Source organism: Girardinichthys multiradiatus, chromosome 24 (genome assembly GCF_021462225.1).
Source record: "Girardinichthys multiradiatus isolate DD_20200921_A chromosome 24, DD_fGirMul_XY1, whole genome shotgun sequence".
Taxonomy (NCBI): domain Eukaryota; kingdom Metazoa; phylum Chordata; class Actinopteri; order Cyprinodontiformes; family Goodeidae; genus Girardinichthys; species Girardinichthys multiradiatus.
Window position 1 is genome coordinate 26,161,050 of NC_061816.1, and position 144,179 is coordinate 26,305,228.

General features: G+C 40.1%; 2 protein-coding genes across 2 annotated transcripts; both read left to right on the plus strand.

The window, feature by feature from the left end:
* Positions 1-2,334: 2,334 nt before the first annotated feature.
* LOC124861820 (protein SON) lies at positions 2,335-47,444 on the plus strand. Its single transcript, XM_047355773.1, has 20 exons — positions 2,335-2,471; positions 2,867-3,076; positions 5,859-5,893; positions 8,373-8,569; positions 13,386-13,576; positions 15,603-15,781; positions 17,325-17,592; positions 17,717-17,910; positions 18,053-18,205; positions 19,623-19,798; positions 21,144-21,278; positions 22,933-23,019; positions 23,139-23,360; positions 28,525-28,635; positions 28,778-28,894; positions 36,554-36,701; positions 37,160-37,228; positions 39,018-39,133; positions 39,917-40,018; positions 46,817-47,444. The coding sequence occupies exons 1-20, from the start codon at positions 2,389-2,391 to the stop codon at positions 46,892-46,894; spliced, it is 2,871 nt and encodes a 956-aa protein (XP_047211729.1). The 5' UTR covers positions 2,335-2,388; the 3' UTR covers positions 46,895-47,444.
* A 30,277-nt stretch (positions 47,445-77,721) lies between these two features.
* On the plus strand, positions 77,722-139,879 carry chrm4a (cholinergic receptor, muscarinic 4a). The gene is made up of 7 exons (XM_047355659.1): positions 77,722-78,001; positions 91,610-92,208; positions 95,375-95,529; positions 97,440-97,641; positions 109,127-109,210; positions 129,018-129,290; positions 139,086-139,879. Exons 1-7 carry the CDS (start codon positions 77,947-77,949, stop codon positions 139,329-139,331), a joined length of 1,614 nt encoding a protein of 537 aa, XP_047211615.1. The 5' UTR covers positions 77,722-77,946; the 3' UTR covers positions 139,332-139,879.
* The last annotated feature ends 4,300 nt before the right edge of the window (positions 139,880-144,179 follow it).

Genomic DNA, 144,179 nt, shown 5'->3' on the forward strand with positions numbered 1-144,179 from the left:
TTCTATTTGTGTGTTTCTGTTGGAGAATGCAGTTGGACCTTCTGTGTGTGAGCACCAATGACAGCATTTCATCGGTCCTCTAAATGTGTCATTCATGCAAAGAGGCGAGTTCTAATCAGACACGCATTCAGTTCTTTAAATCCGATCGTCCTCTGTAGAAATCCAGGAACGTTTTGTATGACAGCCACCGTTTACAGGATGTGTTCTTCAGTCACATTCCACTTTGCACTAAGAAAAAAAGCATGCCTTTATACACCTTCATCACTGCTGCAGTTATCAGACATGTTTTTAATTCAGAGCACAGTGAAACCTGGACTGCAGAGATGGTAGGTTGAAAACAATCTATTGTATTTGCCAACATGGTACTTCACTTATTTAAGAGACACATTGGCTCAGTGTTGACAAGATGACCTTTATCTCCAATATTTTTAAAACCGAATTAGTGTCTTGTTTTCATCCTTCCTGTTGTCGATGGAAAAGGCCCTCCATGCAACCAAAGACAGTTAAACACTGCCTCTGTTTATAAGCAGGATTTCTACCATGCGGATAATGAACTTTAACATTTTCAAATCAATCATTCTTGTACTGATTGTTTTTTGGTTTTTTTTTGTTCACACTGAAAGAATGGAGATCCGTGTCACTAGAAACGAGTTTGTTTAACTAGAAATGTCAGTTTTTCTCCTGAAGGTGAATCTCCCTCACTGAATGCACTAATCTGTCTGACTAACCAGAATGTACCAAAGTTTTGAACTTAAACGTGCTCCTGCCACTTTCTGTACAGTGCACCATAATTTAATTATGAATGTTGGTTAGCTTCTCTCTCTTCAAATAAAATCATCTGTGTATGCACATTTTTTTTCTTCTTTAGTCTTTATCCCATGCCCTGTTGTTTATTGCATTTCTAAACTGGATTAATGAGAAACTGGATTCTCCTAACTCAGTTTAACCTTTACATTAAATAGGTCTGTGTTCTGACCCACACCTGGGGTCATGAGATATGGATTATGACGTAAAGCACAAGATCCTGCATACAAACGGCTAAAATGAGTTTCGTCTGTAGCTCCATCATCCTTGGGGGAGCTTATAGAGAAGTGTTTCAAAGTTGGACATCAATCACTTAAAAACAAAGAAGCAAACAGAACAACAAAAACATTTATTGAATAATTTCTTGGTTCCGTCGATCGCTGGCTGTTGTTAGGGGTTGTTTGGTGGTCAAACTAAAAAATGTAATATTTCCTCAGGTTTTTAAAGGCATCTCATATGATATCAGACACAATCATAGAGAAGACTGCTGAAATAACAGTTGTCCAGCAGGCAGTCATTCAACAATAAAGGTAAGCCACATTGCTGAAGAAGCTGACTGTTCAGCTGCATCCAAACATATTAATGGAAACTTGAGTGGAAGAAAAATGTGGTAAAGCATAGGGATAAATGTAGCCTTAAAAGGTTGTGAAGCAAAGCCAATTGAAGAATTTAGGGGAGAAGCGATCTATGTGGTTCCATATTTACAAACATATCTGTAAAAATGCTGGAGGTTAAATTTTCTTTAAAAATTATTTTCTTTCTCCAACAAACTGCCTGCAAAAGTATCCACGTTCTACAAATAAATACTGTACTACAGGAAGATATGTACCCTTAATTTACTCTACATTGTAGAGGAAATTTAGGTTCCAAAGATCCAAATAAATTTTTGAACCTTAAAAGCTAAACAAATGCATTTTTAAAAGTCTAGTTATTTTAAGAGTATACAGGGAAACTAAAAGAAAGGTCTGCGACAAAAATGTAACCTTCTCTAATAACAATTGTAAATATTTAGCTTCGATAGTGAAAGGGATTGGATTTAAAATCATTATGAACTATAATTGGAAACAGAGATTTGATGTAGATTCTGAGCTTGAGAGCATGAAACATCAGAGCCTTTCTTTTATTATTCTTTTGTCACATAAGTTTAAAGAAAAAAAAAAGAATGACAGGTTGAGTTTAAAAATTGACAATAGTTCATTTAACTTGGGAGATATAATTTTTTAACATGAAAATTTTCCCTCCAAAATCTAGTGTTTTGGTAAACAATATTATTATTTTATGACATAATATAAACTTGATAGAAATTAAATTATACAATCAATAACCTTAATTATCAGGATTAAAAAATGGTACTTCTGCTCAGTTCTGCTGTTAGCAGGTCCTAGCTTGTGGAACTAATATGAAAATGCTAAATATATATTAATATAAGATTGTATATTCTTAATGTCATCTTAATATGAATTATAACACTTAGTTTTGTATATCCCATTATTATTATTATTATTGTTATTTTGGTGGAACTTTGGAAACTACCGACCAGTTGAAGTTCCTATCCGGGCCTTTATTCTGGTTGCACACTGAAACATGGCGGCCAACATAGAACAAATTTTCCAGGATTTTATCCTGAAAAAGATCCGGGAGATAGAGGAGCAGAAGGAGGAGAGAGAGTATGTTGGCGGTTGTGTTTATCTTGGGTTTCTGGAAGCATGTGCTGTTGCTGCTGCTCTGGTTCTGACATTTATTCGGCAGTCTGAATGCAGCCGAGTTTGGTTCTGAATGTTAGAAACTAAGAATGTATAGCCTGCAGGCTGCAGAAAGGGCAGCGGATAAAACCTCTGCAACGTTTAGGCTGCTGGAAACTATTTTTCACATTTAGAGACACGATCTGTTTGGTTTTTAAGACATGTGTTTATCTACGGTGGGCCATAAAGGCCAAACAGCGCTACTGTCAGAAATATCAATGCTAAACAAATATTTCCCTGCTTCCGTATTTGTCCCTTGATGCTCTCATATTTCTTAAAGATTCAGACGGTATCATGTGCTGTTCTGATCCGGTTTCCAGGAGTGAGGCCGCAGGACCGGACTGTGAAGCTAAACTTCATGATGCAGCGAAGAAAAGTCTTCAGAGAAACCAGGATCAGGGTCCCAGTGAGTCCCAAAGGAGACAGAAGAAGCACAAAAAACACAAGAGCAAGAAGAAGAGGAACCATGAGAAGGAGAGCAGTTCTGAGTCAGGTGCAGAGATGGAGGGAAAGATGAAACATCAGCCAAGGTAAAAACTTGATTTATGTCAAAACAAGCAGTTTTATCTGAAATAGAAATAAAAATCAGGTCATTTGATTCAGAAAATAGCTTGAAAATTAACAGCTGAAATCCTGGTTTGATGTTTGTTCCTGAGTCTCCATTTCAGCAAATGTCTTTTAATAATCACTCTTCCTTTTTCAGGAGTTTAGATAATTATCTTTGTCATGCCAAAAGGTCAATTTGTTGCAGTTAAATCATAAAAACTTTCTTTCATTATATTACCAGAACAGTTAGGGTCAGAGTTATGCAGCATCACTCATATAGATTTTCTCACGATTCAAATCACTATACAGATCCTTCTCAAAAAATTGGCATATTGTGATAAAGTTCATTATTTTCCATAATGTCATGATAAAAATTTAACATTCATATATTTTAGATTCATTGCACACTAACTGAAATATTTCAGGTCTTTTATTGTCTTAATACGGATGATTTTGGCATACAGCTCATGAAAACCCAAAATTCCTATCTCACAAAATTAGCATATCATTAAAAGGGTCTCTAAACGAGCTATGAACCTAATCATCTGAATCAACGAGTTAACTCTCAACACCTGCAAAAGATTCCTGAGGCCTTTAAAACTCCCAGCCTGGTTCATCACTCAAAACCCCAATCATGGGTAAGACTGCCGACCTGACTGCTGTCCAGAAGGCCACTATTGACACCCTCAAGCAAGAGGGTCAGACACAGAAATAAATTTCTGAATGAATAGGCTGTTCCCAGAGTGCTGTATCAAGGCACCTCAGTGGGAAGTCTGTGGGAAGGAAAAAGTGTGGCAGAAAACGCTGCACAACGAGAAGAGGTGACCGGACCCTGAGGAAGATTGTGGAGAAGGGCCGATTCCAGACCTTGGGGGACCTGCGGAAGCAGTGGACTGAGTCTGGAGTAGAAACATCCAGAGCCACCGTGTACAGGCGTGTGCAGGAAATGGGCTACAGGTGCCGCATTCCCCAGGTCAAGCCACTTTTGAACCAGAAACAGCGGCAGAAGCGCCTGACCTGGGCTACAGAGAAGCAGCACTGGACTGTTGCTCAGTGGTCCAAAGTACTTTTTTCGGATGAAAACAAATTCTGCATGTCATTCAGAAATCAAGGTGCCAGAGTCTGGAGGAAGACTGGGGAGAAGGAAATGCCAAAGTGCCAGAAGTCCAGTGTCAAGTACCCACAGTCAGTGATGGTCTGGGGTGCCGTGTCAGCTGCTGGTGTTGGTCCACTGTGTTTTATCAAGGGCAGGGTCAATGCAGCTAGCTATCAGGAGATTTTGGAGCACTTCATGCTTCCATCCGCTGAAAAGCTTTATGGAGAAGAAGATTTTATTTTTCAGCACGACCTGGCACCTGCTCACAGTGCCAAAACCACTGGTAAATGATTTACTGACCATGGTATCACTGTGCTCAATTGGCCTGCCAACTCTCCTGACCTGAACCCCATAGAGAATCTGTGGGATATTGTGAAGAGAACGTTGAGAGACTCAAGACCCAACACTCTGGATGAGCTAAAGGCCGCTATCGAAGCATCCTGGGCCTCCATAAGACCTCAGCAGTGCCACAGGCTGATTGCCTCCATGCCACGCCGCATTGAAGCAGTCATTTCTGCAAAAGGATTCCCGACCAAGTATTGAGTGCATAACTGTACATGATTATTTGAAGGTTGACGTTTTTTGTATTAAAAACACTTTTCTTTTATTGGTCGGATGAAATATGCTAATTTTGTGAGATAGGAATTTTGGGTTTTCATGAGCTGTATGCCAAAATCATCCATATTAAGACAATAAAAGACCTGAAATATTTCAGTTAGTATGCAATGAATCTAAAATATATGAATTTTAAATTTTCATCATGACATTATGGAAAATAATGAACTTTATCACAATATGCAAATTTTTTGAGAAGGACCTGTATATCTCTGGTATAGAGGTACATAAAGACATCAACTAACAGACTATTGGGCCACTGTGGAGCTGCCTATGGAAATGATGAGTCATTCATCATAATTTACAATCTAACCAACACTAAATTGATATTTGTTGCAGTAAAGTAAATTCAGACAGATTCCATGATCTATAGGTCAGAGTTGACCAATTTCTGCTCATTGTTTTCCTGAATGAAGTTAAACTCTATAAATTAGAGGCCAACAGGTCAGTTCTCAGTAATAGTAGATCATGGCCAGCAGAGTGTGGTGCAACTAAGATTGAATCCATCCTTGTTAAATTGTAAAGATCAAAATGAAATAATAAACCGCAAGGAGCAAAAGGTACTGTTACCATGGTTACCAGAATGGCTTAGAATTGTTTTAAGAGCATATCATAGTATTTTATTTGATGAAAAATCAAAAACCAAAAGAAATAACAAGAAATAAATCCTGCTGTGGCTAAAATGATATAATACAACATTATGCAAAAACATGCTTAAGGTACTTCCATGTTTTAGCCTGCTGATTGTAAGTGCGCAGCAAGAGAAGATCCTTCACTCTGGAACTTTTTCTGATTTTAATCTGAATCAATGTTTTGAGGGCAGATCGTAGCAGTTTTGAAACCATGGCTTTTTAAAACCTTAGTAAAGAATGATCTGGCTGAATCTCCATCTGTGACACTGTGTGGCATCTAGTTATGTGTAGTGTTAGACGTTAGAAGCTTAAGATGGCCTATCCTGAGGCTTTCCTCTCATAAAACAATAAAACAACCTGCTGTTTTTGGTTAGGAGGTGTCTTCTAAATTTGACTAACCCGTCTTTTATCCTTTCCTTACAGAAAAGGGACACCAGCTTCAGAGATGAAGGAGCAAGGTGAGTGTTGGACCACCAGCACTTTCTACAGCTGAGTCAAAACTATTAGTATAAGTCATATTTATTGGCAAAGATGCTTACAAGCCAAAATCCAACCTTTAGTTAGACTACATTTAGTCTGTGTGGAAAGTCACATGTGGCACAATCATTGTTGCCCTTAACAAACCGCTTAAAATACATTTAACTAAAGCCATTTTGTAGTTATACTTTACTTTCTGAGGTTGATCAGAACCTCTTATTAGTAATCCGTGGGTTCCCGTTTTCCTGGGGTATAAACATGACGCACCCGCGTCACAAAGCTGGACGAGAACCCCATATCATCCAGCCACCAAGATCTTCTCAAGCTCACTGTTAGAGAAACATGGCAGGCAGAATGAAAGGCATTCTTCTACATAGTTAAAATAAACATGTTGGGAAAATCTGATTTCTGCAACAGACTAAACTTTGCCTCAGTCAGAAAGTAAAAAAAAAATCTGATTATCAACAGTGAAGCACAGTTACCTGTAATTCTGGAGCAGTTGTTCATTTTAATTTAACACTTTTATTTACTTTGACACATTTCTCTTCTTACCTCAACAAATGCTGAGATTTTAAACCCATCATTTTAGATATTGTATTGAAACATTTAGATGTTTTCAGAACGACCTGATAAAATAGATGGAAACTAAACTAGCAGCTTCTATTTTCTTAAAACTATATGCATTTAGAACAAAATAGCATTCATAAATCAAAGACAGCTCTAGAAAAGTATTCAGACCCTTCAAACCTTCAGTGACGGACCAAAACAAAGCAACACATGATTCTTAGTTGGAAGGAAAATAACCATGTACGTTATTTTTTTACAAATAAGATCTGTAAAGTCCAGGGTGTGTTTGTTTTCAGGTCCCTTGAGTCAATACGTAGAACCAGCTTTGGGTCCAGGTCCAGCTGCAAGTCTTTTGGGGTTTGCGTCAATCGACTTCAAACATCTACAAACTGAATGTTCCTAACAGTTCTGTGGAAAGTAGCTCAAGCTCATTCAGACTGGATGAAGAAGATCAGTTTTAGACGAGTTCTTGATATGCTTAATTAAAAATGTTGCCACCACAAGTAAAAAGAAGGAAATAAGCATTCAAAAATAATAAGTTCTATATTAAAACCACTCTTTCTGTGATATTGAAAAAAAAAACATCTTTATTGCAATTTTAGTATGTAATTTTACAATATTAATTATTACATAATGTCAGCTACACTAAAACAATGTTTTTTTATGCGAATGATCTGCATGCCATCTACATGCCTATTGGTTGCTTTGAAGTGATGCCCGAAAAAACAACTTTTCTGTCCCGCTATCCCAGCCGTAAACTGTACTGGAGGTTTTATTGGAATTGGACTGAGATTGAACTTTTCAATTAGATCTTCTCCAGGTGGATCTGGCATGAAACAGAGGAAGAATCTGGGGAAAACCACCTTATGTCACCTGTAAGTGCAGTGGACAATCTGTGATGCTGTGGGCCTGTTGCCAGACAACCTGGAAACCTGGCTAGTGCATGGCTTTATGTATCAAATTCTTAATGTTCTCTACCAGAAAAATGAAAATGGGTCATTATTGGATGTGGTTTTAAATGCTATTACAAATGGTGCTGTGTAGTCGTGGGAGACACCTTCTGTAGGTGAACATCAGTGTGCAGAGCTCGGACTTAGACCCTGTGGGCCTCAGCTTGGTGAACTGTGAGGTTAAGTATGGCTTGTTTGGAAGGGTTTAAGGAGAAAGCATTCTCTCTACAAAAGTTAAATGCTAAGAAGACTTAGATTTACAAAGCTGCATCTGATTGAAATGAACTAATTCTGGAATAATGTCCTTTGAACAGATGAGACCAAAGTAGGGAGGTTTGGCCATAGTGTAGAGAAGCATGTCTGCAGAAAACAAAGACGTCTACAACTCCCAAGCACGTTGGCAGACGGCTCATGATTTGCAGCCACTAGACCCGTGCACCTTGTGGTCCTGGGGTCCATAATGAACTTTTCTGTATGCCAAAGGTTTCTAGAGTCAAATATGAGGTCATCTGTTTGGCAGCTAAAGCTTCGTCCAGACTGGGTTATCCACAAAATGATTTTTTCTGAACACAGCAGCAGATCTTGAACAGAATGGGTGGAAAGGGAAAGAATCGTGTTGTTTAAGTGGCTCAGTCACGGTCCACTCAGCCTGACTGTCATTCTGTGCAGAAGATGTGTTTTAGTAGAATTTAGGTTAGATTTAAATACATTTAGAATATTGGAAAATGCAGAACACCAAAGAACTGAAGAAGGGTGCGCTTTCTTTTCATGAGGACTGCAGTGTAATAACTTTATGATTTTGCTCATTAAGTCTTACAAGAGAAGGAGAAGTCTGGATCTTCCATGGTTCATTCGCAGAGGTTTCATGATGTAAGGAGAGGAAGTTCTTCAACCTAAAAATCCACAGGAGGTAACATTTTAATGGCTTCTGAACTGTGACCAGGTGAAGATCATGGCAGGAAGTCCAGGTCCCACAGAGAGCACTCATCCGGAAAGAAGAAGAAGAAAAAAAAGAAGAAGAAGAGAAGGAGAAGTGAAGAGAACACGTCAAATTCGGATTCAGAAATCGTGTCGAAGCAGAAGGTTACTGAACGTCTGCGACCACGACAGGAGCAGCTTCCGGATATCATCCCGAAACAGGTAATAGTAATTCAAGCTAATAGCAAGTCACATTTATTAAAGCCTAAGAAAGGTCTGATCAAATGTGGATTTATCTTTCTCTGCCACTTTATTAAAAAGTAATCAGTATCATGAATTCTGTTAATCAGAGATCTTTCTTACTGTACAATATAAAGCAACAATGATGAGGTTTAAATATTTTTACTATAAGTTCTATAAATCACTTTCGAAAATTAAACGGCTTGCGTGTTTATCCCACTACTGCTGGTTGATAAAGACATCTTATTAAGAGCCTTTGCTGCCATATAGTGGTCAGAGTTCTGCCCAATTATGCCTGATTTCACAAATTTGCACACTATATTCCTAGTTCTATTGTATGAGTAATATTTATATTAAAAACCTCTAATTTACTGAAATGAGCTTCCTCCGTAGGGTGGCCGGGCACTCCCTTAGAGATAGGGTGAGGAGCTCGGCCATCCGGGAGAGGCTCGGAGTAGAGCCGCTGCTCCTCCACATCGAGAGGAGACAGTTGAGGTGGCTCGGGCATCTATACCGGATGCCTCCTGGACGCCTTCCTCGGGAGGTGTTCCAGGCACGTCCCACCGGGAGGAGGCCCAGGACACGCTGGAGGGACTATGTCTCTAGGCTGGCCTAGGAACGCCTTGGGCTCCACCCAGAGGAGCTGGAGGAGGTGTCTGGGGAGAGGGACGTCTGGGCGTCTCTGCTGAGTCTGCTGCCCCCGCGACCCGGTCCCGGATAAGCGGAAGACGACGAGTACACGTACCTCTAATTTATTATGTGCTTAACAACAAAAACGGCACTAATGTATAGCAATCATCTTTTATGTAATTGTAAGACAAATCTGGCAGAATTTGAAAATGTTTTAATTGACTTGGATCTAGGAAACGTTTGGAGAGGAAAAGGAAAAATTAAAGGAAGAGAAAGTCTTTGGGTTTGTCAATTTAAAAAAAATTTTTTTTACACAGAACCAACATGATCAGAGAAAACGACTGTAGAGAAAGTTATGGTGGGTCAGACAGCTATTTACTTTCTCAGCACTAGATTGCCACCTTTCTCTTGGCTTACCAGCCGCGACTCCGACAGCTGTTCTGTGTGCCTGGGAAGATCATGGGAAGGTCTATTGGTTCTGTACCAATAGACATTTCCATGACAGGAACCACTAGACATCCTGGTGGTTCCTGTCGTTGGATTCGGAAGCAGGGACAAAGATTACAATTGCTGAATAAGCTGCATTTCGTCAAAACTGCAAGACAGCAAAATGATACACAAATAACTTTGCTGGATCTTCCAAAACAAAAATTTAACAACAGCAAACATCAGGCCCGTTTTGATTGGTTGGACAAAATGTCTTGGTTCTGTGGTTCTGTTGTCTGTCACTCTCATTGTCACAGAACTCATAGATGCTGAAGCTGCACATTGTGATGTCATCAGGTTCTGATTCTGAGACAGAAGAAGAGACTCTGGAAAACATGTTTATGCCATGTTATCCATTCAGTGCCAGAACAGACTGTTCTGTTATTTAATCCTCTGTTCACCCAGCAGACAGAATAAATATCTCCAGTTCTAAGGGGAACAAAAACATTAGCTTAAAAGCTTCTATCTTCCTACACAGTCTGGAAAAGTCCAGAAAAGGATGAGAGTTTATTCAGTTGTTTTCCAGATCTTGGATAAGTTCCATATTTAAAGCCTGCCCACTGTGGACATTTCTGTAACCTCAAACATGCCTGCAAATGCGTAAAGTGACCCTAAGCTTACTTGATATTCTGGCAGAATAATGTTATTCATTTTAGGAAATCCTTGACATGTAACCTAAAGTTGCACTATATACAGGGGTTGGACAATGAAAGTGAAACACCTGTCATTTTAGTGTGGGAGGTTTCATGGCTAAATTGGACCAGCCTGGTAGCCAGTCTTCATTGATTGCACATTGCACCAGTAAGAGCAGAGTGTGAAGGTTCAATTAGCAGGGTAAGAGCACAGTTTTGCTCAAAATATTGAAATGCACACAACATTATGGGTGACATACCAGAGTTCAAAAGAGGACAAATTGTTGGTGCACGTCTTGCTGGCGCATCTGTGACCAAGACAGCAAGTCTTTGTGATGTATCAAGAGCCACGGTATCCAGGGTAATGTCAGCATACCACCAAGAAGGACGAACCACATCCAACAGGATTAACTGTGGACACAAGAGGAAGCTGTCTGAAAGGGATGTTCGGGTGCTAACCCGGATTTTATCCAAAAAACATCAAACCACGGCTGCCCAAATCACGGCAGAATTAAATGTGGACCTCAACTCTCCTGTTTCCACCAGAACTGTCCGTCAGGAGCTCCACAGGGTCAATATACACGGCCGGGCTGCTATAGCCAAACCTTTGGTCACTCATGCCAATGCAAAACGTCGGTTTCAATGGAGCAAGGAGCGCAAATCTTGGGCTGTGGATAATGTGAAACATGTATTGTTCTCTGATGAGTCCACCTTTACTGTTTTCCCCACATCCAGGAGAGTTACGGTGTGGAGAAGCCCCAAAGAAGCATACCACCCAGACTGTTGCATGCTCAGAGTGAAGCATGGGGGTGGATCAGTGATGGTTTGGGCTGCCATATCATGGCATTCCCTTGGTCCAATACTTGTGCTAGATGGACACGTCACTGCCAAGGACTACCAAACCATTCTTGAGGACCATGTGCATCCAATGGTTCAAACATTGTATCCTGAAGGCGGTGCCGTGTATCAGGATGACAATGCACCAATACACACAGCAAGACTGGTGAAAGATTGGTTTGATGAACATGAAAGTGAAGATGATCATCTCCCATGGCCTGCACAGTCACCAGATCTAAATATTATTGAGCCACTTTGGGGTGTTTTGGAGGAGCGAGTCAGGAAACGTTTTCCTCCACCAGTATCACGTAGTGACCTGGCCACTATCCTGCAAGAAGAATGGCTTAAAATCCCTCTGACCACTGTGCAGGACTTGTATATGTCATTCCCAAGACGAATTGACGCTGTATTGGCCGCAAAAGGAGACCCTACACCATACTAATAAATTATTGTGGTCTAAAACCAGGTGTTTCAGTTTCATTGTCCAACCCCAATATAGCAAATATATCGCCATAGCGATGTATACCAATATTAACGCCATCGCAAGACTTTGTAATATTGTGCAGCCCTAATGTAATCCTCATGCAGTGAACGGCTTCTTGATCAAAACACTTCAGGGACATGAATATGGATGGTTTAGACACTGTGAGGGACATAGTCTCATTATTTCAGCTCTTCCTAGAGTCATAATACTGTTAATTAAATACTCGCGTAAAGTGTTGACACACTGTCCACTCTTTACACACTCAGATGAAAACCACAGAGACAGAATTACTTTTCTCCTGGCAAACAACTGCAGAATGTGGAATCATTACTTTTATGACAACATAAATCTTTTTTATACAGTGTTACTCCATTGAAAGATGTGATTCTGATTCTTTTTAAATCCTTCAGCCGTAATATTTTTTTACTATGACTGTCTTCATGTTTGAAAACTGTCAACCCCTTATGATGCATATCCAGCATGTGTCGCTGTTAAGTTGATGGTCTTGCTGATGAGATATGGACTTCCAGGCGAAAGTGTTTTTTTTTTTAGCTGGCAGCTTAGAGAAAGGTCAGTGTATTATTAAAGCTCCCAACCAAGTACTTGCCATCTATGGGACTTCCTGATTAGTTGTTCCTACACGAATGTTTGGAAAAAATGCTTTCTGTCTTATTCCTGCCATCCTGAAGAAAGTCTTTCTCAGTGTTGTATTCTAATGTAAGGAAATGTTGCCAAAACACGCTCTCCTTTAGCTGCTAGCAGCATCAGCCCAAGCATGAACTGCAGCCCTGAACATCTGTGGAGAGAGGAAGATAAACTTTGGTTGACCATCTTTGTTCCAGTATTTCTCTGCCTCCAGAGATGTGGTGAGGTGCCACACAGGTGGGATTGTTTATATTACTGACCAGATTGAGAATCAAGGTCACATTGCTCCCCTTTTCCCTCTCCCACATCCCTCTGAAAGGTAGTAAGACAATCAAAGAAACAATAAGACTTTTATCACATAGAGTTCTTAAAGCTTGAATTGGTCGAACATTAGCTTGTCGAAGGTCATTTAATATTGTAGCCAAATCTCTTTGGTCTCTGATCAACAGAATTAGGTTGTGTTTTTGTGGTTTTTCTGTTAGCCAGTTTGGTTACTCATGTTTGTCGTTGGTATAATCGATTCAAGCATGATTTTTCTCTGAGACCTCGGGTGTCCTTATCTGTGATCGAAACCAGTTCTACTTTAAGCAACAGATTAACTTCTGGTCACTTTGATTAAATAATAATTGAGTGATTAAATAATAGATTAATTTTGAAATATATGACACCTAATAAACGATTTAGTAGTGTGTTTTCAGACCTCGATAAACCATGCTACACTTGCTGGAATCACATCAACAGATGACTTCTATGAAACAGGTCCAGTTAAACATAGGTGTGATTTTTGTGAGTTTTTGTAATAATAGCATTTGTGTTTTGTGAGTTCTTGTGAGTTTTGCAAGCAGTATTTTCAAAGGTGTTTTAAATTTCTGTAGAACCTTTCATCTTTCTTAGTTCAATGCTTAACATACTTTTACTTTGCTTTAGCTAGAAGTGGTCCGATTCTGGCCTGGGTCATTCCCACTCTCTTTACTGTATGGTCTGTGTAAATATGAGTCTATGGTCATTCAGGACACTTTCCAACTGCTTTGTAGTGATGTCACATATTCACATCATGTTTTTGCTGTTTTTCACATGGAAACAGGACAGTTCCAATAAAGGACATGGATATGAAAAGAGAATTGGGAGCAGGAGTCCGTGTTCACCGTCACATTCCAATTCTGAGTCCCCTTCCTGCCCAGTGAAGAGTAACCCCCCCTCATCGTTGGGACATCACTGCCAAAGATCACAGACTCGGTCACCATCCCCTTCACGGTGCGATCGGACTGAAACCAGGTATTAGACCTTTCTGTGAGACATGAAACACGGAGTTATGCTTTAAATTCTGAAAACCTTGTTTTTAACATCCTCAGCCTTCATGCTAACTCACTTTTGTTCTTTGTATACTTTTAAAACAACTTGGTTCTACTCTGTGGTGACTAAAGGCACGCTGCATGCTGAGTAATATACTTCGGCTTTTGTTACATGAAAAAGAATGAGACCATGATCACTTCTTCTAAAGAAAAAGGGACATTTCATGTCTCATTGTTCTTTGGAAAACAAAGAAATGTGTTAGGAGATGATATATACAAAGTAAAGAGGTGTATTAACCAGGTGTGCACACCTTTGTTGAAGTAGCTCTCAGTCTTAGTTGGTAGACCCTTCAACATCAGTTATAGTAAATCTGAGGAAAGAGGAATACAGTTTATCAGTCCCAGCAATACACTTGTAAGCCAGGTTAGTTTAGTAGCAGCATTTAGCTCATCTGCATGAATAGCTCATAGATTCTCTAAGAGGTATTTTATGTCATGCAAAATACGAGACCTAGGTAAATCAATAGAGGGTTTTCAACATTTTCATTTCTGCATGTCCAAAACAAGCTGTTTACTGATGCCCAAATGGGCTGAAAAATATCAAAGATTTTATGCATTCAATAAAAAAAAAATCTGCCGGTCTATGGTCAGAGCTGATCAGGGAAAATTGGCCTAATTAAATCACCAGCTGTCAAGATGGGCCACTGTAAAGGGCTATAACTGTGATTTTTCTGCAATTACTGCTAGAGTCATACAGGCCTGCAGTGACCTTTACTGTCTAAAATAATTGTTTTAGGTAAACAGTGAAAAAGTAGCACATTGTAGGCTCTGTTTACTATAGAATAGAATAGGAGAATAGTTTGTCATTGCACCAGACACACTGGCTTTGTTGTTTTTTGTTTCTGATGGGTCTGTCCGCCGCGGCCAGGATAGAGAGATGGGGTTAGATTGTTAGATATGGTAAGGGAAAGCCTCGGTCTGCTTTAGGGATGTTAAAAATATACGCAGTCCCAGGGGATGTACACACTGTCACAATGACAAACTCATGTGTACCTGCCAGTATCTCAACGCCAAAGAGACAGTGTAGATTCATGATGATGTCATTTGTACTCCAGCTGGGATTTAGGCAGAAACACAATCCTCAGCTTCAGGTGCTCCTGGAGTCCTTGGTCCTGTCGCTGCGATGGATGGAGCTTGATGGATCTGTTCCGGATCCCCAGGTGCAGCCAGGATTCACTACACAGGCATTCTGGGTGTTTGTCTGGAACCAGAAATCTGGCCTCTAACCTGGAGTAGTGCTTTTTTTTTTTCACACTCTGGAGGCTCAGTGTGAAGAGTGGTTGTCTTGCAATCTGAGGGTTGAGAGTTCGATTCCAGCTTCCTCCTGCCACATGTTGATGTACCCCTGTATCACTTAATCTCAAATTGCCTACTGCTCTGCGATCGGTGTATGAATGTGTGTGCATTAGTGAGTGCGTCAGGGTGAATGTGACTCTAGTGCTTGGTGCTTTGAGTGGTCATGACTGGAAAGGCGCTCTAGAAGTTCAGTCCATTTGACCATTTACCCTAGATGCATAATTACTGAAATATGATGCTGGAATGAATGGTTTTGGCCCTCATTTACTGAAATGACATCTATTTGTGGTTTTCACAGCAGTAATAGTAAGTAAGTAATACAATCTGCCATTCATTTCAGTTTAACTGAAGTCTATTTATACAGTTTATTTATTTAGTGTCATCTCAAGGCTCTTTGCAAGACAAACAGAACCTGTTTACATAAAATTCAATCTGTCCAATCATATAGACACATTGAAAGTCAATTACATACATTCCCGTTTGATCGTAGTTCTAAAACAATGCATTGAGGTTTAGTTTATTATGGCCGTTGGTGAAAGGTTTTCTTTGAAAGGCAACCCGGCTGAATGCTTTGAATTGCAGCCATCCTTCCTCCTGAATGAGCATTCTAATGCTGATTGTATTTTATTCTGCTGTGGTGTGGTTGATTGTAGCCCGACTGAGAAGAGAGGAAATTTATACGAATCCGTGCAGGTCACTCAGTGCCCGTCAGAGAGGCTTCAGTCACCAGTGAACATCCTCAGTTGTACCCAGAGATCCCTGCAGGCAGAAGAGACAATTGAGTCAAGAATAGCAGAACCACCAGAGAATCAGAACAAAACTGAGAAACAAGGTAAGATTGGCTCACATCCTCAAATCCACATATGAACAACTATGAAACCGTAAAACACTATAACGTATAATAGTGCTATATAAATTGTACTACTATATAGTTCAAAGTAAATCAGTCATATAAACACATATACAGTAGATTATTTCCACAAGCCTTTATTACTGTTAATTATGATGATTTTGTGCTTCCAGCCAATGAAAACATGGCATTTAATATTAGAATATTACATCAGACCAATAAAAAACATTTTTAATACATAAATATGATCTTAATGAAAAGTATGTTTAATATCTGCTCAAAGATTGTTATTTTCCAAGTGCTTTTAATCATCGAGGAGCATATTCTAATTTATTAAATATGACTGTATATGCTTATTATAGCTAAATAAGAAACAAGTCTAACACTAATGTAAGCAAAGACAGCAAAGAGCAACCTAATACTGATAAGAATGAGTTTGAAATAATAAGATTTAAGGTTGAATGGTAATTTATGAGATTGTAGCAGATGCAGATACAAACCTTGTTTTAAAGTTTATTGGGGCCTGCCATAGCAATGCATAGGAGAGCAGTGCATTGCATTTTCAAAATAAGACAAAACATGCTCTACAAAATAAAAGCCTTAAAACAATAGATGATTGCAGGAGTGGGCTTCACACTACTGTTGGAGCTCCCCCAGTGATGGGAATGGGACTATGCTGGTCCTTTGAAACAGGCTTACTGTCCAAAGCGGCAAAGTTTGAAGAAACGTCCGCAGTCTTTAAACGGTTAGCTACAGCTAACCTCCTTAGCTGTGGGGAGTGGCGGCTGTTCTGTCCGCTAACCACACTGCACGTTACCGTAACCACGGTGATGGGGTCTCTGCTGTCTTCCTTCCAGACTGGGAGACCGCGTCTCTGTAGGGAACTTCTCTGGGACAGTTTGCTTCTGCAGGCCTCAGAGAGAAAGTAAGCAACTCTTACACCTTCATTTCCCCGTTCATGAATGAAAATACCGGATACACAGACAGTATTTCATTCGTACTTAACTTTGCATATGATCGATGATTTGCCAGCAAAGAGACATCAGCACGCTTGTCTCCCCTATCTGGTCCCTTTCGAAGGCCGTGTGGAACAGGTTGGCTTTTTGGAGAGGGGGTGATCTTATTCAGACAGTGGCATCATGGGAAGTCTGCTGCTACCCCCCCTTTCCTCAGTTGCTGGAAGTCAGTTAAATGCGATTTATTTTGAAAGTTCAGGAAAGTCTGTACCGGAGTTTAATGTTGAAATCCATGGCTGGGTCCCAACAGCACAGAACCAAAACTTTACACTTAGAACAACTTTATGGTAATTTGTGATATTTGTGGGACAATACCTTTTTAAATAGGGAATAATTACATGAGTTTGGCTTAAATAGAGTTGTAGGCCACAGAGAAATATACACTAGTTTATATCACACTAGGTGGAATGTAAAGACTTTAAAGTCTGAAAGCACCAGTTGCGCGTTATGTTATGCACGATTCAAATATAAGTTTGTTGGTCTTATATCTTGACATCCCAACACTCTAGGTTTTGGCTCATCGGCACACAAGCAGCCCATTCCTTCAGAACCTGAACAGATCCAGAAGCCTAACGTCCTTCAGCATAAGGCATCGGAAAAGCCCAGGTCCCATGAAAAATCACCAGCCAGGAGGAAAAGAAAACAGTCCAGGTCCCCACAAAAAGACAAAGACAGAAAGTCATCAAAAAAGCAGAAAAGATCCAAGTCCCCCCATAGGAGCTATAGGAGAAGATCCAGATCCAGGAGCCGCTCAGTGAGGAAGAGATCACGGTCCAGGTGGAGTTACTTCTACATTCTGTTGCATCTCCTGTATGCAGCGATCTTAGGGTAGTGTTGTGGCTATAGCAACCAACATTAGGAGTGATATCAGTGTTGGTGTTTTGTTGATTTTTCTGTGTAGGTCGGCCCACCGGCGCGCCCGGAGGTCCCGCTCCCGGTCAGCATCACGCAGCCGGAGGAGGCCAGCCTACAACCAGAGGGACCGCTGGAAACGCGAGCCGAGCCACTCACCTGTGCTCATCTTGCGCAAAAAAAGATCCCCCTCAAGAAAGGACAGGAGCAGGAGTACTAGCCCAAAACGCATCAGTGAACTGGGTCAGATATTCTGAAACCATCATTCCAGGGTTAAAGCTACAACCAAAATTCTGTTTTGAATGCCATGATGTTGCTGCATGTGGAACTCCTGATTTTAATGTTAAAATAGCGGTTAAACGTGTCAGTTTCTGTGTTTCCTTAGATAAGGACCAGCTGCTGGAAATAGCCAAGGCCAATGCTGCTGCCATGTGTGTGAAAGCTGGTATGCCCATCCCTGCCAGCCTTCGGTCTGCAATGCTTCCTCTGGCCCTGCCGAGCATGGCCATGAATGCAGCAATGGCCAGTATGACTGCTGGTATGATCTGTTTGGCAGTGTTTTAAATATGTCACTGTGTACACCATTCCAGGTTGTTTTTTAGATTAGCCTTACATCCATTATTGGACATGTTTGACTTTAAATTAGGCTAAACTTGCTTTGGGTCATTTAGGATTACCAAAATAATTTCTATTCGCTAAATGCCGCAATAAAAAGAAAGTGAGAGGTCAGAAGACAATGCCACAGCTTTGGAAGCTTCTGATAGGTTAATACTCAAGATTCGATTTTAATGGAGGCTCACCTGTGGATGTATTTAACGGCAACAAATCAAACACTCTGCTTCCTTGTGTGACATCATAGAAAAACCTAAAGAAATCAGCCAAGATCTGAGGAAGAGAACTGAGTACCTCCACCAGTCTGGTTCATCCTTGAATCCAATTTCCAGACACCTGAAGGTTCCACATTTATCTGTTTTAACTATTATCTGCAAGTATAAACGGCATGGAAATGTCCAGCTATCCTGTTGTTCAGGAAGGAGACGGGTTCTGTATCCCAGAGATAAATGGGTTCTGGTGTGAAATGTGTGAATCAACCCTAGAACAAAAGCTAAAGTAAGCTAGATGAGAGAGTCATTATCTACACTTCTGTACCCAGATGGGCTGAAAGGCCACTCAGGTAGGAAGAAGCCATTACTCTAACAGCAACATAAAAAGCCAGATTTAAGTTTATATATACACTTAAGGACAGAGAGCTTAATGTTTGAGACATGTCCTGTAGTCTGATGACTATAATTGAAGTGTTTGGTCATAATGACCATCATTACATTTAAATGAAAAAAGGAACTATGAGGGTGGGTATTTTCTTGCAGGGACTGGTGCACTTCACACAATAGATGATGTCATTAAATAAAGAACAATATTTGGAAATATTGAAGCAACATCTAAAGAGTTATTTGGGAAAATAAAGCTTGGAGTCAAATGGGTCTTCTAGATGCACCACCAAAAATAGGTACAAAGTGGCTGAAGGACAACAAAGTCATTGTTTTGGTAAAGACAGAGAACATTGATGGGCAGAGCTGAAAAGGTCTATGTGGGCAAGGAGGTCTACAATCTGAGGAATGGGCCAAAATTCCAGCAAACTATTGTGAGAAGCTTTTGGCAAGAAACTCAAAACAGTCGAACTAAAACATATGGTTCAAAATGTAATTCTACTAAGTTCTAAGGAAACTTCTGTAAACCCCTTAATTTGAAGAAAGTAAAAACAGTTTCCTCTCTCACTGTTCTGACATTTAATACATAGAAATCATTTTGGTGATCCTAACTGACCTGAAACATATTTAATGTCATATACAAATATCTGTTTTCAGTTTTAGATACTAACTTAAATGAACTACTGCTAACCCACTTTATTAGCTCTTGTTTGAATCTCCTTTGCTGTCTCCTTTGCTGACTTGTAGCGTCTGTGACTGCAGCTCTGTCTAACATGGGCACTCTGTCTTCACTGCTCCCACTGCCCTCCATCAGTAACAAGCCACCTATTCTCCTCGGCCAATCCAACACAGCCGCTCTGGAAGAAGTGAAGAAGAAAGTCGCAAAGCAGGCCAACAGTATTAGCATTAAGGAGTTCACTGATGTAAGAGCCCAGAGTATGTGTGTTTCCATGATTAGACAAAGCCCTTTAAGCAGTCTTTAGCCAAAATGTTGAGGCAATGTATAAAAGCTAAGCCTACACCAAGTCTGTATCTCCCTGTCTAATTCTCAACATTGGAGGCAATGTGGGTTAGGGAAGCCCTTGGATTTTGTTGAAAAACTCCTTCTGCCATACATTATCTGGAAAAAAATAAATGAATTCAGCATTCAAATATGTATATTAAAATGACTATCTCATCCTATTTGTAAAAAAAAGCCCCAAAAACTTGACAATCCATTTGAGATTTGGATAACACTTTGAAGTGACGTTCACTTTGTTCTTTCTGTTTTTGTCCTACTTCGTTGAATTTCCCAACTGTAGTGCGGTTTGACAGCTCTGCTGTATCTGTTGGTATTACCCTTTCAAAAACTACTTTCAGATTTATGTCAGGAAAAGCACAACCAGTACCGTTAAATACAGCATTTATCTTACATATATTTCAAAGGAAAGTATGTAATGTGCAGTCTAGAAGTTCTGAACAGTAATGAAAAATGTATTACCTTTAAAATGGACTATAGCAGGTTTTTAGACATTATCAGGACGATCTTACCTTTACATATTCATGGCAAGCACATCCTTGTGCACCTAGTAAGATTCAAATATATGGTAGCAAATCTTCGTTGAGAGATGATGAAATACATGATGGCCTATTCTAAGCGGTCGGTAATGCATTATTACTGAATGCAAAAAATATATCAGAATTGTCATGATGTGGTTTGATGCTAAACGGTGTGCATTTTTTCTTAGTGATCTAAATGTTTCTGACCCAAGTTCAGCAGCTCTCAAGGTACCTGCAGAGTGTCAAAGACTTGGTGAGGTAAAGACTCCAGCAACACTTGAACAGCTGGGACAACTTTATTAACTTTATTAACAAGCATAACAAACCCATCTGAGGAGGAAAATCGACTGAGACCTTGGTGACCAGACACATATTTTGTCTGCAATCTGTCACAGAATATAACAAAAAAAAATGTAGAGTGATATCTGAAGATGTCTCTGCATTTAAGACATTATCTTGGCCTACCTCTGGCTATCTATACCAACATCCTTCCTCTTATTTGAGATTTATTTTACATTTGACCACAAAGTAACATGTTAAGACATATAGCTTAATAATAAACAGGTTGCTAAACGCTTGTTTAAAAGCCTTGCTTACAACCCCTAAAAATGGTTAATAAAGCCTGAATATTTTCAGGGCATCAAAATGGACAAAAGTTAAGATCTCAAACTGTGAGAAAATTCAGTTTCTTAAGTGATTAAGTCATTTTATTGTTCTGTGTGTTTGTAGAAATGCAAGATGATTGCAGACAGCACTGGAGAGCTGCCGGTGGCACTACCTCATGTTTCAGACGAAGAAGATGATGGTAAACTGTTTGGAGGATCTACCATTCGAGAGCAAAAAGCCATCAACTTCAACATTAATGTAATTTCACTTCCTTTCTACAGCTAAGTTAATACTGAAGAGGCAAAATGTGCACATTTAAGCATTTGTGTACAAGTGGCCATAACATTATGACCACATGACATCTTCATTTTGTTTTGAGCCCAGTCTGCCTGTAATTCACCACTGGGAATGACCACTTCCCCACATGTGACACAATAAAAAGTGTCATATGAAAACCAAAATTCTGACAACATTCTGAGAGGTGTTGCAATTTCTTTTACAGTTCTTGTCAGCATCGTTACTCTAATGCCCACGGGTTTCATGCAACCTATTACTCCAAACAGCTGTTATACCAGAATGCTTCACATAATAGAGCCTTTCAGTGATTGTGCAAGTCTCACTTTTCTCCACCTAATAAGTACATATTTTACTTGTAATGTTTAACTGACCTGCGGTGATGCAGTTGTCATCCTCCCAACCTGTATTTACGTACACATGCTATATGTAAAGATGTTGAAAAAGCACACATTATATCTTTTTTTGTTTTGCCAATATATCCACACTTTACCATGAGATATTTTCAGGCGGTGCGGTTACAGACGAAACATCATCAGCCATATATGCTAGTGCCTTCCTATTTATTTAGTCGGTTTTGCTCAAAAGGCTTTTCTTCAAAATATACTTTTCCTCATTAAAGAGCAGGAAAGGCAGATTTGGATTTTGTAATGTGTTTTATACAGACTACTACAGATCAACTCAAATGATCCTGGCAGGGAGATCCCAGCAGGACATGGACTTCTACAGTCTAAAATAATGCTCCTCCTGCACTGGTCAAAACACAAACTTCACAAGAAATCACTCTTCATTTGAGCCTTCATGTAACAGGTGTGGACTGGTACCAGCACCAGTGGGTCATATGCTCTGAATTGGCCAAACATTTCAATTTATTGGGATGATCTTTTCAAAACTCTATCAAACATTTTATGCAGACCACATAAGACTCAAGTTTATTAAAAAGCAATATGGAACATAGCATGGTCTCATTTATCTGCCTATTTACAAGAAGATTGATTTTACTCAACTTGAAAGAACAAAAGGCCCAATTTATACAAATGAAGGAAGGTATGAAGCGTTTGGAGATGAAAAATTTGGATTTTCACTGAAAAAACATTGAAAGAAAGTTCTATACAATTTGGCAGCTAATGGTTGATTACTTTAAAGGCAACCTATAGCGTGATGGCGGACATTAGGAGTACTATTGAACAATATGAATGAAAGGGTTTAAGTTTTATTATTAATTTAGTTTTATCTTTGTATTTATTGTTTTTGTGTGCACATATATGTTCTTACAATTATATATCCTTCCTTTATTTTTATCTAATTTGAACCTCTCCCTGGTTGTGTGTGTGTGTGTGTGTACACATTGCTGTAGGTAACAGTAACCTTCTGCACCATGCTCCTTTTGACTTGTATATTATAGAGATACCACGTTCCTGAAATTTGAGGTAAAATGAGAATAGACGGGTGTAACTGGATGTGTACTGTTTATTGGTACGTGTGTGAGGTTCCAAAATGCTGAAAATCAATTAAGAGAGGTTAAAAATAGGGTTTTATAAGTTCAGCGATTTAACATTCACACAAAAATAAAAATGATTGTCTTATTTATTTATTTATTTGTTTGTTTGACTTTCAGAGCACAAGCGCTCGTCCATCAGTGCGTAGTGATGCAGACATGGCCAAAGAGTTTCCTGTGTCATCTGGATCACAACATCGTAAGAAGGTCTGGAAACATCTATAGAACGTTTTGGGAAATTGAACAGGATAAGGATTGTCCTTTGTTCTTTTTATCACATTTTAAAGATGTTTCCCTTTCATAATCTAATGTGTTGTGACGTGTAGGAGGGAGAGGGAGTGGTTGCCTACGGAGAGTGGGTTCCAGTTGAGAAAACAGCTGACAAAGCTACAGTTACAGCCAAGAAGGCTGTGTCAAATGTTCCCTCGGCGACATCCACCATACCATCGGGTGAGACGGCGTTAGAACCAGGCTTACCAGACGTCATCGAGCAGCAGCCGGCACCTGTAGCTGACAGCGACAGTGTTTTTCCTGAAACACAGCAGCAGGTAAGACTCTATAAATGTCGTGTACCACAGGGCTTCTAAAGAAGGTCACTATAAGGCCATCCTGGTGAGAGTTTTGAAGGGTAACTTTAGAGTTTTGGTATTTTGGGTAAGCGCACCTCTGTGCAGTATTATTAAAATGTTAGTCTGTTGTATTTTCAGATATAAACTCGCATCATTTCCTGCTTGAACACGTAGGGCTCCCAAAGCAGCTGCTGGAAAGATGCCTGAGCTGATTGTGGAAACTAACACTATTATTATTTTGTTATTTATTTAACCTTTATTTTTCCAGGAAAGAAATCCATTGAGATTATTGATCTCTTTTACAAGGATGCCTTGGCCAAGATGATAATATATAAATTTGATTACAATTCAGTCTTGTGGAATAAAAGCAGATGTTTCCCATATCTAAAGAACTAGAGAGTAAATTCCAGTAAATAATGCAACTCTGCCATCTGCTGACATCATTCATGAACTGTGGTAACCTTAAAATATGGAAAGTATTTCAGTATTGTGGTCATTTTATGCTCCGTATCCTGCAATAAGCCTGAGGACTGTTGTTGGTGTTTACTGCTTTAAATACATGTTCATGAACAAGAGTTCATTTAAATGTTTCACTATGGTAACAGAAACTATTTTGATGTCAACGCTGATGCGTCTTTCCACATGTCAGTTCATTTCTGGCCCAGAGGGCTGTGCTAGACTTGTTTCAGCCAGTTCTGGACCACCTCGCTGCTGACACCAACAGTGGTATAAGGTGGAGACATGTTATTTAGAAGCAGATCCTCTTAGCATAGCTTACAAAGCTATGAAGGTATTACTATCTGGGCTCTCCCAAATTCTCTCATTTAAGGTCAGATGGTAAGAAAAAACAATCATGTGACTGTTTATACAGTGTGTATAGATATGTAGTTTCTAGAGAATCTGTGAAGGAACCTAAAGATTAGGGTGATGACAAAGAGGGCCTTCCACCTGTGGAAACCTGCCAGAAGCTTCAGTCAGCAGTTCCATGAAGGGTTGGATTACTTCAACGCTATGAATTGTTCCTATCAACACTAAAGAACTTAGAGAGTTCTGAATGTGCCATGGAGGTCACCGTTACCCAGCCCAGACATTCTGCTCAGAGCTATGAGCAGAAAGCAGCTGTTTCTGCAGAATAACAAGACCCCCGTCTTCTGCTTGGTGAGCACATGCAGGGAGAGACGGCTGTAATGAGATCAGCTGTCAGCGCTGGCAGTGATCACACATCACTGCCAGCGCCTTTGGGCTGTCAAGACAAGTGAAATGAAAATAACAAGACACTCTGAGTATTTACAGTTAGCTGTCACTTGTTGAATTTCTGCTGTTCTGGCCGTGTTTTACATTTACATGTGCATGAAGATGTTTTGTAGGCAAGGGGGGATTTCATTCTGAGACAGAACAAGCTGAAAAACTGTCAGAATGTGTGTCTGTATTGTAGTGCTAAGAGTTTATCAGAAGGAGAAAAACCAGGGTTCCAACCAGAAATCTGGGAAAAGCATTTCAGAGAGGGAAAGAACAGTAGTGCTCTCAATGTAGCGGGAGTGTCGAAAGAATAAAAAAAATGTGTTTTTTTTGCCCAAACAGTACATTCACACACCGGTTGTGTTTACAGGGATCCCTTTGTTCCATTAGACTAAAAAAGTCCCAGTTAGCGTACAGGAAAAACGTTTGCTTGTCAACGATGCAGATGTTTAAGGTTAAGATTGAAAAATGTTCTTTGATCCAATAGAGACGATCCAATTACAGCTGCAAACATTCAGCTGATCGGGTCAGAATTTGCTGTAAAAAAATCTGAAAGCCTGGATCCATCCTGCCCTGAGCAACAATTCAGGCTGCTGGTGGTGGAGTTATAATGGTGTAGGGCTCACACTATTCTTCACAAATACACCTGGTTAGAGAAGAAAATTCTGGACAACTGACCCAAAGCAAAAGAAATAAAAATAATATGTGACACAAAGACTCCAGAAAATAATAATTATTTAAAGTAAATTAAATCGTAAATTCAAATTGTATTATTCTGATATATTTCTTAGCGTTTAAAGTCACATTACTCTATTTTACTTGTTTTTCTGATAATTACAGAGAGTGACTGTAATCATATCAGAATATGACACTCCCAGTTCTCCTTTGCCACCCATTTGGAACTGCATCTCATGTGAGACAACAGCAAAATTTAACTGACACTTTATGTCTTTAAATATATTTTATGTGAAAGACCAACACAAAGTGGTATACAATCGTGAAGTGGATCGTAAATTATACATAAATAAAAAACTGAAAAAGGGCATTGTGCAAATGTTTTGAGCCCCCCTGAGTCAATATTTTGTGGAACCACCGTTTGCTGTCTCGACCAGCTTTGCACCTCTGGTGGATGACATTTTTGCCCATTTTTTGCAAAACGGCTCAAGCTCAGTCAGTTTAGATGGAGAGCATTTGTGAACAGCAGGTTTCAGGTTTGCCACAGATTCTCGATTAGGTTCAGGTCTGGACTTTGACTGGGCCATTCGGACACATGAACATGTTTTGTTTTAAACCATTCCATTGTAGCTCTGGCTTTATGTTTAGGGTTGATGTCCTGCTGGAAGGTCAACCTCCACCCCAGTCTCAAGTCTTTTGCAGTCTCCAACAGGTTTTCTTCCAAGATTGTCCTGTATTTGGCTCCATCCATCTTCCATCAACTCTGACCATCTTCCCTGTCCCTGCTGAAGAGAAGCACCCCCAGAGCATGATGCTGCCACCACCATATTTGATAGTGGGGATGGTGTGTTCAGAGTGATATTCAGTGTTAGTTCTCCGCCACACAGAGCGTTTTGCATTTTGGCCAAAAAGTTCAATTATGGTCACGTCTGACCAAAGCATCTTCTTCCACATGTTTGCTGTGTCTCCAACATGGCTTCTGGCAAACTGCAAACAGGACTTTTAACAATGGCTTTCTTCTTGCCTCTCTTCCATAAAGACCACATTTGTGCTGTGCATGAATAATAGTTGTCCTGTTGACAGATTCCCCCACCTGAGCTGTGAATCTCTGCAGTTCATCCAGAGTCACCATGGGCCTCTTGGCTGCATCTGATCAGTGCTCTTCTTGTTCAGCCTGTAAGTTTAGGTGGACGACCATGTTTTGGTAGATTTACAGTTGTGCCGTATTCTTTTCATTTCCAGATGATGGATTCAACAGAGCTCCATGAGATGTTCAAAGTTTGGAAAATGTTTTTATAGCCTACGTCTGTTTTAAACTTCTCCACAACTTTCTCCCTGACCTGTCTGGTGTGTTCCTTGGACTTAATGATGCTGTTTGTTCTTTAATGTTCTCTTAACCAACCTCTGAGGCCGTCACAGAGCAGCTATATTTGTACTGAGATTAGATTACACACAGGTGGACTTTATTTAGTCATTAGCAATCATCAGTCAACTTCTGAAGGCATTTGGTTGCACTCAGAGTTAGAATAAAATACACTGTTCAAAAAAATAAAGAAAACAGTCAAGTAACATCCTAGATCTGAATGAATGAAATATTCTCATTGAATACTTTGTTCTGTATAAAGTTAAATGTTCTGACAACAAAATCACACATAAATCATCAATGGAAATCAAATTTATGAACCAATGGAGGCCTGGATTTGGAGTAACAAACAAAATGAACGTGTAAAAACACACTAGAGGCTGATCCTACTTTGATGTAATGTCCTTAAAACAAGTCAAAATGAGGCTCAGTATTGTGTGTGACCTCCACGTGTCTGTATGACCTCCCTACAACGCCTGGACATGCTCCTGATGAGACGGTGGATGGTCTCCTGAGGGATCTCCTCCCAGACCTGGACTAAAGCATCCACCAACTCCTGGACAGTCTGTGGTGCAACGTGACGTTGGTGGATGGAGCGAGACATGATGTCCCAGATGTGCTCAATCGGATTCAGGTCTGGGGAACGGGCGGTCCAGTCCATATCTTCAATGTCTTCATCTTGCAGGAACTGCTGACACACTCCAGCCACATGAGGTCTAGCATTGTCCTGCATTAGGAGGAACCCAGGGCCAACCGCACCAGCATATGGTCTCACAAGGGGTCTGAGGATCTCATCTCAGTACCTAATGGCAGTCAGGCTACCTCTGGCGAGCACATGGAGGGCCAAGAAATGCCACCCCACACCATTACTGACCCACTGCCAAACCGGTCATGCTGAAGGATGTTGCAGGCAGCAGATCTCTCTCCACGGTGTCTCCAGACTCCATCATGTCTGTCACATGTTCTCAGTGTGAACCTGCTTTCATCTGTGAAGACCACAGGGCGCCAGTGATAAATTTACCAATCCTGGAGTTCTCTGGCAAATGCCAAGCGTCCTGCACGGTGTTGGGCTGTGAGCACAACCCCCATTTGTGGACGTCGGGCCCTCATACCATCCTCATGGAGTCGGTTTCTAACCGTTTGTGCAGACACATGCACATTTGTGGCCTGCTGGAGGTCATTTTGCAGGGTTCTGGCAGTGCTCCTCCTATTCCTCCTTGCATAAAGGTGGAGGTAGCGGTCCTGCTGCTGGGTTGTTGTCCTCCTACGTCCTCCTCCACGTCTCCTGGTGTACTGGCCTGTCTCCTGGTGGCGCCTCCAGGCTCTGGACACTACGCTGACAGACACGGCAAACCTTCTTCCTGGATGAGCTGCACTACCTGAGCCACTTGTGTGGGTTGTAGAGTCCGTCTCATGCTACCATGAGTGTGAAAGCACCACCAACATTCAAAAGTGACCAAAACATCAGCCAGAAAGCACAAGTTTGATTTACTTGGAGTTATATTGTGTTGTTTAAGTGTTCCCTTGATTTTTTTGACCAGTGTATATTTATGTGGTGTGTGAATGAGTGTGTGCATGGTTGTTTGTGTGTTGCCCTGTGATCGACTGGCGACCTGTCCTTGGTGTACCCCGCGTCCCGCCTATAGACTGCTTGAGATAGGCACCAGCTTCCCCACGACCCACTATGGAAGAAGCGGTATAGAAAATGACTGACTGACTGACTATATTTATGTTTTTGTTTATAATGTGACAATATATGGAAAAGGTCAAGGGGTAGTAATACTTTTACAAGCTACTGTAGTTTGCTTTCAGTGCTTCAGATTTGCCTATCATGGTTTCACAGAACCCTTTTTCTCCTCTCCTCAGCCCGTGGATATCTCCCAAGCTGTGACAGAGAGAATCAAAGCTCAGAGGCGATTGGCTGAGAACCCCTATGACATCAGCGCCATTTGTATGCTCAGCCGTGCACAAGAGCAGGTAGAATACTTTTCATACTGGATTATTAATAAAATTTTCATTTTTCAGCTAGTTGTCATGCACGCAATGAAAACTAGAAGCATGGCTTTCAAGACAAAAAGGTTCTCTGTATGTGTGAGCGAATTGGAATGTTCTTTACCAGGTGGATGCATGGGCTCAGTCCAGTAACGTTCCAGGTCTCTTCACTGGTTCTACTGGAGCTCAGGTTCTCAGCTCAGAGGAGCTGTCCAACAGCGGGCCACAAGCATGGCTGAAGAAGGTAAGATGCATACTGAACACCCTGAGAACTTGTTTTTCACCTTGGAAAGGTGTGGTCTTAGGTGGTTTAATGTATGAAACATGGGATTACATGTAAAATGAGAAATGTAGAGCTTTTCTGGTTGCTCTGATCACTGATGGTGATTTTACAGAATGAACTCATTCACCAAGTAAGACTCACTAACCCACACATGTTCCCACGACAATACATAGATCCATTGTCAGGTCTGGGTTCTGACCTGACCAAAGACACTTCAACATGTGTCGGTTTATGATAAAATGGGAGTCCACCTGCCGACCACTCTTCTCACGGAGCCACAGCTGCGCCAGATGTGATATCCATGGTATAGCATCGATATGAGCCAGTTCCCAGGAGTATCAAAGACTGTCCTTCTTTGGTGACCTTTGCAGCGCATTGTGTGACACTTAAACGATTTTGGCAAACAATTCTTACTCTGGCCTAAAATCTGCTGACAAGTGAAAATGATATCTTGTAGTAACATGTGAAACATGTGGAGAATTTTCTACCTGTGGAACGTTTGCCAGCATCTGTTTCAAGTGTGGAAATTATACCCTGTAGTAACATGTGAAGACAACTAAAGCTGTAGCAAACCTCTGCTGGGCTGTACACCAAGTCGTCCTACCACTGCTAAAAGAGTCCAGTCTAAAAAGATGTTTTATGAAAATCTGCCCCAAAAGTGTTAATGTAGCTTGTGAACATTCACAGACTTCGAATAAGAAAATTTGGAATTCATTTTTTTAGATGAAGTAGAGGAAAACTATTTTAAAACGGTTTCTTAGTTAAAGATAAAAAGTAAAGGCATCGCATAATATTCAAAATTTTTAAAACAATGTGAGCAAGTTTTGAAAAAAGATAAAACAAACAAAATGTTCAGGACAGAAAACTCTTAGAGATACAAATCACACGAGTGAAATTCGGACAGAACCAGAACTCAATGTCTGTGAATAAACTGTAAGAAAACATGATTTATGTCCAGAAAAGCCAATTTAGAATCATCTTTAACATCTAAACAGAAGAAAAAAATGTGGCAGTGGGCTGAGGAGGAGCAATCCTGATTCTGCATTAGCCAATGAGGTGATGCTGGAGCGTCCCAATAAAACATCCCAGAGCCAAGGATGATATGGGTGAACCGGGTGAAGGTCCATGCAGCAAGGAGGGATTACTTTTCTTCAGGAAAAGCAGATCAGCTCACTAACATTATTAGAGCTCAGTCAAACTGAACATTTATGAGGAAATCTGGTTTTAGTAATCACAACACAATATTTTATTGATTTATGAAGTAGAAGAACTAGCTCTAACCAAGCAAACATGGACCTAGGTTCTACCTTACCTCTGAACATCTGAAGAACAACGGGAAGAAGGGGACTTTAGAGTTTTTATATTGTGTTTATTCACAGTAATTAGACAGCGAGTCAAAGGGCAGCATGCTGCAAAGTTCATAAGGCCAGGAATTGAACCCCAAGCTACTAGTAGGCTGTCTTATCCTGCTCATGTCATTGGATGGGTTCTTCCCTTGGAGCACTAAGAAACAAAATTGGCCACGAAGAAAAAAGCTCACTTTCTCACTCTGGGACTCTTCTCTGAGTCAGAATTAGACAGCTCACAGAAGATGCCCCACTGTGATGTCACCTGGTGCCGATCAATCCCATCAGGGGAGTTTAGGAAAATGTGATAGCTGCTGTTGTTTGTTGTTTCGTAGAAGAAGCAGCTACAGATGTGCTCTACCACTGGCTGGAGTCTGATTCAGTCTCGACTGACGTGCAGTCTCCTTCAGAAGAAACAGAAAAGAATGCATTCAGTTAAAAGCATACTGAGTTTTAAACTAGCAGAATTACTTACATACGTTAACATGTAGTCACCAGCATCTAAATAAACCGTTTCTGATCATAAGCAGTGCAGGTTCTCAGGAGCATCATCCGCACCATAGAAGATTATTGCGGACCAATCTGATCTGTCACCTTCTCCACAGTCATGGCCAGAACAGGGACAGGTGTGCCTCGGTAGGGATACGTGCATTCATGTCTCTGTAAAAAGTCAGATTCCGATGGTCGATCATGCTACAACTTTATTTAAATGAAACATTTCTGATAATAAGATCCATCATGATAAATGATATAATGTTTCATATGAAGGCTTTTACCCTCTGATTTGGCGAAGCTCTTTTTTTTTTTTTTGGCATCTGTGACTCCCATCAGTGAAGGTTTGCTTCAGTCTGTCTGAACTGAGCTTGGGCCCAGAGAAACCACCAGCTTCTATGTTCTTGGTCATATTGGGTTTGAACTGGTATTTAATAATGCAGTAGTGAACAGTGTTCTGTCTGGAACTCAGCTTTTGTCTCTGACCTCTGTCTGTCTTTAATTTAGTCTCACATGGACAGACTTACTGTTGGATTTTTGCTTATTGTTTGCATGCTCTGATTTCCCCACAACCTCTGATTCTAATGACAGCATCAGGTCCCCAGTGACCGTTCAGCGGGTGACCTGCTGGCTCAGAGAAACTGCTTTATTTGCAGAGTAACCCAGCTGTCGCTGACACATTAGGCAATACGGTGTAAACGTTTATGACAGAGGTGACATCTCACCATTTTCCTCTTGCAAAAACACCCTCACTGACCTTAACTTGGCTCTGAGACTGATGAAAGCAACTTAGCAGTGTAATGGGATGGATCAGTTTTTACCAGTCGGTCGTACAGACGTGATTAGCTCAGAAACTGTGGGCCAGCACATTTTTGTGATATCGGTCCAGCTCCAGAGTTTGTCCTTTAGGAGAGGGCAGCAAGATGTAAATCACTGCCAAAAACTAATGCTACATCATCAAACAAATCAATAAATACAAAATGCACTTTTTGAATTCATAGACTATTAATCAAAAAGCTATCAAAGCAACATGGGCTTCTGTGAACAAGTAGTTCCCCCTAAACCTAGTTACTTACTGGGCTACCCTTGATTGTATTCAGAGGTGGATTTGCTGGTGTTTTTTGGATCAATGTCCTGCTGCATGACCCAAATTAGCTTTAGCTTAAGATCATAAACTGATAGCCAGATATTCTCCTTCTGGACCTTCTGGTCGAGAGCAGAATTCATGGTTCTATCAATTACAGCAAGTCATCCAGGTCCTTAAGCAGTACCAGACCATGAAACAACCACCACCATGCTTGACTGTTGAAATTATTCCCTTGTTCTCAAATATTGGTAGTTCTACACCAGATGAAATGGTTCCAGCCTTGGAACTCTCTCACAAAGGCCTTTTTTGAACAGTCGCTCCTTCTTATAGTTGAATCATGACGTCTGACCTTAAATGAGGCAGTGAGGCCTGCAGAGCTTTAGATGTTGTTCTGGGTTCTACTGTGACCTCCTGGATGAGTCATCAGTGTGCTCTCGGAGTAATCCCAGCAGGCCGCCCACTCTTAAGGAGGTTCTCCACTGTTCCAGGTTTTCTCCATGTGTGGATAATGGTTCTTATTGTGGTTCTCTGGAGTCCCAAATCCTTAAAAATGGCTTTATAACCCTTTTCAGACAAACCTTTTTCTCATTCCTTCTTCAGTTTCTAAGAAACATCATATGATGTGCTGCTTTTTTAGATCATTAAGCCTACTTCATGTTGCCACACAGGTTCTATTTAAGTGATTTCTTGGTTCCACAGGTAATTAGGCCTATGTGTGGTGGGAGAAATTTAAGAATAACAGGGTTCATTCAGTTAATTCATAATTTAGCGGGGAGTTATATTTTTTTTACGTTGGGCCAGGTTAGTTTGGGCTGGTTTTTTTTACCTTTTAATAAATGAAATCATTATTTGAGAACTGGTTTTTGTATTTACACTGGTTGTGTTTGATGTTTTGGAAAATTTAAAGCAGCACTGCAATATAAATGTTTTCCTCTTGTGCTTCCTTACGTTCTAGAGTTTAACTCTCTTTTTGATCAATGTAACCTGTCTTCCACTTTCATTGTGCTGATATTTTAACCTAGATAAAAGGCCCACTTATTACCTGGCAAGGTGGTAAGTAGTCAGACTACGTAGTAAAATCACTGACAAGTGAAGACAATGAGAAATCATATTTTAAGGCCCCAGAGTCCAAAATTCAGCTGATTAAAGCAGCACCAGACTGTACCATATTGAGAACAGATGAAACTAGCCAGTGTCCTCAGTTCAAAGAACAACGACGAAAAAGGAAAGGTAGAGAAAAATATTTGCTTTGAACTCTTTCTTACTCTACAATAACATGCTTTTTTATGTTACCCTTTTAACCACCCCTATATGTTCACTTCCTGCAAGTTAGAAAATTGTAAAGATCTCCTTCACAGCTGTTAGCGATGCCAGTCTCTGGTTAATTGTCTTTAAAAGGACTCTTAGAAACCAAACTAACATGGGACGATCAGAATGTATGTCCCTATTGACTATTCTCTGTTCTGTCAAACCCACCAATGGTTTCGATCCGATTAAACTTGTGTGACCTTTGGGTTTGTTAGTCAGAGACATTGCTGTGATTGGGTCTCCAAAGTATTGAATGGACTCTACAGGTCCTTCTCAAAATATTAGCATATTGTGATAAAGTTCATTATTTTCCATAATGTAATGATGAAAATTTAACATTCATATATTTTAGATTCATTGCACACTAACTGAAATATTTCAGGTCTTTTATTGTCTTAATATGGATGATTTTGGCATACAGCTCATGAAAACCCAAAATTCCTATCTCACAAAATTAGCATATTTCATCCGACCAATAAAAGAAAAGTGTTTTTAATACAAAAAACGTCAACCTTCAAATAATCATGTACAGTTATGCACTCAATACTTGGTCGGGAATCCTTTTGCAGAAATGACTGCTTCAATGCGGCGTGGCATGGAGGCAATCAGCCTGTGGCACTGCTGAGGTCTTATGGAGGCCCAGGATGCTTCGATAGCGGCCTTTAGCTCATCCAGAGTGTTGGGTCTTGAGTCTCTCAACGTTCTCTTCACAATATCCCACAGATTCTCTATGGGGTTCAGGTCAGGAGAGTTGGCAGGCCAATTGAGCACAGTGATACCATGGTCAGTAAACCATTTACCAGTGGTTTTGGCACTGTGAGCAGGTGCCAGGTCGTGCTGAAAAATGAAATCTTCATCTCCATAAAGCTTTTCAGCAGATGGAAGCATGAAGTGCTCCAAAATCTCCTGATAGCTAGCTGCATTGACCCTGCCCTTGATAAAACACAGTGGACCAACACCAGCAGCTGACACGGCACCCCAGACCATCACTGACTGTGGGTACTTGACACTGGACTTCTGGCATTTTGGCATTTCCTTCTCCCCAGTCTTCCTCCAGACTCTGGCACCTTGATTTCTGAATGACATGCAGAATTTGCTTTCATCCAAAAAAAGTACTTTGGACCACTGAGCAACAGTCCAGTGCTGCTTCTCTGTAGCCCAGGTCAGGCGCTTCTGCTGCTGTTTCTGGTTCAAAAGTGGCTTGACCTGGGGAATGCGGCACCTGTAGCCCATTTCCTGCACATGCCTGTGCACGGTGGCTCTGGATGTTTCTACTCCAGACTCAGTCCACTGCTTCCGCAGGTCCCCCCAAGGTCTGGAATCGACCCTTCTCCACAATCTTCCTCAGGGTCCGGTCACCTCTTCTCGTTGTGCAGCGTTTTCTGCTACACTTTTTCCTTCCTACAGACTTCCCACTGAGGTGCCTTGATACAGCACTCTGGGAACAGCCTATTCGTTCAGAAATTTATTTCTGTGTCTTACCCTCTTGCTTGAGGGTGTCAATAGTGGCCTTCTGGACAGCAGTCAGGTCGGCAGTCTTACCCATGATTGGGGTTTTGAGTGATGAACCAGGCTGGGAGTTTTAAAGGCCTCAGGAATCTTTTGCAGGTGTTTAGAGTTAACTCGTTGATTCAGATGATTAGGTTCATAGCTCGTTTAGAGACCCTTTTAATGATATGCTAATTTTGTGAGATAGGAATTTTGGGTTTTCATGAGCTGTATGCCAAAATCATCCATATTAAGACAATAAAAGACCTGAAATATTTCAGTTAGTGTGCAATGAATCTAAAATATATGAATGTTAAATTTTCATCATGACATTATGGAAAATAATGAACTTTATCACAATATGCTAATATTTTGAGAAGGACCTGTATGGTAAGTCTGTGCTTACCAAGTACCCCCGATTTGACCCACATTTTAAAACTGTACTACAGCAGGACTAGGACTTTTTTAGCCGGTTGTGTTAAAACACGAAAAGAAAAGACAACAAGAACATTGTACTCAGAAATTAAATGTTTAAAGCTGGTAAAATGAACCAAAAGATCCAGGGCAGGAAAGTCATCACTCTCTCACTAGTCCTGACCTTATCGCTGCCTTGCATGAACCATGGATGGATGCATGGATTAAAGTTAACCATCAGCCTGTTAGTCCATCCCTCTTCCACACGGTCTGTGCATTTTAATATGTTCCATATTTAAAGCCTAACTGTTGCAGAAATATTATAAATTCATGTACGACTATTGGATTCATACTTTAAAAGCTGACTTTTAATCAGATGAGAACTCTAGAAATGATATTCTGGAAATGTAAAGAATCTTAACATGAAAAATGTAAAGGAGCCTTGTAATGGTATTTCACCTATTGAAGGTAGTCAGGCTGTGTTTTGGCAGCTAAATGATGAGAGACATAGCTTGTTACCATGGTTTTCCCTAATTTAAAGCTACAGTCATGTGAGAAATTTAGCCTGAGTAGGTTTTTTTTGGGATGTATGGATATTTAGTAATACTAAAAAATTTAAGTTATACAAAAAAAATTATAAATTAAATATGAAGATCAGACCATTTTAAAACTATATAAATATAGTATATAGACTTGCAATTCGTATTGAGAAAAAACATTTATTTCCTCCTAAAATGGCAAACATTTCACATAAACATCACATCAGGTCCACATAATTATACTAATATTTACCCAGGATTGTAAAGGAGGCCCTGTTTAAACCAACTGAGTAACATGGAGGTGGAAGTGTCATGGTTTGAGATGCTTTGCCGCACCAGGACCTGGCCCGTTGACCATCATAAAATGCACCAAGGAATTCTACAGAGTATCAGAGGGAACAAAAACATAAGACCGAAGCAGAACTGGACCCTGTCACCAAAAACATGCCCATAAATCCACGAGGACTGGCTGAAAGTTAAAGAATGGAAGGTCCTGGGCCCGGGTCAAACTCCCAAGATGCTGTGGGGTGGGGTGGGCTGAACATGCAGGAAGCCCATCAAAGATCTCTCAGCTGAAAGTTGGTTCCCCAAACTGATGTCGGGCTGGTAGATGGTTGGAATCAAATCCGAAACTTTCTGAAAACAAGACCATTACTTATCCCAATGAACCAGAGCTGGCTCAGTGAATGGATTTCAGCTAAAAAGGGTAACACCAGCTCTTATTGGTAGGGTGTCTGAACCTTTTACAAGGAATACGCAAAATTGTTGATATCTTTTGTTTGAGTAGAACAGGTGTTAGAACAACTTCTTCCTAAGATAAATTAAAAAGGCTGGCTTAGTGGAGTGCTCCAATCCAGGAATATATTGGATATACGTTGAGTTGAAAGGTTATTGCACTGCTTTCTAACCCCTTTCCTCTCTTTAAACGTGTCTGTGTCCTGCTTAGGACCAGTTCCTCAGGGCAGCTCCAGTGTCAGGTGGCGTTGGGGAGTTCCTCATGAGAAAGATGGGCTGGAGAACAGGAGAGGGCCTAGGGAGGAACCGTGAGGGGACAGTGGAACCAATCGTCATTGACTTCAAAGTGGACAGAAAAGGTCTGAAAGCACAGAATACAGAACAAGCAGCCTTATTGTGTGTACCTACCTACCTACCTACTAGTCTTTGCTACATTGTTCTGCTTGTCTGGCTCATTTAGTTAAGATTATTTATTTTATACAAAATAAGACTTTTTTTTTAAATAAACCATTAATTAAAAGAATTGGCATTTAAAGGGTTAACATGTATGAAAAAATGCAATTAACTAGGAGTCTTTGTGTTGCACTGTTTAATAACTCACCACATTTTCTTTTTTAAATGCAAACACTCTGAATTTCCTGTTAAATCTCCTGCTTTCCCTGGACGATCTTCTTTTTTTATGCTGCAGATAGCAGTTCCATCAGCCCCCTCCATATGCCACTGATTGACTCTTTAGGGAGATTTCAGACAGATGATCATAATAAATATGACAGCAGTGCTAATGGAGTTCCTGTGCTCAATGATTTTTATCTTTCAGGTCTTGTTGCTGAGGGAGAAAAGCCACAGAAGCAAACAGGAGGACTTGTTGTAACCAAGGACCTAATGGGTAACGTGAACTCCTGTTCATCAATCTGCTTACGGATTTATTTCTGTCAGGCTTCAGCTTTGCTCTGGATAAAAGTCCTGTTCGGGCCCCTATTTACCGTGTGGACCAACTCCCACTGTTAGATGTTTAACTGTCAGTTGTTGTAAGTTATTTTTCACCTGTGAAAAATAACTGTGTGTTAAATGTATTGGTTGATTATTGATTTGTGTGTCTATAGCACTCATTTGCAAACCAGACTTGGCCAAAACGCCCTGGCAGTGGAACGGTTGCAGATTGCTCTGCTTTGATGAGGTTTCCTCATTTTAACAGGAAGCATCTTTCATGCATTTAGAGGAATAGCCATTAATGTGCCTGTTAATATCAGCCAAGGCAGAAAGCGTCCCGGTCTCACTGAGCAGTGCAGCTTGCAGCCTGTAACGGGTAATCAGTGTGAGGAAATTAGTTCTGTCTCCTGAAAGCTGAAAAGCTGGGAGTCACAAGATAAACATTAAAAGTATGGTTCTAAAACCGTCATGTGAATCAGGTTTCACCTTTTTAAGGAATGTTCTGTCATCCCCATAGATACAGTGAAAATATCTGCATCCACTGTATTAAAGAAACTACCAGTCAGTTAACAAATTGTTACTCTTTGCTAAATGCCAGAAAAAAAGAGACTTTATTAGGTTCTTCAAATTCAGACATTTATGTCTTTGGGAAGCCCAGGCGATGGTGTCATGGCTTTGTAGGTTTCTGATTAAAGGTACGTTTCCAACATTTAGTTAATTGGAGTAATACCTGTGGAGGTATTTTAAGGCAACATGTAAGGCCTTCTTCCTTGGTGACTTCCTCAATACAATATCAGGAATTGTGGACCTCCACGGATTTGATTCATCCTTGGTCCAATCTCCATATACCTGAAGGTTCCTTGTTCATCTGTTCAAACAGGTATATGCAAGCATTAACAGCATGGGACTGTTCAGCCTTCGTACTGCTCAGGGAGGAGATGGACCTTGTGAAGATGCTGCTGAAGCTGATAAGACGGAGTCATTGTCTACAGTGAAGCAAGTCCTGTACCAACATGAGCTGAAAGACCGCTCTGAGAGGAAGAAGCCAGTACTCCAAAAGCAGCATAAAAAAACTGACTATAGTAATAAATGTAGTGGACGGAGCTAATAAGGTCTGTGTGAGCAAGGTGGACTATAAACCTGACCCAGTTCTACTGGTTCTGTCAGGAGGAAAGGGCCAAACTTCCAGCAAATTATTGGGAGAAGCTTAAAGGCAATTCCATGAAATACTGAGGAAACAAATGGAAACTTCTGACTTTGAACAAAGAAAGTTATCTCCTTATTCTGGCTTTTAGCAAATAGAAATAATCGGCTTTTCCCAGCTGATGTACAATAGGAAAAGATTATTCTGATAAATGTCAAAAAGTAAGAAAAGTGTGTTTTTGTGTACCGTGTATGTAAACGTGGTTCTAATTGTATGTCTGGATAATTCTATAGCACAACACTGCAGATCCAGAGCAATGATTTCCATTGCACTTGTGTCTGTATTAATAAAAACTAAAGATCCAAAAGTTAAAACAGATTGCAGCTTTAGGGTTTCCTTGAAATAAGCTTTATATGTATTTGTTTGCTTGCTTGTGTTTTCAATATCAAAGATGCTGTCAGTCTGCCCCAGAATGAGAACAGTTCAAAGGATTCTACCAAAGGCTGATACTCCAAAGACATGAGTCAGCTTTTGACAGAAAACGTCTAATAATGTAACTTCCCACCCCCCGTCTTATTTATGCTCTTTTATTTGTGCGTAGGGAAGCACCCGGTTTCTGCTCTCATTGAGCTGTGCAACAAGAAACGGATCATGCAGCCAGACTTTGTCATGGTTCACCACAGCGGTCCAGATCATCGCAAGAGTTTCCTTTTCAAGGTTGGTTAGTCTGAATATGATAGAGTGGCTACAGCTGAAGCCTTTATCACATTCAATTACTCTAAAATCATGGTTTGTGCTTTAATAATCTAACTGTAGGATAGTTCTTTTTTGACCTGCAGAAAAAGGTTATAGACTTTTTCTTAATGACTGCATTGAAAGTGTGCTCTTTGGTATTATGGGAGATCATCCAGAAAAATAAACAATTAAAAGAAAAACCCATTTTTTATTTATTCAGATCTGAAAATCAAAATGACTTTGATTTGAAACATTTAGTTGTGGAAAAGTGACAGAAACAGAATCAATCTGGAAGGCATGAATACATTTTTACAGCATGTAAAGCAAGTAAAGAACCAAGATTATTTAGCAGGTAAAATAAGTAACGCATAAAAAAGGAGTTCAGTTAAATTTTTATGTATTTTACATTTTTTTTATCATTTTACTTTTGTTTTTATAACCTAATACATAAGCATGTTATTGAAAAGTTTAGTGGAAGGAAAACCTCACTTTAGTGTTAATGTTTTAAAATGTGATCCGGCAAAAAACATATCAGTGTCAAAAATTCTAGAATATTTTATAAACAACTGGAGCAGAGGCGAATCTCTAATCTCTCTTGTTTTCTCTGTGAAATTTTCCCTACATATTTTTGAATAAATTTATTCACAGTATTTATATCTTTCTCACCTTCTTCGTTTCACTCCGTCTGTTTTTAAAAGCATAAATCAGATGAATCCAATGCTCCTGCGTGTTATTAAAGCCATCCATATGCTGTGTTGCCTTCAGGTCACTGTGAATGGTGTGGACTACCAGCCTCAGACAGCTAGTCCCAATAAGAAACATGCCAAGGCCATGGCAGCCACTGTCGCCCTGCAGGCTCTCGGAGAGGTAACGCCTATTCAGATCCTGATCTAAATAAGACAATACAGTTGTTATTGTAACTGAATGTCCCAGTTACTTTCCTGAAAAATGTGATCCTTTAAACAGCTGCTGTTGTTTTCTCTTGGCCATTTTTAACTCCTCTCTCTCATCAGTTGTTTATTTCAAAGTCTTGCTATGTAGGCTGGAGCATCAGATCACTGCAAAGCTGAGATTCCTTTGATTGTACTGAATCCATCTATCACATTGGATAGAGCACAGATCATACCTTAACATTAACCTTCAAAATATGTTAAGGCCTATACAGTTCTAAAAAGTTGGAAAGTTTAGTAGAAGGAAAAAGTGCTGCTAAAAGGGTGCACAAGTAAGGGGCCAGCTGCAGGATTAAGGTTTGTGAAGCAAAGCCGATTGAAGACTATGATGTTGGTGTATTTAAAGCAATGTTACTAATGTGTAGTATTTTTTTGTTTTGATTATATCATCATTGAGAATTCGGTAGATTTTAAAAGTGTGTGGTTGATATGAAGCATTTATTTTTTTTTGACATGTGTATTCTGATCACATGAATGTGTTTGTAGAAAAGCGACCAAGTGCCACAGCTACATTGGTAAATGTTCCCAATTTGCACATTTTTAAAATGGTTTTTAAATGTTTACAAGAGAGATGAATTGAGAAAAGAAATTACTTTTAAAACTCTGCCTATGGAAAGGGAAAAAGGAACAGGTCCGATTCATTTTGCAACGTTTTACTGTAGGAATCACTGTAATCATTGATTTTCCCTGTTTTTAATGAATATTTCTGACACACATGAAGCTGAAACCAGGCCACTTTTTGATTTTGTTTTGTTCACTTAGAACATGTTTGGTTATGTTAAAAAATACTAAAATGCCATAACTTTCCCTCAGGTGGCATCAATGCAGGATTGTCGGCATTTTTTTTACAGAGAACCACTAAAATCCTGGATAAAATTACGCGTCAAGCCAAGGAAAAAATATAAACCACTTTTGGAAAACTTTCAAATCGTCTTATGATCTACTTAAACTTCCATGTGAGATCTGCTGTCCTATAGAATTCTTGCAGGTTGTTCTGTAAAAATATTGGAGAACTTCACCATCTCAAGCAACGTTTTTGTTGTTGTAGATTGCCAACCATAATAATCACTCCTCAAAATCTGGACAATCCTCTTTGGGCCTTTTTATAAATTCTCCAAGGAAACAAGTGGAAGTACATTTTGAATTTGTTTTATGCTTTGACGGAACTAGCAGAGTTGGACCGTATGTGCCAGCAGATTGATGAGCCATATTGGATCAGTAATGCTTCCATTATCACTGATCCATTAGTTATCAGCCATGCTGAACCCATTAGTCCATTAGTGATTACTGATTTAATATTCTGTCATAACAGATGACCTAGTTTGATCTTTTTATTTTGAAGATTGGATAAAAATAAACATCTTCTTGATATAGTCATGGTAGAAACATTACACCCTCGTTAAATTCCTGGGCTATATGTATCAGGACGTTTTGCACGTTCTGAAATTATTTAAATCCAACCTAAAGGTAAAAAAGCAAAACAGATTCTATCCTAAGTGCAGTTTGTGGTTCAGCAGCTGGGAGAACCATCTCTGCTTTCCTCTGTTGCGTCTGTTTCTTGTTCTTTAAATATTTGCCAGTCTTTCTCTCTGTAGAATGATGGACTTATAATCGTTCCTAGACTGATAGGCAGCAGCAGTTGCTTCTCTAAGGTTAACACACCTTTATACTCCAAACAAGCAGGCTGGTAAACCTCCAGCTTTTATAGAGATGCTCAAACTAAAGGTTAAAGAAAGAGTTACTACCTTCTGTCGTATATCCTTGGCAAGCAGGAAAAGTGCTCCCATGACTGGTGTTGAAAGATGTCTTTTATTTAGATGATAATAATAACATGGTCAATACTCCAGCACCATTATTTCACTAATAAATCCAACTGCGCTGAGTTGATTAAAAATAGAACCTCGTTTAACACTATTTGTTGCTAGTTTTCACATTTATTTCTCATAATCACATCAGAAATCATTCTGTTGACAATGTGCTGCCTTAGCAAGCCTCTTGCTCAAAGACTTGTTGATTTATGGATGTGTTCGAGCCCCTTCTCTTCTGAATTGAAGAACTCCCTTGCACAAAGCAGTAGTTGCTGCTTCTCTGCAAACCTCGAGGCGTTTGTCAAATGCCCCTACCAGCTTTGTACGTTTGGAGATGTAAATTTCAACCAATCTTTTTTTGCAAAGTAGTTCTGGCTCAGATTAGGTAGAGTGTCTGTGAACAGCAATTTTCAGGTCTTGTCACAAAATCTCAGTTGGATGTTGGTCTGGACTTTGACTAGATTATTTTTTTACATTTGAAGATACTTTTATATTAAACTACTTAATTGTAGCTCAGGTTGTATGTTTAGGGTAGGTAAACCTCTGGCCCAGTCTCAAGTCTTTTGCAACTTCTAACAAAATTTAATCCAGGATTGTCCTTTATGTAGCTCGGTCCATCTCCCCATTAACCCTGAGCAACTTTCGAGTCCCTGCTGAAGAAAATCTCCTCCACAGCATGTTTCAGTGTGGGCAGGGTATCAAAAGGTTTTGCTCTAAGAGAATATGCCTGCTGTATCTTCTACAAGGCTTGTGACAAACTACCAACAGGACCTCCTATGGCTTTTCTTTCAATAACAGCTTTCTTCGTGCCAGTAGGACTAAAAGTTGTCTTGTCAATAGATTCTTCCACCTGAGCTGTGGATCTCTGCAGCTCCTCCAGATTTACCATGGCCCTCTTGGTTGTGTGTCTGATTACTGCTCTCCTTGGCCAGCCTGACCATTTGGGTGTACAATCATGTCTCTGTAGGTCTGCAGTTGGTCCATCTTCTCTCTCTCTTCAGATGATGTTTAGAGCTGTCAAAGTGTGAAGCTCAGCTTTAGCAGCCTCCTGAAGTATGAAGCGATATCAAATGGTGCTGAGTTTTTTCATATGGAGACCTGCAGCGTAAAATAAAAGCTAGGGATGGGACTGTAACATGCTGCAGTCCGCAGATTGACCCCGGTGAACCCTTGTTGAGGTTAACATGTCCAGTGGAAGATGGTTTCCTTTTAAAATGGAGCTTTTATTTGAGCTCACACACCCTGAAGAGTAAGGGCTTGCAAACAAAGAATGATCCTAACCCACATGGCCATTATCTGTGTCCACCCCTCGGGGGTTTTAATGTGGCTATGCAATATTTTAAGTTGGAGATTTGGAATAGGTGATTGTCTAAGGGATGATGGAGGGTGTTGCATGTTCCAAGGGTCAGACAGCCTATGGATGCAAGTGCTGTTCATTTTAAGCACTTTTTAAAATTAAAACTGCAAATTTGAAAAGCTTGGGTTTGTGTGACTTTGGTTGGCAGAGATGCGCTGACACATTTCCATCATTAAAGAGCATCAGCCTCAGAGTCAGCAGGCTGCAGCTGCTTATTGAGGAATATATTTGGAAGCATTTCATAAGGTCACTCCCTGATATCCAATATTCCAGACATTTTGCTGCTCTTAGATAACTTTTGGTGCCAACATTTCACAAAGGTAAGTCTCTTCGGTAATTCTTGGTTAGGAAACCAGATTGTTTTTTTAAAATACTAACCAAAGATAAGTCCTTTTTTGCATGCTTTTTTTTAATTCATAAAGTATTTGAGAACGTTCAGATCTTTAAGATAGATAAATTTGATTGTGTAATATTTTCTAAAAAAAAGTTGTATTACACCCTATTTTCATGTATTTTGTCCCTTATCCCCATATTGGGCCAGCCAACTCTTTGGAAATATGAGGCACTCAAACGAAAATAACTATGTAGCCTTCTGCTGATAGATGTTATTTATCTGAGCGACATAAACATTTTCTTATATCAGATTGTTACATAAAATGCCTGAAATTACAGATTGTCAAAGTTTGGTTAAAGGGCCCCCCTGCTCGGTTCAAAACATCCCGTGGGCAGAAGTTTCCATTTCATACTCAAAAAGCTAATATGACATGACCAGAACTACAAAGGCAAAAGAGGCAAAATGATCATCGCGTTTAGAATTGTCATCAATTTTAATGAAGATGTCCATAGGTTTTGTCCATAGATGTTTTTTTGAAGAGAAATTATGTGTGGGATGAAATAATCCATCCCACAGGGTCTATTGGTCTATTAAACAATGTCCAACAAGCCCTTCCAAGCATTAAGAGGATGTGAACCTTGAGGCTTTTAGCTTCACATACATCCACACCTACTCTTCACCACTGCTAAAGATCATAGGAAACCACAAACATTTTCACCCTCCTGATTTAATAAATAGTGCACAGGTCTTCCAGTTCCCTTTTGACATCATTACTAGCCATTCTGGCATTGTTTTGGTGTGGAGTGCTGCAGACGATATCTGCTCTTTTTCTGTCCTGCCTTTTAGCAAAAAGCCACAAAAATGGCCTTATCTGGTTGTAAGTGGTGATAACATATTCTTCACCTGCATAAACCAGACTCTGGCATTACAGCCTCAACTGTCAGATAATATTTTTTGATGTTTTTGTTTTTTTGCCTTGTATGCCAGACAAAATAAAAGCGTGTAAAGCAGTCAAATCTGTAGTTGAACATTTAAGTTTTGGAACTCTCATACACACACAAGTGTCAGATGGCAAAATGGTGCAACATTAGCCCTGTGCCAACATGTGGATGGCACATATGGAGTGTTTGCACTAAATATGTAGGAATATACATATATATAGTTCTGACTGGACTATATTTTGCCAGAGAGAAGATACATCTTCCCAGCTATCATAGTTTCTGGAACCATAAAGGAATCTGATTTGTAGACAATAAGTCAATTCTATTTTAAACAAGAACATAGTTTCTAAGTAGTTTCAAGGACATAAGATTAAGTCTAGTTGTGGATCCATCAGCGGATACATCTTTTTTTGGGTAAAAAAAAAAAGGAGAGATCTTTTTTAGCATCTCATTAGATAGATGAGTGGATAGACAGTTCCCCACGCAGAGTGAGCTTTTACATCAGTTTCTTTAAATCACTGCTGCTGCTGAACCAACAGATGGCTGCAAAGCAAATTTTACTTTCAACCACAGACTTCTTGAAGAGCCGCTGCATCTTGCTGCAAACATGGGAGGTAGAGCTAAGAGCAGCTTTTCAGCTCTGTAAATGCTGTAAGCTTCTTTGGAAAAGTTCTAATTATTTACACATTTAAATGCAAAGCTATTCACAATAAGTTCTTTTTGACTGGAGCCGCTTAGAAAAACCACTGTGCCACAAACAATCCTGCGTCTTTGCAACAGTAAAAGACCAGTAGGAGTCATGCCAATAACTCTGCTTTTCCAACTGTTTTTTCTTGGTGTTGATAATTGAAACATGGCTCGCGGTGATGATGTTCTTCCAAACAGGTTCTCAATAAATTAGAATAGCATCAAAAGGTTAATTTATGTCAGTTATTCAGTTAAAAGTTCAACTCATTACCTCAATTCTTTCCACAGAGTGATATATTTCAGACATTTATCTCTGTTAGTTGTGATCGTTCTGGCTTACAGTGAATGAAAACCCAATATTTAGTTTCCCAGAAAATTAGAATATTACATCAGACCAATAAAACATGATTCTGTATACAGAAATGTCGGTCTACTGGAAAGCATATCCATGTAGTGTCCAGAATCTGCTCCCAGTACCTAGTCTGGGTTCCCTTATGATGAATTACTGCATCAGTGCTGCATGGCATAGAAGGGATCAGCCTGTGGTTCTGCTGAGGTGTTCAGGTTGCCCAGGCCACTTTAATAACAGCCTTCAGCTCTTTTGCATTGTTGGTTCTGGTGGGTCTCGTCTTCCACTTGGCTAGTCCTGTTAGCTGGTGTTACCATGGTGATTCTTCCACTCAACTTTCCACTCATATACTGAGATGTCCCAGTTTTTCCAATGAAGCCAAGGACTGTTGGTTTGGACATAACGGTGTCTGGCAATCGGAAGGTTTTGAATTCGATTTGAGCATGTATGACAGATGTGAATGGCGACAAGTGACAGTGGTTTGTTTAACACAATGTGTTGGTTTATTTAAAATGGCAGGAACCAAGTCTGTTATGGCCAGGATGTTTGTTTCTTCAGGAGAAAAGAATGACACCACTCCATTTCTGTGTCTCGGTCCTAGGAGAGTGAACAGATCTCTCTGTTCATGTAGAGGCCGTTATAGTATATAGGATGGCTGTTTAGCTGCAGGGCGGAATGGAGCACTTCACAAATTAGATGGCATCGTGCGGAAAGAACATTATATGGAAATAATGAAGCATACATGTAGATTAGTTACAAAGTGGCTTAAGGACAACAAGGTCAATGTTTTATGAGTGTCCATCACAAAGTCCTGATCTCGGGACCAGAGAACATTAGTGGGACGAACTGAGAAGGTGCATGTGAGCAAGGAGGCCTACAAAACTGACCCAGTTCCACCGGTTCTGCCAGACAATTCTGAATTCTGGAAAATAAAGAACTGTCTCTTATTATTCTAGCGTTTAGCAACAAAAATAATTTAGTTTAATCCTAACTGAGCCACAACAGGAAAGTCTTTTTAAACTCTTTATCACTTAAACAGTTTGACTTTTTGAATGTTTATTTTGATATTCTGCTTTACTTTATGCACCTGTAGGTCCATGGTGGACAGGGTACTTCCTGTTTGTGCTATATTAATATCACAGGTTTATTAGACTGCTAATCCTACTTAGTGTCATGTTACAATGTATTTGATGTGATCATCGTATTTTCCCTTTGACATGTGTTTCTTTCTTTTTGCAGGTCCCTGTCGATGGCCCTGGACTCTACACTGGCCCAGTCTTCACTGCTGCTTCTACTGGCCCTCTTTTCTCCACGTAGACATTTATGCAGGGCTTTTATTTTCCTCCTGCAAACGCTTAACCTTGTGACAGTCAGGAAAGGTACAGAATGTTTTCCAGAGAGAACAGCTTGCTGCTTTTGTTCAAGATGTTTCACTGACATGGCAGACTGGTACACAATGAACTGAGCCAGTCAGTAAGTCCAGTTGTGGTGTTTCCTTCCGTTACCTAACCAGTCCAATATTTTTCACTGTTGTAGAGAACAAATACTCAGCTTCCCAACATGCCCGGTGCTTTGGATTTTTAGACATTTCATGGAGATTGTATAAAGTATGCATGTACTGTATATTTGTAATGTAAATATGTATAATGAGTGTAATGTATAGTAACTGTTTTAATCTTTTATGAGTCAAATCTAAGTGAAGACCTTTAGCTGTAAATGACAGGGCTTGGTTCTGTTTGTCCTGATGTTGTGGTTTTCCTTCTTACTAAATGTTTACCATACAAGGCTTTTCAAGTTGGATTAAAGCCTTCTAACATATGCAAACAGAAATAAAGAATCTATTTATGTAACACGGTTAAATAACCTATATCGCCTCGAGTTTCCTGATCACTGAAAACGTCCAACAGTTTGTTCAGAAGGCATGTTTTGTTTGAGAGGTGGAATGTCTGACGTTGGAGGTCCAGGTGCTGTTTGAAAATTCCTATCTCACAAAATTAGCATATCATTAAAAGGGTCTCTAAACGAGCTATGAACCTAATCATCTGAATCAACGAGTTAACTCTAAACACCTGCAAAAGATTCCTGGGGCCTTTAAAACTCCCAGCCTGGTTCATCACTCAAAACCCCAATCATGGGTAAGACTGCCGACCTGACTGCTGTCCAGAAGGCCACTATTGACACCCTCAAGCAAGAGGGTAAGACACAGAAAGACATTTCTGAACGAATAGGCTGTTCCCAGAGTGCTGTATCAAGGCACCTCAGTGGGAAGTCTGTGGGAAGGAAAAAGTGTGGTAGAAAACGCTGCACAACGAGAAGAGGTGACCGGACCCTGAGGAAGATTGTGGAGAAGGGCCGATTCCAGACCTTGGGGGACCTGCGGAAGCAGTGGACTGAGTCTGGAGTAGAAACATCCAGAGCCACCGTGCACAGGCGTGTGCAGGAAATGGGCTACAGGTGCCGCATTCCCCAGGTCAAGCCACTTTTGAACCAGAAACAGCAGCAGAAGCACCTGACCTGGGCTACAGAGAAGCAGCACTGGACTGTTGCTCAGTGGTCCAAAGTACTTTTTTCGGATCAAAGCAAATTCTGCATGTCATTCGGAAATCAAGGTGCCAGAGTCTGGAGGAAGACTGGGGAGAAGGAAATGCCAAAATGCCAGAAGTCCAGTGTCAAGTACCCACAGTCAGTGATGGTCTGGGGTGCCGTGTCAGCTGCTGGTGTTGGTCCACTGTGTTTTATCAAGGGCAGGGTCAATGCAGCTAGCTATCAGGAGATTTTGGAGCACTTCATGCTTCCATCTGCTGAAAAGCTTTATGGAGATGAAGATTTCATTTTTCAGCACGACCTGGCACCTGCTCACAGTGCCAAAACCACTGGTAAATGGTTTACTGACCATGGTATCACTTTGCTCAATTGGCCTGCCAACTCTCCTGACCTGAACCCCATAGAGAATCTGAGGGATATTGTGAAGAGAACGTTGAGAGACTCAAGACCCAACACTCTGGATGAGCTAAAGGCCGCTATCGAAGCATCCTGGGCCTCCATAAGACCTCAGCAGTGCCACAGGCTGATTGCCTCCATGCCACGCCGCATTGAAGCAGTCATTTCTGCCAAAGGATTCCCGACCAAGTATTGAGTGCATAACTGTACATGATTATTTGAAGGTTGACGTTTTTTGTATTAAAAACACTTATCTTTTATTGGTCGGATGAAATATGCTAATTTTGTGAGATAGGAATTTTGGGTTTTCATGAGCTGTATGCCAAAATCATCCGTATTAAGACAATAAAAGACCTGAAATATTTCAGTTAGTGTGCGATGAATCTAAAATATATGAATGTTAAATTTTCATCATTACATTATGGAAAATAATGAACTATCACAATATGCTAATATTTTGAGAAGGACCTGTAGGCCATACGGATAACTGGAAAACCTTTTGTGGAACCTGTTCAATTGGTGCAAACAGTATCTATCTCTGTCCCTGCAAAAGTAATTCACAACCCTGGCAGATTTGTGATTAAAGTAATCTTTTAATTAGCATGTCTCTTTTGACTGGAAACATCAATAATGTTTTGGAGTGGCCCAGAAAAGGTCCAGACCTTGGCCTTCCAACTCTCAAACTTGGCCCTCACCATCAGGATAAATCAATAAAATCCCAGAGGAAACATGCAGAAAGCTGCTTTTGTTGTGAATTGTCATGAGATTGAGGAATTGTATATTTTCAGTGTTCAGAGCTAAATGTGACATCTGTCTTAATGTTCCGAGCTCGTTAGTGTTGCATTATAAGGCAATATGTCTCTGAAAGGACTTAATGCGTGACTTGTTTCTCAAGCTGCCTTCAAGTATCATCAGCCCATCTGTGCCATCCTCCTAATGTCATGCAGAGAATACTTTATTTTAGTTAAATATGAGGCCGTGCGCATGGGTGTAGGCATTGAAATAAAGTGCATAAAGACTTGGGTATTCTATATTAAACGCTTTCTTTTTCTAAGTTCTGGAATGCCCACAGCAGGAATCTTTGATTTGATGGACTGCAGCCATTGCTATGATCTGTTTCCTTGTAGTCATTGCTGCTGTGATCATTTCAGACTCTGAGGTTGAGGCGGTGTCAGCTGGATCAGGGTACACTAATTCTGCTGTGGCATTAACAAGACTAAGCTGTGCATATAAATGCAGTATAGTTAATTATTTACTAGAAAAGCTTGAACCTCTCACATCTTTTTGTTGTTCAATGTTTTCGATAAAACTCAGTGAGCTCTTTAAAACTAATAAGACCTCACCCAGATAATCAGTAGCTTATAGTACCTTACAATTATATTTAAAACCTATGGTATAAACTGGTATGTGTATAAGTATTCAGCCCAACTGAGTTCATACTTTGTCAACCCAGCTTTCACTACAATTACATGTATTATGGCTGTTCTAGCTTTGGACATCTAAACTCTTAATTCTTTCAAAAAATAACCCAGTCAGATTGGCTAGAGAGCAACTACATCAATTTTCCATTGCTGCCACAGATTCTGAAATGGATTTGGGTCTGGAGTTTGACTAGGACATTCTTATACGAAAATATGCTTTGAGTTGTTGCTTTGTATTTAGGGTGGCTGTCCTGCTGGAAGATGATCCTCCACCACAGTCTCAAGTCTTCAGCAGCCTTTCTGTGGGTTTTGCTCCAGTATTGTCCAGTATTCATCTCCATCCATCTTCCAATCAGCTCTGATGAGTTTTCCTGTGCTTGCTAAAGAATAGCATCCCCACAGCATCTTGATTGCACCACCATGTGTCACCATGGGGATGATGTGTTCAGGCTGATGTGCAGCATTAGCTCTCCACTGCACATAGTCAGAATCAACTTTATTGGCCAACTTTGTGTGCACAAACAAGGAATTTGACTACAGTTTCTATCGCTCACATCATATGTCAACATCAGTGGTCACAACAACCACAATGTGTAAAAACACTTGGAGCAGTATGTACAAGTTCTCCCAGTGCATCCGTTGGTACTCTAGCTTCCTCCCATAATCCAAAAACCGTTACTGTTAGGCTAAATGGCCTCTGTCAATTATCCATAGGTATGAATGAATGTGTGAATACTTGTTTGTCCTGTATGTGTCTGTGTTGCCCTGCGATGAACTGGTGACCTGTTCGCCTCTGATCCGTAGACCACTGGAGATTGGCACCAGCTCCCCCATGACCCTGTACGGAAGGAGCTGGTATAGAAGATGGATGGATATATACTTATACATAGAGGAGGAACTATTGTGAGAATCTTTGTGAAAGGAACCCCATAATGTTTGACCAAATACTGAAGAAAAGTCTGAATTTAAAAAAGTAAAAAAAAGAATCTGTCATTGTTCTGCTGTTTAGCCAAGATATCATTTTATTAGCATAATTTTATTAATTCTAACTGACTCAAAACAAGAAATGTAGTCAGGTTTAATGTCAGGCAATGAGGGGAGAGACTTGTATCCTTTTTTACAGTCTGTATGCAATACATTAACATCCATATAACATTCTGTTCTTTCCGTTCATTTTACCATTTACCTTGAAACGTTTAAATAACCAAATGAAATCAAAGAAAAAGACGGGCCTTTAGGGAAATTTGTTTTACAAAACTCTGACACATTGATGGTCTGTCATCTCAAGTGGCTGAAAATGCATCTTTCAGAACGCATGTCAAATTCATGCTTTCTGTTTAATTTGAGTGGGAGACATCAAAACAAATCTTATTCATATAGAAGATGCCATGTTATATTTTGGCTGAAATCATGTTGCTTTGAGGTTAGCTACAGTATATACAATACCTTTTTTTGCTTGTAACTTAATAAAATGAATTCATAGCTAAATGTTTCTGGAAATGTTATAATTGGATTAGTTCTGTAATTGGAGCCAAAGAAGGGAGTAGGACACCTTCTAACCACTTTTCAAAAGGCTACAGTTTAGTGAAACAAAACTTTGTCACTCCAATAAAAATATGAAAGCTACTGGAGCAAAAAGGAATGGATTTAATTAGGATGTTCGGTGAAGCATTCAAAGGCAACACTGCAAGATGACTGATTTCCAGGGTTTAGACACTCTTACTGCTAGTAGGTGGTCTCTGCATACTGTACTTAACTTTAATGCTGAGAAAAAAAACCCAGAAAGACTGGAATATGTTTTCAACTAAATGTAAGACACAGTACAAACACAGAAAAAGTTGGAAAAAGCACTTTATATTTTGCAACTCCACATATGAACACACAAACAAACCCTAATACAGTCAGTATTGGGGAATGTGAGATAATATCTGCTGCTTATTTTCATATTTTAATTAAAGTTCTTTTGATATCAAATTTTACTGGACGAGGCAAGTTAATTTAACACTATTCAGATGAGGGCAAAAAGTACAAGATGAGTACAAGAAATTAAAAGATGAGAAATGGAATTAAATAGCTCCACTTAAATGCATGACAAGTAAATAACGTGGATTTAGGCCCAAAACTATTCAGTGTCAATTTTTTTCTCAATTTTTCAATATCTCATTTTATAAATATTTGCTTCTATACAATCATTGCTTAGTATTTCATATATAGCTTATTGCTACAAATTCACAATATAGGGTTGTTCACACTCTGATCACTACAAAAGACAGAATAGGCTTCAAGACCAAAAGTGGTTCATTTAGGTAGCATCCTGCGCTGTGTACCAGTGCTAATATATATACCGTATTTTCCGCACTATAAGGCGCACTTAAAAACCATTAATTTTCTCAAAAAACGACAGTGCGCCTTGTAATCCGGAGCGCCTTATATATGGATCAATTGGTTAATTGGTTGATCCATACTGGTTGTACACGGCGCTCTGTCAAAATGTTTCAGTACGACTGGTAAACTACAAAGCCGCACCGCTTGCAGCATTACGGCTACCGTACTCAGGGGCGTCGCCGAAGTAATAGCGGTAAACACCTGTACTGTGCTTACTCCTGTGTGTGTATAACGACCCCAAAATTGCACCTTTCAAGAGACACGCTTACGATGCTGAGTTCAAACTCAAGGCTGTCAGCTACGCAGTCGAACATGGGAATAGAGCAGCAGCGAGAGAATTCAACAGTTAACGCTACTATATTGTGAATGTACTAATGTTTGATTTAGTGCATCAAACTGTTTCTTTTACGTGTTTACTGAATCAGGGAAAAGTTCCCTTTCACGTTTTAACCAACGTTAGATTTCAACTTCAACTTCATTGACTCCAATGCATTTCTAACGTGCGGTTGGCTCTATTCAATAGAATTCTATGTAGAGGAGACCTTACCATGAGAGTGAATGGAGTTATCAGAACGCTGGTTTGTAGTGTATTAATAAAGTTTGACTGACTGACTTATCTGACTGTTTTGTTGACATTCTCTTTAGCACAGCTCCATCTAGTGGATGCATAACGCAACCCCAGTCAAACGTTTGACTGCAGTAGCTTCTATTCTATGCGCCTTATAATCCGGTGCGCCCTATACAGGTCCTTCTCAAAATATTAGCATATTGTGATAAAGTTCATTATTTTCCATAATGTCATGATGAAAATTTAACATTCATATATTTTAGATTCATTGCACACTAACTGAAATATTTCAGGTCTTTTATTGTCTTAATACGGATGATTTTGGCATACAGCTCATGAAAACCCAAAATTCCTATCTCACAAAATTAGCATATTTCATCCGACCAATAAAAGAAAAGTGTTTTTAATACAAAAAACGTCAACCTTCAAATAATCATGTACAGTTATGCACTGAGCAACAGTCCAGTGCTGCTTCTCTGTAGCCCAGGTCAGGTGCTTCTGCCGCTGTTTCTGGTTCAAAAGTGGCTTGACCTGGGGAATGCGGCACCTGTAGCCCATTTCCTGCACACGCCTGTGCACGGTGGCTCTGGATGTTTCTACTCCAGACTCAGTCCACTGCTTCCGCAGGTCCCCCAAGGTCTGGAATCGGCCCTTCTCCACAATCTTCCTCAGGGTCCGGTCACCTCTTCTCGTTGTGCAGCGTTTTCTGCCACACTTTTTCCTTCCCACAGACTTCCCACTGAGGTGCCTTGATACAGCACTCTGGGAACAGCCTATTCGTTCAGAAATGTCTTTCTGTGTCTTACCCTCTTGCTTGAGGGTGTCAATAGTGGCCTTCTGGACAGCAGTCAGGTCGGCAGTCTTACCCATGATTGGGGTTTTGAGTGATGAACCAGGCTGGGAGTTTTAAAGGCCTCAGGAATCTTTTGCAGGTGTTTAGAGTTAACTCGTTGATTCAGATGATTAGGTTCATAGCTCGTTTAGAGACCCTTTTAATGATATGCTAATTTTGTGAGATAGGAATTTTGGGTTTTCATGAGCTGTATGCCAAAATCATCCGTATTAAGACAATAAAAGACCTGAAATATTTCAGTTAGTGTGCAATGAATCTAAAATATATGAATGTTAAATTTTCATCATGACATTATGGAAAATAATGAACTTTATCACAATATGCTAATATTTTGAGAAGGACCAGTATATGAAAAAAGTCTAAAATAGGCCATTCATTGAAAGTGCGCCTTATAGTGCGGAAAATACGGTATATGGTAAATGGTCTGAACTTATATAGCGCTTCTTCAGTCAAACAGACCGCTCAAAGCGCTTTACACTAGAGCCACATTCACCCAATCGCACTCTCACACATTCATACACCGATATGCAGATCGGTAAGCAACTTGAGGTTAAGTGCCTTGCCCAGGGGCAGATCGACATATGGCAGGAGGAAGCTGGAATCAAACTCACAACCTTCTGATTGCAAGACGAATATATATATATCTATATATATATATATATATAGATATATATATATATATAGATATATATATATATCTATATATATATATATCTATATATATATATAGATATATATATATATATATCTATATATATATCTATATATATATATAGATATATATATAGATATATATATATATATATATATATATAGATATATATATATATCTATAGATATATATATATCTATATATATATATAGATATATATATATATATATCTATATATATATCTATATATATATATAGATATATATATATAGATATATATATATATATATATATATATATATCTATATATATATATCTATATATATATATATATATATCTATATATATATATAGATATATATATATATATATCTATATATATATCTATATATATATATAGATATATATATATAGATATATATATATATATATATATATATATCTATATATATATATCTATATATATATATAGATATATATATATATATATATAGATATATATATATATATATATATCTATATATATATATATCTATATATATATATAGATATATATATATATATCTATATATATATATAGATATATATATATAGATATATATATATATATCTATATATATATATATATATATATAGTTATATCTATATATATATATATATATATATATAGATATATATATATCTATATATATATATCTATATATAGATGGCACCGACGATGGCAGCCTCAGAGCTTCGCTCTCTCTTTGTTTTTGTATTTTGTGTGTTTTTATGTTTTTCGAGCCACAATCCTCTGGTCTCATTCAGTAGAGAGGAACTTCTCAACATCAGAGAGTCCTCTCTTGGGGTTTTTTCACCATCTTTCATCGATCCGAGGTTCACTGAGCTCCTGGCAAGCGGAGCAGCAGCACTCTATGGGATCCTGCGCCGAAAGCGTCGAAGGGGAAAGCGTGCTGGCGCGCTGGTAAAGCTCTGCAAAAGAGGACTATGAACACCACTGCCTTCAATCCACCTGGAAAATGTCCACTCTCTAAACAACAAGATGGACGAGCTGCTTCTTCTCACCGGTAAAAACTCAGACCTCCGTGGATCAGCGGTTCTCTGCTTCACCGAGACATGGCTGAGTGGAAACATCCCGGACCGAGCACTGCTGATGCCGGACTTCCAGCTGCTCAGAGCGGATCGCAGCGTGGAGCTATCGGGGAAGAAGCGAGGAGGCAGAATCTGCTTTTATATAAATGAAGGTTGGTGCAGAGACGTAAAAGTTCTGGAGAAACATGTAGTCCTGATCTGGAGTCATTTTCCATAATCTGTAAACCGTTTTATTCACCGAGAGAGTTTTCCTCGTTTATAATAATCGGCTCATATTTTCCACCGCATGGCTGAACTTCTGCTGCTGAAAAACATCTTGCTGAGATGATTACAGACCTGGAGAAAAAATACATGGACTCTTTCATCATAATACTGGGAGATTTTAACAGAGCAAACCTCTCAAATGAACTCCCCAAATACAGACAGCATATTAAGTGTCCCACCAGAGACAAATATACACTGGACCATTGTTACACAGCTTTAAAGGACTCATATCATGCTGTTACCAGGGCTGCTCTGGGTTTTTCAGATCATTATCTAATCCACCTCATCCCAACCTACAGACAGAGACTAAGAGCTTCCAAACCCAAGGTTCACACTGTTAAGAAGTGGACTGAGGAATCAAAGCAGATGCTACAGGCCTGCTTTGAATGCACAGACTGGACTGTTTTTGAAACTTCAGCCACTGACTTAAACCAACTAACTGATGTGGTGACATCATACATCAGTTTCTGTGAGGACATGTGTGTGCAGACCAAGACCTTCTGCACCTTTGGGAACAATAAGCCATGGTTTACTCCACACCTCAGGAATCTGTGCAGGGTAAAGGAAGAAGCTCACAGCAGTGGAGATTGGGCGCGGTACAGGCAGGCCAGGAACAGACTAACAAAGGAGATCAAAGCAGCTAAGAGAAGCTACAGTGAGAAGCTGAAGAACATCCTTTCTACTGGTGACACTTCAGCTGTATGGACTGGTCTGAGAAACCTGACTGCCTACAGGAGCCCCTCCACCCATCCTGAACAGAGTCGTCTCCTGGCCAACCGTCTGAATGGCTTCTATTGCAGACATGACAAGAAGCCATTCACACCTCAAATCATCTCCTCCACATCCCATTCAGGAACAAATTTGACCCGTAAAACAACCAACCCCCTACCTTCAGATCCTCTGCCTGCACTAAAGATCTCTGAGGAAGATGTAAACAGGTTCTTTCAGCGCATGAAAACAAAGAAAGCTGGAGGACCTGATAACGCCTCCCCATCATGCCTGAAAGCCTGTGCACATCAACTCGCTCCGATCTTCACAAGGATCTTCAACAAGTCACTGGAGAAATGTGAGGTCCCCTCCTGCTTCAAACGATCCACCATCATCCCGGTTCCCAAGAAATCCACCATTGTAGGATTAAATGACTACAGGCCTGTAGCTCTGATGTCTGTGGTCATGAAATCCTTTGAGCGGATGGTGTTGAAGCACCTGAAAGACATCACAGGTCCCCTGCTGGACCCCCTGTAATTTGCTTACCGAGCAAACAGGTCAGCAGATGATGCTGTTAACTTAGGTCTACACTTCATCCTGCAACACCTCGACCACCCAGGGACGTACGCCAGGATCCTGTTTGTAGACTTCAGCTCGGCCTTCAACACCATCATACCAGACATCCTCCACCAGAAGCTCACCCAGCTCAACGTCCCAGCCTCCACCTGTCAGTGGATCAACAGCTTCCTGACGGACCGACAGCAGGTGAGACTGGGGAGCATCTTCTCCCGATCCAGATCAATAAGTAATGGTGCCCCCCAGGGGTGTGTTCTATCCCCACTCCTCTTCTCTCTGTACACAAATGACTGCACCTCATCGGACTCGTCCGTGAAACTCCTTAAGTTTGCAGACGACACCACTGTCATTGGACTGATCCAGGATGGTGATGAGTCTGCATACAGACAGCAGGTGGATCGGCTGGTACACTGGTGCGGTCAGAACTACCTTGAACTCAACCCACTCAAGACTGTGGAAATGGTGGTGGATTTTCGGAGAACACCACCCCCATACACCCCCCTCACCATCCTCAACAACACTGTATCGAAAGATTCCACAGTGTCAATTGTGGAGTCACAGAGGGTGATGGGGGCAGGTGGGGCTGGGTTCTGCCTGAAGTCCACAACCATCTCCACTGTCTTTAGAGCGTTGAGCTCAAGGTTGTTCTGGCTGCACCAGTCCAATAGATGGTCCACCTCCCATCTGTAGACGGACTCGTCACCATCAGAGATGAGTCCGATCAGGGTGGTGTCGTCCGCAAACTTCAGAAGCTTGACAGACTGGTGACTGGAGGTGCAGCTGTTGGTGTACAGGGAGAAGAGCAGAGGAGAGAGAACACAGCCTTGGGGGGAACCGGTGCTGATGGTCAGGGAGTCGGAGACGTGCTTCCCCAGCCTCACGCGCTGCTTCCTGTCAGACAGGAAGTCAGTGATCCACCTGCAGGTGGAGTTGGGCACACTCAGCTGGGAGAGCTTCTCCTGGAGCAGAACTGGGACGATGGTGTTGAAGGCAGAGCTGAAATCCACAAACAGGATCCTGGCATAGGTTCCTGTGGAGTCCAGGGTCGGAGGATGAAGTGAAGGGCTAAGTTGACTGCATCATCTACAGACCTGTTGGCTCTGTAGGCAAACTGCAGGGGGTCCAGGAGGGGGTCGGTGATGTCTTTTAGGTATGAGAGCACAAGGCGCTCAAAGGACTTCATCACCACAGAGGTCAGGGCGACGGGTCTGAAGTCATTAAGCCCTGTGGTCCTTGGCTTCTTGGGGACAGGGACGATGGTGGAGGACTTGAAGCAGGCTGGCACATGACATGTCTCCAGTGAGGTGTTAAAAATGTCTGTGAAGACTGGAGACAGCTGATCAGCGCAGTGCTTCAGGCTGGCTGGTGAGACAGAATCCAGACCAGCAGCTTTCCGGGGGTTCTGTCTTCTGAAGAGTTTGTTGACGTCCCTCTCCTGGATGGAAAGAGCCGTCCTCGGCGTGGGTAGGGGGCTGGTGGGGGGGAACTTCAGGGTGGGGGTTGGAGGTGCCAAGGCCCCTCTTGAGGTTTGGGAGGTGGGGGTGGTGGATTGTGGCTGCAGCTGTTGGGGGGCGTCGTGGGGGATGGTTGCAGGACTGTCCCTTTGTCTTTCAAAGCGGCAGTAGAACTCGTTCAGGTCGTTGGCGAGGCGTCGGTCGTTGATGGAGTGGGGGGCTTTCGGCTTGTAGTTGGTGATTTGCTTGAGCCCTTTCCAGACAGACGCAGAGTCGTTGGCTGAGAACTGGTTTTGGAGCTTCTCAGAGTACAGTCGTTTGGCCTCTTTCACTGCCTTGCCAAATTTGTACTTTGCCTCTCTGTATATGTCTTTGTCCCCACTCCTGAAGGCCTCTTCCTTATTCAGTCTTAACCTTCTGAGTTTAGCTGTGAACCAGGGTTTGTCGTTGTTGTAACTCACCCTGGTGCATGATGGTACACAGCTGTCCTCACAGAAGCTGATGTAGGAAGTCACAGCCTCTGTGTACTCGTCCAGACTGTTGGTAGTAGTCCTGAACACATCCCAGTCTGTACAGCCTAAACACGCCTGGAGATTCTCCACAGCCTCACTGCTCCACTTCCTTGTCGTCCTCACAACAGGTTTGCAGAGCTTTAGTTTCTGCCTGTATGCAGGAATCAGGTGGACCATGATGTGGTCGGATTGGCCCAGTGCAGCACGTGGGACGGCGTGATAAGCGTCTCTGATGGTGGTGTAACAGTGATCCAGAATGTTGTCCTCTCTGGTCGGACATTTTATAAACTGTCTATATTTGGGGAGTTCGTGGGTCAGATTACCTTTGTTAAAGTCACCAACGACGATTACTAAGGAGTCCGGGTTGGTCCGCTCCACACTCAGTATCTGGTCGGCGAGCATGCGCTGTGCGACCTGCACGTTAGCTTGCGGCGGGATGTAAACACCGACCAGGATGAACGAAGCGAACTCATGGGGGGAATAGAAAGGCTTACAGTTTATGATGAAGGATTCCAGGTCTGGAGAACAGTGCTGCTGAATCACTGTCACGTCGTTGCACCAACCACTGTTGAGGTAGAAACAGATTCCTCCACCTTTCGCTTTGCCGGAGAGTTCCGTGTCTCTGTCCGCTCTGTAGAGCTGGAATCCTGCCAGCTGCAGCGCAGAGTCCGGTATTAATCCACACAGCCACGTCTCCGTGAAGCACAAAACTGCCGATGAATAAAAGTCCCTGTTTTTCCCCAACAGCAGTTGTAGTTCCTCCATTTTGTTGGGAAGTGAGCGCACGTTAGAGAGAAATATTCCAGGTAACGGTGTTCGTAGTCCACGCTGGCGAAGACGTACCAGCACCCCAGCCCGTTTCCCTCTCTTCCGGTGTTTCACCGCGTGAGCAAAGGTGAGCGTACCTTTCACCAGAATGTCCAAAAAGTCCAGAGCAGTAGGCAGAAAAGTTGGAAATAACTCATCTGGTGTAGTAGCCCTGATGTTCATGAGTTCTTCTCTGGTGAGAGAGCTCCAGGTACCATCACAGAAGACCGTTTTAAAGCAAAAAACAAAACAAAACAATGCGCACCAACACGCCGAGGCAACCATCTGCGGCGCCATCTTATTAAGGAAAAACTTCAGGTTCTTAGGAACCACCATCTCTGAGGACCTGAGATGGTCTTCACACATAGACACTGTTCGAAAGAAGGCCCAGCAGAGACTATACTTCCTGAGGCAACTCAAGAAGTTGAACCTTCCACAGGAGCTGCTGGTCATCTTCTACACTGCCATCATTCAGTCTGTCCTGTCTTCATCCATCTCAGTGTGGTTTGGATCATCCACAAAACAGGACAGGTCCAGACTGCAACGAATAATCAGGACTGCAGAGAGAATAATCAGAGCTGACCTTCCCTCCATCCAGGACTTATACAGGTCAAGGGTCAGGAAAAGAGCTGCTAAAATCTATGCAGACCCCACACACCCTGCACATAAACTGTTCAGAGCTTTAACTTCAGGTGGCGCTACAGAGCACTGTTCACTATAACCAGCCGCCACAAAGACAGTTTCTTCCCCAAGGCTGTTTCTCTGTTGAACATTCAATAGAGTACAAAACAACAGCATACAGATGTTGCAAATGCACCTTTTTATTATATATGAGTATATTGTACATTGTAAATTTGTATATTCGGTAATGCAAAAACAGAACAAAAGAGCAAAGTGTACCAGAGTCAAATTCCTTTGTTGTATGTACAAACGTGGCAATAAAGCTGATTCTGATTCTGATAAACTGAGGCTATAATAGTTGGCATCCTTATCAGCTAGAGTCATCCGCCATAACCTCCATAACATTATCTGGTCAGGACGTTACACTCCTCTGTCACTAGTTTTGGTGTACAGTTTGACCCTCGCCTCTCTTTTGACTCCTGCGTAACACACCTCTGCAAAACCACCTCTGAAAAACATTGCAATCCTCATTCTATCCCTTACCCAGTCAGATGCTGAAAAACGTATCCATGCCTTCATCTCTTTCAGACTGGAATACTGCAACTCCCTGCTGTTCGGTTTCTAATTAAAACCCATAAACGCCCCAGTCTGTGTAAAACAGTGCTGAGAGCCTGCTTTCACAAACTAAAAACTATGATTGTATCACTCCAGTTCTGTACTCTTTCCACTGTCCACTTGCCTGGATTCAATACAAGATCTGTCTTCTTACTCATCACTGCATCCATGACACTGCACCTGGTTACCTTATAAAAATGCCCATGCACACTTTGGTCCATTGACTCTTGGCTAACACTCCTAGAACTAAACTGTTGTGGTAGACAGGGCATACTCCTCAGTTGCGCTTCATTTGTAGAATAAGCTTCCTGATAACTTGAGGTTGTCATAGACTGTAGAATCTCTTAAAGAAAGACTGAAGACATTTCTGTTTTCCAGGTTTTTGATTGATATCTTATCTTTCAAATTTCGCTTTTATTATTAAAATTTTGGTTGATGTTTTTATTGTTCTTTTGTAGCACCTTGAAATAAGTGTAAAGTATATTATACACAAGATTGATTATTGTTATTATTATTATTTATTCTGTGGCTCAAGATGTTGCAAGACTGAGTTGGAGGATGGATATAAATATTCAGTGACTCTGAAATGGTTCCTTGAGGAACACGTGATCCTTGTTAGCTCAGATTTATATTAGCCAGACGACAAAGAAGTCCTGGTACACCTATTGAGATCTTAATCAATTTTGCACAGTACCACAATATCCTTCCAGGGTCGCTGTATCAAATCTGGCACTTTAGATCCAGTAAAACCAAGTCAGTACTTGATGCATCACTGTTAGGACAGATGTAATAAAATCTTTTGTATATGTATTCTCAGTGCTGTGGTGTAGCTGAAGATCCAACTGGAAATTACCGGAAGATTTAGTATGAAAGAAAATCCCTTTTTAATAATATTTTCAACAAAATTCATGTTAAGTGAGGGGTTTTACAAATTTAACATTGTAAAAGAGATCAGATTAGAACCCATGGTAAACATATCCGTGTCTATTTGTTTTTAAAAGAACTAAAAAAGGATGATGTTAGCTATAAATGGCAAGGACAAATACTACAAAATGTGAAGACGTGATTCCATTGTGTATCCATTATATGGATGTCAATAGCAGGAGGGAGATGGAATGTCCGTGTGTTTTTGAACCAACAAGCTTACATAAGAAATTCTACTCATACCATTATGGGTTGAAGTGGACTGATTTTGGCTCAGCCATTATACTCTTATACAACCCACTGCAGGGAGAAGAGTCTCTGTGTGTGTGTGTGTGAGTGTGTTTATGAGTGTTTCTGCACATTCACATAACTCATGTCCTTCTCTGGCATTCAACTCATTTTTACAATTGGAGGCTTCACCCTCAGATGGTTAAGTCATCTGCACCACGTTTTCACTAGACTTGATGGGTTTTATTGTTTGCTAGTATGAACACAGAATGCCTGTGACAAGAGATGATCTGAAATTCACAAAAACAGAGCTGTGCACCTGTCACCTCCCATGCAACCAGTCCTGCATTATTCTGAAAGTGGTTAAAGTTTAATACATTATTAGAATGAGAACAGGTGCAGTGCTGTGAAAAAGCATGATCAGTTTTTTTCTGGGTTTGTTTCTTTGTCACACTCAAATTTCAGTTGATCAGACACATTTTAAAATCAAACTGCAATTTTTAAATGATTTCATTTGAGGGAATCAAATCAAATCATGAATTAACAGCATTAGTTTAGAATATTTAGTTAAATTATACTAGACACACCAAGATCTGATCACTAGGTTATTAGGGCCTGTCTGACATCATGACCCGATCTAAAAAAAAACTACAACAGATGAGAAACAAATCACTGACATATATCTGGAAAGCATTACAAAGGCATTTCTAAGACTTTGGAACTCCAGCAAACGGCAAGTAGTTTTCTTCCCATTGTAAAACCACTTCCAATCAGCTCCTACAGTTTTATATTTGCTTTAACAGTCAAGTTCTTAAGCATTTTTGACTTTGTATAATGAAGGATGGAGATTTATTGCTATTTTTTATAAATTTTTCAAAGTAATCTTAGCTTATCTTTTGTCTCTGGTTTTATTTTTAAAAACATTGGTCTTTGACCCGTGACCTGTCTACACAATGAAAAAGGCTATTGTCTACTTGATTTTTGTCAGACTTGCATGATTACATCAATTCCAGCAAACTGCCCAGGTTCTAAAGAAGAAAAGCAGCCTAAGACCATTACACTACCGCCACCATGTTTAACTGTGTGTATGTTCTTTCACTGAACTTCTATTTTACAATAGAATACAGATTTCTACTGTTGCCATTACACTACAGGTCCTTCTCAAAAAATTAGCATATTGTGATAAAGTTCATTATTTTCCATAATGTCATGATGAAAATTTAACATTCATATATTTTAGATTCATTGCATACTAACTGAAATATTTCAGTTAGTGTGCAATGAATCTAAAATATATGAATGTTAAATTTTCATCATTACATTATGGAAAATAATGAACTTTATCACAATATGCTAATTTTTTGAGAAGGACCTGTATATAGTGTAAAGGCAACAGTAGAAATCTGTAAGTGGACAAATACTTTCTAGCCAATGTATTTGTAGGGCACTTTTCTTAAAGTTACAGTGTGCTATACAAGAAGAAAACTTTAGCCATGTTGATATTCAGAACAATAAAAGTATATGAAACAAGAATGTACAGATCACCAAAGGCTTTCACAAACAGGAACAGTTCAAGCTCAGTTCTTAAGGTAAAGATTTGAATGGCCTGAGTTTAGTAGGCTGGTTTCCCTGAAATTGAGGTATAAACTGAAATGGCTTGATCTCCCATTGTCACAAACGGTCCCTTGGTAATATTTAGCAGAGTGCTGTCTATGGATCTGTGTTCATGAGGAAGCAGGACCGTTGTATTGAAGGGCATGGCCATTTAAAGCTTTCAAGGAAGCAGCAAGATTTTAAAATCAATATGATACCTTAAAGGGAACCAGTGCAGACAGGCAAGCACAGGGGTAATGTTTTTGTGCCTTTTAGTCTTGGTAATGTGTCTAGCTCCAATGTTCTGACCAGCATAATGTAAGTTTCACTACAGTAATCAATGTAAGAGCAAGCAAAATGTTTTTTTTTTTCAAAGACAAGCCATGGTGTAAGATGCCACAGATAAGTGTTGTCTGCATAGAAACCATAATGGATTCCATAGTTTTGGATACACTGCCCATGAAGAAGAGGAGACCAAAGGCTCAGCTTTGGGGTGCTCCACAACTGAGCAAAGTCACAGAGGATGTATAGATATTGCGAAAACATGCAAGGTGCTGTTTATATGCTAACTGATCTCTAGTAAAAACTCGATATGATTAGAGTGGAACACAGGTTGAAACAAGGAAGAAGGGAATATTTGTTACTGTTTTACACTTTGACTACACAGGTTTCTGTTTTTCTCATTTCTTTCTCAATAGAAAATTCTAAGTGCAGCACTTATTTTTTTTCTTCTGCTGTGTTTTTCTAAATTCAACCTCTGGATTAAACCATTTAACAGCACTTCAGTTTTAAATTTCTTTTGAGTGATTCTTCAACACTTCTTGCTTTTATCTGGGTTGTTCCTCTTTATCATGGAACACAACAGGATGATCTGATGACCTGGTGGGCATGCTCCTGGGTCGGAATGAGGAGGTCTATTTACTGCACTGACCTCCTGAGGTAATCTTACACAGCAATTATTTCTCCACAGCCTCTGCTTGATCTTTTTCTTTAATTTTTATGCTGTTTGTTCTGGAAAAAGATAAAAAACAATGTCTATCTTAAATCTGCCTTCACCTAAAGGTGGTTTTGGGAATTTGTTGCCATGGAGCCATATTCTAATGGGTGGGGCAGACTTTTTAAAACGTTCTTTAAATGAATTCTTCTGGGATTTATTAAATATAAATATTTCTGGTAATCCTAACTGACTTAAAAAGGGAAATGATTAGTTTGATTTCTTGACTGACCATGAGAAAAGCGATCCTATTCCTTCTTTAAAGATTGAAAAGAGGACCAACTGTTGACAGACACACTGACCAAAACATTTGCTTTCCCAAGATTCTTGTAACAAGGAAACCACTAGTGGCTAACCACATGGCTAAGCATAAGACCGAACTCATGGATGGATAAAGAGGACCAAGTTTTCATGCTGTTAGCTTGGAGACTGAACAGAATGTAAAGGAGACTGGGAGATAGGAATCATTGCTAAATGACCATCATTATTAAAAACCTTTTTTTTTAACATAAAAATCAGTTTAAAATTTTTTTTGTTATGCATCGAGAGCAGGGAGCATGTGGAAGAGTGTGGAGATTTGATGCTGAAAAGAAGCAGGAGCAAATCATCCTGCAGCATAAATGGTCAACCACCCAAAGCTGTTGCTTTGCCTATTGGCAGTGCAGGAGAAATACTGCAGTATATCCACGTGCTGTTTGGCATCTGCCCTCAGTGCCTGGTCTGGACTCTTTTTGCATGAATCACTTCATCAATGCAGCATAGCGTAGAGGATATCAGTCTGTGGTTCTGCTGAGGTGTTCGTCTGGATTGTTGGCTCTGGTGTCACAATGATACTATTGTTATTAAAGCAGGCATTGGTACTTTTGGCAGTTTGAGGCGATACCAAGTCCTGCTGGAAAAGGAAATGAGCATCTCCAGGAAGCTTGTCAGCAGATTGCTGCATAAAAATAGGTTTAATTTGGCTTTTAGCAACTATTAATAATTATAATTAATCCTAAATAGTTATTGACAAAATCTTGTATTAAATTTTGAATATTGAATTTAGCCGAACAACTTTCAGTCTGTCAGGGATTGTCCTGACAGACTGCTCCATATGCCAGTAATATAGAACAATCAATGAAAGTTCACACTTTCATACTTAAGACTTAAAAACTGGCTCAGAACTTAACTGGTTAGCTGTGTTTCTCTCCTAAATGAAGCCACTTAAACTGTACTGTCTTTATAACATTTAACCTTTCTTTTACATAGAAAGTACTCCTGGATCAGTGCTTCTGTGTTCTTTTCGTGTCTCTTCTCCGTATTGTCAAAACGCCAGTTGGTCATGGCAGATGGCCGCTCACACTGAACCTGGTTCTGCTGAAGGTTTCTCTTGTTAAGCATGCTTAGTATGAGGGATTGCTGCAAAGTCAAAGACACAATGCAAGCGACTGTCCACTGTTCCTACATACTCAGCCAGGAGGAGTGAACGCTGCAGGTCAGTGACTCAATGCAATCTGATGGGTTTCCTTAGATAGAAAACTTTTCAATCAACTTGAATAATAAACTGAATTTGATATTGTACAAACAATAAGGCTTTTGTGTTATAATGTCATATAGCTGCATTTTTCTTTGCTGGGTTGGCAGCTTTTCACTTGCTTGCTGTATAGTAATGTACATTGCAGTACATTGCAGTTTTCATGGTACGTACCATATATTAGGAAAGACTTGAAATATTGCACTCTGTGTATTTATATTAAATAATGACTTTCACTTTTTGAATTGAAAATTAAAATTCCAAAGGAGATTGTTTGCCAACAAACAGGGCACTTCGTTCTCAGACTGCAGGTTTACTGGTGGTTCATTGAGTCTCTAGAAGTAGAATGGGAGGCAGATCCTTTAGTTATCAGGCTCCTCTCCTGTGGAACCAGCTCCCAGTTTTAGTCCGTGAGGCAGACACCCTGTCTACTTTTAAGGCTAGGCTTAAAACTTTCCTTTTTGATAAAGCTTATAGTTAGAGTGGCTTAGGTTATCCTGAGCTATCTCTGTAGTTATGCTGCTACAGGCTCAGGCTACTGGAGGACATAATGCATCGTCCGAGCTTCTGCTGCTAACAACTTAATGCTCACCTTCTACCGATGATACACTTGGCCCTGTCTTTCAGTGTTTAACCCTGTCTCTCCTAGACATAGGTACTGACTGAGCTTTTACTGTGACTAACTGTATGTGCTCTCTTTCATACCCTAACATTGAAAATTGGCTCAGAGTTTATCTATTTTTCTTCCTAGATGAAACCACTAAAGGAGCTTCATCCATTAAGATTTACTTTTCCTTCCCATAGAAAGTACTCTTGGATCAGTGCTTCTGTGTTCTTTTTGTGTCTCTGCTCTGTTCTCTCAAACCTTCAGTCGGTCGTGGCAGATGGCCGCTCACACTGAGCCTGGTTCTGGTTCTGCTGGAGGTTTCTTTCTGTTAAAAGGGAGTTCTTCCTCTCCACTGTCGCTACATGCATGCTCAGTATGAGGGATTGCTGCAAAGTCAACACCAGTGACTGTCCACTGTCTCTACATGCTCATCCAGGAGGAGTGAATGCTGCAAGTCACTGACTGGATGCAATCTGCTGGGTTTCCTTAGATAGAAAAAAAAATTAAACAATTTGAATAATAAACTGAATTTGACTGCACTGTTTGATAGTTTGGATTCATTGGAATTTACAGGGGTTGGACAATGAAACTGAAACACCTGGTTTTAGACCACAATAATTTATTAGTATGGTGTAGGGCCTCCTTTTGCGGCCAATACAGCGTCAATTCGTCTTGGGAATGACATATACAAGTCCTGCACAGTGGTCAGAGGGATTTTAAGCCATTCTTCTTGCAGGATAGTGGCCAGGTCACTACGTGATACTGGTGGAGGAAAACGTTTCCTTACTCGCTCCTCCAAAACACCCCAAAGTGGCTCAATAATATTTAGATCTGGTGACAGTGCAGGCCATGGGAGATGTTCAACTTCACTTTCATGTTCATCAAACCAATCTTTCACCAGTCTTGCTGTGTGTATTGGTGCATTGTCATCCTGATACACGGCACCGCCTTCAGGATACAATGTTTGAACCATTGGATGCACATGGTCCTCTAGAATGGTTTGGTAGTCCTTGGCAGTGACGCGCCCATCTAGCACAAGTATTGGGCCAAGGGAATGCCATGATATAGCAGCCCAAACCATCAATGATCCACCCCCATGCTTCACTCTGGGCATGCAACAGTCTGGGTGGTACGCTTCTTTGGGGCTTCTCCACACCATAACTCTCTCGGATGTGGGGAAAACAGTAAAGGTGGTGTGATGGAAATTCTTGCAGTAAGCATTCCACAGTGTATGACCTTTGGTTTACCTCACTCCAGTGAACATCTGTGTTAGAGGAGGAAGCTGTAAAAGCCATTATCAGAAGTTTAATGGTTAAGGGCATTTGTTAGGGTGATGCCTCAGGGAGAGTAGATGGTTGTTCCTAGGTAACCTAGTCACCTCTGAACCCGAGAAGGGTCTAGGGTCGTAAAACACAGACTCTTTGAAGTTGAGATAACACTGTCATGTTCTGGTATAAATACTGTGTGTAAATGTTGATCGGGGCTCTGTTTCACTGACTAACCTCAGTGTCAGGGTCTTCAAATGCTGAATGCCTTTGAATAAAACTTATAAAGACAAAGTCCGGATTTTCTCTTGTTATGAGTCAACTTCTACCCACTTTGATAAGAAAATTCCACAACAATTTTGGCGTCACGAACAGGATCTAACGTGCCAGAGGAGACCGCAGGAGGGGACACGGACGCCTGGCCAGCCTGGAGACGTTGTCCTCAGTCCACTTCCATTTTACGGAGGGGAGTCCTCATGTTCGCCTGCGGCTTCTGGCTGATTAGATCCGAACTATTTGTCTTCAAATATATCTGGGGGAGAAGTTGCTCTGTATGATATAATGTATATTATTATTTTTATTACACATTAACCATCATCTCCTAACTAATTAATTAGGTTCCAGAGTTGCGAGAGGGAGGACATCAGCTGAGGGCCCGGTTACCCTGCAAAAGGAATAACAGGGAGGTTTTCATTGGTAACAATGGGATAAAGCAGAACACAGGGTTTTGTGGGTGGTTTTTAGCAATTTTCTACACCTCATAAAGGAGAAAAGCCAGACGGCAGACGTGCCGCTGAACAGGTAAAAAAAAAAAAAAAATGGTTCCGGAACCTTGAGGCATCAGGGGTGTCTCCTTCTTCAGACTCTGATTTATAAAATAATGAAAGGAAAAAGTGGGGATGATTGTGTTAAATGTGCTTTAATTTGGAAGATAAGTTTGGTTTTTCACAGCGTGGAAGTTTGAGTGTAAATAAGTTAAATAGTTTAAATAGTTTCAAGTAAAACAGTTGATGGAAAAATAAATAAAAAAAACATAAGAAAAGATTAAAAAGCACAGAGTGCATCAATGAAGGGGTTAAAGAGTTAAAACTTTCCTGAAGGAAGTTTCGTTTGTCTTAAATATTGCGATCAGTCGGAAAAGAAGGTAAAAGTGAAAAGGGACATTAGAGAGTTGAAAAGAAAGTTGTTTTAGAAAGGAGTATAATGCATGTTGTGGAAGGAAGTGACAGGCAGGGGGACAACTGACTGACTGATAATATTTCTTTGTACAAAATCTGAACCTATACTAAACTTTTCTTCTGCCTCTCTCACACACAAATACACACATATATGGGATTTGAGTTCAACATCTGCGTTTTTGAGTCTGGATTTTAGAAACCTGCCCTTCTCCATGGCTACTCCGCCAGAGACGCTTCTCCAGCACGGCCTGAAAGAGAGAGATCTGCCTTCCTGTCTGCCTGCTTGTTGAAAATCGCAGTGTGACTTTCTACAAAAAAACGAAACTCAGAAGAAGTCTGGACCCACTGAGATGGACAAAGATCCATGCTGTTTGCAAGAGCCAGAAGAGTGATACACTGGATTTATATTGAAAGCATCTTATGCGGGCAGAAGAGAAACTGGAGTAAAGTTTCTTCTTTCTCCCTCCTGGAGAAGTTAAAGTGGACAAAGAATGATTCAATGTCTCACCAACAGACCTGGGAAGGGCCTGGTTGTTTTTTGGACTGATAGAGGACTGTGTGCCTGACAGTCTGACTCTGGAAACTGATGGAGGTAACGTACAAACACACACACATTTGCATAAATCTTTTCCTATTTTCTGCAATGAAGAACGCTTATTAATCGCTGCTCATGTGACGCTTGCTTGACGTTGACAGATATAGCGGGTTAAAATATTATTTTAGGGTTAGAAAAGTATCTTTAAAAGGGTGATAACTTAACTCATTTGATACTTTCCAGTTAATTCTTTTAGAGAAACAAGTTCTCTTTCGTCGTGGAATATTCAGGGTCAATTATTCTAGTTATTAAAAGTTATGAAAAGCAGAGGAAGTTACAACATCTCCAAAACTCAGCAGTAACCAAGTGTTTCTATGTTATTCTCAGGACAGATCTCATGAAGGAGCATTTTTAAAACCCAGTGCATGCGTAAAACCTGATGGGTTTCTCCTTCAGATATTATTTTCTGTTGTCAGATTTTGTATTCCATAAATCTAATGGGTAGAGACCTCATTAAAACAGGCTTAGTTCTACTGCAGATGGTCTTCATACAGTCTCTGACACAGTACTTACAGTTTGGTGCAGTTTTTGTCCGCAAGTGTTAACTGACGCTTATGGAAAGTACAAATTCATTGTTTTTCACAGCAGCTGCTGGGAAGAGGTTAAATTAGGTTTTTCTTCCTCTTCTGATTCATGCAGCGTGTTGATTTACACTGTACCTTATATCAGGTCCTGACAAAAAACTATGAAAGGTTTGGTTCTGCAGGTTCTTTTTTCTCCGGATCAGTTCTGTGTTGCATAGAAATATTAAAACACTTGTTGTTTTCTAAGATATCACCAGCTAAAAACTTTTAAAACTTTTGAGAGTAATTGGTTTTGTTAAACACATTTCCCTTGGTAAAACAAACCTTTAAAATGAGAATGAAAAATGGGGTTATTTAGCAAGAATCTGATTGGACAGTGGTACCACACAAAAATTTAACTAATCTCATGTTTCCTAAAAGACTCTGCATGAAAAGGCCTTCAGAACCGTGGAGTTATTTTCCACCACAGTATCAAGTTTTTTAAGCATGCTTTTTCTTTATTTTAAAACAGATCTGGTTTTTGTTTGTTTTGTTTTTGGCTTTTTAGCATAATGTTTGTCTGAAGCTTCTTATGAACTGGGATAGAAGCAAATATGATCTGAGGTAAATTAGGAGCTGTGAACTAATAATTTTAAATCTGATTATTGTCCAAGCAGAAATAATATATTTAGCCAATCCTTCAATCTCTGCAGAAAGTTAACACCATTGTTCAATGCAGTAGTACTCAACTTGTGGTTCCTGGACTCCTGAAGCCCGTAAGCCATAGATTTTGGGTCCATAACATTATAATATTTAATTAAAGGTAGGCTGATTACTTATTAAAATAGATCTAAACCAATGATGAGTTCCAGTCATTTGGTGGCTTTGAAATGCAATAATACTCAAAATTTCTACTCTGGGGAACACAGATTGGGGTTGAAGAGTTTAGTTTTGGAACCAAGGTTAGGATTTTTATAACAGAATCAAGACAAGTAAAATCCTTCATTTTAGGAAAATAAAATAAATAAAGGCTCTCTTAACAGTAAGAGGATGGTCGGCTCAAACTCCAGTCTCCTTGTTTGATTTCTTAGGGTTTAAAGATTAAAAGAATACATATGAGTACAAAGGTACACAAGGTGATTTCAGATTACTAAGAGATAAAATATTGGAACATTTATCAGCATTTGGATTATTAAAGAGGGGTTCTAGTAATAAGTTCTCCCCAACTCTCAAAATTTAAATAGCCAAATTAAAGAAAATGAGAAAAAGTCCAGTTTGGAGACAAGCTTCTTATCTTAATTTCTGATTAAGTCAAACACTGCAGTTTTGTTTAGTTTGGGTATAACATGAAAATGTCAACGCTGACTTTTCTAATTTCCCCTCGGGGATCAATAAAGTATCTTTGAATTTGAATTGAATTAAATTAAAAATACTTCTTTGCATTTAACTTGAAATTCTGCAATACAGCTGCGATCAAATTGAGTCAAACAAAAAGAGAACTATAACAATAACTCTCAGGATTGTAGTTATTATTATAGAGTTACAGTACAAAGAATTAGCAAAAGGTTTCAGCATCAGTAAATTTGGATTCATTTAAGAGAAAACTGTTGCTGTGCTTCTAAATACTTGGAGATTCTTTGGACTATGTGCACTCATTTTTAAAAAAAGGATCCTGACGATTGTCATAACAAAATTTATCAATTATAGCATTAAAAGATATGACTGAGAAAACATATTCTGAAAATAGATAGTTAAAAATTTCTTTGAATTCTTGAAGCTTCAAATTTGGCCATTTGTCTGTCTTTGATGTTTTGTCTTTGTTTTGTTGGAATGAATGTTTGTTTATATGTTGCATGAAACAATAATCCATGTTTAGAATAATGTTTCTAAATCCCAGATTGATTAAAACTTTGAGTTTTCAGGAGAGTTAAGAAGCAGCTTGTTTCTGAGGCAGGTGCATGTTAACAGTTTTGCAGTTTAAGTTACACTAATGTGGGATGGGATGAAGAAACTGTGGGTCCGCCCATAGGCTGTCAATCAAAGGTTAGTTCTTCCTGACTCCGCCCACCTACCAGGTTGGTTCATGCCTTTGTTGTCATGGTAACGCTCAGCACCTCCCTTCCTGAGTTTTAACACTGTTTAAGAGACAATAGAATCAAGATGCTTGTAGTGATTGTTGCCTTAATAACATGTTTTTTTTTTTTTTTGTATAATGATATAGAATGTAGCATGACTTTTAGATTTATGTGTTTTATTATTAAAAGGTTAATGAAATAGTTTAAACTAGTTTGAAGAATTAGTTTTGCATACAGAATCATTGGTGATTTATTAGATTGAAAGTTTCCCTGGTACCATTAAGCTAGCTGACAATTCAAGATATGCCAAAAGTAAGGAATATATTTTTGATAAAGAATCAGAGTCATGCCTTTATACTTGGTGGGAATTATTTATTAGATTCGAATTTGTAGGGTTTATTCATCCAAATTACATTGGATGTCCATTAATCTAATACTCATCTTCATACAAGACAAATCAGGATGATATGTGACTAATGTCTAAGTGAGACATTGATGAACTGAATAACTAAAGTTTGTGTTTAGTTGTTAATGGAACTGAATTGCAGTTAAAAACATCTGGATTTTCTTTATGTTGCTTTCATTAAATTCATAGCGACACATAGTTATGTCAGAATTCATTTCTTTGGTTCTATGTAATGTGATCTTGGTTACTAAAACATTTTTGTACAAACTTTTTGCTGGATTGTCGCATGGGTTGGACCCTGCGCCAGAAGAGGGGAATGTCAGAATAAAGTGACATGGGGTTCCAAAAGTTTTAGCACTCATGGGAAAAAGGGTAGCTCAGACCTCCAGTGAGGACTTAGTGACAATGCGAGAGAGACGTTGTACTTTGTTATATAAATGGTGCATAGCTCCCTAAGACCACATTATGATAACCTGTCTGAAATTATGGTGTTGATTCTTTTGTGAAATTTTATATCTCCACAGATTAGACCATTTTTGAAATTCTTTGTGGGTATTCTGAAACTATGAAATGTTGACCTGTAATCAGACCTTCCTCAAACATCATGTCACATTTTTGATATTCAGAATATTTAGCTGATGGTCATTGCTAGTATATCAGGTGAAGTCAGAAGATCAATTCTTTTGATTTTGTTGGATGTTTTGATGAAGTTCATGTAGTTAAGCACTTAGGTTTGAGAATGGGACTTTGAATTGAAAATTGGCCAAGTGTTGTGAAGGCTCTACCTATTGTTCTCACTTATATGAGATTGAGACAAAGGACACAGGTAAATCTCAGTCCTTTTGAAGTGCTGTGTGGAAGGTCTCCTAATTTGGACATGGGGATATTGCCAAGATCATTTTCTTCCACATCTTTGTGTGAAGATAGGATGTTGTTTTACTGTCAAAACCTGTCCACTGTGTTTTCTCAAGTTTCACAGACGGTGAAGGCTGCATTACCAGAAACAGCCACTTCCACCCTCCAGTCCTTTATTCCTGGCGACTGGATTCTGCTCAGAGAGTCTAGGAGAAAACACTGGAAGCCACAGGCGCTGGAAAGGCCCATATCAGATCCTACTAGACATCCAGGAAAGCTGCAGGAAAGCTCCAGCTTCCCCAGCTTCATCTGGCTTCCAGGACACAAGTCATCTTCTAACTGGATCATCCACGGCCTGAAAGGTGTGAGGACAGCGGACCACCACAAGATAAAGAACTGTAAGCTGATCACTGGCGAGTGATTGAAGAGGTGGTTGAAGAACACTGAACTTACAAGGGCACAATAATCTCTTGGGCAGTGCAACGTTATTTCAGAATCTACTTAAGGCCATCGCATTGCCTGAAAGTTAGAAATCATAAGGTCATTTGCCTCACTGCACACACACCACAGTGAGAGATTCTTTCCTCCCACTTTGACAGCGAGACTGACTTTGAGGAGGAAATCTCGGATGCTTTTATCTAACTTTTATGTTTATTGCTTGATATCTATCATTATGGTATTATTACAAATTTGAAATGTGTTCATTTCCACCGTTGTTTAGTTGGACTATGGAAGCCTAACTTCCAGCAGGTTAGAGTTCCTGTTTCTAAATATATTTCTAGAGGAGCTTCCTACGACCGCCCACCTGTACCAGACTGGTAACAGGACAGCTTGAAGCGCAGAAGCCACTCAGGAGAGTCAGCAGGATTTTTTGTTTTTTTTGTTTTTTAAGTTGTGTTTATAATTTGTCAATTTTCCTTTAGTTGTGATTATCTTGTAATCAGAAGAAGGGAGTGTGATGGAAATTCTTGCAGTAAGCATTCCACACCTTTGGTTTACCTCACTCCAGTGAACATCTGTGTTAGAGGAGGAAGCTGTAAAAGCCATTATCAGAAGTTTAATGGTTAAGGGCATTTGTTAGGGTGATGCCTCGGGGAGAGTAGATGGTTGTTCCTAGGTAACCTAGTCACCTATGAACCCGAGAAGGGTCTAGGGTTGTAAAACACAGACTCTTTGAAGTTGAGATAACACTGTCATGTTCTGGTATAAATACTGTGTGTAAATGTTGATCGGGGCTCTGTTTCACTGACTAACCTCAGTGTCAGGGTCTTCAAACGCTGAATGCCTTTGAATAAAACTTATTAAGACAAAGTCTGGATTTTCTCTTGTTATGAGTCAACGTCTACCCACTTTGATAAGAAAATTCCACAACAGTGGACTCATCAGAGACGTTTGGCATTGGCATGAGTAACCAAAGGTTTGGCTATAGCAGCCCGGCCGTGTATATTGACCCTGTGGAACTCCCGACGGACAGTTCTGGTGGAAACAGGAGAGTTGAGGTGCACATTTAATTCTGTCGTGATTTGGGCAGCCGTGGTTTTATGTTTTTTGGATACAATCCAGGTTAGCACCCGAACATCCCTTTCAGACAGCTTCCTCTTGCGTCCACAGTTAATCCTGTTGGATGTGGTTCGTCCTTCTTGGTGGTATGCTGACATTACCCTGGATACCGTGACTCTTGATACATCACAAAGACTTGCTGTCTTGGTCACAGATGCGCCAGCAAGACGTGCACCAACAATTTGTCCTCTTTTGAACTCTGGTATGTCACCCATAATGTTGTGTGCATTCAATGTTTTGAGCAAAACTGTGCTCTTACCCTGCTAATTGAACCTTCACACTAAGGAACCAGGGCACTTTGATGACAAATGGGCTACTGAAATGCAATGGCAATTGACACAGGACGAGAACAGGGGACTGTTGGAATGCTACAAAACCAGTAGCCCTAAGAAGCGGGGCTACATGAAAAAACTGGGAAACATGGTTGCTTGGAAACCTATAGTCTAAACTAACACAGAAACATCTAGCAGCCCAGTGTTCCAACAACTAGAGATTCAGAAGGTACAAGACAATAGTGCTATGGCAAGGAGGAGCCAGGACACAAGGACAGATTGGGTACCAAGCTCCAATGATAGCCATGACGGAGAGAGTAACTAACCTGAGATATTAGATCGTGACTAAGTTGAGCACCTGTCAACCCCGACACTGACAAAAAAATATGTTGTGTGAAGTACCTCCAAGACAATGTGAAAGCAGCACCAAGTACAATCACTACTGTGACCATGTAGTCCAGCACCAGTAATCCCTGAGACGTGTTGTGTCTGACACTGTCATAGTGTTAGTTACCAGAAACAGAGAGCAGTTTCGTCAGGTTTATTTAGAATCAGGAGCGGAACAGGCAAAACACAGGATCCGCAGCCGGGCAATTTGTTAGGGGTGAGATACCCGCCAGGGAGAGGGAGCGTGTAGAGCCTGGAGCACGGGTCGGTTGGTAGGACTTGCTGGAGCTTGGGTAATCGCTGGTGCTGTAAGAGGTTGGACAGATTGGACAGGGTTTCACAGATCCCACTGTGCATCGAGTCACTGCAGACTGCCAGCTGAGCAAAGGTTCAGGTAGTAATCTATGTCCGTGGAGGTCTTGTGGATCTCCTGACTTGAAGGCAAGCGAGAGCAGGAAGCAACACCTACACAGAGCAGGACAAGGCAATTAGTTCAGGTTTTCAAGGCAAGAGAATGATTCTTAACGTTCACATAGAAAGTCAGGAATCGGGCTGGATTGAAATACCGCTAGTGGTAAAACACTCAGCCGCTGAAGTACTGGCAGTCCTCCCTCTTATAGTGCACAGGCTGATGGAGGAACAAGCTGCACCTGTCACCCTCCGGGTTTCCTCGGGCTCCAGCTGCATCTAATGGTGTAAAGGGGTTAGCACCTATCATGAGCACCAAGGCTCTGACAGACACAACCAGACACAAACCAACAAAAAGGTAATGGCCAACCAACCAGACATTGCGATCATTGATAAGAAGCAGAGGACAGGCACTGTGATCGATGTGGCCATCCCAAATGATGGAAACATAAAGTTTCAACCATTTCAAGGGCTCAGAGGAGAGCTAGAGAGAGCCTGGCAGGTAAAGGCAACATTAGTGCCCGGAGCACTCAGGGCAGTAACTCCCACACTGGAGAAGTGTCTCCATCAGATAGCTGGAGAAACATTGGAGCTCTCCGTCCAGAAGAGTGCAGTCACTGTGAAGGATCCTCTAGCTCCCTGGCCTCTAGAATATCCGAGTTTATATGTATGTATGTATGTATGTATGTATGTATGTATGTATGTATGTATGTATGTATGTATGTATGTATGTGTTTTTACATGTATATGCTTTACAAAAGAAGTCTCATTTGGTGTGATCAAACTCCATTAAATGATGTATTGCATATGCTGGGATAGTCTGCCAGTGTTTTAAACTCCCCCAAACCGCCTCTGATGCCTGATCAAGTAGAAAAAAAGCATATATCAAACTTTCATCCCTCAACCTCAGGGTTTTGTATTCATTGGCTTGAAAGGAGATTGAATATGAGCCCGAAGGGGGTGAGCAGTATGAAAACTGCATGCAGGCTCCGCTTTTTTCAATCTCCTGCGATTTGGTAGAAAACTGCTTCCTAGTTGCAGTTTGTTCTAAATGTTGGGACTTGAAGCGTGTAAAGCAATCTTTAACTCTCTGCTTGGGACTGAATGGGCGAATGAATAAAGGATTCCCTGGAGTTTGTGCATAAATATCGGGAAGATTTAGGAAAGCATCTGTATAAATGACTGTTCTAATATCCAAAGTGTGAGTCATGAAGGATTGGCTGAAGAAAATGACATCATAAGTCTTTCTCTATCTCTCTCTGCTGCTCCTTCCCAGAGAACAGAGCGCGGTGCGGTGCGGTGCGGTGCGGTGCGCCTGGGTGGCACAAGGCTGATTCCTCACAGAGCTCAAATCACTGCGATCTCATTAGATGTCAACAAAGACTCGGACTGATACAGAATCAAGCTCCAGGAAGCAGGGAAAAAAAGTCCAAAGCATTAAAATAATCTGTTCAGATTCCAACTGGATCTGCGGAGGATCGAGGCAGCAGGAGCCTTAGTCGCTGGGAAAACGTGGGCTTCGCTCTTTGCCATGAAACATGAGTAATGAGAGCAGTATAATTGGGGGCTTTCAGCCTCCCTGGAACTTCAACGGTGAGTAAAAACCAGGTTATTTGCTTTAACAAGAAATGTGAGTTGGTGGAATTAAGCTGCGGATTTGTTTTTATTTTGACCTCCGGGTTTAAGAGCTGAAGTATGAAAATCAGTCAGGTGCGCTCCCGATGGTCCCCATTGCGCTGGAATGACTTCCCTCATTACCCGCAACGGGAAAAAATCTAACAAAGGAATAAATCGGTAGAAAGTTATCAGTCAGACAAGATGAGCAAAAACCCACCTAGAACGCAGAGTTCCTCCGCAGTCTGGGAAAGTATAGTTAAGTCTGGATAAGTATGGAAAAAAGATTATAGATAAAGATGTATGTTCGCACACTTTATCACATATGTGCACTTCTTCTTCTTCTTCTTCTTTCTTTCTTTCTTTCCGAAATTTGTATTTTTTTTGCCGGGTCCATTTATTTCCACAGTGGATATTTAAAGCCTGACCACTGAAAATATCCGCTATAAATTCACTTGGACTTTCTTCGTTTTATATTTTAAAATGGGTATAAAGAACCGAGAATTCTGGAAATTTGGGTCTGGATTTTAAAAGGTGGAGAATTCTGCCAAAATGATGTCTTCAGTTCGTCTTACAAATTTAATGGGAAAATGTTTTAAATTTTAGTAAATAGAGACTATAATCTGTCTTTATTAGATTTTTTTTAATAAAAGATGAATTATAAAGATTAAAATCTGAGGAATAGTTTTTGTTTTTTTGTTTTTTGCATAACATACCTAAAATGTATGTGTCCGCATGGGAGGGCTTGAGGTGGGACCAGATGCACATAAATACAGCAAAAGTGTTGAACCTAAGCAGAAAACATGACACATTTATTGATATTTAATGAAATAATTTGCTGCTCTTGCCAGTTTTTTTCTTTTTTGTCTTTAAAAAAAAAAAACATTTGTTCTTTTCTCATTTTTCCCCTCATTGCACAGGGCACAGTGTGAACAGTCAAGGCTCAAAATATGATTGAATTGGATCCACAATCATTTAACTATTAGAAATTCATAAAAATCACACTGAATGTTAAATTCAATGGATGAACACAATAAGCTGTTATCAGATCTGCTTACATTAGCCTGTTGACATGATTTACTGGAAATCGTGGGGCGTGTGACACATGATGCTTGTATGTGAAGAGGAATTTACATAAGAGGAGATAAATGAAAGGACAGTGGTCCATCCTTCCTGGAGTGTGTTAACAATCGGAGCTGAAGCATATTTAAATGGCCCAGCGGATCATTTTGCCTTCTTCGTTCATTTGTCACCCGTCTCTAATCCGCCTGTTGTGCAGTCTGCTCCTTGGATTGTGTGGGTGATAAGTCGATTTGGATTTATGTCGTTGAGTTGTATGTGACAGTCTCTTTGCTCCACGATGCATTGTGCTTTTACACGTACTCTGAATAAAAAAATACATTTCAGGATCCTAAACTATTTATTTATTTATTTTAATGAATTAATATGTCCAATTTTTCATTCTACTTGTCTGATCTTTCTTAATGAACTGTATGTGTTTTAATGTAAGATAAGACCAGTCAGAGTTAAGTTGAATATGAGTCCACATACTAACCCAGAGTTTCCTTATAATCCACACTGAGTTACAGAACCAATAGTCTAAAAGGACACAAAAGGTCAATGAGTTTTTGATTTAAAAATAAGTTTGAGGTCCAGAAATGTTAGGAAATTGTCAATTTGTCAGTCATATTTAAATTTTGAAGACCATGATGGTGATGTGGTCTAATACACATCTTATTGAAGATCTTAATTTTCAGATTATATGTCCTCCTAAACGTATGCAAATTTGCATTTGCAACTTTATCTAACATCTTGACATGCTTGTTAATGAAAATGAAAAGATGTTTCACCTCTAAAACTTGTTTAATAATTTGCTCATTGATGTTTAGATTTAAATCACTGCTGTTAATCAAAGATCGAGCCCTTTTATTAACCTTTCTGGCCCCGAGGCCTGCATCCTCCCAAACCAGGCCTTGCACATTACACACACTAAACACAGTTCAAGATGGAGAGAAGCTGCAGAACCAAGGAGGATATGATTGACAGCTAAGGAGCTCTGAACATCTGCCGGTTCACTTATCTGTACTCATTTTAAATCTTAATGCTGTTTCAACCGTACAGTAAAACAGACTGACTGTTGGAAGTTTTCTCATTGTTGTCTTTAGGGTGCAGTTTATCTAAGTTGTATTCATTGTTTAGCTGTTTGGGACCGATGCTTTGACACACAGAACTGAATACCAGTTGACAACTGTTATCCTTCACTGCTTTTGTAAGTGCTGCTGGTCTCCACTGATGTTCCCAGGTTAGAATGACTTTTTAAAAGGAACAATAAAAAATGAATACCAGCAGGCATTATCTGTATGGTTTATTGTTACAAGCAGCTTTTACAAGATCTCTATGCTGTTAGAAAAACACGCGGTCTGTGTAGATCCCTCATTCAGTGTCTTCGCTGCTATCTGCCTTTAACACAGCTTACCTGGTGAAGCCACCATACAGGTCCTTCTCAAAATATTAGCATATTGTGATAAAGTTCATTATTTTCCATAATGTCATGATGAAAATTTAACATTCATATATTTTAGATTCATTGCACACTAACTGAAATATTTCAGGTCTTTTATTGTCTTAATACGGATGATTTTGGCATACAGCTCATGAAAACCCAAAATTCCTATCTCACAAAATTAGCATATTTCATCCGACCAATAAAAGAAAAGTGTTTTTAATACAAAAAACGTCAACCTTCAAATAATCATGTACAGTTATGCACTCAATACTTGGTCGGGAATCCTTTTGCAGAAATGACTGCTTCAATGCGGCGTGGCATGGAGGCAATCAGCCTGTGGCACTGCTGAGGTCTTATGGAGGCCCAGGATGCTTCGATAGCGGCCTTTAGCTCATCCAGAGTGTTGGGTCTTGAGTCTCTCAACGTTCTCTTCACAATATCCCACAGATTCTCTATGGGGTTCAGGTCAGGAGAGTTGGCAGGCCAATTGAGCAGTGATACCATGGTCAGTAAACCATTTACCAGTGGTTTTGGCACTGTGAGCAGGTGCCAGGTCGTGCTGAAAAATGAAATCTTCATCTCCATAAAGCTTTTCAGCAGATGGAAGCATGAAGTGCTCCTAAATCTCCTGATAGCTAGCTGCATTGACCCTGTCCTTGATAAAACACAGTGGACCAACACCAGCAGCTGACACGGCACCCCAGACCATCACTGACTGTGGGTACTTGACACTGGACTTCTGGCATTTTGGCATTTCCTTCTCCCCAGTCTTCCTCCAGACTCTGGCACCTTGATTTCTGAATGACATGCAGAATTTGCTTTCATCCGAAAAAGTACTTTGGACCACTGAGCAACAGTCCAGTGCTGCTTCTCTGTAGCCCAGGTCAGGCGCTTCTGCCGCTGTTTCTGGTTCAAAAGTGGCTTGACCTGGGGAATGCGGCACCTGTAGCCCATTTCCTGCACACGCCTGTGCACGGTGGCTCTGGAATCGGCCCTTCTCCACAATCTTCCTCACGGTCCGGTCACCTCTTCTCGTTGTTCAGCGTTTTCTGCCACACTTTTTCCTTCCCACAGACTTCCCACTGAGGTGCCTTGATACAGCACTCTGGGAACAGCCTATTCGTTCAGAAATGTCTTTCTGTGTCTTACCCTCTTGCTTGAGGGTGTCAATAGTGGCCTTCTGGACAGCAGTCAGGTCGGCAGTCTTACCCATGATTGGGGTTTTGAGTGATGAACCAGGCTGGGAGTTTTAAAGGCCTCAGGAATCTTTTGCATGTGTTTAGAGTTAACTCGTTGATTCAGATGATTAGGTTCATAGCTCGTTTAGAGACCCTTTTAATGATATGCTAATTTTGTGAGATAGGAATTTTGGGTTTTCATGAGCTGTATGCCAAAATCATCCGTATTAAGACAATAAAAGACCTGAAATATTTCAGTTAGTGTGCAATGAATCTAAAATATATGAATGTTAAATTTTCATCATGACATTATGGAAAATAATGAACTTTATCACAATATGCTAATATTTTGAGAAGGACCTGTATGTGTCCTCTGGTGCCGTTTCTAGAAACACCAACCCTTTTAACTTGACTCAACTAAACCTTTCCCCTTTTTTAGGTCAGGTAGGATTACTAAAAAAATTTCTGTTTGCTAAATGCTAGAACAACAATATAATATTTTAGAGAATTTTCTAAAAACCTTCTTCACATTTGGAAGTTTTCATCGCTTCCCTTAGTGTTTGGTAGAATTACATTTTAATCTGTATATTTTAGGTTAAATGTTTAGGGTTTCCTTCAGCAAGTTCCTCCATGTTTGCTGGAATTTTGGCCCATTCCTACTGACAGAGCTGGTGGAACTGGGTCATATTTGTAGGCTGCCTTGCTTACAGACTTCTTTAGCTCCACCAAGAAATGTATTTGTTAGTGTGCAAAGACACATTGTCCATTTAGAAGACACTGCTTCACCCAAAGTTTGACTTCCTGTCTTGAGATGTTGCTTCAATATTTCCAGATAATCGTCTTTCCTCATGATGCCATCTATTATGTTCAGGTGCTTTAAATTATGTCCACAGATCTGCCTCTAATTAGCTCAAATGTTTTAATCAATCAGAATATTACAATGCCATGACATCATCATGTAAGTTTTCCCCAGATGTTCAAAGGCAAACTAATCTTGGTTTAAGTAACATAATGAAGAGAAAGAAAGCATAGAACATTTCTCTCTGTCATTATTCCTGGCGTTTAGCAAATTGAACTAATTTCGGCAATCCTAACTGATTTAAAACTGGAAAACTATAATTTGATTTATTATGAGACTCTGAGAGAAAAATGATCTGGTTTCTGGTTTTAGCACATTCCAATCTTTTCTGTTTTCCAGGGGTTATATTGTTCATTTAAAAACCAAAAGTAGTCATATTTTTAAGCCACTGAAACCTGAGAAGCCAAACTCATGCATTGAAACCTTGGGCTCCTATTAGTCAGATATTTGTATTTTTGTAGGTTGATATAAAAAAATCTTCTTTGCCTCCGGAGTTTAGATGATGCCACGTATCCTGCTGTCTTTTCAGCATCCCATTGTTGCCTAGCTGTAACAGTTCTGATTCCTCAGCGGGAGTTAATCATAACTCTGCCCCCACAGGCTTATAGAGCAGGCTCTTGGCATGATGGGGGCATCGCTTCATCTGCCGCTCTTCTTTCTCTGATGCTCCCGTCACTCTGGAACAGGGTAACTCTGCACTCATCAGACCACATGACCCGTTTCTATTGCTCCGGCGGCCAGTGTTTCTGCTTCCCAGCAAACAGAAGTGTTTTTGTCATGAGGTACTCAGAAAAGTAGTTTTCTTTAAGGCTACAGAGTAATTCAGGCAATACATTTACTTCGAATGAAATTGTGTGTGTGGATATTCTCTTATTTGAACTAATAACCACGGTATTCAGTTCTCCTTTTGCCTTTATTAAGTATATTATTAGGTGACTTTCTGTGATTATTATTATTGTTTCCTCAAGACATTATTTGACCCATGTTGTTGGCTAATTGCTGTTTTGATAGAGCATTTAACATGTTTTCATAGTTTCAGCTGGGTCCATTTGCTTTATGTTGACTTTGTCTGAAACAACATGGAATGTTTTCCTCTGCCACATGATATAACACTTACAGTACAGTAAAACAAATTTTGCCCCATGCAGATTTCCTCTTTTCTTTTGACTTCTCCAAGATTGATGGCTCATTGGATTGTATCTTGTTGAAGCAAAAACTTATCAGAAGCTTACTATCACAATATCTTTATAGCAGCAGCGAATGAAAGCTGAAGGCATTTCTTGTAGCTTTCTTTGCATATTTAAAGACGTTCCACTGAGATCAGTTCTGGGGCCACTCTTATTGATATCACATACCAATAATCTTGATCAAGGACTTCCAATTCTATGATCATGATACTGTGAGGCTGCCTCCACACCTCCACACTGCTTTGTTAGCTCAACAACCTTTTGAGACAGTTCTGTGTACTTTGTATAATACTAAAATAGTTTTGCATGCGAAAAAATAAAACTAAAATAAAAATGTTCTGCGCAAATTTGTCAACACTTTTATTTCTGTGTTATTTCAAGTTAGTGTCTCAATCCCAAATTCTACCTCTGGATTTAAATGTTTCGTTATTTTCTTTGATTTGACTGTTTTATATCGTGGATGGAACAATATTATTTCTTGTTTGTGAAACTTAAGTCAAGATATGTTAAATTGAGTTGTGTAATTAGGACGAGATCAATCATCATGACATTCAATTTTGAGGAAATAGCATTTGGAATCAATTGTTTATGTTACAGAGCAGAGAAGTTACAGTTAGAAGCTGAAGAACAGCTTTTCTACTGGCAATGCTTCAGCTGTATGGACTGGTCTGAGAAACCTGACTGCCTATAGGAGCCCCCCCACCCTTCCTGAACAGAGTCGTCTCCTGGCCAACCGTCTGAATGGCTTCTATTGCAGACATGACAAGAAGCCGTTCACACCTCAAACCATCTCCTCCACATCCCATTCAGGAACAAATTTGACCCGTAAAACAACCAACCCCCTACCTTCAGATCCTCTGCCTGCACTAAAGATCTCTGAGGAAGATGTAAATAGGCTCTTTCAGCGAATGAAAACAAAGAAAGCTGGAGGACCTGATAACGTCTCCCCATCATGTCTGAAAGCCTGTGCTAATCAACTCGCTCCGATCTTCACAAGGATCTTCAACAAGTCACTGGAGAAATGTGAGGTCCCCTCCTGGTTCAAAAGATCCACCATCATCCCGGTTCCCAAGAAACCCACCATCGTAGGATTAAATGACTACAGGCCTGTAGCCCTGACGTCTGTGGTCATGAAATCCTTTGAGCGGCTGGTGTTGAAGCACCTGAAAGACATCACAGGTCCCCTGCTGGACCCCCTGTAATTTGCTTACCGAGCAAACAGGTCAGCAGATGATGCTGTTAACTTAGGTCTACACTTCATCCTGCAACACCTCGACCATCCAGGGATGTACGCCAGGATCCTGTTTGTAGACTTCAGCTCCACCTTCAACACTATCATACCAGACTTCCTCCACCAGAAGCTCACCCAGCTCAACGTCCCAGCCTCCACCTGTCAGTGGATCAACAGCTTCCTGACGGACCGACAGCAGCAGGTGAGACTGGGGAGCATCTTCTCCCGATCCAGATCAATAAGTACTGGTGCCCCCCAGGGGTGTGTTCTATCCCCACTCCTCTTCTCTCTGTACACAAATGACTGCACCTCATCGGACTCTTCCGTGAAACTCCTTAAGTTTGCAGACGACACCACTGTCATTGGACTGATCCAGGACGATGATGAGTCTGCATACAGACAGCAGGTGGATCGGCTGGTACACTGGTGCGGTCAGAACTACCTTGAACTCAACCCACTCAAGACTGTGGAAATGGTGGTGGACTTTCGGAGAACACCACCCCCCTCACCCCTCACCATCCTCAACAACACTGTATCGGCCGTGGACCACTTCAGGTTCTTAGGAACCACCATCTCTTAGGACCTGAGATGGTCTTCACACATAGACACTGTTCGAAAGAAGGCCCAGCAGAGACTGTACTTCCTGAGGCAACTCAAGAAGTTGAACCTTCCACAGGAGCTGCTGGTCATCTTCTCCACTGCCATCATTCAATCTGTCTTCATCCATCTCAGAGTGGTTTGGCTCATCCACAAAACAGGACAGGTCCAGACTGCAACGAATAATCAGGAATGCAGAGAGAATAATCAGAGCTGACCTTCCCTCCATCCAGGACTTATACAGGTCAAGGGTCGGAAGAAGAGCTGCTAAAATCTCTGCAGACCCCACACACCCTGCACATAAACTGTTCAGAGCTTTAACTTCAGGTGGCGCTACAGAGCACTGTTCACTAAAACCAGCCGCCACAGAGACAGTTTGTTCCCCCAGGCTGTTTCTCTGTTGAACATTTTATAGAGTACCAAACAACCTCATACTGAAGTTGCAAATCCACCTTTGTATATGTGTATATTGTATATATGTAATTATGGGCATAAGGATATATGCAGAATATATCTTACAACACAAAAAACAAAAAAGAAACCCAGAGAGCAAAGTGTACCGGAGTCAAATTCCTTGTTTGTTTTATGTACGAACTTGGCAATAAAGCTGATTCTGATTCTGATATGATGCTGCATTTGTTAAATGAGTAACTGAACCAAGAATTTTTCAGTCTTGCTCATGGCTTCTCATTCTTTGTGCTTGTAGATGCATGAGCACTCGCCAGCTGTGAGACATAATAACATTGAAGCTATGTGTCCAAAGGAGAGCCTATGCATATAAATGGTTGAGCTCATATGGTACTGATGAAATCAGCAGTAACACTTTGCTCATTTGCCCAAGTTGTGCATTTCATAACAACAAACTGAAGTGTTTTTTTTAATTGCATTGATACACACACATACACATATTAGGAAACAAGATGTTACCATACCCTATATCAAAAAAAATATAAAGACAAATATTCTTTTTTAACTTTTTCATATTAAAATGGACCATGCTTTTCCTGTTTTAGGTCATGCAGTGGGTCAAGTCATACAGTGTTCAATGACAAAGCTTCTGCTATTAGTTTCCTGGAATTTTGGTCAAATTGTTTTGACAGAACTGGTGGACCTGGATCATGTTGGTGGGCCTCCTTGCTAACACACACTTTTTCAGATCTGCCTGCAAATTTTGTCTGGGTCTGAGATTTGCTGCCTTGCCAAGCAGCTGATACAATCTCAGCTGCCTATGTGGTCCCTCATACAGTCCTGCAGTTTAAGGGGTAATGTGATAATGTGTCTACATCAGTATTCATTCTGCCTCGACTGCATTTGATATCAAAATCTGATAATTTAGCCACCCATCTATGCCCAAAGCTTTCAGTCAGGCTGTGCTAATGATATATGTAAGTGGTTTGTTTTCTGTATACATGGTAAATGTGGATGCATAATACAAGTAGTCTCTAAACTTGTCATATATGGCCCACTTTAACGGCAAAAACTTGTGTTTGCCTGAGTGCATATGATAATTTCGCTTGGCTGGTAGAAGTGTTCTAGACCCATAATCAATAACACAAAGCTTGTTCTGTCACTGATATCACACTGCACTTGACCCTTTATTAGATGTGTCAGTATGGAGAATGAAAGCTAAAGTTAGGGTAAGCAAGTACAGAGGGATTTGTCAGAATGTCTATGAGTGTTGCTATCACCCTCCTGTGTGGACATGTAGTTTTTGATTGTTGGATAAAGGGGCAATAGTATCCTAGAAAGCCTAACAGTGACTTGACGTTACCAACAGTATGAGGCTCTTTGTCTTTGAGTGCTAAGACAGCGTTCACATCTTGTGGGTCCATTTTAACTCCTTCTTCAGACTGAGATAACAAACCTCTCATTTGAAGAGTTTACACTTGGTGGGTCTCAGCTTAATGACTGGAGAGGAATAGAAGGAGACTGATTTGAGGATCCATCCTCGGTCCAAAAGGTTTTGCAGTTCTTTGAATATGGGTTTAGGGATTGAGTTATGACACCTCTGGACTGGGTGGTTGTCGACTACATTGGTTTTTAAATGTCTGCTAATAAGTCTGCTATACAACCTATGTGTCCTTCCTCTCTAGCAAAGATATCAGATTCCTTAAAAAGCATTTGACGCACTACGTCTTGCTGCTCAGGGTCTAGATGTTCTAAGGTTACTGGAGGATGCCACTTTTCTTTGGCATTCGACTCTGCTGCCCTGTTAGTATAGTCAACCTGTGCAGATCACATTAGTGTTTTACTGTCTGAAAATTACCTAAATTCTTAGGCCTACACTGTATGATATCTTCAGTGTGGCCTACTAGAGTGCATTATGGCAGAAAAATGTCATGTTTACTCTGATGACATACTGAGATTTTAACTGCTTTAGAAGAACCTGTGTGTGTAAGGGAATACAGGTCCTTCTCAAAATATTAGCATATTGTGATAAAGTTCATTATTTTCCATAATGTCATGATGAAAATTTAACATTCATATATTTTAGATTCATTGCACACTAACTGAAATATTTCATATCTTTTATTGTCTTAATACGGATGATTTTGGCATACAGCTCATGAAAACCCAAAATTCCTATCTCACAAAATTAGCATATCATTAAAAGGGTCTCTAAACGAGCTATGAACCTAATCATCTGAATCAACGAGTTAACTCTAAACACCTGCAAAAGATTCCTGAGGCCTTTAAAACTCCCAGCCTGGTTCATCACTCAAAACCCCAATCATGGGTAAGACTGCCGACCTGACTGCTGTCCAGAAGGCCACTATTGACACCCTCAAGCAAGAGGGTAAGACACAGAAAGATATTTCTGAACGAATAGGCTGTTCCCAGAGTGCTGTATCAAGGCACCTCAGTGGGAAGTCTGTGGGAAGGAAAAAGTGTGGCAGAAAATGCTGCACAACGAGAAGAGGTGACCGGACCCTGAGGAAGATTGTGGAGAAGGGCCGATTCCAGACCTTGGGGGACCTGCGGAAGCAGTGGACTGAGTCTGGAGTAGAAACATCCAGAGCCACCGTGCACAGGCGTGTGCAGGAAATGGGCTACAGGTGCCGCATTCCCCAGGTCAAGCCACTTTTGAACCAGAAACAGCAGCAGAAGCGCCTGACCTGGGCTACAGAGAAGCAGCACTGGACTGTTGCTCAGTGGTCCAAAGTACTTTTTTCAGATGAAAGCAAATTCTGCATGTCATTCAGAAATCAATGTGCCAGAGTCTGGAGGAAGACTGGGGAGAAGGAAATGCCAAAATGCCAGAAGTCCAGTGTCAAGTACCCACAGTCAGTGATGGTCTGGGGTGCCGTGTCAGCTGCTGGTGTTGGTCCACTGTGTTTTATCAAGGGCAGGGTCAATGCAGCTAGCTATCAGGAGATTTTGGAGCACTTCATGCTTCCATCTGCTGAAAAGCTTTATGGAGATGAAGATTTCATTTTTCAGCACGACCTGGCACCTGCTCACAGTGCCAAAACCACTGGTAAATGGTTTACTGACCGTGGTATCACTGTGCTCAATTGGCCTGCCAACTCTCCTGACCTGAACCCCATAGAGAATCTGTGGGATATTGTGAAGAGAACGTTGAGAGACTCAAGACCCAACACTCTGGATGAGCTAAAGGCCGCTATCGAAGCATCCTGGGCCTCCATAAGACCTCAGCAGTGCCACAGGCTGATTGCCTCCATGCCACGCCGCATTGAAGCAGTCATTTCTGCCAAAGGATTCCCGACCAAGTATTGAGTGCATAACTGTACATGATTATTTGAAGGTTGACGTTTTTTGTATTAAAAACACTTTTCTTTTATTGGTCGGATGAAATATGCTAATTTTGTGAGATAGGAATTTTGGGTTTTCATGAGCTGTATGCCAAAATCATCCGTATTAAGACAATAAAAGACCTGAAATATTTCAGTTAGTGTGTGATGAATCTAAAATATATGAATGTTAAATTTTCATCATGACATTATGGAAAATAATGAACTTTATCACAATATGCTAATATTTTGAGAAGGACCTGTAGATGCCACTGGGTGGTCTTGACTTGACATGACATCTAATCTCACATACCTGGCCACTGTATCTAGTAAGACCTTTCTTACCAACTCTAACAATGTCATTTACTGTGTTCCTTTTGAGTTGGGTATTCACTTATGACTGAAACAATGGTCTTTGCAGATGGCTTTTGTAGCTTTAATGTTTCAGCTAACATCACTCAAACTGACACGTCCTGGCTTTTCCAGAATTTCCAGTGTGATCACCTCTATCACAATGAATCCTAACAACAATCCACTAACACAGCTCTGACTATAAAGGACTGGTACCTGAATAGCAACTTGACAATGTATGGGACTCTTAATTTCAAATAAAATTTCCACCCACCCTTTAAAAGTCACATTAGTCCCATTAGCTGCTGTTACTCTGACTGGCTTGGTGACCCTCATGGTCACATTTAAAGCAGTGGTTGCAGTGATCAAGTCCTTGTGATGTGAATTTTTGGGATTTGTGTGACTTTGTTGTCTTAGGTGGTTGTTTTGTATTTATTGAAATAGTGTATTGGCCCGCGACCCACTACGGAAGAAGCGGTAGAAAATGACTGACTCCCTGAGTGTGTATTGGCTATGGAGCTTTTGCTGCTGATGTGAAAGCCTTTTCTGTGCATGGATTTGAGCTTGGGTCTGGAAAACATTGGCGAGGACGTCAGCAATAGGCTGGGCTATTGGTTTTCTTTCCTCTTGGTGTGTGGCATGAAAAGTCATTGCTTTGTTTTTATGCGATGTCTGACCTATTCGTATCTGTCTCTCTGCTTCTTCTTGAACTGACTTTGTGATCACTTCTAAGATGAAATCATCAGTCACTGTACTATCATGCATGAGTACTTTTAAGTCTCTTTTCACATGTACATGTTTTTTACTTATGCCTTGGTTCAGGGAGTATAGAAATACACATTGGACTAAATTTTTGTCATACTCGAAACTTGAGCTATTCTGCTGTGACAAAAATACACACTGCTTCAACTCCATCAACTGATACATTAATGGTTGTCAAAGAGTAGCAGACTTGATGTGCTTTGGTCCTCTAGACTTGCCAACTGGTCGCTTTTCACAAAGTGCACAATGCAGTCATTGAGTTCCCCCACAGTTGCACAGTGCTGGTAAAACTTATCTTATCCTTGTCTGTGATAGAGGCTGCCAATTTGTGGAGCACGCCAGCATTTGCAGAGCTCATCATTTGGTGCAGTTGTTTCTGGATGCCTCGCTGCAACTCTTGTAGTGCTGACATCTTGGATCACAGTTTTCTGTGGAGGGACTGATGTATGGTTTAGTGTTGGATGATTAGCTGTGCTTCAGGATGCAGAAATCATCTTGTAGGAGCCCCCAGAATGTTGCCCCTCCCTGGCCTGGAGAGAGGTAGGAATATTAACCCTGAAAAATAAAAGCAAAGAGCCAGACCTGTAAAGCTATTGCATCACTTGGCCACAGGGTTTATTCTATAGCTTTGCCTATTGGTGGCTATTGTCCTTTTATTGATCCACAGTATTTCAACCATTGAAAAACACATGAAGTAGGTATTTGGCCTATTTTAGACATAATTTAAAAAAATAGTTATATGTCTGTTTTTAACAACTCATCTTTACGTATGAAATGCCATTTATAAATTGTTAATGTTTTTAACCTTTATTTAGCCCATTTATGCATTTTATTCTATTTTCACTTATTGAATTATAAGAGTGTTACATGTCCAAAAACTGTGAGACAGAATTATGTGGCGCTGTACAGAGATATTGATTTGTGCTAACAGCCAGAATTTGTTTCAGGTAATCCATGAATGCAAACTGGGTGAGTTTAGGTAATGGGATTTATGTGTTTTGGGTTTTCCGAGCTAATTTTCCATCCATTTTACTAAAGCTTACAAAAATACAAGCAGGGGCATTGTCTACTATCAAACGGTAATTTTGTATTTGAAAGTTTCCAGTGCATCACACCATGGTACCTCTCCTCCTAATGTACTTTCTTGTTTGCTTCTTCCCTCAGGGACATTGGGTGACCACTCAGCTGACCTGTTCTCCAACATCTCCTGTAATGAGTCCAGCAACAGTTCAACGTCCTGCTCTCATGCTGACAACGATGTGTGGACTGGAAGTCCATATAAAACCCTGGAGATGTTTTTTATTGCTTTGGTGACAGGATCTCTGAGCTTCGTGACTGTAACCGGAAACATATTAGTCATGCTGTCCATCAAAGTAAACCGCCACTTACAGACTGTCAATAACTACTTTTTATTTTCATTGGCCTGTGCTGACTTGATCATTGGAGTTTTCAGCATGAATTTATATACTGTCTACATTATTGTTGGTTATTGGCCTCTTGGGCCTGTTGTTTGTGATTTGTGGCTAGCTTTAGATTACGTTGTCTCAAACGCTTCTGTGATGAATTTATTGATCATAAGCTTTGATCGCTACTTCTGCGTGACCAAACCCCTAACGTATCCGACCAGAAGGACAACCAAGATGGCGGGATTAATGATCGCTGCAGCATGGATCCTGTCATTTATCTTGTGGGCTCCAGCCATCTTGTTCTGGCAGTTCATTGTTGGGGAGCGAACAGTGCCACCTGGAGAATGCTATATTCAGGTACATTATAGGAGACCAATTTAAGGGGCCGGTTAGCTGTCTCACATGAAACAGAGATGATAGTTCAGCATTTTCAAAGTATAATATTGTTAAAACATTATGAGACCTTGATATCTACCAACTACGTGCATTAGAGAACTCCTTTGTGTCTTGATTTGTATGAATTCAAATTAGTTTCTCCCAGAGGATAAGTATCTTGTCTAAGAGGAGCCAAAACAAAAGTCTTGCGTCCCACTTTCTGAAATCGGGCCAATGGAGAGGAAACCCTGACATTTTTCTCCCTAGTTAATCTGGTTCTGTATTGGGAACTCCTCCCCGTGGGGCATGTCGTGAACACCTCCAAAGGGAGGTGTCCAGGACACATCCGAATTAAATGCCTGAACTACTTTAGCTGACTCCCTTTTATGTGGAGGAGATTCAGAGAATTTTCATTTCTGCTCCTTGAATTCAGGATCTCATTCTCCTGGTCACAATCCATATGTCATGACCATAGATGAAAGTTGGATTGTAGAAGAACTAATAAATCAAAAGCTTCAGGTTTTGGTTAAGTTCTTTCTTCTCCATGACAGACTGGAACATTGCTGGCATTACTACAAATCATACTCCTGTGTTTGTATCCATCTTTTCCTCCAGCCTACCATCATTTGAGAACAAACCAGTAGAACTTGTTTGCTCAAAGCAGAGATTGACCCCAAAACCACTTGTTTCTGGCTTACACTTAAATACCTGATTCTCATACCTGCCACTTCTCACTCAGTTGAAAGCTGCTCCAGTTTATGCAGATGATAGCTTGACACCAACAAAACAGAAGAAACAGCTTTATTGGCCAAGACTGTGTGCACAAATAAGGAATGTGACTTTGGTTTCACGAGCTCACAATATACAGAAATTAGGTATAAGTATATAAACTATAGAGGAAATAAAATGCATGTACATATATATGCATGTACAGCCATTTTTGTAATCTTTAAATCAAGAAAAAGAGAACAGCAGATTGTAATCGTGCAAATATGCTTTTTTTGTTTCACAGCAGAATAGCTGAAAACTCAGGCTGTAAGGTGTTCATTGGAGAAACAGCCGGGGGTGAAGAAACACAGGACAAACTGAATAAGTAGAGTAGAAGATGGCCAGCAACTCCTATGGGAGATTTTACTAGTTGAGGTTTTATTATTATTCCAAATTGTGTCCACGTGTGAGGACCAGCTCAGGTCCTGAGAAAGGGTGGTTCCTAGGTACCAGAAGCAATCCACAGTAGATACTGTGTTGTTGAGGACGGTGAGGGGAAGGAGTAGGGAGTGAGGGCATTCTTCCTACAGTCTCTGTCGTCCCTACAGTCTCAAGTGGGTTAAGCTCCAGATGGCTCTGATTGCAACAATGGACCAGCAGATCTACTTCTTGTCTGTATGCAGACTTGTCACTGTCCTGGATCAGACCAATGTCATTGGTATCATCTGCAACCTCAGGAGTTTCACAGACGGGTCCGCTGAGGTGCAGTTGTTTTAAGATGGTAGAAATCTGTTCTCCCACTTTCAGACCCCATAAAGACCCCCCTTTAGCCTCTGAACCAGCTAATTAGATTTATACATAATTGGACTTAGCAAGTTATCTACTGCAGGTGAGATACTGACTGCCTACAACTGCCTAGTGGAACCAACTAAGAATTAAAGAATGCTGGTCTCTAATTTCAAGAAATACGTTTTATTTATTTATTTTTATTATAAGAATTTAAAGTGTCATACAACAAACAGTTTTTATAAGCAGCCATAGAGAAATTCTTTAAAGATGTTACTTCCTAGTGAAGCTCAAACTGCTCCACAGAGTCAGGTAGACCATAAACAGAAATTTAAATTAAATTAAAATAAAATAAAGAATGTAACAAATATGCAAAACTTCAACTAAGATGTCTAGAGTACTTACACCACACTCTGGAAAAGTATGGAATTTAAGTACTTTCCAGGTCTGAAAAAGTATGGAAGAGGAAAACAAAGTATGGGAAAATTATTAAATTCACGGACCTTATCGTACATTTCATTGTCTAAATGACTTATTCTTCCTTCATTCTGTAAATGTTTCCTTGTGTCCTTCTATATTTCTTCTCTTCTCCCCTGATCACCTGAGCCATCATGAACTTCTTTCATCCATTTCTTTCTCTCTTGTGTCCTTCTTTCCTTCCTTTCTTCATTATGTCATTCCTTCCTCATGTCCTTCATAGAGTCTTACTTTCTTCCTTGTGTTCATTCTTTCATCCTCTCCCCATCTTTCCTTCCTTTAATTCAATTCAGTTTTATTTATATAGCGCCAATTCACAACATGTCTCAAAGCACTTCACAAAAGTCAGGTTCATACATTCCAATTAATCCTAACCTTTGAACAGTGCAGTCAGATTCAGTTATTTATTCAAATTGGATAAAAAGTTTTTTTGTCTGTTAATCCTTTACTGTCTTCTGCCCCTGTGTCACTCATCCCTTCCTTCCTTCCTTCATTCTTTCCTTCATGTCCTGTCCTTTCTTGTTTTCATTATTCCTTATTTCCTTGTGCCCTTCATTCCTTCTTCTTGTTCTTTCCTTCCTTCTTTGTTTTGTGGGTATTTTTGCAGGTTCCATATGTAAAGCCCTCCTGATGTTTGCCACAACTTGATGGTGAAAGTTTGCCTTTATATTCTAAAGTGATCATGAAGGAGTTAGAACTCAGGAAAATCTGGAACAGTATGGAATTTCCACATCATAAATTAAGAGGGAGCTTGGATGTGACAAAGAAGCTGACTTCATTGATGTGCCTTTTGGAATGGAAATTTCTACAATTGGCACATCTGGAATAAAGTGGTTTGCAAAAACGAGCAAAGTTAAATCCAAACTTTTCAATGTTTTGTTCCCAATGTCAGCACACAAATATGTCTGTTTCCAATCTTAGTGTCAGTGTACTCTAACATTAACATATAACACTAGTTAACGTTTAAAAGAAATGATGTAAATAATGTTGCAGGTGATTTTTAAATAAATGTTGGTGGAAGAAATGTTTTATGTCCCCCCTGCTGGACATGCATCAAGTGCCCAAAGTTGGTAAAACAACTCTATATAAATGCAATAAAAACCGAGCATTTGCTAAAACTTTAATTCCCTCTGAGTATGTAAATAAACATTTCTTCTTTCTCTGTTTCTTTCTCTAGTTCCTTTCTAACCCTGCAGTGACCTTTGGGACGGCTATAGCTGCCTTCTATCTGCCCGTTGTCATTATGACAGTCTTATACATCAACATCTCCTTGGCTTCCAGGAGCAGAGTCTCCAAACACAAACCTGAGAAGAAAGAGAAGAAGGGAATAAAGTAAGATTCATCAGTGAATAAAACATCAAACATCTTTGAAATACCTTCTGGGTAAAATACTTTTTTTATTCAAGCTAGCCAGACAAAGTAAACATTTTAAACCAGACGTTTATGTGCCCTGCATTACAAGACACATTTGCTTTTTCCTTCATTTGCTTAACCATTCCTAGGATTAGGTAGGATTACCCAAATTATTTCTTTTGCTAAATTCAAGGGTGATAAGAGCTTTTCAGGTTGGAGGGGAGTTCCTGCCTCAAGTGGAGGAGTTCAAGTATCTCGGGGTCTTGTTCACGAGTGAGGAGAGAAGGGAGCGGGAGACAAACAGAGAGATCGGTGCGGCTGCCACAGTAATGAGGACGCTGTGTGCCGGTCCGTTGTGAGCTGAGCGGAAAAGCGAAGCTCTCAATTTACCCATCGTTCTACAGTCCTACCCTCACCAATAGGCATGAAGTTTGGGTCATGACCAAAAGAATGAGATCCTGGATACAAGCAGCTGAAATAATCTTCCTCTGCAGGGAGTGTGCCCAGCCTCCCTCTTAGAGATAGGGTGAGGAGCTCGGCCATCCGGGAGAAGATCGGAGTAGAGCCGCTGCTCCTCCACATCGAGAGGAGTCAGTTGCAGTGGCTCGAGCATCTGTATCAGATGCCTCCTGGACGCCTCCCTCGGAAGGTATTCAAAGCATGTCCCACCAGGTGGAGGCCCAGAATTGGTAGAATTGCCCTTTAAACTTTAGTCAAAGTTGGGTCAAGTATTTTGGGTTTTTCTTCCACAAGACAGAACTGAGGTTACTGGGTCAATATAACCTTTTGCAGCTCTGCCCACAAATGAGATCAGGACTTTGTGATGATCACTCCAAAACACTGACTTTGTTGTCCTTAAACAACTTTCTAAACTAATTTGGTGGTATTCTGAGAGACATTGTCCTTTTGAAAGACACATTTGTGTCCAAGTTTAACTTCCTGGCTGACAGATGTTGCTGTAATATTGTGGAAAGAACATTGTATGGAAACACATTCTTACATATTCATTTGTTCTTTCCTCGCACTGCCATCTATTTTGTGAAGTCCCCCCACCCCCCACTGCAGCAAGACTCCCACACAATATGATGCTGCCACCCCCATACTCTATGGTGTTCTTAGGCTTTTCTACAAATCTAACGATGGTCATTATTGTCCAACATTTCAAATTTTGTTTCAGATCACAGGACATGTCTTGAAAATTTTAAATCTTTGTACATGAAAATATTTTTAAACTGTTATCAGCCTTTTAATAATACTTTTGGGGTAATGGCTTCTTCCTCCCTGAGTGGTCTTTCAGCCCATGTTAGTACAGGACTGGTCTCACTGTGGATAATGACTCTTTATCAACTTTAGCAGCATCTTCACAAGATCTTTGACTTTACCTGTTAATATCTAGGACACAGAACCTGTCTCCTCCCTAAACAGCATGATGGCTGGACATTCCCATGCTAAGGATACATGCAGACCATTGTTAGAAATGCCACTCTGGGTTCCTGAGCAAGACCCTTAGCCTCAGATGTCTCCCTGGGCTCTGCACAGCAGCCATCTGCTCCTTAAGGGACAGGTTAAAAGCAGAGGATACATTTAATTGCAATGTACAATTTGCAATGACAAACAAGGATGTTTATTATTAACAAAAAAACCTTCTCATTATTCTGACATTTAGCAAATAGAAACTATTTACTAAAATAGGCAAACCTCTGTAGTATTTTGGAGTGTGTTATACAGTGATTTAATCATCCAGGTACTTTCTAGATGTACTTTTTCATGATAATAGAGTTATTTGGAGATTAATAGAACACAGTTTTGGTTGTGTCCAAGTAAATATCTAACTTGCCCAAAGTCTTTAACATATTACCTAAATGAATTAGTACTGTTCTTTCTTCCAGAACTCCGAACCTAATAAAGAGTCACCTGATAAAGCAGAACAATAACAATGACACCAGCCCTCAAGCAAGTCCTCGCTCCACTCCGAAGGCCAGTGTGGACTCAACCACCACTGCACTGGATGGGGTAAAGAATGGAAGAGTTGAGGAACAAAAACCTTCTCAACCAGAAGCCCTGGGGCATCCAAGTCCTAGACTCGCACAGGTACTCACCTGCAGCCTCTCTGCCCATCTCTACTGTCCATCAGTCAGGGACACTGGCACACTTTCTGATACACCTCCAATTCCAATGAAATTGGGACATTGTGTAAAATGTAAATAAGAACAGAATACAATGATTTGCAAATCCTGTTCAACCTACATGGAACTACAAAGATAAGATATTTAATGTTCAAATTGATAAACTTTATTGTTTTCTTTGGAATATATGAATGTGGTGCATGCAACACATTTCCAAAACAGCTGGAACAGGGGCATGTTTACCATTGTCTTACATCACCATTCCTTTTAACAACATTCATATTTTGCGCTTCATAATCCACCACACATTTTCAGAAGGAGACTGAGGTCTGGACTGAGGTCTGGGCTTACACATGCCATGGGCCCTAGCACAGCCCCATACTATGGGGAGAAACTTGTGTCATCAGAAACTGAATTTGAATTGCTCAGACTGAATCCGTATTTGCGTAATTTGAAATTAAACGCATCGCTATGATGTAGTTTGACTACTCTCATTTTCAGGTCTGAAATTCAATTTTATTTCCAAATTTCAGTTTTTTGTGTCACACATCTGGGTCCTTGAAGCCACAGATTAATCAAAAATTAATCGAGTCACATATTCATCTATTTACGTTCCACATCAGGTAAAACTTCCTTTACGGCATTTTGAGCTGGAGCAGTGCAGCATACATGAGCTTGGCGGATGTCAATCACCAAGTCAAATAAACATCTATAAGAAACATCATATCAACAAATGATTGTCAAACAGTAACACTTATGCTACCTGCAGCTATTAGCTAAACATGCCAGATTAGCATAGTGTGCTGCCGGTGTTAAGTCAGTCTGTGTTTCCCCTGCCCTTACTTCAGCGTAACTTCTGTTGCCTAGCAACCGTGTTAGCGTGAAGCACAGAGCTGTGAACCCGAACAAATGGAGCCTGAAGGTGAATACCACTGTCTCCATTGTAAATGACTACATGGTTTTTATTTACCCTTTTACATATTACTGATGGCTTATAATCCTATTTTGTTTCAAATGTTCTTGTTTTATGATCATTATTCATTTATGTTCATTATTCATTTAAAATGTTCAAAATTATTTTTGTGTTGATAGATATAAAAATCTAACACTGTAGGTAAAATGCATTGATTGACAAATACCATTTGTTTAATTTATTTGTAAAACTTTTAACAACTTAAAGACTAAAAAATTAACTTTAGTTTAAATCAGTTTATTTGTAGAGCATAGTAATAATAATAATAATTATAATTATAATAAATAAACCAAAGATTAATATTACATATCATCTTACTGAATTATACCTGTTTAACTTCCACTCATTGAGGAAACCCAGCGGGAGTTTGAAAACAATGTGCCGGGAGTAAGCCGGCTACTGGGGCAGCGGACATTTCCAAACACGTCAGCGCACTTGTGCAATTAAGAGATATCTTGATAAACCGATCAGATATTTCAGGTTTACACAACTACATTCTGGTCTAAAAACATTGTAAACGTTCATTTTGTTTAACAGAATGCGCAATATATCCAATTTTATTCACAGCTTCTCTCTCTCCTCCGGTCTTTGCTACTTCCGTTTGAACAATCTACTTTGACCCACAATGAATCATGGGATAGGGTGGGCCACGGAGGATACTCCGGACCCATCCTTCAAATCTGGGGAAAAGAAGGACGCATTTGTCGGCAGCATTTGGTGGAGCCTTCAAAGTTGGATGGCCTTTGTTGCGACGTTCAAAGGATGCAGCCCTTGAATTTGGACGCAGCAATAGTGAATGACATCCGTGAAACAGTAAATCTGTGTTTGATTAATCTGTGGCTTCAAGGACCCTGATGTGTGAGACAAAAAATTTAATTTTGGAACTGAAATTGAATTACAGAACTAAAAGTGAAAGTAATTTTCAAAGCAAACAAATTTAGTTTCAAAACATTAAGTTCAGTTTCAGTTTAGTGAAATTCCTTTCCAAACCAATGTATTTGTAGGGACCCCAGCCATGGGTTACAACATTAAAGGCCAGTAAGAAAGATTCTGGAACTTTCAAAATAAATCACATTAACCTACTTCCAGCACAGCCAGCAACAGGAGTAACAGCAGATTTCCCGTGATGTCACTGTTTGAACAAAAAACCCTGTTTCGCAACAGACCTCTTCCACGCAGGTCCCCAGCGGAACTGGAAGGAGAGACAGAGCGCTATTGTGTCTTTGCTGGCAAACAGAGATAAACTCTTCAAACTGGATCCAAGAGGGTCTTGTAATACGATCACGCGATTATATGCATTAAGTAGGTATGAATTGCTTTTGTGTATCAGGTATTCATTCATGAACGAGGTACTTAAGGTACAAGTGTGACTTCTTTCTGAGGTCTATAGAAGCAAACTGTGTTCCAGAGAGTTCCCAGCAGAGACCCGGTCTCTACAACGCTGCTCTGCGTATAATTCTGCCCGGGCCGGCAGATCGAGCCGCCTCCCTCCCACAGCTACGGAGGTTAGCTGCAAGTTAACCCTTTGTTCACTGTGGAAGCTTTCTTCAACTTCGTTGCCCCGGACAACTTTTCCTCAGCACGGTTCACGTGAGAGGTAGTGGTTAGGCGGAGAGTTTAGCTCAGAATGAAATAATCTAAACATCTTTCGTTTTATGACATTTGGTTTTGTTTGTGTTAAAAGCTCAACTATCTTAGTACTAGCAGATTATCTGTTCAGCACTATGTGCTCAGTTTATATGTTCTGTGTTTGTGTTTTTAAAGAGAAATTATGATTATGAATATGGTATTTCATATTTCATATTAATACTTTAATATTTTATTAAATAATATTTCGGGCTGCTAGGGGTTGTCCTGTGAATATCAGCCCAAGCTCTGACATTATTGAACAGCATAAACTCTGCACACATATGGAATGAATTCACACAATTTCTTAAAATACAAGAATTTATTAACAAAAATAAGTCAACTCAAAGTCAAACATATTTCAATCAACAAACTCTTTACTTTGCTAAAACAATCCAACTAAACTACCAAGCAGAATTAAAGAATAATGAAGACTAATGGACTATGTACAATATAAACAAGTTGATTAAAGATAGTTGAAATCATGACCAAAAGAGTGATGCAACATTACCATGAAATGTTATTTATGTTTGAGAACCAAGGATTATCTTGAAGAATCTGGAAGTGAAGTGAAGTTAGTCTTGGAACCAACTTAGGCAATATTTGGCATACCTTTAGACAACCATTCACAGTGCAAGATCAGACAAAATATTATTTTAATAAAATAATATTTTAAAGAATGATTTGCTGAATAAAACCAATCTTCTGGATGACTAATTCTCAACGGTGTCTAATTAGCTGCCTTTATTTATTAAAATAATATTTAAAAAAATATTATTTTGAATAAGAACTGAATCTTTGAGAAATGGGCTTAATTGTGTTACGTAAATTCAATTCAATTCAGTTTATTTCTATAGCACCAATTCACAACACATGTTGTCTCAAGGTTCTTCACAACAGTCAGGTTCATACATTCCAATTAATCCTAACCACTGAACAGTTCAGTCAGATTGAGTTATTTATTCAAATTGGATAAAAAGTTTTTCTATCTAAGGAAACCCAGCAGATTGCATCCAGTCAGTGACTTGCAGCATTCACTCCTCCTGGATGAACATGTAGAGACAGTGGACAGTCACTGGCGTTGACTTTGCAGCAATCCCTCATACTGAGCATGCATGTAGCGACAGTGGAGAGGAAAAACTCCCTTTTAACAGGAAAAAACCTCCAGCAAAACCAGAACCAGAATCAGTGTGAGCGGCCATCTGCCACGACCGACTGGAGGTTTGAGAGAACAGAGCAGAGACACAAAGAGAACAAAGAAGCACTGATCCAGGGGTACTTTCTATGGGAAGGAAAAGTAAATGTTAATGGATGTAGCTCCTTTAGTCGTTTCATCTAGAAAGAAAGAACAGATAAACTCTGAGCCAGTTTTCAAGGTTAGAGCCTGAAAGAGAGCACATAGAGTTAGTCACAGTAAAAGCTCAGTCAATCACCATGTCTAGGAGAGAGAAAGAGTTAAACACTGAAAGACAGGGCCATGTGGATTATTGGTAGAGGGTGAGCATTAAGTTGATGCCAGCAGAAGCTCGGACGATTCCCCTCTCCAGAAAGGTCTCACAGGTAGACACAGAGTCAGGCCAGGTGTAGCTTCTAGGAAGAGAAAAGAGAGAACATGAAGTTAAAAGCTGAAATAAAAGCAAATAATGCAGAATTGGAGAGTAGTGTGAGAATGTAATGAAGAGGGTGAAAGTGGTCATTATGTCCTCCAGCAGCCTAAGCCTATAGCAGCATAACTACAGAGATAGCTCAGGATAACCTAAGCCACTCTAAATATAAGCTTTATCAAAAAGGAAAGTTTTAAGCCTAGCCTTAAAAGTAGACAGTTTGTCCATCTAGAGCCCACTGATGGCTGTTGTTACACTAAAAACCACAACGATTGGGGTACCTCTCTTTGTCAAATTGATTATAACCATTGGAAAAGAGAGGGGGCCATACAGGTAGCAGAAAACTTAGTTATCAAGTTTAGTAAAATAATATTTAGGGAAATATTTTTTGTTTTGGGGCTGCACGGTGGCACAGTTGGTAGCACTGTTGCCTTGCAGCAAGAAGGTCCCGGGTTCGATTCACAGCCTGGGGTTTTTCTGCATGGAGTTTGCATTTTCTCCCCGTGCATGCGTGGGTTCTCACCGGGTACTCCGGCTTCCTCCCACAGTCCAAAGACATGCGTGTTAGGTTAATTTGTAACTCCAAATTGCCCTTAGGTGTATGAATGAGTGTGTGCGCGGTTGTTTGTGTGTTGCCCTGCGATGGACTGGCGACCTGTCCAGGGTCTATGGGCCTCTCACCCATAGACTGCTGGAGATAGGCACCAGCTCCCCTGTGACCCACTATGGAATAAGCGGTAGAAAATGACTGACTGAATATTATTTTACTAGATTGAAAACCTCGTTCATAAATGAATACCGGATACACAAACAGCAATTCATTCCTACTTGACTTAGTGCATATGATCGCGTGATCATGACACTCTTGGATCCAGTTTGAAGAGTTATGTCTGTTTGCCTGCAAAGAGAGCTGTGTCCCTACGTCCGGTTCCTCTGGGGACCTGCGTGGAAGAGGTCAGTTTGTTGCAAAAGCGGGGTTTTTATTCGGACAGTGACGTCACGAGAAGTCCGCTGTTATACCCTGTTTCTGGCTTTGCTGGAAGTAGGTTAAAGAGATTTATTTTGAAAGTTCCAGAAAAGTTTGTGCTGGCCTTTCATTTTGTACCCATGGCTGTGGTCCCAACAGCAGCGATGCATCTGAAAGTTGCATGACTGTAGCTCTCGAAGGCTAGAGTTGGAGACCTCTAACTTTGATCCTTAAGCAGAGATGTAAAGAGTTGAAGCAGCTGTGTTTAGTGAACCACCTCACTGCTCACCATAACAATGAAAAATGTAGCTCGTTTGCCCTTTAACCTTACTTGTAGTCTAACAATTCAATGTACTGAGATAAATCTGGCATTTCAACTGACAAGAACCATCAAATGCTTTGAGTGAATATGGCCTTAAATCACACATAATCAATCAATCATTCAATATAGCCTTAGAGCTATTTCAACAGTGCCCTTCAGTAATGGTGGAGCTCACTGAATATTGTCCATTTTGCCGTTCCACTTCAAACTTCAATCTTAAGGCCTCGACCATATAGCCCAAGTCATTTCCTCTCTAAAACCTTGGTGATTCTGAAGCTTCCTATGTTCTTTCCTTCTGATGTTGCTTTCACTGGAAATCACTACTTCCCTCTTTTTACTTTGTCCACCACCACGTCAGTGACTGGTTGGTTAGCCATGTTTATCTGGTTATCTCCATGGATCTGGAAGTCCCATAGGGTCTTAACCCTCTCTCAACCAGTCTTTGATTGTGGGGCCTTCAGCCTGTACTTGGCACAAATATTATTTGGGCCAATTTATTCCTTTAGCAGGTTATCATTGGGCCCAATTTCCTTATGTGCTCTGGGATCTTTGCTGCTTCTTCTGGGATTCTGGATGGGTGGTGACACTACATGGCACACAGTCTCATGGTGCTGGAATTTGGATGAAACGCTCAATGCATTTTGAGGAGCTTTCTTGTCTTGATATTAGTGACCTAGCCCCTTTTTTGAACATGCTGCTAGCATAGCTCCCAAGACTGTTGTGGTTGATGACAGTGAATAAGGTTCCACTGACAACCGTGGAGAGAGTGGAGCTAATGATCAATACGTATTTCCAAAAGTGGCTCTACATTAGATCTGGTCATGTATAACTACCGCGTCATCTATAGAGATCTAGAAAAATTTTAACTGGCAAAGTGCAGGGTTGCAGTGGTCAAGAGACGACAAGGTCATAAAAACTTTAATAAAGACAAGATCCAGGTGTAACTTGACAGCCTCAACATAACTTACAAGCAGAGAGGAACCTCAAGCTTAGAGAGATTGGAGTGCTCTGTGCAAAGATAACATCTGGTAATGATATACTTCTAATTATAGAAAGATGCCAAGGCAACAGGAAAGATAACCATGATCCAGACAGAAATAACACCTGGAAGAGGAGCGGAGGAACTCAAGAGCAGCAGATCTAGGAGCCCAGGGTGCATGGACAAGGTGGGTTCTACCAATGAGGAAGTGGATAGAACTGACCTCGAGAGACTAGAACCAATCCAGATCTCCTTCCTGCTGAAAGCAGTTTATAACACACTTCCAACCCCTATAAATCTTCACAGGTTGGGTGTAACAGACAACCTAGTGTGCAAGCTTTTCTGGCCAAAGGAAAGCTCCAGCTGACAGAATATACAGGTAGCATCATGACAAGGTTATGGCTGTGCTCGCTGCAATCCTTGAGATGTAGCAGGAAACATCAACCAAGGTAAAATAACATAAAACTGCATTTGTGAAGGAGAGGAAAAAGCCAGTGGCATCCAACAAAATTAGAGCAAGTCTCCTACAGTTAGTTCAGAAATGGCAACTGAGGGTTGACCAGAAGAGGATGTTTCAGTTCCCAGACAACGTCCACAAAACCTAAAGGCCTGATGCATTATTATTCTCCATTGAACCAAGGAAGATCATCACAGTTCAGCTCATAAACCCTTGGGAACAGGGATGTGAGGTTGCATTTCAGAGGAACACTGTGCGTTACAAAGACCTGATGCAAGACTGCAGAGACAAAGGCTGGCAAGCTTGGATATAGTAGGGCTGACAGGAAGCAAGGGAAAGAAGGCAGCCCGAAAAATGGGAGAGGCAGTAGAAAGAGCCTCCTGCTAGATATGAGTTAAGAAGGAGGAGATGAGTGGCTGACCATCACTGCTCACCCACCAACTGGAGAGCTATTATGTTTGGAAATCAGCATAAAGCAGGAACACCAGTTAGGTGAGAACAACCCAGTTGCTGTTGCTGTTAAAAGGAATTATTTCTTTTAACAGCAACAGGTTTGTTCTTTCTCATCTGTTAGATATAAGCCTCATCCCAATATCCCACCTAGTGGTGAGCACAAGAGGGTTATTAGTCGGGGTCGAAACATTCAGTGTTTGGCACACATCAGATGACACAATCTCTTTGCTAAAGGCTGCATCCATTGACTAACAGAATTACTAAAGGAGAAGCATCTCAGGATGTATGCAGTCAGTATAATCTGGGTATTGACTGAATAGACTTAATTCTTATCATTAAGTTGACTTGTGGTGGCTAACATCCTGGCAGTTTCTTTGTGGTTGCTGTTTGCTAGTGTTGTAGCTAAAGTATTTGTGAGATTTCTGCTGGGGTAGTAAAATCATTACAGCTGTAAAGTTTACATATACTGACATAGGGTCAATGTGCATCTGTGGCCAAGCTTTAATTTTCTGGATGATATCCTGAGATGTTAATTTAATATATCTTTATGATGTTCTTTTCTCAGAAGCGATCTGTTTTGCGAGGTTTACCAGTGAGTCCTGCAGCACGCACAGCATGTACTTCCACTCCTGTATTCTATAATGTGCTCAGGCTTGCAAGCTTCCATCTTTTTACTCCAAATGTAACAATTGCCTTTATGGATCAACACTTCAATTTAAGGGCATTTATGATCTTTGTCCTGAATGTATTCGCATCCTGTAATCTTTTTGGCAGTAATGGCTTCCTTCTCTCTGAGCGGCCTTTCAACCCATGTTGGTACAGGACTCATTTACCTGTGGATAATAACATTCTCTTACAAGCTTCTGCCAGCCTCTTTTAGGTCTTTTGCTTTTATTATGGAGTCAATTAACACATTTTGCACCAAACCAGTCTCTTTCATAATCAGTAGAACAGTTGGAAATTCCAACTTTGATGTAATGTCCTTAAAACAAGTCAGAATGACGCTCAGTATTGTGTGTGACCTCCACGTACCTGTATGACCTCCCTACAACGCCTGGACATGCTCTTGATGAGACGGCAGATGGTCTCCTGAGGGATCTCCTCCCAGACCTGGACTAAAGCATCCGCCAACTCCTGGACAGTGTGTGGTGCAACGTGACGTTGGTGGATGGAGCGAGACATTATGTCCCAGATGTGCTTAATTGGATTCAGGTCTGAAGAACGGGCGGGCCAGTCCATAGCTTCAATGTTTTCATCTTGCAGGAACTGCTGACACACTCCAGCCACATGAGGTCTAGCATTGTCCTGCATTAGGAGGAACCCAGGGCCAACCGCACCAGTATATGGTCTCACAAGGGGTCTGAGGATCTCATCTCGGTACCTAATGGCAGTCAGGCTACCTCTGGCGAGCACATGGAGGGCCAAGAAATGCCACCCCACACCATTACTGACCCACTGCCAAACCGGTCATGCTGAAGGATGTTGCAGGCAGCAGATCTCTCTCCATGGTGTCTCCAGACTCTGTCACGTCTGTCACATGTGCTCAATGTGAACCTGTTTTCATCTGTGAAGAACACAGGGCACCAGTGGCGAATTTACCAATCCTGGTGTTCTCTGGCAAATACCAAGCGTCCTGCACGGTGTTGGGCTGTGACCACAACCCCCATTTGTGGACGTCGGGCCCTCATACCATCCTCATGGAGTCGGTTTCTAACCGTTTGTGCAGACACATGTACATTTGTGGCCTGCTGGAGGTCATTTTGCAGGGCTCTGGTAGTGCTCCTCCTGTTCCTCCTTGCACAAAGGTGGAGGTAGCGGTCCTGCTGCTGGGTTGTTGACCTCCTACGGCCTCCTCCACGTCTCCTGGTGTACTGGCCTGTCTCCTGGTAGAACCTCCAGGCTCTGGACACTACGCTGACAGACACAGCAAACCTTCTTCCTGGATGAGCTGCACTACCTCAGCCACTTGTGTGGGTTGTAGAGTCCGTCTCATGCTACCACGAGTGTGAAAGCACCACCAACATTCAAAAGTGACCAAAACATCAGCCAGAATTCATCGGTACTGAGAAGTGGTCTGTGGTCCCCACCTGCAGAACCACTCCTTTATTGAGTGTCTTGCTAATCGCCAAAGATTTCCCCCTGTTGTCTTTTCCATTTGGACAACATGATGTGAAATTAATTGTCAATCAGTGTTGCTTCCTAAGTGGACAGTTTGATTTCACACAAGTTTGATTTACTTGGAGTTATATTGTGTTGTTTAAGTGTTCGTTTTATTTTTTTGAGCAGTGTATAATTGTTTGAGTGGATGGAGGTGGGAATTGGACCGAAATATAAACCTGACTTGTGGAGGTCCGCAATTCTCTTCCTGATAGCTTGGCTGATTTCCTTTGAGTTTCCCATGATTTCATTTAAGGAAATGGTGTGTTTGAGGTTCTGCCTTGACATCATCATTTAGGTTTTCCCAAATGTCTTACAAATATCATAAATGTAGTGAATGTACACTTTTAAAACTCTAAACTAGTCTTTGTGTCAATATTTTGGCATTTAGGAAGTTCTGGTAATCCTAACTGACCTTAAACAGAGAATAGGATATAGGTAATGGAAAATGGATGCAAAATGAGAATAACTGTTAGGACAAAGAAAGAGAGAAGGTAAGAGGTTGAAGATTGAGAAACCAAACCCCAGTAAAACTGAGGGACGGGTCTCCACAACAACACCGAAAACCTCATTGTTACTTTTTGTGCATGCAGAGCATTATGCATCTAAATGATTGTCAGTATTGTTGTTTTGTTCTGAAAGATGAATGCCCCCAGCCTACATGTTCACCTTTACCTTCTGTTTCAGGTCCAGCAGCAGCTGTATGACAGCAGCAAGGAGTGTTTATGCAACACTAAATTACAGTTTGGTTCAAAATAACAGCTTGTCTAAAAAAGTGAGGAATGCTCAAAATACTTATTATAGCTCTGATTTTGGTTTAGGTTTCTAGTCTTACTTTTACCTCAGTCCCTCAGTTTCATGTTTTTTTCAACTGTTTCTCCCAACATCCAGTAATCATATTCTCTATTATAAATATTCTTTGGTTCACTTATTCCATGTCAGATCTTCTGTTGTCCTGACTCTGTTTTGCCGTTGTCCGTTCTGTTTATTAAATCCTGTTTTTTTCACCATACTCCTGCCGTCCTCTTCTCTGCATTTGGGTCCTCAACACCACCAAAAACATGACAAATCTTGCTTTCATCAGTTCCTGAAATTTTCCACCATGTTCAATTCAGTCAATGTAGTTTGCAAGTTGTAACCTCTTTTGCCTGTCGTTTTTTTTCAGCAATGCAAGGCATTCTTGGCTGCTTGTTCTTAGTCACAGTAGACTCCCGTTAACATTAAACACAACTGTAAGAGTACTGTTTCTTTAACATAATTTCTGCTTTAAGTTTTAAGCATGGTCAGGACAGTAGGTTCAGAAAGTTGTTGCAGTACTTTGACCTGTGTGTAGACTGGGAGGAGCTTGTTAGGGTGGAAATGCAATGTACGCAGTTGTTTCCAATGCTAATTTCAGAAAATGTTATAGAAAAAAGAAAATTTTGCTAAAACAGGCTCAAAGTAAAATAAAAAGGTACCTGAGAGCACTGATTGTGGTGAAGCATTTATGTTTGTTGCCCATGGTAACCTTTATATAGTTTTTGTACCATGGAGAGTATCTATTTAATCATCCGCTACTGATCTAGCCTTTCTCTGTAACCGAGCTCATTAGCGCATTCTGTTTTCGTCCTCAGAAAGTATGGATGTAGGTTTCTACTCTGGATGTTTGCTTTACCTCTTTGATGGATCGGTTTCAGTTTTTCTTTGGAGTTGTCTTACCTGCTCTATTAATCAAAATATCTTACATGAATTCCGCACACCTGCTGATAAAACAGATTCAAAATTTATGAACATCTGCAGAATGCTGCAATTCCTGACCCCCGCTGTCAGTTTTGGAGTGCCCTCAAATTAAAGAGACTGTATTTTAAGCTTGTATTTGTTACATAACTAAGTGGAATTTGAGTTTGTGCCTAACTGTGAGTCTTTTATACAGGAGGAAAAAGAGAGCTCCAACGACTCGTCCACAGCATTTATCCCTCCAACAGAACCAAAGGCCAACAATGAAGCGACATCTGAGGTTTGTGTCCAAATTCTGGATTATACTGTTGTCAGTGGTAATTTGTAGTGACATATTCTAATTTACACCCAACAGTCACTTTTGAGGCATACCTTGCCAGTATCGTGTTGAACACTCTTTTGCCTGCAGAACTGCACCAGATCTGGTAATTGTAGAGGTCATTGAAGTACAGTGAGCTCATTGTCGTGTTCAAGAAACCAGTTTGTGATGATATGAGCTCAGTGTCATGAAGCATTACTCTGCTGTAAGGAGCCATAGTAAGAGTACCCTGTGGCCTGAAAGGGATGGACATGGCCAGCAATTCAGGTACGCTGTAACATTTAAACACAGCTCAGTTGGGGCTAAGGGGCTCAAGTGTGCCAGGAAAATATCCCACACACCTTTAAACCAGCTCTACCAACCTGAACTGTAGATACAAGGTAGGATGGATCTATCCGTTCATGCTGTTTACACCAAATTCTGACCAGAGCATCGGAATGTTGCAGCTGAAATTGGGACGCGTTGAATCAGGCAACATTTTTAAGCTGCTATTGTCCAATTTTGGTGAGAATGTGTGAACTGTAGCCGAAAGGGGGGTTGGGACCCAGTGTGGTCTTCTGCTGCTGTTGCACATTTGCTTCTTCAAGGTTCAATGTCTTATCAGAATATCTTCAGAGAAGAATAGGCAGAATATCAACTGGTCATAATTTTTTGGAAGACTACGAATATTTAGATCGAAATTAGACTATATTCAGATGGAAAAGCATCAATGAGGAAGTTGTATTGTAACTCATTGTAATATTCACAAGGGACATGTCATGGTCAAAGTCTATGTCATGGCAACCTTTTTTATCTTTGATAAGTTCAATAGGATTAAAAAGCATGTGATCGACTATAACTCTGTTTGGTTAAGCATTGGTCAGACAGAAATGTAAGAAATTCTAAATCATTAAGTGCATAGAAGGGAAATTGTGAAGCACAGATTTCACAAACCCATGATGACTAGTTACAAGATGCTAACTTAGAAATAAGCGTAATTTTAAATGGAACCCACTTTTACACTGTGAATGGTAAATAACTGCACCCATATTTTTAATGCATTTGGAGGGTGTCTTTTTGTATTCAGGATGTAGCTGTAAAACTCAAAAGGAACACAAAAGAAAAAACAACACCTCTACTTGCAGTCAAAGAAGACTGCAAGGGAAACAGTTCAGTCAATAGTTCTAAATAGGCCTGGAGGGAGGATCAACTTATCATATCGCAGATATGCAACAGCTCTTTTTCTAGGCTCTTTCATTGATTTGGATTAGGTTACATTGTAAATTATTACTGTATAAATAAAGTAAGTTGAATTAAAAAGTTAATTTCTGTGTGGGAAACAGCATTCATATGCTGGGTTTTTCCCCCTCCTGAATATAAAACAGTAGCAGCAGGATTTCACACAATTCGTTTCACAACTATTATGGATGACAGAAAGCGTTTGCAATGATATTGGTCATTCATCAGTGGATGAAAGGATATATCATGTTTCTTTAGCAGTCCTCTCCTGTTTTTGACAGAGTTTAATGTGTTGGCGGATGCTTTATTCTTTTTTTCTCCTGCATCACAATTACTTGTAGACAGCCACCATTTTTATTATGTGTGTGCTGCAAACAGTGCTGGGTTTGGGAATTTGACACAATGTGTTCTGTGAGGCTCTGCTGGGAACGTCTGGCTGAGCCCTCGGCCAGGGATGTATTCAACTCCCACCTCCGGGAGAGCTTTGACCAGATTCCGGAGGAGGTTGGAGACATAGAGTCCGACGGGATTATGTTCTCTGCGTCTATTGTCGATGCCGCTGTCCGTAGCTGTGACTGTAAAGTCTGCTGTGCCTGTCGCAGCGGCAATCCCCGAACCTGGTGGTGCATTTTGGACTCTGGCAGGGCTGTCCTTTGTCACCGGTCCTGTTCATTACTTTTATGAACAGGATTTCTAGGCGCAGCCAAGGGCCGGAGGGGGTCTGGTTTGGGAATCAGTGAATTTCGGCTCTTCTTTTTGCAGATGATGTGGTTCTGCTGGCCCCTTCTAGCCAAGACCTACAACATGCACTGGGGCGGTTTGCAGCTGAGTGTGACGCGGCTGGGCTGAAAATCAGCTCCTCCAAGTCCGAGGCCATGGTACTCGACTGGAAAAGGGTGGCTTGTCCTCTTCAGGTTTGAGGGGAGTTCCTGCCTCAAGTGGAGGAGTTCAAGTATCTTGTCTTGTTCACAAGTGAAGGGAGAATGGAGCTGGAAATCAACAGAGGGATCGGTGCGGCTGCCGCAGTAATGGGGACTCTGTGCCGGTCCGTTGTGGTGAAAAGAGAGCTGAGCCGAAAAGCGAAGCTCTGGATTTACCGGTTGGTCTACGTTCCTATACTCACCTGTAGCCATGACCTTTGGGTCATGAAAGAAAGAACAAGATCCCGGATACAAGCGGCTGAAATGAGCTTCCTCCGTAGGGTGGCCGGGCACTCCCTTAGAGATAGGGTGAGGAGCTCGGCCATCCGGGAGGGGCTCGGAGTAGAGCCGCTGCTCCTCCACATCAAGAGGAGCAAGTTGAGGTGGCTCAGGCAACTATAGCGGATGCCTCCTGGACGCCTTCCTCAGGAGGTGTTCCAGGCAGACCATGCAGCCAAGCAGACCTTTTATGAAAGTCCTTGTGTATGTTATGCCATCTTGTGTGTATCAGAGGTCACCTGTATATGAACAAGTAGCCTATGTACATATACACATCCCCTTTAATCTGATTTAGCCATCTGTTAATACACGGCATACATCAAATCCACCATCCACTTGTGTTTCTGAATCTAAATTAGAATGTTTTTAGGGTCAATCATGAATGGCAAGTACCACCCCTAGACCAGTTCTTGTTTCACCAGTTGCATCGAGGTGTGAGATCTTAAGTATAAGAACTATGCTAAAATTGCATTATACACCATTATATACTTAAAATGCAAATGATACTGTTCAGAACAACAGAATCTTAAAGACTTTGATACACCTCTGAATCAGACCAGCAATGGATCCAGAAACACATTTAATGGATGCACAAAGTTGCACCGAAACGCCTCTTTGACTTCAGCAGATCCTGTAATCTTTGAAATACTACAAAGAAATCCTTCTATCATCCACATACTGAATTTATATACTGATAACCTGAAGCAAAGACCCTCTAACAGCAGTCATCAAGACTTGACTGTGGCAACAAGAGAGACATTTGAATCAACTAATGCAGAGACATCACAATTTCCTGGAGCGGAATTAGTTTCATCCACAATCTAAACAGAAGATCCAACTAGTGGTGTCTCTCCTTTAAGCAGACAAAATATCTACATGTCTCAGTTGTCTGCAGAACATCTTGACCCTTCTGGATCTAGGAGAAGACATTAATTAAGAGTAATTCTTGAAAACCCCAAAATAAATTTTTGAAAAGCATCTCCATCAAGACAAGGATTGAATCAAAAGGAGAAATAACAAAATACACAGGAGTGAAGATACAGAGGACAATAACCCTTCTATGGGGCCTGTAGAAAGCTCTTCCATCTCCAGTGCAGCTCAGCAGCCTGGTTGGATCAACACCTGCATTTTAGCTTCTTTCAATATGATTCAAAGAGTAACCGGGGTTTGTGTGCACATAGCTGGAAGAGTTTTCCATATATATATTTAGCCAATAAAGTAAACAATGAAAAAGCAAAATAGTTTCTTACTTTTCAGCGAAAAACCTTCCAAACTTAACAACTTTACCCTTACAAAATAGAGAGGAAGAAAACCTGGAAAGCTGCTGTATTTGTACACCTACATTGTTCCCTGTATAAGTAACCTCTGCAGCAAATGACTGTTTTCTGCTCCACCATCTATAATCTTCTCACTCTCTAGCATCTTCAGTACTGGCTTTCTGAGGTGGACTACAAGAAAGAGTACAAACATAATGTACTCAAGTAAAAGTACAGTTACTTTGATAAAATGTTACTTAAATTATAGTAAAGTTACTAGTGTCAAATGTTTCTCAAATAAAAGTAAAAAGTACCTCAATAATGTTTTTCTTAGGTAAAAGTCAGTTACTTTTTTATGAGCAGAAGAAAGTCCCTGTTGTGCATTTCATAAAGCAAAATAGGAGATAATAGTCTAAAACAGTTTTTAATTAAAGGAGGACCTTTATTAATTAATATTTGGGAGGTATTATGTGTAAATATAAATAGCCAGTTTTCTTCTGTCAGCTTCAGGGTTATCTGCAGCTGATCGTCTCTCATGTCTCAGCACCTTCTCTGTCACACAAAACCCTCTGCATCCTTCACTTCATCTTTGAAGCTTCTCGGTGGTTTTCCTCTTCCCCAGAACTTGGCAGTTTGGATATTCATCCTTTCTCCAATTTCAATTCAATTCAAATTCAAAAATACTTTATTAATCCCAAAGGGAAATTAAATGTTGTTATAGCTCATATTATGTAGGTTTCTTCAAAGAGTCGTTTTAGATGCTGATGGCTGTGGGCAGGAAGGATCTCCTGTAGCGCTCCGTCTTACAGCAGATCTGAATAAGCCTCTGACTGAAGACACTCTGTTGTTGTAGGACAGTCTCATGAAGAGGATGCTCAGAGTTCTCCATAATGTTCTTCATTTTATGAACAATCCATCTTTGTACAATGATTTCCAGAGGTTCCAGAGGAGCCCCAGAACAGAGCCAGCCTTCTTTATCAGCTTGTTGAGCTTTTTTAAGTCCCTGGTTCTGATGCTGCTTCCCCAGCAGATGATGGCAGAAGAGATCACACTCTCCACAACAGACTTATAGAAGATATGCAGCATCTTGCTGCAAACACCAAAGGACCTAAGGTTCCTCAAGAAGTACAGTCTGCTCTGTCCCTTCTTGTAGATGGCTTCACAGTTGCATCTCCACTCTAGTCTGTTGTCCAGGTGAACACCGAGGTATTTATACTCCTCCACCACCTCCACTTCTTCTCCATCATAGAAATAGTTTTTGACTTATTCCTGTTTCTCTTAAAATCTACAATCATCTCTTTTGTTTTAGTCACGTTCAAAATGAGATGATTGTTTCCACACCATGCCACAAAGCGGTCCACCACCTTCCTGTACTCAGCTTCTTGTCCATCTCTGATCCACCCCACGACTGCAGAATCATCCGAGTATTTCTGCAGATGACAGGAGTCTGTCTTGTACTGGAGTTCTGAGGTGTACAGAGTGAAGAGGAATGGTGAGAGTACCGTCCCCTGTGGTGCTCCTGTGCTGCTGACTACCTGGTTTGACTCATAACCCTTCAGTCTCACAAACTGTGGTCTGTTTGTTAGGTAGTCTTTGATCCAGGAGATTGTTGAGGCCTCCACCTGAGTCTTCTGGAGTTTCTGACAAAGCAAATCAGGTTGGATTGTATTAAATGCACTGGAGAAATCAAAGAACATGATCCTCACAGTGCTGCTGGCTTTGTCCAGATGACAGTGGGTTTGTTGAAGCAGGTGTATGATGGCATCTTCAACTCCAACTCCACAGCGATAAGCAAACTGAAGGAGGTCCTGATGGTTTACTGTTTGCTTACTCAGGTGGGCCAACAGGAGTTTCTCTAGGACCTTCATGATGTGGAATGTCAGGGCAACAGGTCTATAGTCATTGAGGACTGATGGGTGAGTTTTCTTTAGTACCAGAACAAGACAGGAAGTCTTCCACAACACTGGAACCTTCTTCTGGGCCAGGCTAAGGTTGAAGAGGTGCTTCAGAATCCCGCAGAGCTACTCTGCACAGGCCTTCAGGACTCTAGGGCTGACATGATCTGGACCTGCAGCCTTATTCTGATTCAGTCTCTCCAGTTGCATCTTCACTTGACTTCTTGAGACACACAGGTGGAAGGGGGAAGCAAAGGAAGCATCAGCATCTTCTGATTTGGTTGAAGGCAAATATGTAGAAGCAGAAGGGTCTAGGGCTGAGGTGGAAGATAAAACATTTGAGGTGTTACTGGACAGCTGTGGGTCCTGTGGGTCAAAGGAAGGTGGAATGTCTGTTTGGCTGTGAGCAGGAGAGGAGGATGCTGAGATTGTTTCTGAACTGAACCTATGGAAGAATGTGTTCAGTTCATTGGCTCTGTCCAGACCTCCATCGGTCTGATCTTCCTTCTGCTTGAAACCTGTGATCTTCTTCATCCCTGTCCACACATCTCTGATATTGTTTTTCTGGAGCTTGCTCTCCAGCTTCTTCTTGTACACCTCCTTGCTGTCTCTTATCTTGACTTTAAGTTGCTTCTGTAAACTCCCCCATAATTCTGTCTCTCTCTCTGAAGGCTCTTTTCATCTTGTTAAGCAGGTCCTTCAGGTGATCCAAGGTTTGTTATTGGGGAAGCATCTCACGGTACTGGTGGGGATGATGTTATCCACACAGAAGTTTATATAGTCGGTTACACACTCAGTCATGGCATTGATGTCCTCTCCATGTGTCTGGCACAGTGCGTCCCAGTCTGTAGCCTCAAAGCAACCTTGCAGAGCTTCTTCAGCTTCCTGTGACCATTTTCTCACAGTCCTCTTTATTACAGGTTGCCTCTGAACAAGGGGCTTATATTTCGAACAGAGAAAAACAAGATTGTGATCTGATTTGCCTAGAGGAGGTCTTGCTGTAGAGATGTATGAGTCCTTGACATTTGCATAAAACAAATCTAATGTTTTGTTTTCTCTGGTAGAGCAGCTGACAAACTGTTGAAATGTTGGAAGTTTAGCAGAGAGTGAATCATGGTTAAAATCACCAGAAATTGCCACAAAAGCATTGGGGTTTTGTGTCTGTAGCTTAGCAAGAACTGAGCTGATGGCATCACATGCAGTGTCGGCAACAGCGGAAGGTGGAGCATAAATTGTTGCCAAAATAACACTGGTGAACTCTCTGGGTGAATAATATGGATGAAAACTTACTGCCAACAGTTCAATATCTGGACTGCAGAGATGACACTTCAAAGTTACATGTCCTGGATGACACCATCTGTTGTTCACAAGTACTGCCAGTCCACCTCCTTTACATTTGCCGCTCCTCTTTAAATCATTGTCTGCTCGTATGGTTAAAAAGCCCGGCAGAGAAACGCTGGAGTTGGGGATATGATCCTGCAGCCATGTCTCAGTAAAACACATAATACTGCATGCCCGGTACTCTGGCTGGGTCCTTTGTAGGGCTTAGAGTTCATCCAACTTGTTTCCCAACGATCTCACATTGCCCATCATGATCGATAGAAGAGATGGTTTGAACTTCCTCCTTCTCTCTTTTCTCTTAGCTCCTGCTCTGCATCCACAGCATCTTCTTTTCAACTCATCAGGGATCTGGGGTTTTAGTTGAAGTATTATTTGAGCTTTTGAGATATTAATCAGCTGCTCCCGGTTGTAAGAAACAACACCGTTGCCATGGCAATGCATCATAAAAATAGAAAGTATTAAGAAAAATCCTCCAAGCTGCACAGCATCCGACACCGGAGTGGACAGTCGTCCAAAAAAAATCAACTGGAAGAATAGTTCCCAAAAAAGAATAAATCAGAATCAAAAGTAACAAAGCTACTCCCAACCTGCTGCCACCTTGAGCGGCGCAATTCTAGAATTCTAGAATTTGTCCACTATCCCCCAAATCTGACTCCAAACTAAGTGCCTGATTCTGTTTTCAGCTTTAGCCAATAAAAGTTATTATAATCTCAAGTACCATTTAAAACGTATATTATTTCCATTTATTGTTAAAATATTATTTAGCATGTTCCCACGGTCAGTCTTGGACATAAACCAGATACTTTCCACTGGTTGACTCCTACATGCAGTAATTAGATGTACACCTGGTTAGCACAAATTATGCTATTTTTAGCTTTAGATTACATCCGGTAACGTTTTTAAATATTATAATCATTAGCATGTCACCACTGTCCAAGAAAAGTGAGCATTGTTTTCATTAAACTCTAAAACCTTTTTTAACTTTCTTAATGTGCTGCATGGTTCCATGCAGACAGTTTGATCTCTTTAGGCAAACTAAGTTTACACTGTATAATAAAGCTGTTGCCTTTCTTGTAAGGTAAGGTAAGGTTATTTATATAGCACATTTCAGTAACAAGACATTGAAAGCGCTGTATACTTGTATGTATAGTTAAACTGGTCAGTGAAGTATAGCCATGGCTTTTCTTTTTTTTCTTGGAGGTCAACTTCAATTGTACTTCATGGGTTTTTACAGCACCTCTAGCGTCAGATTGATGTGGCTCTATGTTGGGATCTGATTACTAACCCAGCCATGGATCACTGTTCAGTTTTGTTTTTCAATTTAATACATTTTTTTTACTCCATAACGGATGGGATTTCAAATATCACAAAATAAAATAGTTAAATCAAAACATATTCAAGTAAAAGCAAGAGTTCTGCTTTTGTGGACTACTTAAAAACATGGAAATTACAGACAAATTGTACCTTATTTCAGTAACACAAGTAATTTGTTACTTTCCACCCCTGTTGGGTTTTTTCCTCGTGGTGGAATACCGTGACGAGCTAGAGCCACAGCGCTACGCATCGCTCTGTTGAATGCAAGACACAAACAGGATGATTTAATTTATGTGGCACTAGTAGGGGGGCAAGGCTTTTCTGATTCATGACTGGTGAGTTATAAGCGCCTCATGGGTGTTTTCATAAGCCGTTTTGATATATACATTGTGCGGGTGCAGCCTACGGTTCGAGCTGCATTAATGTAGGTAGAATATGAATCAATAAAATGTCCAAATTCGAGGCAGATAGTGATAGGTGCTTCCATGGATGGGGCAGAGAATTCTAGGTCACGTGACCTTATGCCAGCATTCAAAAATGAAATGATACATTAATTTAACATTCAAAATGGCAGACTTCATGGAGCAAGATGCCAATAATAAATTTATTTTAGCCTTAAATGTGCATTATTGTTTAAATTTAACATGTATTCTATATGTATTCAGATAATTTCCTCAGTTTTCAGTTCTGCTAGAATATTGGCAGTAAATGCTCTACACAGGGCAGATGTTAATAACTGATGATCCTCATACAGACAGAAATCAGAACGAATTTGGATGATTGGAAGATTTGTTGTTTTGTTTGTAAATGTAATCTTTCAGTCAATGACAGGGATTCAAGCAGGTTCAGTATTCAAAATCAAATACTTCTGTGCTTATTTGTGCAAATGTATTTATGTGTACGTTTGAAGGTTAAAATGAATAGGATATGATTAAATATCATTCCCCCTATGGATCACAATCGTGCAAAATTAGATTTTTTTTCTTCCTGCAAGCATTTTTTTCATCTCTCTCTCATATTACCTGCTAAGAGAAATATTATCTAGTGGCAGAAATATTTCAAGTAGAAACAAATAATGTTCCAGGTGTGCAAGAAGCTCTTCAAATGTATCATTTTTAATCACTCTTCACACATGCACAGTTTCCCCCACTGAGTTTATTCTTAGAACTCATGCTGAGCCTTTTTACCAGCTTTTTTTCAATTGTGAAACAACAGTTGAAACAGGGATTCCAACATCTTCCCTAATTGCCTTAAAGCCCTGCCATGTGTTTAGATAAAGAAATTCCCGATGCTCTAAATTTTACACGTCAGTGAAGAGAGCCACATTTTATGCGGTCGAATCCCAAGTCATTGATTAATGTTCCTATTAGCTCTTTTCACACACAGAGAAATGTTCACAGGACTCTGCAGACAATTTGGCTCAGCTCTTTTCCCCAGATGTTGTTGACATGAGCTCTTCAGACAGCGCAATAGATTTTCTGCTGGAGATGAACTCTCACACCTGGAAACTCAAGGGAAAACACATGGGGGAACATCTTTCGAGGAGACAGGACATACGCTGTGGAGATCACCCTGTTTTCTTTACAACATGGAGAAAAATTGTGGAAGGGGCTACCTGATGGCTGTCTTTGTGTTGATATTCATATCACATATACCGATGTTTCCATACATGTGGTACAGTCGTCAGCTAAAAGCAGCATGCACGTCTGCAGGCAGGAGCATAACCTAGCAACTCTTATCAGGACCCAGAAATGCTTTAAGATTTGCTGGTTTAAATTTGCTTATCTTTCAGACATTTTACTTGTGGAGCGGGGAAGCAGATGCAAGCAAGTGCTCTGGAGCATCAAAAGGACTGCAGTGTGTGAATAAAAAGGGCTGGTAGTCCCACAAATGTGTCTTGACTAGTGAATATGTGAATTAGTCAGTCTAATACATAATGTTTTGTTGAATCGGTACCATTAATGACATTTTAACTTTCATGAAAGATTTTAAAAATTCAGAAAATAGATACTGAAAGAATTTTCATGTGTAGGTACAAAGAAATTTAAATATTACTACTACTACTACTACTACTATTGCTACTACCACTACTACTACTACTACTAATAATAATAATAATAATAGTAGTATTAGTAATAATAAGGGTGAAGCTCCATCTTAGAAAAGTATATCCTTCTCATAAATCGTTATTTTTACTTCTTGTAATATAAAAGCAAAATCAGTTTACAGTAGTTAAATTCTATCTGTCTACCTATGGCTGCTTTCATGCAGGGTCACAGGGGCTAATCATTTTTATTTAACTTCTGATTTAAGGGTACGTTTTTACCACAAAATTACCTCTTTTAACTTGTTCAAATCTTCTTCTATTATCTAATAAAGTCAGAGGTGAGTAGTATCTAGTTACATTTACCCAGTTACATTTACGTGGGTAACCTTCTGAAAAATATGTACTTTTAAGAGTAGTTTTACAGCACTGTACTTTTTTACCTTTACATATTATGAGGTATTGCTACTCTTACTTGAGTAAAATCCCTGGATACTTTACCCACTGCTAGTAAGATCAAGTGAATATGCAGTAAACAGTAGATATTGTTACACGAAGTACCTCACAGTATTCTAATAAACACATTATTAGTGTAGTATTTATCTCATTAGTCTTATGTGGAAAAAACTGGATTTTAATTTGCATATAACTTTATATTTTTGTCTGTCTAATTACATAATTTTTAAATATTAAACATATTGTATCAATTACTTAGTACTTGAGCAGCCTTTTTACCAAAAACGTTTTTACTCTTACTTGAGTAATTCCTTGTATGACTACTGTTTTACTCTTACTTGAGTAATTCCTTGTATGACTACTGTTTTACTCTTACTTGAGTAAAAATATATTAAAGTAGCGCTACTCTTACTTGAGTAGAATTTTTGACTTCTCTTCCCACCTCTAGTTAAAACTGATGTAAATCCTTTCCACATATCTATTCGTGTTTAATTTGTACCAGAAACTTTGTGAATACTGTTTGTTTCTAAATGAAAACCATTGCTTTCATTAATGAGCCCAGAGAAACCCCAGAAAACACCTTTTAGCAAATAAGACTCTGTATTAACCATAGTAATTGTATCGGGAGTGCGAGTGAGTGTACAACATCCATTGTTGTTTTTTATGTTGGGTGTGTGGGTGTGAGTGTTTCTATGTGTATGCATGATGGTGGGAACATGTGATTGTGACTGTGTGTACCTGTTTTTGTGTCAGGTTGGGTCTTGGGCTGCACATCTTAGGCCCCCCATCAAATGTGAGGCCTATTCCTCCCCGCCACAATCCCTGCAGGTGGCTGGTGTCTCTGCCTGTTGGTGGTTCTCAGTGTCTGGGGCTGGGTGCTTCGGTGTGTGCAGGCTCACTGCCGGTGGCTGCTTGGCAGGGTCTGGGACCCCTGGCTCTGTCAGGCCTCTTCTGGGGTGTGGTGCACCCTTGCTCCGGCATAGATACCCAGAGTGCACTGTGGCTGCTGGGTGGTTCTTCGTGGGTTCCCGCTCTCTGGGTGGCCTTTGGATATCCGTGGCTTAGATCTCCTGCATGTTTGTCTCAGGTCCTAGGGGGCAGGTCTGTGGCTCCTCATGTCTGCTATTGAACATTTTTATGGGGAAACCTTATATACACAAGCGCACTCACAGAAACACCCACAGATGTTTGAATTCAGGTGTTATCAGATATACAGATATACTCTATATTAAGTTGCATTTGCCACTAAATTAATTTTGCATTCATTAATACTGTGTACTTTTCAGTATAATTTTTGTTATATTTCTTCAGGTGTAGAAGCAGTGTTCTACGGTGTTATCTTGTATTCTTTTTATCCTTCCTTTTTTCCTCTATTCTTATCTCCTTCTCTGCCTTTTACCTTTTTGCCCCACCTCTCTCTTCTCTTCTCTTTCTTGCTTCTTTTTTCACTTTCATTTCCGTCTCATCATAGCATTATAGTGTTTAGCTGTAATGCTCCACTTGTGAAAGTAAATCTGTTGGGCTTCCTCTTGGCACTTGGATAATAATTCTGAGTGCTACTCAGCCGGACAGGACACGTTAAAAAGGGAAATAAAATATATAAATTTTATTTTCTAAACATTTTGCTACATTTAGTTATTAATACCTATTTTTATGCCAAATTTATGCCATTTTGCCAAGTCATCTTCATATTCCATAAACAACATTATCAAATATTCTTAGAAGTAAGTCTTGAAGTAAATAAGAACATATACAGTTGCCTGAATTAGCGTGAGAATTTGTTAAATAATTTTTTTCTTCAACTTCAAAAGTTTACATACAGTTAATTAGTAACTGGAAGAATGACCTTTCAAACATGTATGACTTGGGTCAAACATTTTCAGTATCATTCCACAAGTTTCTCATAATAGTTTGCTGGAATTCTGTCCCATTCCTCCTGACAGAACTGGACACCCCCACAACATGATTCTGCCACTCCCATACTTCACAGTATGTTATACTTCCATATAATTGTGTAGGACCACAGTTCTTCCTGATATTTTGGTTAATTTCTTTAGATTTTTCCCTATGGAGTCATACAGAAAAATTGTCTGAGGCATTGCCTTAAAACACATCTACAGCTTTGCCCTCATTTAACTCTAATGTTGTTAATGTTGGATCAGATGGTTACCGAGCCATGACATCATTAACTGGAGTCTCTGCAGTTGTTTAAAGACATGTCATGTGTAAATATCTGGTTTCAACTCAATAAACAAGTCAGTGTCTTCTGATAATCAACAGTTTTTCCGGTGTCTAATGCATTTTTGAACCTATTTCTATGTTGATTTCTTAAAAGTAAATTTATTTTTTTCTATAATTCAATTCAATTCAATTCAGTTTTATTTATATAGCACCAATTCACAACACATGTTGTCTCAAGGCACTTCACAACAGTCAGGTACATACATTCCTATTAATCCTAACAATTGAACAGTGCAGTCGGAGTTAGCTTTTTATTCAAATATACAAATCAGAAATACGGTCACATAACGGTCACATAACTGGCTGGAGCCAGTGTACCTTTTACTCTGAACTAGGTGCAGCAATAATTGCAGCAATAATTGCAGCAATAATTGCAGATTTATGTGTTAAGACTGCATCCTGGTTTGGTGCATCTTTGCTTTTACTGAACTGCTTCCACCTCCTGCATGGATTCCTCATATGAACTGCTTCTTTTGCTTCTGGCTCATTTTTTCACAACAATCCTGTCGGATTAAGACCTTGCAGCTTTGTGCTGCTCTCACTTGTTTGCTCAGCTATACTTCCAAATTTTTAACAGTTTGTCAGCTGATACAGCAGAAAGAAATGGATGCAAGGTTTACTCAGTACAAATATTTGCATACATGAAGCTCCTTTACAATTTTCTGATTGCAGAGGAGCTGAAAATCAGTGCTTTTCACCTCCGCCCACACACCTGGTGTTCCGCATCAACTTGTTCGCATGATGACTATGAAAGAGGTGGTCACTTACTCTGTGGGGATGCTTTGAAGCCAAAGACTAGAATGCACTCTGTGAACCATTTTTCAATAACACTGATGCCATGGCCATGGTGCCGCCAGGGGGGCCTGCTGCTTGCTGTTGTTTAACGACTAAAGTTGAGTTGTCCATGTGTCAACATACGCACATGCCTTTTCCGATTACCAGTGAATGCAGCATGAAAGGATGTTTAGAGTTTGCCCTGTTTATAGTGTTTCATGTTACTTGTTTATACTTATAGTGTAACAAACCACTGCTCTGTCTTTTTAAATTATCAGCTTCTAAGCTGTCGGCTTGGTAAAACGTATGACACGGTAAAGAGGGTGAGCTTGGTAATCTGTATCTGAAGGTCTGATGGTATCTGTTTGTTATGTTGCTGTGTCTAAATATGGTTGTTTTGAAACGGATGCAAACCGTCTATATGTATATTTACAACTTTCATTCATGTGATATTTTAGCTCCCATGCTGACTCCAGCTAGCTACATTCCACCTGTGAGAGACCTACAGTTTAAATGTTTGCAAAAGTTTAGCATCCAAGCGAAGCGAGGTATGCCATGTTTTATTGCTCTTAAATTTACTTGTGAGGAACTTTGCATGCTATTGTATGTGAAGGTATTTGGTTTTATGACTTTGAATCTGGTTTATTCGCATTTTGTTGTAAATACGAATAAACAATGTAAAGCTATGTTCTGAAGGCAGGACTGTAATGCAGTTTCCAAGCTCGCCACTAGGGGCGCGGCTGGTTTGTGAATAATGTTAAAAACAGATATAAACAAAGCAGTGAGAATCATCAGAAGCTGTGTTTGGATAAAGTTTATGTACTATCTTTGAAAGTGTGCGTTCATAAAACTGATGAGTTGTGTAGACTATTCTATAAGGATAATTTGTTAATTAAGTTTGTTGTTCTGGACATTTTCTGTTAGCTCTTTTTACTTATTAGGAGATATGGTTAACGAAGATAAGTTGTTACCTTGAGTTCGTGATTTTTATTATGTTTAGTTGCCATTTTGAAACCACAAGCACCCGTACCTGGAACCTGAAACTGACAGTGAATTAGAACCTTGTTTAGAACCTTGTTTATCAACACCGTATGAGCATCCATTTATGTCTATCTTGTAGTTTTCACGGTGCTGGAAAGTGTTCTGGAGAGGCAATAATTATCCTGGATGCTATGAAAAAGAGAAATAAATATTTGCACTTGTCAGAGACTCTCTTCTGGGATTTTTATTTATGTCAAGGGCTTCTACATGTAGGCTGTGAAACGTTTAATGCTGGAAAGTGTTCTGAAGAACTTTTTGTAAATTAAATTTGTAAAAACAAAAGACAAATGGTCTGTGATAGGTTTTTTGCCGTTCCTACTAATATTACAGCATCACAGCATTTTTCAGAGTAAGTCCTTGGTTTTGATCTTGGTGTGCCACACCAAGATTTTTAATGGCCCCATGTGGCCCCCCCTGTGGAAAATGTCTGGGGGTGCCACTTCATGGCTGCCGGTGAATAGATCAGCTTCTGTGTGGAGAACACCAGTTTTCAATGAAGAGTAAGGTGCATCGAGCTGGGGACACACTACATGGCTTTCAGAGTCTTCACAGGTTGGAGTTCACGCTGACAGTCTGGTTTCAGCAGATTTTTGTTTCACCACTGAAAGACTGAGGATCACACAGTTAAAAACTGGACCTGCTGAACATCACAGACTACAGGATTTATCAAACCAACTTAAAGCATTGAGGGTGACAGATTGAAGGGAAAACAGACACACCACTAGGTAGCAGTAACAGAGATATACTCAGAATTCAGACAGCCTATTTAAAACTTTTGAAGTTTATCTCACAAGTGGTTAGGATATAAAAATATTTAGAATTTTAGTTCTAATTGGAAAATGTTTTATCCATTGATGTTGATTGTTTAAATTAAACCCCGACATATATCTGAGTGTCTTTTCTCTTTTAGTTTTTTTCTGCTTCCTCTTAACCACTTTTTGTTCTTCTCAGGCTGAGACTGTAATGCAATTCATTCATTGATAGTTTGTTATTTGGCATTTATAGTATGATGTCGTATATTACCAGAAAAAGTAAAATAAAATGAAAAACGCTCTGTTGCTGGTATTGTGTCCCAGCCTCTTTTCCATTAGCTGTTAGGTTGGTAATCCTCGTACACTGAATGAAAAGAAATAATAAGGAAAGGAGACTTTTTTTTTAAGTTTACATGCATTAAGATTACTGTGCCTTTAAACAATTTCAGAAAGCCCAGATGGTGATGTCACAACTTTGCAAACGTCTTATAGGTTAGTTAACTACAATTGACTTAATTGGAAGCACACCTGTGGACAAACTGTGTGACATCATGAAAAGAATCTAAAGAAATCAGCCATGATATCAGAAAGAAAATTGTTGTTGTGGAGAAATATGTAACTCCAGAACAAAAGCTAAAGACCTTGTGAAGATGCTGCTGAAGGTGCTAAGAGAGTCATTATCCACTGTGAAATCAGTCCTGTACCAACATAGGCCGAATGGTTACTCAGAGAGAAAGAAGCCCTTATTCCAAAAGCAACAAGAAAAATCAGATTAGTTTGTTAATGCACTCAGGTAAATTAGCCTTTTGTTTTGGAGATATGTCCTGTGTAAATTCAAATTCAAAAATGCTTAAATAAGAATAAAAACTAGAAAAATAATAAGTAAGAATAAAAATAGATGGTGGCATGAGGAAAGAACATTATGTGACAGAATTGAAGCAACATCTCAACCCTTTCTTAAACTGACTTGTTATTTAGTAGCAGCTTGTGAGAAAGGTTGGGTTTTTTATACTGTCTATGGAAATATCTGGTTTCTGCTGCAGAACACAGACTCATATTCTGCTGTCTGTAGTGAACAACATAAGGTTTGAGGCAAACTAAAACAAAAAATCATTAGTTTACCATAAGGAAATGGTGACAACTGGTTATGGAGACTGGTTGATTGTGATATATTTTAACCAGTACTGATTGTCATTGGGAAACGATATAGGGGAGGTTCTGAGCCTAGGAGAAGGGACTGAGCCTCAGAGGTTGAAGGAAAAACAGCTAGAGATTTACAAAATACTGGAGCAAAAATACACACTTGTGCTTTATGAGGAGGCCCATGTGCTTCAGGTTTGCTGCTCTCTGTTGAGTATATTCGTGGCAGCAACATCAAAATCATTAACTCTAGAAACAATCCAGAAAACAAGGATCTTCATTAAGCTAACCAGCATGCATTTGGGCTGTTAGAGGAAAACCAACACATCCAGTCCCCACAAGACAGCTTAGCAGACTCTTGCTGGGAGCCGCAATAAGAACCAGTGCTGTGCTGTGCCATCCATTTATATTAGTAACTTTTTTATTAAAAAATCAATCTAAAATATGTATGTTTACCAGACATTCTATCTCAGCTTATATTCAACTGATAGTTGGTTTATGGTCTTGAATTAAAATTGCAACTACATGGTTCCATATTCAATCCATCCATCCATTGTCTATATCTGCTGATCCATGCAGGAATCTGTTACAACAAATGTCATTTCAAGGCACTTTGTAAAATAAATCTTTTAATTTATATACAGAAATATATAGAATATAATAATCCAGTCATATAATAATGCCGTCACCACTAAGCTTTACAGATTATATAATATTTATTTGCCTGCTCTTTCTGACTTCTTTCCTCATTTTCACTAGTTTAGTCTTACTGAACAAGGTTGGCAACCAAGCTGCTTTAGGAGAGCACTTACTTTCACCCCTTTCTTTATAGAAGTTACACAGAGTTCCTTTGAGACCTTACAGCTGATTACCTGCTTTGCTGCTGGTGTGGTGTTTGTGTGCCTCATGTGAGTGATTAAAGTTTCCTTAAATTGCATTGATTTGTACATATGAGCATGGCTGGGGATTTTTGAAATATTTTTCTAAGTAAATAAATCATATTTGATCTAAATTTCAACAATAAATTTTAATTTAATTCAATTCCATTTTTTATATGGAGCCAATTCACAGCAAAAATGTTATTTATTTATACAAATGTATAGTCACTGCAGTCATACAGACAGATTAAAAATCATTTACGTACTCTTCAATCGGATCCAGGTTATAAAAGGAGGCAGCAAAGTTCAGTTTATTAATTCAGTTGATAAAATGTTTTCTAAGAAAATCCAGTTGATTGAATCGAGTCACTGACTTTGCAGCAATCCCTCACACTAAACATGCTTGTGGTGACAATGGAAGGGAACATTCCCCTTTACCAGGAAGACATCTCTAGTAGAATCTTAAAAGTAGACAGGGTGTCTGCCTCACGGACTAAAACTGGGAGCTGGTTCCACAGGAGAGGAGCCTGATAACTAAAGGATCTGCCTCCCATTCTACTTCTAGAGACTCTAGGAACCACCAGTAAACCTGCAGTCTGAGAACAAAGTGCTCTGTTAGGAACATATGGACCAATCAGATCTCTGATGTATGATGGAGCTAGATCATTAAGGGCTTTATATGTGAGGAGGAGAATTTTAAATTCTATTCTGGATTTAACAGGGAGCCAATGAAGAGAAGCTAAAATAGGAGAAATATGATCTCTCTTTTTAATTTTCATCAGAACTCTTGCTGCAGCATTTTGAATCAGCTGAAGGTTTTTAACTGCATTTTGTGGACATCCTGATAGTAAAGAATTACAATAGTCCAGCCTTGAAGTAACAAATGCATGGACTAGTTTTTCAACATCACTCCTGGACAGGATATTTCTAATTCTGGCAATGTTCCGGAGGTGAAAGAAGGAAATCCTAGAAACCTGTTTAATATGGGATTTAAATAACATGTCCTGGTCAAAAATAACACCAAGGTTTTTTACTTTATTATCAGAGGTCAATTTAATACCATTCAGGTTAAGTAATTGACTAAAAAGTTTCTTTTTACAAAGAGTCCTTGATTTCAAAGATAGTCTATCTAACAGGTTGGGCTCATCTGATTCATGGATACATGAAGCTAAGTATCATCAGCGTAACAGTGAAAATGTATCCCTCCCATGCTGCCTGATAATTTAACACACTGAAAGCATACATATACAGTATATATGTATGTATATATATATATATACTCATACTCATACTCGTACTCGTCGTCTTCCGCTTATCCGGGACCAGGTCGCGGGGGCAGCACACTCAGCAGAGACGCCCAGACGTCCCTCTCCCCAGACACCTCCTCCAGCTCCTCCAGGGGGAGCCCAAGGCGTTTCCAGGCCAGCCGAGAGACATAGTCCCTCCAGCGTGTCCTGGGCCGTCCCCTGGGCCTCCTCCCGGTGGGATGTGCCTGGAACACCTCCCGAAGAAGGCGTCCAGGAGGCATCCGGTATAGATGCCCGAGCCACCTCAACTGGCTCCTCTTGATGTGGAGGAGCAGCGGCTCTACTCGGAGCTCCTCCCGGATGGATATGTATATATATATATATATATATATGTATATATATATATATATATATATATATATATACATTTGAGGCCACTAGAATATCATTGGAGACTTTCAGAGCTGTTTCAGGGCTATGAGGAGCTCTGAAACTTAAAATTTTACAAATGGATCTTTGCTGTGGAAGTGCTCACACACCTGATTAGAAAGGAAGATTATATATAGGTCTGTAATTCTTTTAACTTTAAAAGTTCCAGCCTTCTACTATTGGGACTTTTTGAATAGTGTGCCACATAATTTCTATAAATGAAAATGTTATTTTGCAGACTAAAAGGCATTTGTTTTTGAGAATTGTTACATGTTAGTTACATGAATATTCTGTATCTGTTCTTGACTGTGATGATACCATTGACCTTATTGCAAAATTGCTGCTTATTACAAGAAATCGCTCACTTAAGAATGGCAAAAGTATTACAGCATTGTAATAATCTGAAATAAATTGATTGTGATATGTTTACTGATTAACTGATATTGTATAACTTCAGCTGTGCAAGCCACACCCCCTCACATAAATATATACACATCATGTTGAGAATAACATTCTAATAAAAATCATTTCTTTTGATTACAGGCTGCTACAAATCCCAATCCAGTTGTCACGACAACAACATCCAACTCTGCTATGCCCAAAATCAACCCATCGTCGAGGTGGTCCAAGATAAAGATTGTAACAAAGCAGGCAGGCGACGAATGCATCACAGCTATAGAGATCGTTCCGCCAGTGGAGGGAGCCGAGAGGCATTCAATCCCGATCAGCCGTCCCAGGACTGTGGCAAGAAAGTTTGCGAGCATCGCTAGAAGCCAAGTGAAGAGGAAAAGACAGATGGCTGCCAGAGAAAAGAAAGTATGTGTTTACACTGAATAGGCATGTGGTAAAAACTGGATACAGTTGAAACTCAATTTTTTTATTTTACTGTCTGACTTTAAATCAGATTCAACTTTTCCTGATTTAGGTAATCTGTTCTACCAAAATTATTTTTATTTGCTAAATACCACAATAATTAGAATAATAATTATAATCTGGCTTTTATGTTGCTTTTGGGGGCAGGCGGTGGCGAAAGGTTTGTTCTGCAACTGGTGGGTTGCCGGTTCGAACCCCGTGCTCTGTCCATCTCAGTCGTTGTGTCCTTGGACAAGACACTTCACTCGCCCCACCTGCTGACGTTCGTCAGAGGGCTCGGTGGTGCTGATAGAAGTGACGTCAGTCTTTCCCTGTGGAAGACTGATGTCACTTCTAGCAATCTTCCCCAGGGCGGCTGTGGCTACATTGTAAGCACAGGTTACCCCATTGTTCTTAGCATAAAGAAACAGTATTTCAAATGTTTAGTGTTGAATAATTGCATGGCTACACGTTTAATTGATCATGATTCTGTATCTGTATTTATGATATTTTAGGGTCAATAGAATGTGTCGGTGGAGTTTCTAAGCTGAGTAGAAATTGTGAAATATAACTTACTATGGAAGATCATTTTACTAGAAATTGTGCAAATATTTAAAAGACACTTTTATACAGTGTGGCAAAGCTTTTAAAAGAATAAAATTAGTTGAACACTGAATGTTTTATTCAATTAGAGAAGTTTCGATTTGTGTTCAATGGAGATATCATGTTTGAGCAAAGCAGTGTACCGTGTAAACACATATGTGGAGATTTCTTGTTATGATCCAATATGGTTTATCCAAATTCTGAGCACTATGAAGTTGTGAGATTCATTTTCAGCATAGTGTTAGTAGGCTCAGGAAAGCATGGAGCTCTTTAGGCTAAAAGCTAACAGCAGCCTATCAGCGGACATGTCCTGCACTGCCCTGTTTGATACTCTGTTTTCACAGAAACCATAGCTAGCATGAAATAATAGCTTAAAGTAGTTGTTCCAGCTTAGCAAGTAGCTCAAGACCAAATAAGAAAAAAGACAACCAGACCCTCCAGGACAAACACAACACAGCAGCAGTCTATCCCAATAGTATCTGCACACATTTAAAGAAAAATGTTCATTCTGTCCCAACTGTGTCTGCGCTGTATTTGTTTTACCGTTCTGCTGTAAAAGTATTTAACCCTTTACAGATCTATTCTGTTTTGCTTTTTTTTATCACACCAAATTCTTTCACATCAAGTTTTTTCAGACAAAGTTACCTAGATTAAACACAAGCTGAGCTTTTAAAATAATCATTTCATTTATTAGGAGAAATACATCCAACCAAACCAACCTGGTCCTGTGTGAAACAAAAATGTCCCCACTCCTAGTAAGTGCTTAAGCCACGCTTGGCAGCAACAACTGTCATCAAACTTTTTTAACTGCAGTTTTGTCTGTTATGTCACTGTGGCCCACTATGCTTTACAGAATAGGCAGAATTTTGTCATATTAAAGGGTATTAGATTATGAATGGCCTGATTATGGTCATGCCACAGCATATCAATTGGACTTAAGTCCAGACTTTGTCTATTCTAATCCAAAATCGTTAGTTTGTTTTTCTTTTTGGTATTGTCTTTTTTAAGTTTTTGATAGATGGACTTGCAGTTGTGCTTTAGATCATTGTCCTGCTGTATAACCCAACTGTGCTGAAGATTAGGGGACCAAACTAATGGCTAGATATTCTCCTTTGGGGTTTTCTACCAGAGAGCAGAACGAATGGTTCTATTAGACCCTCAAGTAGCAAAGCAGACCCAGATTACCACACTACCACCACCACCATGTTTGATTGTAGGTAGGATATTCTTTTCCTGAAATGCTGTTCTTGAATATTATTTAGATGTTCCAATGTAGATGTTTGTTCATCAAGATGTTTTTTGGCAATTATAAGACGGGCCTTTATGTTGTTTTATGTCAGCAGTGCTTCTGGCTTTGGAACTTCATAATGGAGGCCATTTTTGCCCTGTCTCTTTTTCTCATTGTTGAATCATGAACTCTGACCTCATCTGAGACAATTTAAGGCTGCGTTGTTTTAATTGTTCTGAGCTCATGCATGATTTGTTGATGAGCTCTTGCAGTAAATTTGGCAGGCCGGCCACTCCTGGGAAGGTTCTCCACTGTTCCAGGTTTTCTCCATTTATGGATAATGGTTCTCACTGTGGTTCTCTGGAGTCCCAAAGCCTTAGAAATAGCTTTATAACCCTTTCCGGACTGAGAGAAGGGTATGGCTTTCTCAACTATTCTTGAATTTTTTTAGATCGAAGCATGATGTGCTTTGAGATCTTTTAGCCTACTTCGTGTTGTCAGATAGGTTCCATGGAAGGGAATTTTTAATTCTACAGGTCTGGCAGTGATTAGGCCTGCGTGTGGACATGGAAATCACATCCAAAAATATATTTTGAATATTTTAGCAGCAAATTCATGATTTAACAATGGGGATAATTATTGCTTCACAGAGAAGGTTTGATTGGATAATAGTTTTATTCATCATTTCAAAACTGCCTTTTGCACTTGTTCAGGTTCTCTTTATTCTGTCTCCCTGTCACCACTAATTCTGGGGTGGGTGGGCATTTTCACAGCACTCTTGTTTCTGCAGGTAACAATACAACAATTCAGACAAAATGTCAGGTTTGTTTTATTGGTAAGTTGGATACTAGCATGGGTATCTTAACACAAATGTATAAACAGATGGCTAGAAGAAAGCAAGATGCCAACAGTGTGGTGACATCACAAATGCTACTAGATTAAACTGAAGTTATTCAGCTGCAATAAACAACTTTTCCAGCATCCTTGGCTACTTGCCATTTTAAAGCAGTTGGCAACACAGGGCATGAAGAAGGCAACAGCTATTATGTGCATGTATGCCAGGAAGAAAATAACAGTGGTGCTGCGGTATGTCCAGTTCTGGCCCTACCATCTGTGTTGATGCTTTTACCAGCAAATGTTTTCTTGAATTTCAAGAGATAGTTTGCATAGTGGCTCAGATGTCTGTTCAAAAAAACATTTACAGTTTGAGTCATGGATTTGCCTTTTTGTTCTCTCTGTGAGCAGGGTTTGCTCCTCAAATTCTGATTCTGTAAATATACTTGTTGTATTAACTGTTGATGCAGTTGAGGTAGACTTCTTATTGTTGGCCTTGTGAAGCAACCGTGACCTATGATCTGCCCCAGAGCTTTCCTGGTGGGATCGGCTCCAGTGCCTTGCGACCCTGAACTGAATTAGTCATAGTTTTATTGCAAGGTACACATTATGATGCCGGTAAAGAAATAATCTTTATTATTTTTTTAATGTGCGTAAAATATTCTGGACCTTCAGCGTATTATAATACATGGCATTTTAAATGTAAAAATGTTATAAAATGAGCATCTTCAAATGATTTCTTGTCTATTGAACAACTCATTCATTGGGCAATATTATACTCTTTGGGCCATAGTCTACTATTAAAATGAACTTTTCTTGTCTTATTTGGTTATAATTTCCACACATTTCCCACAATTTAGAGTGAATTCAGCTTCAATATTTACCTCGCTAGGGAGAAGAGGGTAGAAATCCCATTCACCTTCCAACTTTTACAGTATTACAGATATCTGTACCCCTCGCTGCCCTCATCAGTCTCACTTTCTCCACCCAGCGGTTCTTATAAGTCATCATCTTCATCACTTCCTTATTTCTAAGTCACCTTTACTATGCTCAACTGGAATTGTGATTTCTACTCTCTTCTTCTGATAAATATTATGAATTAGTTGCTACCATGATGATAATTATAGGCATCATTACGCCTGGGCTGAAGCCCCAGATGCTTTCTGAAAGAAGAAATTTAGCACATTTCTGTTAAAAAGATGCATTAAGCCCTATAATAACATTAGACTTCCTATTTTTATTTAAAAAGAATCAGATTTGTTTTTATTGTATTCCATATGAGCACTGCCCGCCCTGCGTAATCTGACAATGAGTCAAAAGAAATAGAAGCCCAAATACTGACTGAGAATGAGCTAGTTGTGAACTGCAGCTACTTATTCACAGAGGAAGACATGAAGTGGAGATTCACTAATGAGAATCATCAGGGTCATGATGAGGAATTTTACCTGAGTTACAGGAAAAGTTAAATGACCTGGCCGTGATAGAAAACAGCTGGAACCCTCTCTATGAGCTTCTAGCTGGATCTGCATCATGACCTGAAAATATCTGGTCCTTTACTTCAGTCACAATCAAAGCATTTAATCCTAAAGCAGCTGAACACATTAACAGGTCCTTCAGATCAACATACTGGATACCATTGCAGCAGCCATAATGGGACACAAGATGAGAGTGCAAGACAGGTCCAGGATGAGGCTCTAAGTTATATTTGAAGCACCTTTTTCTCCACATAAAGCGTTTTATAGTAAAGATTTAACGAATGGCTCACATGTTCAGTGGAGAACAATAGAATGTGTTGTAAAATGTTTCATTTAGTATTGCTGGCAGGTCAAATGAAAATAGTTGAATAAAGGGCTGGAAAGATGGTAGTAAAACAGAACAGGTTCATGAAACATGCAGAACGTGTATCAGAAAGTTCTTCTTGTGGATCTTAGAAGGCATAATGTTAAATGATGTCAGAACAATCCTGTTGGTAGCTATTTGTGAGCATCTGGGTAATGAGCCCATCCTGGAGAAAGTTCTCGGTTTGCACCAGCACACAGGTGACCAGTGATTTTGATCAAGTCTGTGTTTTCTCGTCACACACACAATAAAATATTGTTTTCCCAAGTCAGAGAAGCACTGGTGAGTCTAGTGGAGGAGAAATGTTTCTTGCTGTTGCTGCAGTAACTGCAGAGCTGAGCTGCTTCCTCCATAGATTCAGCCTGGAGGGATTTTATTCAGGTCCTTTCAATAAGTACAGATTCTAACAGTTTGTGTCATCATTTATGAAAACAAACAGTGGATATTTTATGGTGTAGATGAGTGAAAATACAACAAATACATACAATTTTGATCATACAAATATTTTTAAATATACTAAGTGAATGAATTGATGTATAATATAAATTAGACTTTAAAAAAAATATTAAAATAAAGTCTGACTCCTTCTCAAATGAATGATAACAACAATATGGTGGGGTTTAAAACCTTACATAGAAGTGTATAATCTAACAACATCTGGTGCAGAAGTGCCAGCTGAGCTGATTGGGCAGCAAACAAAAATAAATAATATTTAGAGAATTAATTTTAACCAAAGGTTTGGAAAGCTCTCCACAGAATTGTTTTTGAGATTTTACTATTAGACTAAGATCTAAGAAAATCAACTTTATGCCAGTGTTTGAAATGGAGTGGAATACTTGGAACAGTTTTAAAGGTCATTTAACGTGGTTCTGATGATAATACAAGTTCAGGACAACATATATCATTTTCTGCTACAGTATATTGTTGATTTAGGGCAACAGCTGCAATTTAATGTGTTTCTGATCTTTAGGTATTAAATAAACCACCATTTACAGTCAATAATTCAGATTTACATGCCTATTGATGCAGATATATTTTTCCAGACATAAAAAGTGCATTTTTTGTGCAGCAAAACGACAAAACTTTCCTTTGAAAGAAAGGTGCATAAGGAGTTAGAAGATGGATTTTTATAAGTCCTGTAACAAATTAAAGTACTGTTTTGCTTGTAGTTTATCCTCTTTTTCCAACTTAGTGTACCATTCAAGGGATGCATTGTGGAGATGTGACAGACTAGTAATGGGTTTGCTGTTGTGCAACATGGTCCCATAGAGTGTTGAGTTAGGGATGTGTGTAAGAATGGTCAGTCCCATACCTGGAACCCTGTAAACAATATTTGATGCACCCCTGCAGAAGAAGGACGGGATTTGGCAGAGGGGCTGAGCTCACGACTACATAGTAGAGCAATCTTGTCAGGATTTTATCAACAAAAGAACATCTGCGTCTCTGTCATTGCATGGTTTTATCACATAGCTGATCCATTATGCTCTGATGGTACTGGACACGCTCTTTTCGGAGGTTTAGCATGAATGCATGCGTTTACAGACGATATTGCTTTTATTGGTTTTTTTTATGTTTTGCATGTTTCATTCAAGCTGTGCATAATAGAAGGCACAGCAGTAATCTCCATCACAAAAGAGGAGGAAAATGCTTAAACCTAATCTTACAGAGCTATGTATTACTACTGCACTGCCTTCAAGGTTCCATAAATCCACTGTTTTAGAAACACCCTTTTTTTTATATAATATATTTTGCAGTTTTAGAATTGAGTTGTAGCTGTTTGTATTTTATTCCTTTTAGGTCAACTAAAGAGTGATTAATCTCTCAAGTCCGGTGCCAGCTCTACTGCTCCCCTCCAGATATACTACTGTCAGATCTGACACAACCTGTTTGGATGTATTTTGGTTCACTAGCAGACAACTGATGGGTATTTAGTGAATTCCAAGGAGCTGAAAGGTTTTGAGCTTTCGCCATCCGTGGTGGCATCATGTGTGGAACAATGGTGTTATTCATCCGTGGTGGCCCTTGATTCCAGTCACAGTCCAAACCTGGAGTATCTCCTAACTAAACAACCACCTTTCTTAACAGTGAAATTGTGGGGTTTTCTAGACAACTGTCAAGGCAACAATTTCTGTAATAAAAATCCTTGTTTTTTGCTCTTATGTAAATTTCTAGGAAACTCAAATTTGGAGTGTTCCTCACTTGCAAGCCACAATCATTCAAATGAACAGAAATAAACTCTTGAAACATCATGAAGGTTCTTGTTGTCCAAGAGAGACCACACCCAGACCATCATGGTTTTGTCCACATAAGCCTCACATAATCCTGTACCTACCAGACACAGGTATTGGATTCTTTGGGACCCTAAGTCTGTCTGTCATGTTATTGTTCCATTTGTGAAGGCCCCAGTGCCTCATCTTGATGTGAAGGCTCCTTTCAAAGTAAATCCTGTATAAATCTATTGAGGTTCTACATGTGTACCCAGTTATATGCAAATGAAAGCCTTTTAGAGTACACTTTGCTATTGTACTCTGCCATGCTCTGTCAAAAATCTGTTTTTGTGGAACAAATGATGCTTTTCATGCAACAAGCTCTAATATGGCAATTAAAGCTAGAATCGAAAACTGGTTATTTGCAGTTATGTGAAGATGTAACGCTGGTTCCTCCCTTGAAATAGAGGTCTTTTTTGGGCTTGAATAATTCTTACTTCTCTGTTGAAAGTAAATGCCTTTGAAAATGCTTGGGTTAGATACAAGGACGTAATGGCATTCACTGCTTTTCAGTTCTATTTTATTTATATAACACTGAATCACGTGTCCTCCCGAAGCTATTACTAGCTGCAGCTCACACATACAGTTGAAACTATTTCTCTGTGTAAAAAAACTTTTTTCCGTTAGGTTTACTAAAATGATTTATTAACTGGTCAACCTCTTGCCACATTTCAGGCTTCAAACATAAAGATATAAAAATAAATTTTTTTTATGACGAAACAACAAGTGGGACACAATCATGAAGTAGAATGAAATTTATTGGATGTGTCAAACCTTTTTACCAAATAAAAAACTGAAAAGTGGGGCGTGCAATATTATTCGGCCCCCTTGCATTAATACTTTGTAGCGCCACCCTTTGCTGCAATTACAGCTGCAAGTCTCTTGGGGTTTGTCTCTATCAGTTTTGCACATCGAGAGACTGAAATTCTTGCCCATTCTTCCTTGTAAAACAGCTGGAGCTCAGTGAGGTTGGATGGAGAGCGTTCATGAACATCAGTCTTCAGCTCTTTCCACAGATTCTCGATTGGATTCAGGTCTGGACTTTGACTAGGCCATTCCAACACCTGGATACGTTTATTTGTGAACCATTCCATGGTAGATTTGGCTTTATGTTTTGGATCATTGTCTTGTTGGAAGATAAATCTCCGTCTCAGTCTCAGGTCTCTTGCAGACTCCAACAGGTTTTCTTCCAGAATGGTCCTGTATTTGGCCCCATCCATCTTCCCATCAATTTTGACCATCTTCCCTGTCTCTGCTGACAAAAAGCAGGCCCAAACCATGATGCTGCCACCACCATGTTTGACAGTGGGGATGGTGTGTTCAGGGTGATGAGCTGTGTTGCTTTTACACCAAACATATCGTTTTGCATTGTGGCCAAACAGTTGGATTTTGGGTTCATCTGACCAGAGCACCTTCTTCCACATGTTTGGTGAGTCTCCCAGGTAGCTTGTGGTAAACTTTAAATGAGACTTTTTATGGATATCTTTGAGAAATGGTTTTCTTCGTTCCACTCTTCCATAAAGGCCAGATTTGTGCAGTGTACGACTGATTGTTGTCCTATGGACAGACTCTCCCACCTCAGCTGTAGATCTCTGCAGTTCATCCAGAGTGATCATGGACCTCTTGGCTGCATCTCTGATCAGTCTTCTCCTTGTTCGAGATGAAAGTTTAGAGGGACGGCCGGGTCTTGATAGATTTGCAGTGGTCTGATACTCCTTCCATGTCAATATGATTGCTTGCACAGTGCTCCTTGGGATGTTTAAAGCTTGGGAAATCTTTTTGTATCCAAATCCAGCTTTAAACTTCTCCACAACAGAATCTCGGACCTGCCTGGTGTGTTCCTTGGTCTTCATGATGCTCTCTGCGCTTTGAACAGAACCCTGAGACTATCACAGAGCAGGTGCATTTATATGGAGACTTGATTACACACAGGTGGATTCTATTTATCATCATCAGTCATTTGGGACAACATTGGATCATTCAGAGATCCTCATTGAACTTCTGGACTGAGTTTGCTGCACTGAAAGTAAAGGGGCTGAATAATATTGCACGCCCCACTTTTCAGTTTTTTATTTGTTAAAAAAGTTTGACACATCCAATAAATTTAATTCCACTTCATGATTGTGTCCCACTTGTTGATTCTTCACAAAAAATTAGAATTTTATATCTTTATGTTTGAAGCCTGAAATGTGGCAAGAGGTTGAAAAGTTCAAGGGGGCCGAATACTTTCACAAGGTACTGTATGCTAGATGCGAGAATAATGAGAGAGAAAACATCTTTAAAGAATAATTTTTTTACTTTAGAACGTGGGTCAGACGTTTTGGGTTTCCTTCTACAAGCTTCTGACAATAGTTTGCTGGAATTTTGGCCCATTCCTCCTGACGGACCCAGCAGAACTGGGCCAGGTCTGTAGGCCTCTTTGTTCACACAGATCTTTTCAGCTTCGCCCACCAATGTTCTCATGGACTATTATCAGAACTTTGTGATGGGCCCTCCAAAACAATGACTTATTGTCCTTCAGCCACTCTGTAACTAATTTCATGCTACGCTGAGGTACATTGTCTATCTGGAAGACCCATTGGTGTTCAGGTTGGGTGCACTCAATTCTCTTCCTGATTTCTTGACTCAATTCTTTTGATTTTCCCATCATGCTATAGAAGAAAGCTGTGTCTGTAAGGTGTTGCCTCTAAATACAGCCACAGGGTGTCTCCATGTAGCTCAGATGTTTTGGAGTTAACCTATGAGCACCTCATCATCATTACTCTGGAGCTAACAAATTCATGACATCATTGTCTAGACAAATCGTTAAAAGGCATAGTATTTAGTGTATTTAGAAATATGGTTTTACCTGCATTACAGATATTTAAATAAAAGCAAACAGTGTTTTAAAAGAAAATAGCAAGACTCTTTCATTTGGAATTTCTTGTACCTTTTTTCTATTTTAATAAGACCAATTTTCTGCTCTCTGTTTTTGTCCATTCTGTGCAGGTAACCAAGACCATCTTTGCCATCCTCCTGGCTTTCATCATTACATGGACACCGTATAATGTCATGGTGCTGATATCCACCTTCTGTCAGTCCTGTGTCCCTGACACCGTGTGGGCGATTGGCTACTGGCTATGTTATGTCAACTCGACTATCAACCCAGCTTGTTACGCACTGTGCAATGCCACATTCAAAAAGACTTTCAAAAACCTGCTGCTGTGCCAGTATAAGAATATAGGTACAAGATGAGATGAAAGAAGAAGATACAGGGTGGGATGGGATGGGAGGAAACACTGTACAAAGGTGAGTGACAAGAAGACTGGATAAATAGGGGATGAATCATAAATGGGAGAAATCTAAAGAGTTCTGATGTGTGACGGGATATGCATCTATTTATTCTACGAGTTGCTGTTGATCATCCTTTACGCAGAGCAAACGTGAGAGAGCTGCCCAGCTTTCCCTTAAATAGAACCAGTTCCACAGACAGTAGAAAAGCTACTATAATAATGAGACAAAGTGGAGTATGGATGAGATGTAAGGTGTGGAGAGCATAAATGGAAATTAAAGTTCGTAGAGATGAATCTGAAATAGAGCAGTTATACTGCTGCAGCCATATCAGCTGCTCTGACTCGGTCCAGTGTTTTAATGTATATTTGGACTAACAGAAGACTTGTAGCCTGTTTGGACATACTGTCATTTTCCCCATGATGAATTAACCTCCAGGAAAAACCCTTGCCAAGACATACATTCAAGTTTTGATGTAATGTGAACTCTATTATATTAAAGTACTGAGGGCATTTGTGTGGGTAATTGGCCACTGGCTGTGTTGTGACAGTCCAACTATCGACCCAGATGGATGAGGTTGGTGCAGCATCATTAAAAAGTTCTTCTAGATCCTACAGTTGATCCGTAAATCAGCTATTTGTACAGCAGGAGACTGAGAAAGGGAACAGTAGGAGGATGTGATGTCAGATAGAGGATTTAAACTCCAAAATGACTGGATGTGCAGTTTCAGGTTTAACAACAATGAAGGCATCAAAGACAAGATCCACTAAAGCTCGTTCAGGTACTGCTCACCCATAAATAGTGGAAATGGTCTGCTGAGTGGACTGTTTGTTTAGTGGGGGGTGCAGCATACATATGTAGTCCTAGATGAAGCTAACGCTAATGATCTCTTATTGGTTGGTTCCATTACAACGTTCCTTTCTTCTTTTAGAAGATGTCTCAAAGTCTTTCCATTATGTAACTCAGATGCCTTTTAGCCTTAACATTAAGGGGTTTTTCTGGTCTATGTATGACAAAGTGGGCGTGAGCATAGTGTTCTGACTGTGACCCATTGGACAGATGAGAATGTTGTTAAAAAAAGAAAAAATGGTTCAGGAAGTCCCCGAGTCCACCAGAAATGAGGGCATCTGTGAGTCTGAACCTGAAGTGATTTGCTTTTTTGGGGAACTCAGGTCCAAATAAAAAAGATGGCTTTCAGTCAGTTCTCTGAACATCATGCTCCCATGGATTGATATGTTTTACCTGATTATTGTCATAGTTTTGTAGCTTCCAAAGAAAAAGGCCACTATGAAGTTTAATATTTCTTCACATTGAATAACATAAATCTAACTGCAACTTTTTCATTCATGGCCACTAATTAGCCAAAGAGACATATCATTCAGCAGTTTTAGTACCTGCTAGAAAGGAAGCAAAGAAGACACGACTGCGGTACCGACAAGGTGATAACATACACTAACACACCATGCCTGGCTAATGATGGTTAATATTACCAGATTATTTTACACTGCTTACAGATTCTTTAAAACCCTTTTTTCTGACTTGTTAAACTTTTATTCTGACAGTTACTCTGTCGGTTCATTTTTCTGTATTTACCTCAACTGATCATACCTGCTATGCTTGATGTGAGCTATATTAAAACACATTTTGAGGTTTGTGATGCATTTACTTCTTGGTAAAAACTTCTCATTTTTTTAGTTTTTGCTTTTTTGTCACTCAGATCATTAAACAATGATTACACAAAGATAATCTGAGTAAATACAAAACCCAGCTTTCTTATACTGATTTCATTTAATAAGGGTTATCTAAATCTAAATGTATTTAAGTCCAGACTTTGACTAGGCCACTCCAAATCTGTCAGTAAGATTATTTTTCTTTTTTTGTCAGATTTTGTGTTGCCATTGTCTGCATTGGTTTTTGTCCATGGCTGCCATTCTTGCCCGGTTTGTTTTACAGGCACTAGTTAGTTTGTATGGCTTTTTACTTTTAATAAAAAAAAAATTAAAAAAAAAGAATAATCAGGAAAATGGTTTTGTATCTACAAAATGTCAAACATTCAAGTGTCAAACAACATATAGAAGAACAGATAAAATATTTATTTATTGAAAAACTGGACTGGATTCTTCAACACTACAGTGCTACACTACTTAGACTGGATAATATTCATAAGACGGAGCTTGGTAAAGGTTCTCTCCACTACGGAGCTTGAGAGCTCAGTTGATGAGTTTGACAGGGATGTTGCTCAGGCTTAGCATATCAGCAGATGGCTGCAAGTTGCCGTCTGTCTTAGAAACAAAGATGAATTCTTCTCCCAGAGGACAAGAGGAAAGAATGGTTCCAGCTGCTAGAAATCCATTGATGTATTTCTCTGTTGCCACCCTCACAGGGCAAGCAAGCTTTTATAACTTGCTGGTGGGAAGGGGCATTTGGGCAGCAACTTTCAATCTTAAGGGCGAGGTGCAAGGAGTTAATGAGCTCTCTATTTATTAAACACAGATCAAATTCTTTACTTCTTTACTGAGAAGTAAAAAAATTTGAGAAGATGTCGGTGGGTTCAGTGGGAGAATGATGAATTCAGACATCTACAGAGGAAGGAGGATTTGCAGGCAAGTGGATTAGAGGAACTTGCTGCTTCTTAAAATCCTACCAGCTAACCAGACATGAAGATTATGGAGGTTTAGTCCAATACTGTTCAGGAAAAGAGGGTAACTGAGGTGGAAGGTGATAATTATGTGGGGCGGACCAGACAATCCTTAAAAGGCAGCAGTAACATGGGTTCTATGGGTCGTTTTGGGCAGACTGAATCCCATTTCATCCCTAACCATTGTTTCTGATGGAAATGATGTCCAAACTGTTTTGTGGAGACTAGGAGATTTTTAAGGGGCGCACTTGGAGGCAAAGACGCAGTGAAAACACAACTGTAAATGTTTTCTTTGTAAGCATATTTTTAATGGGAAAATAACCACCTTGGAGTAGAGACTCTTCACATATTATATTTTTTTCTGGTTTTATTTATTGTTAACTCTGATCAAATGTTTGCAAAGATCATATGTCTCCTGATTTAAAACATTTCATCATACCAACAACTAGTAGAATATGTAGTTTGTTTCGCCTTAAATACTGTAATATTGGTAAAAAACAGAGTTGAGAATATGGACCGCACCCGTGGAAAACTTACCACATCCTTTCTGCCAATGGCAAATAGCTTTAGGGGGAGGCAGTGTGATGATGTGGAGTTGCATCTTCTTCAATGGAAAAACAAAGCTTATCATAAATGGAGGTAATCTCAATGAAGAGTGATACCGAGAAGAAATTCTGTAAACAGTGGCAATCCCAGATTTCCACATTCTGGGACTGAACTGCATCCACCAAGATACCAACACTCCCACAGAGCAGGGTTTGTCAGAGACCAGCTCCAGAATATGGGAGTGTAGAGTGCTAATCTCAATCCCACTGAACACTTTGTGTATCAGCTTGGGATGTTGCTGCCTGAGTGATCAACACGGCCACACTGGGTGACTTGAAAAAAAGTCTGGTTGAGGAGTGATATGCCATCCCATGCTGGTGATGACCATCAGTGGGGGCCAGGCTGCTGTGGTTGCAAACAGTTCTACTACACACTACTGAGGGCCTCTTTATTAACACGCAGTAGAATAAGCTGTTTGGCATTGGCAGAGAGGATTGTACAAGAGTTCATGGGTCAGGTACTCAACAGTGCTGCTTAATCCACAAATGCATTTTCCTTACAGATAAGGCGCAACATAATGGGAAGTAAACAGCCGTTAAAGTGGCAGATGTTTAACCAAGAAGCAATGTTACAACTAAGAAAGAACCAAACACAAATGGCCTCTTCTTTTTCCGCAGTTTTGATATAATTTTGACAATCCTTATATATCCTTTATTAGAGACCATCCAACCAGAATCCTTTATATATTGAAAATCTAAATACATTTAAAATGTATTAAAATATATTTAAAGGGTACATTTGGCATCAAACTTTCTTTTACCTTCACAAACAAACAAGCATGTTGAAATAACTTCGGCTGTTTACATGATACATGTGGGAACATTATGTTACATGTTTATGTAATAAAACTCTGGGAGACCTGATTATGGCTTTTGAAGGAGTGTTCCACATACCAGTAAAAATTTTTAACAACTTTTTTTAATGAAGGGATAGGGATACCCTAGCAAATGGGATTCAGCATAAGGATGTGAGAGGAAATTTCTCTCCAACCATTTTTATAGATTCTTCAGAACTTAGTTGTACTTTATCTGCTACTTTGGCTTTGAGAGAATTTACCAACAGCAAACGTGATACCAAACATCCTGAAATCCGTAAAAGATTATGCTCAGCAAAATTTTCCCGTTTTCATTGGAACTTTCCATTCCTTGATGACCATTTGTCTCAGTATAAGAGGAGTTAGTCAAAAGAAGATCACAAACCGTTGCTGTTTTTTTTTTTTTTTTTTTTTTTATTTTAGTTTAGTTCATGATTCATTCTGTGTTTAGATGTTTCTGTTATTTCCCTGGACTCCATGCTCATCTATGTTAATTAGCCTCCCTCCTTCTGTTGCCCGGAATCCTCCATGTCACCATCTGCTCAATGTTTCTCCAGATTAACCCCCCTTGTTCATTGGTCCATTCTCCACCCTACCTCTGTTTTAATAACTCTCTGATATTCATTGTTCACCACTGGTTCCTTCTGTTTTCTACATTGCTCCATGTCTGTTTACCTGCCCATGTTCCATGTCCTGGTCTCCATGTAAGTTCCTTTGATTATTAAATCCTTTCATTACTCCACTAGGCTCTGCA

What these genes read in the sequence shown, in the direction of transcription:
- chrm4a (XM_047355659.1), top strand. Translation starts at nt 77,947, where the DNA reads ATGAGTAATGAGAGCAGTATAATTGGGGGCTTTCAGCCTCCCTGGAAC. An exon ending in ACAATGAAGCGACATCTGAG is followed by an intron (nt 109,211 to 129,017) that starts GTTTGTGTCCAA and finishes TTTTGATTACAG; the next exon opens with GCTGCTACAAATCCCAATCC. An exon ending in TGGCTGCCAGAGAAAAGAAA is followed by an intron (nt 129,291 to 139,085) that starts GTATGTGTTTAC and finishes CATTCTGTGCAG; the next exon opens with GTAACCAAGACCATCTTTGC.
- LOC124861820 (XM_047355773.1), top strand. Translation starts at nt 2,389, where the DNA reads ATGGCGGCCAACATAGAACAAATTTTCCAGGATTTTATCCTGAAAAAG. An exon ending in AATGGCCAGTATGACTGCTG is followed by an intron (nt 18,206 to 19,622) that starts GTATGATCTGTT and finishes GCTGACTTGTAG; the next exon opens with CGTCTGTGACTGCAGCTCTG. An exon ending in CACAAGCATGGCTGAAGAAG is followed by an intron (nt 28,895 to 36,553) that starts GTAAGATGCATA and finishes TGTCCTGCTTAG; the next exon opens with GACCAGTTCCTCAGGGCAGC.